General features: G+C 44.8%; 2 protein-coding genes across 2 annotated transcripts; both read left to right on the top strand.

Annotated features, from left to right (window-relative positions):
* The first annotated feature begins 3,372 nt into the window (after nucleotides 1-3,372).
* Nucleotides 3,373-34,675, top strand: ANXA13 (annexin A13). The gene is made up of 11 exons (XM_054985226.1): nucleotides 3,373-3,429; nucleotides 12,520-12,595; nucleotides 15,957-16,051; nucleotides 19,467-19,637; nucleotides 21,508-21,541; nucleotides 21,644-21,723; nucleotides 24,378-24,446; nucleotides 24,918-25,019; nucleotides 27,318-27,393; nucleotides 30,063-30,175; nucleotides 34,481-34,675. The coding sequence occupies exons 1-11, from the start codon at nucleotides 3,415-3,417 to the stop codon at nucleotides 34,598-34,600; spliced, it is 951 nt and encodes a 316-aa protein (XP_054841201.1). The 5' UTR covers nucleotides 3,373-3,414; the 3' UTR covers nucleotides 34,601-34,675.
* Nucleotides 34,676-45,811: 11,136 nt separating this feature from the next.
* On the top strand, nucleotides 45,812-62,097 carry KLHL38 (kelch like family member 38). Its single transcript, XM_054985242.1, has 4 exons — nucleotides 45,812-45,996; nucleotides 48,760-50,205; nucleotides 56,755-56,860; nucleotides 60,846-62,097. The coding sequence occupies exons 2-4, from the start codon at nucleotides 48,856-48,858 to the stop codon at nucleotides 61,142-61,144; spliced, it is 1,755 nt and encodes a 584-aa protein (XP_054841217.1). The 5' UTR covers nucleotides 45,812-45,996; nucleotides 48,760-48,855; the 3' UTR covers nucleotides 61,145-62,097.
* The last annotated feature ends 62,662 nt before the right edge of the window (nucleotides 62,098-124,759 follow it).

The raw sequence follows: 124,759 nt of genomic DNA, 5'->3' as shown, positions 1-124,759 counted from the left end.
GTAGAACACTCCTGAAAAGGCAAGAAGAAACAGTCTACTTCTTGCTTTTAACCCTTATAACCAGGGGTCATTTCGTAGAAAAAGAGCTGCAGGAACTCATTAGCACAACTCATTAGCGTATGCCACACCCTTTGCCATCACCGGAAGTGTGTCATTAGCACAACTGATTTGCAGGTGCCACACCCCCTGATATCACCTGTCCTGGCTGTTTTGGACCCAATCCTGGCCATTCAGGGCTGAAATTGGGCCCCAAATGGCAAAAGGGGCTGAAAATGGCCAAAAAAGGGCACAATATGGTCAGAATTGGGCCGCTGCTGAGCGGAAGAGTGATCCACCACCCGTCAGAGGCCCAATCCTGGCCGTTTTGGGTCCAATCCTGGCTGTTTTAGGCCCGATTCTAGACATTTTGGGCGAAATCCAGGCCGAAACGGTCCCAAAATGACCAAAAATCAGGTGGGCGGGGCCACCTGACATGTGACCTCTTTGGAAAACTACCGGAACTGCGTTCCTGTGCGTTCCCCTTCAAAATGACCTCTGCTTCTAACGCCTTACTGGCTGCTAACTTTTTTCTTCAGTGCTATGTACACAATATACATAACTAGCTTTTTGCCCTTTATTATAAGTCATCAAGTTATGTCAGGTGCACATACTATGCTATAGATAAGTGACCTGACATCCAAGGCTCCCAATCCAGCCATCAGGAGATCTCTGCCTCCCCACAGCATGTTCACTGGTCCCAAAGCTAACCCACCTAATTATGCATTTCAGGTGCTTTTTTCTGAACAAAGGTCTTTGCAACTCCTTCCTGCTAGCATGAACAGCAACACAGGCGATGTTGGAGATCTCCCCTTCTGTGTTGTGGTTGCTCACTCTGCATTTGAACCAAGAAACCAGGAAATGGGATTGAGCAACAAACGGGAAGGAGGTTTACCAAAGCCGCCTTGTTCACACTGGGAAGAAGGGGTACAGGTGTTTCCCCGCCGGCTGAGTCCAGACATGATCAAAGATACTCTAGTTACCAAAACAAAAAAAGTCCCGAACTAGGATGTCAAAAAGAGTTCGGGACAGTCAAGCAACCGGAAAGTTACTAGACAAGGACCACATTCAGCTATCTTGTAAAACTGCAGCTTTACAACATGCAAGAATCTTGCCTTAACTCTGACTTGGCCAGCAGCGCTGCCCCCAGGGCACAGGGTCACAGTTGCAGGGCAGCAAAAGGGGGGGGGGACTTACTGCAGTTGGCCATCATGGGCAGCAACCAATCTAGTGTCTGGTTTTGCTTGTAGACTGCACTATCTCTAGTTAGCCCAATAAGCAATGGTCGAAGCTAACCGTGGTATGGCTGTTGCTTATTGGGTTAGTTATGACATCTGAGTGCAACAAAGGTGTGATTGTCTTTTAACTGAGGCTAGCATAGTATGAATTCTGTCACCAAAGAAGCGGAGGGGACAAAACAGTTACGTGCTATAGACTGCTCCAGCTCACAGAAGTGATCTGCAGCCCAGAAAGCCCTTTTGTGAACGTCCAGGTAGGAAGGAGCCAAGCCTGATTCAAGAGAGACTACCCTAGTACTTTGTTTCACAAGTTCTTGTTTTTTTAATGTAAGCTATTTTTAAAAATCAATGGAGCACCAACCCTTCCTGTTCCATCTGGCCATCGATACTGAATGCCATGCAAATGATCAGCCAGTACAAGCTTCCGCAGGTACCATCTGTTTGCTTTTCTACTAATCATAAATACTATGATTAAATTGTAAAGACTATGACCTATGACTAAACAGTGGGTAATAATTTGCTTGAAACTTGTGTGCCAAAGTATGGCATCAAGGTTGATGGAGGCGGAAGCCGATGAACAGTGTTCCCCAAAGGGGAAGATGCTAACCACTTAAAAATCCAGGGATGTGTGTAAGGATACTGTCAAGAGAAGTTAGATAATGTTAGGAAAAATATAATTTGGAGGACGTTTAGATACCTGCAGGGTAAGTCGGAGCCTTGCTTTTTTGACTTCTCAGATCTTCCCAGGTGTGCACCTGAAATAGATCTTTCCCATCTCACCTGGCTGACCAGCCTCACGTCCTAAATGGAATTCAGAAAGTGCCGTTCTATAATGGCTGGATTAGGTCAGGTCTTGGTTGAACCCCACCTATATAACCACAAATTGTTCCCTGAATCATTTCTAAGAAATCTCAGTCTGTATTCTGAGAGAAAAGCAACTCATTTTAAATCAGCATAATGTATGTTCAGTAATCTCAGAAGGATTTCTGAGTTTTGGAAAACGGTTTCCCTTGTGTGGCCTACTTGCCTCGAACAATCATAACGTCCCTGATGCGAACCAAGATGTGGCATGTTACGGCATTTGGCTGCCGCTCTTGTTAACGCCTAGAATTACACTCTTCTGCACAGGACTGGCCTTAAAGACTGTTCCAAAGCCTTGCAGTCATGAACCAGCATGAAATATTGGGTCCCTATCTTACTATTTTTAAAGAAATTATATTGGCTTCCTATTCATTTCTAGGCATAATTTAAAGTGTTGGTTATTACCCTCAAAGCTCTAAAGGGCCTGGGACCAAGATATTTAAGAAACCATCCGTTCCCTTACTTGCCTATCAATTTAAGATCATGTGTGGATCTGTGCATGCCCACATTCGATTGTTAAGTGTGTGGTTATCAGAAGCCCACTGCAGACAACATTACACACATTGAAATCAAAGTGTAAAGAGACGGGGGCACCAATGTATAGTCCACTGACTAACCTGTGCTTTTTTTTCCCTGTTGATGCTCAGTCTAGAATAGATTGCTTTAAGTGCTGACTCCATTTCTATGATTTTTTTAAAAAGTTTTACTGTATTATATTATTGTGGATGGTAAATGTTTTGTTGTGTTGTGAATTGACCATCGCTTCTGCTTCCTTTCCCAAGCAGCTGAATTAATTAATTTACTTATTTCACTTATAGTCCACTTTTCTCATTGAGACTGGAGGCACTATTACCGATTTTCTGACCTGGATGAGATCTGGTTCAGTACAAGCAGTGCCCAGAGGTGCATCCAACATGCACGTGTCTGCTTCTATGCATGCATGCATGTCCTCTAGCTGAATCAAAGTGTATATACTAACTTCATTATCAGCATGCTGTGTGAAGCTGTTAAAAATTCTGTAGGGTTTGTCTTGTCTCCCCTACCCCATCTTTTTTCTTGAATAAATTTATCAAGCAGTAGAAATTAATTACCCATAAGTTCACAATCCCTATATTTTGATAAATGGACAGTCTTTTAATGAACACCTACATATAGATTAAATAGCTAAGATCGATGGCTAAGAAGTTATTTATTAATCCCGGAACTGTAATGTCATAAAACCTGAAAACTCTAGATACTTATCCCAGTGAAGACTAAGGCTCTTGAGCAAAAAGGGGAAATGGGCAACTTTCATGTAAGTAAACGTCTGTCTTTCGTTGTCTCCTTTCCTCCACTTCTGTTTCGATGAGCTAATGGTCCACTTCTTATATTTGTAGCGTGCACTAAAGGTAGCACTGAGAATAAAGGGAGCCCTGGTTGGTTTTCTGAAGCCATTTGGTCCCCTTTGGGTTACTACAGTTCTAGGGAATGAAAAATGGTGATTTTACACGTTGGCAATGTAGGGTAGCTTCCGAAAACCTCATTTTGAGCTTACCTTCTTTCAGAATCCTCAAAACGGTTTATAGAAAATTCTCTTGTATTTAAATGTGATCGATCCATTCAAAGTCGGTTGATTTAATCCACTGCAATAATTGGCAGACTGCCTAAGTAAATAGGACTTTTGCCAGAATGGCATTCCTGCCATGTTGTAATAATAGATTCACTAGGTCAAAACTTGGGTGGTTTCAACATGGAGGCAGGTTTCAGTGGTTTTCCCCATTGCTGGTACAGCTATCGATACAGCATAGCAGCAGGGGCTTCCTCATGGCTGGTCCCCCCAGTTTTCCTGCTCCAGTTCAGCAGCAGCAGCCATTCCCCACCCCACCCTGGTCACAGGCTAATGGGACATTTTCAGTGGGGAGAATGGAATATCATTATATTGATATACTATTATAAAAAATATGTGCAACGGGTTTTCTGAATTTCCATATCTTAAAAATGTTTTCATGTCTTAGCCCCTTCTATTACAGAGATATGCCTTCCCCCTTATATCTCCACAATGAAAGAGGTTAGAGACTTTTTAAAAAATGAAAGTTGGAGATTCAGAGAACCTATTACGTATATCGTAATGTTATATAAAAATATTCAATTGCCACTTTAAAAAAGAAACCTGAAAAGCTCCCCCTCCAGTGGTGAAAGTAAATGACGACCAAAGGGACAGGTCCAATTTTCCCTGTCTATATGGCATCCTCCAGGCTTTGTTCTGATCTTTGCCAGAACTTCACAGCAAAGAAAGATCAGAGAAAAGATGGGGAATCCCATACGGTGCATGAATGCACCATAATGCCATAGAAAAGCAAGGGGGAAAGCCCCACTTCCCAGCAGTATTGAAGCAGATAACTCATGCAGAAATGGGCCCTATGAGAACACATTTTTAAATTTCTGGATGCGGTGGGAGCTGAGTGCTGTTCTGCTGCCTCCATTTGGTTGATGAAATAAGGGAAGCCCCACAGTCAACCCTTGGAAGTGAGGAATCGAATCTAAATACATTTGCCAAGCTTCAGGTGACACCTGGAGACCTCTCAGAATTACAACTGATTTCCAGGCAACAGAGATCCATTCCCCCAGAGACTCGGCGTCAAACGGATGGAAGCAGATTGTGGATTAGCCCAGCATAAATAACTTCTGTACCAAATTAAAGATGTGTTCTCTCCCCCCACCCCCATGGTTATGTCCTATGAGTTTTATATTGTGGTGCCTTCATGGGAGGATTGTACCAAGCCAATTTGTCACACTTGTACAGCAAATTTATGACCTATGATCGTGCACACAGAAACCAAGTCGGTCAATTAGTGCTTGACTAAGGGTGGAGGCAAGGTTGTTTGTTTAGGCCACCTCCCTGCATAAAGTTTAGTCTTTCTAATTCACGATGAGCAAGGGGAGTAGGTATGCTGCCATGGCAGAGCGCCTCATTGTCTTCCTTTGTACCTTACTGCTATGTTTGTGAACAGGGCTTTTTTTCAGGGAAAAGAGGTGGTGGAACTCAGTGGGTTGCCCTTGGAGAAAATGGTCACATGGCTGGTTGCCCTGCCCCCTGATCTCCAGACAGAGGGGAGTTGAGATTGCCCTCCACACCACAGCATGGAGGTCAATCTCAACTCCCCTCTGTCTGGAGATCAGGGGGCGGGGCCACGAGTCATGTGACCATTTTCAAGAGGTTCCGGAATGCCATACCACCGCGTTCCAGCTGAAAAAAAGCCCTGCCTGGGAATAAAGCAAATATAACAAAATGCCATCTCTCCTACCCACTCTGCTCCAGAGGGAACCAATGCAGGCAGTGCTGCACTTGGAATTTCTTTCAGCAAAAGATGTGACATGCACAAAAAATGACCACACAGATAGATTTCCGTAACAAGTGTTGCCTCAGTGCCTCCCTAGACATTACAAACTCTACAGGAACTTGCAGCTGTACAGTAGTGAACCACGCAAATTCGTGGCCTGCTCTGCCTCAGGCCCAATTCAGAAGAAGCAGACAGAGTCCGATAAGGAGAGAAAACTGAGTTACTTTATTCGAATAGAGGGAAGACCGTGGATACAAGGGCTTTTATTAGCCCAATAAAACCAACCGTTCTTCAGAGGTCTGAGAAACATTACATCAACTTTTATCACCTTGGGTTCATTATGTATTCAGTACGTTATTGGTTGCGTTAGTTGCGTGTATATGTGACTTAGCATCATTTCATTGGTTTAGCATAATTAGGGATTGTCCCCTTACTCAATTAACGCTTGTAAACGTTTTTCATTTCAAAGAACAAACACTCTTTCTTTGGCAACTCTGATAACGGTTCAAGTATTCATTGGGCAGATGTGTGTCATTTTCACGACTAGCCCGGATCTGTTCCCATCTTTGATGTAACTAGCAGAACAACTATCCATTGTTAATTAATTCCATGATATAGGTGCTGGGCAAAGAAAGTTTCCCAGTATTCCTGAAACAAAGGCTTTAATACAAGTGCCCCAATCTATGGCAGGATGATGGCCATCTATCTCTTGCAATGTTGCCAATGAGGGAACTGAGATTCTACAGGCCTGGATCTTAATTGTTTTGTTCTCACAGATTGTAGAAAAGCAGTTTCGTTTTCTACTGTCAGCACTTTTATTAGCTTGCAAGGACAAGAGAAAGATGGGTAAGGGGCTTCTCTTAGTGTGGCTATGTAAAGACAAAAATCATAAAACATGATTACATCTACATTCGTATAGTCATCTTTCTGATACATGTTTGTGCTATATCTAGAGTTGCATAAAATATCACTCAGGGACTCTGAGGGCCCCTGCTTACTACTCAGAATTTAGGGGAGGTCAGGGCTGTCCCCCACAATCCCCCCTTTTCTTGTGGGTCAGTGAAAGTTATTCTTCACTGGCACCCACTTAATTTTGATCTTGTTCAGCTTTCAGCTCAGCACATCTCCTGGCCACCATCATCATGCGTTCGGCACGGGGTGGCTGCTTAGGTATCATTGAACGAATTGCATATTTTAACTATGTGCTTATGAATGGAATGCACTGAACACAGGTACAGATGCAAACAACAATCAAGATCCCAATAGCAATGTAAATGCTTTCAGTCCAGATCCCAAACCATGAAACCAATCTCCCACCCAACCAAAAAATCACTAAACCACCCATTGCAGATCGCGATTTGCTTGGCCATATCTTGCAGCTTCCTGATGTGGGATTCAATTGTCTGTGAATGGTCACAGAGGTTCAAACAGCACATGCCTTCAAACTCCTCACATCCATGATTGGCTTTCAAAAGCAAATAGTCAATAGCCATGCGATTCTGTATAGCGGCACGTTCCGTTGCTTTAAGATCTTGCAGCATATCGTTTAGTGCCTTGGAAGTCTGGTTCATGCCTTGAACAACCAGACAAGCTAAGGCATCAATGTTGCGAATGTTCCCTACGGCAAGTCCGGGAACACCGACTAGGTAACCAGCCAGCAAGCCTGCTTCTGTGATGGTGAGGAGTGAGATGTGGGAGTTAGAAGTTTTATCCAGGACCAAGCTGCGTTTTGGACGGTTGTCCTGCACTTCAGGTGTTCCTTTCCAGGGAACCAGCAGTCTTCCAATGGTCCATGGGCCACCGGTTGCATATTCAGGGGTATAAGAGAAGGCTAAGAGTCCACACAGCATGAACCATCCGGTGGGGAGCTCAGCATTGCCTTCCTTAGGTCGAAGCTGGTATATCAAGTTGCATTTAACTTTGAGTCCATGGTCTAGGTTGAAGCAGCTCCCCTTTGGATGGGTACACGTAGGAAACAAAGCAGTCAGATGCAGGCAAAATTCTAGGTAGTTCGATAGACAGCTGTTGGAATGGAACTCCCCATAGGCAAGAGGAGAACAGTTCATCCCTGGACAGGCCACTGTGCAGGCAGAAAGATGACAGGTTCAGCCATTTGGCGGGTCCAACTCACATTTTGGACTTGGTTCCCCAAGTAGCAGCTAAGACCTCAAGGCAGGATGCAAAAAGGGATCAGAAAGCAGAATGGATTTAGCACTCTGGAATCTAGGAGGCTTCCCAGATGAATCTCCATATCCACTGGGCATTCTGGCATTGGCGGTGTCTATCATGTCTTAGGCCGGCATGATGATTATAGAATCATAGAGTTGGAAGGGGCCATACAGACCATCTAGTCCAACCCCCTGCCCAGTGCAGGATCAGCCTAAAGCATCTCTGACAAGTATTCATCCAGCCTCTTCTTGAAAACTGCCAGTGAGGGGGAGCTCACCACCTCCCTAGGCAGCTGATTCCACTTTTGAACTACTCTGACTGTGAAAAAGTTTTTCCTAATATCCAGCCGGTACCTTTGTGCATGTAATTTAAGCCCATTGCTTCGCGCCCTACCTGGTGCTGCCAAAAGGAACATCTCCTTGCCCTCCTCCAAATGACAGCCTTTCAAATATTTAAAGAGAGCAATCATGTCCCCCCTCAACCTCTTTTTCTCCAAACTAAACATTCCCAAGGCCCTCAGCCTTTCCTCGTAGGCTCAGTCTCCAGACCCCTGATCATCCTCACCGCTCTCCTCTGCACCCTCTCAATTTTGGCCACATCCTTTTTGAAGTGAGGCCTCCAGAACTGCACACAATACTCCAGGTGTGGCCTGACCAAGGCAGTATAGAGAGGGGCTATGACCTCCTGCGATTTCGACGCTATGGCCCCTTTGATACAACCCAGGATTGAATTAGCCTTTTTTGCCACCACATCACACTGACTGCTCATATTCAGTTTACAGTCCACTCTTACCCCAAGATCCCTTTCGCATATACTACTGCCCAGAAGTGTATCCCCCATCCAGTATTTGTGCTTCCCATTTTTGTGGCCCAGATGTAATACTGTGCACTTGTCTTTGTTGAATTGCATCCTATTCACAGCTGCCCACTTCTCCAGAGTATTCAGGTCTTGTTGAATTTTAATTCTATCTTCTTGGGTGTTTGCTACTCCTCCCAATTTGGTATCATCAGCAAATTTAATGAGCAGCCCTTCCACTCCTTCATCCAGATCATTGATAAAAATATTGAAAAGTACCGGGCCCAAAACCGAGCCCTGTGGCACCCCACTGGACACCTCCCTCCAATCTGATGAAATGCCATTGACCACCACTCTTTGGGTGCGGTCCTCTAACCAGTTCCCTATCCACCAAACTGTCCTATAGTCCAGTCCACAGTCTTCCCGTTTGCCCATCAGAATGTCATGGGGGACCTTATCAAAAGCTTTACTGAAATCCAGATAAATCACGTCAACAGAGTTCCCCCGATCCAGTAAGCTGGTCACTCGATCAAAGAAGGAAACCAGGTTGGTCTGGCAAGATCTGTTAGGAACAAAACCATGCTGACTTCCCCGGATCACTGAGGCAGCTTAAACTCCAGTTCTTGGAGTGGAAGAGCGCAGCTGCACGATTAGCTCAGTCACAGGAACAAATGAATGCAGCTATTTGCATGTGGTAACAAACTGGTGTAGGTACAGGAAACAGGTCAGTTGCAGTTGTGGTGTAGTGGCAGGAACAGGGAGGAATACATCTGGGGCTGGATCAATTGCAGGATCAGGTTAGCACAGCTACCGAGGTCTCAGTCCAGTGCAGTTCAATGCGGGCACAGAAGACAAGTCACTTACAGGCACAGGTGTAGTTACAGGAATGTGGATGGTGGTACCTTAGGCTACTGGAGACAGAACAGAGTCACTGGCAGGATAACTGTGAGAAAGAAGAACTCATTCCTATCTCTATTAGAAAGAGAGAATAGAGAAGGTAAAGGCAAGACTGCAGGACATATATTTCCAAACCAAATATTATGGGGTATTTTACCCTTTGCAAGGGGGAACAGACCACTGTATAAGCAAAACTACAGCAGGATCAGTGAAAAATGGCAAAAGTTAAGCCAGTTGGTTTAATACTTGCTAATAAAAATACAGTTCCTGGAACCAGGAGGGCATATGCCCGCAGGTGAGTTATGTGGTATGCCTACAAGCTGGTCAGGATAAAATACAGCTCTCAGAAGTGAAAAGACTCCAGATGAATTGGATAGGACATTGGGAAAGGGGATGAAATATAAGTATCAGGAGGCGAATTTTCTCTCAGGACCTTTTCTTACCGGGAAGTTGCCATCCAGGATTTAGGGGCAGCAGTACAAGAAGCTTCAATCACCTGTGCATTTTTTCTGCTGAGTATTGATATGAAACACAATGGATTTGAGAGTCCCATGTCTCATCAACATCACAATCAAGCAGTCATTCTGGTTTGGAGTTACAGCTTACCACTGCAATTCCCCCACCTTCGTCAGAAAACGGGCAGCAGGGCCTGGTGCAAATCAGGACTGCTGCACAGGGGAAAGAGGAATTCTTATCTTCTTCCCTATGATTTTTTTTACAAAAGAGGAAGAGGAGTTCAAAGTGTAGATGGAATTCAGTCAAAGGCACACATTGCCCACACATTTAGTGGAGTTTCCCACTTAGGAAAGTACTGCACTTCAGTATCTGCTTAAGCCCTGCTGCCAGCTCCGATATGGAAAATTCCCTGGCTTGGGGAGGGGAAAGTTTGGGGCAGGGAGGGAGCTCAGCAGCTATGTAAGGCCATAAACTCGACCCTTCAAAGCTGCCATTTCCTCAAAGGGAATTGATCCCTGTAGTTTGGTGATTGCTTGTAATTCCAGGACAACTCCAGGGCCGATTCCAGACGGCCCTCCGCATCCCGAAATGTCGCGCGTTGTTGCGCGGAAAACGCGAAATATCGCGTTTTCTCGCGCGAGTTTTGCGTGACCTCGTGCAAAACTCGCATGAGAAAACGCGATATTTCGCGTTTTCCGCGTGACGACGCACGACGTTTCGGGATGCGGAGGGCCATCTGGAATCGGCCCAGGCCCCACCTCGAAGTTGGTAATACTAAGCTCTAGAAAAGCAGCTAGTTCTGAAAAGAGAGGGTAAATGAGGGACAGCAAGCGCAGAGGAGCCACAGTGGAGTAAGGAGAATCACCCCATCGCCATGCCAGAACCAAGGAGAAACTGCCAAAGGATGCGGGAAGGGTAATAACCAAGGCAGTAGCCCAGGAAAGAGCAGCTGCCAAAGAGGAGGGGGCAAACTGCCTTGAGAGTAGAGTTGCCAGGTCCAGGTTGGGAAATTCTTGGAGATTTGGGGGTGGAGCCTGAAGAGGGTGGAGTTGGGGAGGGGAGGGACCTCAGTGGAGTATAATTCCATGAAGATCACCTTTCAAAGCAGCCGTTTTCTCCAAGGCAACTGATCTCTGTCACCTGGAAATCAGTTGTAATTCTGGGAGATCTCCAGCTATCACCAGGAGGCTGGCAAGCCTACTTGAGAGCTGGTTTGGTGTCATTCTTAAGAGTGGCAGGCTTCTAATCTGGAGAACTGGGTTTGATTCCCCACTCTTCTGCTTGAATTAGGGTTGCCAGCCTCCAGGTGGTAGCTGGAGATCTCCCAGAATTACAACTGATCTCCAGGCAACAGAGACCAGTTCCCCTGGAGAAAATGGCTGCTCTGAAGGGTGAACTCTATGGCATTATACCCCACTGCGGCTCCTCCCCTCCCCAAACCCCGCCCTCTCTAGGCTCCACCCCCCAATCTCCAGGAATTTCCTAACCTGGACCTGGCAACCCTAGCTTGAAGCCAGCTGGGTGACCTTAAGTCAGTCACAGCTCTCATGGAGTTCTCTCAGCCCCACCCACCTCACAGGGTGATTGTCGTGAGGATAATAATAACACACTTTGTAAACCTCTCTGAGTGGTCAGTTTGTCCTGAAGGGTAGAATATAAACCGAATTTTATTATTGGGGTTCCATGAACCTGACATTCCCTCCAAAATAGTGGTTAACGTTGTCTAAGGGAAGTGGATAAACAATATTGTTCTGACCTCTGACCTTCAGCCCAGGGGCTCACAGTGAAATGGCTCGCAGATCCTACTTGCCTGTCTAGTGAACTGCATGCATGGTTATTAATGGATTTATCATCACTGTGTATTAAAGACCAGGGCTAAAGTAAGTGGGTACAGGCCGGTACAGAATGTCAAGTAAGAAACTGGCTGAAGTGGTCGCTCCTGTCTTCTGCTTGAAGCCCCTGGAGGCTAAGAGCAGAACCACAAGTGACAAAGGCACAGGTTGGACACTTGCCAGCTTCCCTCAAATTTTGATGGGAAATGTAGGCAGCTTGGCGGAATGTTGGACAAGTGACAGTTGAAAAGTCCATTGGACAGCAGTCAGAGAGCCAAGCTGCAAGACCAGGACGCCTACATTTCCCATCAAAACTTGAGGGAAGCTGACAAGTGTCCAACCTGTGCCTTTTGTCACTTGTAGTTCTGCTCTTAAGAAAGAGAGAGTACCAGTAAGAAATGTAGATTACTTTTAGCCCTGCCCAACACTGTGGTTTGCCCTAAACCCAAGCTGACGTATCTGCAGCACTATGCTCACGCTGAGAGTCCGTGTGGTGCGATAGTTTAGATCAGAACCAGAAAGATGCTTCTCCCCTATACTCTGTCATGAAACTCATTGGGGGAATTTGGGGCAGTCACTGGCCGTTTCCACACGTCTTACCTGCCTGCGGAACATCGCACAAAAGACTGGAAGACAGTGTCTTCTCGTGCAAAATCGCACCAGGAAGACGCTGTTATTCGCGCAAATTCGGGTAGTCGTACCTCACAGGTGTGCGAAATTGACTAGTAGTACCTCACAGGGTAGTAGTGAGGATAAAAGAGAGATGAGATCTATGTACACCATCACGAACTCCTTCGAGAAACAGCAGGCTGTGTTCTCTGAAGTGGTTAAAAGGGGAGGGGGGAGGCAGAGAATCAGATAAAAAGACACAACGGACATCCAAACTCTGAACTCTCTCTCTCTTTGCTTTCTCAGCCTACCATTCGACGCCATCATGATTTCAATGCAGAGCGAGATGCCAAGAAGCTACATAAAGCTTGCAAAGGGATGGGTAAGAATGCTGCCGCTTATCACAAGACAAGAATCATAATAAGCAGAGGAATCAGTCTGTGGCAAAAATGATAATGCTTTTTTAGATGTGGGGAAATGTTTTTATGATAAGTTTCTCCTCTCCCAACTACGCAAGGCCTTCCTTGCTAGATCAGACCAACGAGACGTATAGGCCCAGTTGGCTCTGACCACCCAACCCAGCAGGCTTCCTTGCCTCCCAGAGATGAGGAAATGCCCCAGGGACCTATGGGCAATATTTCATTCCTCAAGTTAGTGTCCACCAACTTCTTTAGATCAGATGAGGGTCAAACTTACCTTAGACCAGGTATTGAGGAAAAGTACAAGGATGTTGTGGCTAGGAGGGAGCTCTTGCTCCAAAGTAGTTTGGTCAATGAGAGTCCAACACACACACAGTCATGTTTGCTCCTTGGTCTAAATGACTTAGGAATTGGATGGTTTCACAGTTTAAAAAAAATGTCCCCAAGAAGCCATACTAGCAGGGCTTTTTTTCTTGGAAAAGAGGTGGTGGAACTCAGTGGGTTGCTCTTGGAGAAAATGGTCACATGGCTGGTGGCCCCGCCCCCTGATCTCCAGACAGAGGGGAGTTTAGATTGCCCTCCGCACTGCTGAGCAGCGCGGAGGGCAATCTAAACACCCCTCTGTATGGAGATCAGGGGGCGGGGCAACCAGCCATGTGACCATTTTCAAGAGGTTCCGGAACTCCATTCCCCCACATTCCCCCTGAAAAAAAGCCCTGCATACTAGCAAAGAATGGACTAAAGTGAGCAGTGATTCTCTTACTAATCTGGCAAGAATTCAGTACACAATTCTGTTTTGAGGCAGGAATTTAGCAGCAAGCATCCCCTGAGTCCATCAAAACATTTCTCTATTTCTCTATTTTTTTAAAAAAATCATGCTGGCCGCACAGCTAATCACCAGCAATTGTTTGAAGTTCTCCAGGGGGCTAATTATTTTGCAGATGAAACACAGGGACATAATCAGGAACGAACGAGGCTGGTTGAGATATTATTTATCTAAGGGCAGAACGACATGTTGTTTTGTTCTCAAATTCTCCTAATGAGAGAAAAGGGGCAGCGGGCACTTGCAGGAGTAGATTGGTGGGAGACAGTGATTAACTCTTTTTAACTTTGCTGAATATTGTTCTGAGAACATATTCTTTGAGACAAGCCAGGCTATCCCTGGTGGACTGAAACAGGAAACAGCCGCTCTGTTCCTTAAAACCAGAAAGTTTTATTTAACATGCACGGGCTCTAGGAGTCTCCTTACCACAGAAGCACAGAACAAATCACCTCATAACCTTTTATAACTTTTACACTGAAAAAGAGCAGGAACAAGGAATCAATAGGAACATTACAACACAACTATCTCCTTATATGGGAGAATTGACAGTTGTCTCAGTGTTGCCAATACAGTTGGGCCTGGCATATATGCACCCTGTTTGAGCTTATGGCTCCACATTTGACTTACATCAGGGCCTTAGTTACATTTCCCAGGACACTATCCCCCACAAATGTACCCCCCCCCACACACAAATGACTGTTTTCCCTTTAGCCAGTTTTCAAAAGTTGGTTACTGGGGGGGGGGGGGGAATGAAAATGGCTGTCATCTGCAGGCAGGGGAAGGTTCGGCATCTCCTAGAGATCTCATTCCCCGGTGGGGGTGGGTGATCCCCCACTTTTATTCTCTGCCCCCTACACCATTCACCTGACTGGTGGGTGGAATGGCATGGGAATGGACCTCCCTGACTCACTCCTGGGGCGGCACAACAATGTTACTCCTGGGAGTGACATCATCGCACCACCACGAGAGCACTGTCATGCACACGCCCTCCTGCGCCTGTGCAGTGACATCATCGGAAATGATGTCATCGTGCAGCCGTAGAACTGCACATGCGCGCATGAAGAGGGGAAGAAGGAGGTAAGAGCCAGGTTTTCCCCCTCCCCCGAGAGGGTATGGGTGGCAACTCCAGCACCTCCACTTCCCACCAACTAATAATTTCCTCTATCATACTATAAGGGTAGTTTAGACTAGACTAATCATCACCAGTTTATGTATCTAAACGGCTCTGTTACAGGAAACATCCTTCTAGAATTAAAAACGGTTCCGTAATTGTTGGAAATGCTCCCCACTTCCTACTAGTAATATTAGGAATGACTCCTTGATCTCTAAAACCCATTTTCTCTTCTAATGTATAGTTCCATCCCGAGTAGCTGGCAGAGAAGTCAGAGAACTGATCAAATGGGGCAATAAAATATAGGCACAAAGAGTTTTGAACAGACATCCTTAACCATAGATGTACCCAGGGCTTTTTTTCTGGGAAAAGAGGAGGTGAAACTCAGTGGCTTGCCCTCGGAGAAAATGGTCACATGGCTGGTGGCCCGGCCCCCTGATCTCCAGATCAGGGGAGCGGAGGGCAATCTAAACTCCCCTCTGTCTGGAGATCAGGGGGCGGGGCCACCAGCCATGTGACCATTTTCAAGAGGTTCCGGAACTCCATTCCCCCGCGTTCCAGCTGAAAAAAAGCCCTGGATGTACCCAACACTAGCCGAGTGTGAACATGAGAGTCTTTTAAATAGGTACAGAATTGGTAGGCTAGGCTGGACACTTAACCCTCCTCCTACCTCAAATTGTAATGGGGTAGCACAACACAAACTAGAGTGCAGTGTAATACAATTGTTACTGTCTTTACTGGTGCTGTCTCACATTTTGTCCTTTCAGAACAACATGGGAATCTACAGTTTGGGCTGGGTGACCTTGGGCTAGTCACAGTTCTCTGGAGCTGTCTCAGCCCCACCCACCTCACAGGGAGTTTTGTTGTGGGGATAATAATGACATACTTTGTAGACCACTCTGAGTGGGTGTTAAGTCATCCTGAAGGGCGGTATATAAATCTAATGTTGTTGTTGTTGTTGTTGTTGTTAATAATAATAATAATAATATTAATGTTAGCTGCTGCAAAAATAAGCGGGAATCTAGTGGCATGTTAAAGGTGCCACTAGACTCCTGTTTATAGTAAGTAGTATTTCAGTATATGCATGGAGCCTTATTTGTCTGAATATCTTTGCAATATGAATGATAAGAGAAACAGAGATACCATTTACAGAACAGTACCCAGGTATTTAAAGGAATCAGCACAGCTTTGGGCTGGATGGAATGACATGAAATTCAGATAATGGGAAATCTACCAAATTCATCTTCCCAGTTATTTATGACTGGCTGTACCATTGGATTGGCACTAGCAATGGACCTGTAGATGTAGAGGAAATAACTGGTCGCTGCCTTCCTCTGTAGGTGACTCTGAAGGGGAGATTATCTTACTTCTTTCCATTCATATTTTGTAGGGACTGATGAAAAGGTTATCATTGAGCTCCTGTCCACTCGTTCATCGGACCAGAGGCAACAAATGAAACAGAAGTACAAGGCTATGTATGGCAAGGTATATTAATCGTGATAAATTGATGTTTGTGTCTGTGTTTATCACCTTTCACATGAGCCAGTTCTGATATACATTAATGCACAAAGGTGCCATTTCGAACAATGACTGAGATTCAAAAGTATTTCCAGTGGCAGAGAAATGTGGGCCCATAACTTCCAGTTCTTAATGCAACTTGTTATAAGGTTCGGCCTTCCTCCCATATGTCCCACTATTTTTTCTTGAGATCTACCTACAGCATCCTCAATGATGATGTCATATTTGGGCAGGTAGGGCTTGATGAGAGAGCTTGCCAGTGGCCACCCCACAATATGATGTTCCTCACCCAGCAAATTTGCCAAAATCCAAATTTGAATGACTTTGGGATGCAATGTTAAAACCCCATCTTGCTGAACTTGTTCAGTTATTGGAGGCTCCAGCTTCAGTCATGAAAGACTGGAGAAATACCATATAAGGGAGAAGCTATGGATCAGTGGAAGACCCTCTGTTTTGCATACTGAAGGTTACGAGGTTGATTTCAGCATCTCTAGTTAAGTGGACCAGTCAATAGGTGATGTGAAAGACCTCAGCTTGAGACCCCGGAGAGCTGCTGTCAGCCCTAGAATTGCTTACATTCTGTTTCAGCATTTCTTCAACTCTGTATTGGATTCTTACTAATGCAATGTCTTTGTAAAATTGTGTTTGTTTACCCTATGGCATTGTTTATTGAAATGTCCTTAATACTGGCTGTACTAATCTCACACTGTGTAATCTGCCTTGAGTCTCAGTGAGAAAGGCAAATTATAAATAAATAAATAAATAAATAAATAAATAAATAAATAAATAAATAAATAAATAAATAAATAAATAAATAAATAAATAAATAAAGATACTGAACTTGATGGAGCAGCGGTCTGCTTCAATATCAGGCAGCTTCATGCAGAGACGTAGCGTGGGGGGCCAGGGGGCGGCTGCCCCAGGTGCAAAATTTTGTGGGGGTGCCACTTCCACGACCCCCTGCAGCGCCCCTTTGCCACTGCCACCTGCCTCGGCCCCCAGCAAGCCGGGCACTTCAGCAGTGCAACAGCGAGCGGGGAGGCAAGTGGGGAGAGGGCTGCCTCCCCACTCTCCTCTCCACCCCTTCACTGCTGCTGCCCGCCTCGGCTCGGCCCCCAGTGAGTTGGGCGCCCCAGCAGCACGTCAGCAAGCAAAGAGGCAAGTGGGGAGGCGGGAGCCTCCCTGGTCACCTCTCCGTAGCATTGCCACTGCCGGCCACTTCAGGTGAGGGGGGATGCTCCTGCGTTATGATGTCACAAGTGACATCGTCACGCAGGGCTGGAGGGTCACCACCTCCTGCCCCGGGAGCTCCGCAACCATGCTATGCTGCTGGCTTCATGCGTATGATAGAATTGTATTCTGTTTTGCTTTGCCAGAGGGCAATTGTAAATCTAAACAATTTTTAAAGCAAATATTTTATTTTTATTTAATTAGACTTATATTCTGCTTGCCCCGCAAGTGGGCTCAGAGCAGATTACAACCATGGTATAAAATAAAAACATGGTAGCATAAAACAATATGAAAACATCAATATACAATTTATTAAAAACAGCAGCGTACATATTGCATAACCCTCCAGCAATATAACTTTAAGTCTTACCTTGGGGGTCACAGGGTAATGTTTCATTCCTCTTGATCTAGTCATAGCCACGTAAAACATGTTGCACATATGGCTCTGTTAATAACAACAACTGTGCTTCTTTTAGATCTGTGCATCTTCTAGACAGATTTAGTGCCACACTCAGAGCGATGAACAAAGTTATTATTGATGGTTGTTGGGGGTTTTCCGGGCTGTATTGCCGTGGTCTTGGCATTGTAGTTCCTGACGTTTCGCCAGCAGCTGTGGCTGGCATCTTCAGAGGTGTAGCACCAAAAGACAGAGATCAACCCCACCCCTCCTGAGTAGATATAAATGACCTGCAAACATCTTTTCCACACTGTGACACTGAGAGATCTCTGTCTTTTGGTGCTACACCTCTGAAGATGCCAGCCACAGCTGCTGGCGAAACGTCAGGAACTGCAATGCCAAGACCACGGCAATACAGCCCGGAAAACCCACAACAACCATCTTGTGTAGAAGTTCCATCTGGAGAGGAAGGAATGGAGATCAATGACGGCCTAGCCCAGAATGATGCCAAGGACCTTTACGAAGTAAGCATAACAACATTAGCGTGACATAAAAGTTGAGTGGGTATGAGGAGGGCACCGAGCGGGCAGTTCTACTTCCCCAAGTAACCTCTGCACCCTTTAACAGGTTCCCAAGCAAATGGAAAAAAATTCTCTTTTTATAGCTCTGGTTCATACTTGACCAGCACAGATTTTTTAAAAGTTTCTTTTCACCCTACACTTTGTTTTTTCCTTACATTCCAGCCAGGCATTTGGAAACAGTCAAGTGCCCCGTTCCTATGAAGGAACGGGGCTTCCTTCCTGTGACACTGTGACACTGAGAGATCTCTGTCTTTTGGTGCTACACCTCTGAAGATGCCAGCCACAGCTGCTGGCGAAACGTCAGGAACTACAATGCCAAGACCACGGCAATACAGCCCGGAAAACCCCCAACAACCATCGTTCTCCGGCCGTGAAAGCCTTCGACAATACAAAGTTATTATTATCTCCACAATACACCTGGGGAGCAGGGGCTGCTTTCCTAAGGTCATTGTAAGTCCCTGGCAGTTAAATCCCCAAGTTCTCCACAGTTAACGCACAGGTGTTCCAACTGAAGTAACTGTATTAGAGATCCATTCAGTACAAGGTGCTCAGACAGTGAAATTGGCAGGAGTGATGTATGTGGGGCTAGCAATATTAGTTATAGGGAATATTTCCGCCTTTGGGAAAGAGAACCGTTGACAGGGGCGGGGTTGGAGTGAGACATTGTTTTAGAGTAGACAGTGAGAACGATGAACTTGTCTCTGGTTCTCAAGAAGAACATATTTTGAGCCCGTTTCAGCTGGCAGTCAAGGACACAACGAGAAAGAGAAAGTAAACATTTGCGAGATAACCTACTGGCATTGCAGCAATAAAGAACTTCCCATACTCTCAGAGACCAGAGGCAGAGCCAATATACCTTCATGGCAAATATGCAGAAGGCATACCTGACAGTCTGAGCTCAGGGCAGTAGTGGGATTTGAACCAGCAGAGTGCTGATTTGCAGCATCTGTATCCAAAGACACATCCAGCCAGGTTATCACACTGCAGATGCCATCCTAGATCTCATCTGCTTCAGCTGCATATGGAGAAATGTGATTCTGTGTATGGTTCTCCGTTGCTGGACTGGGGTGCTGGTCTCTGTATAATTTATAGCCATCCCGTGCTTTTTGCTTCTGGCTGACGTAAGGAATCGTTGACTGTACTTTGCATGATTTTGCTATTGTCCGTTGCTCAGGATTTGGAAGAAGTTCTTAAAGGAGAGCTGAGTGGGAACTTTGAGAAAACAGCGTTGGCCCTCCTGGACCGACCATGCGAATACGATGCCAGACAACTTCGAAAAGCGATGAAAGGAGCAGGGACTGACGATTCTGTACTCATTGAAGTCCTTTGTACACAGGTCAACCAGGTAGGGGTGGCTGTGCTTCTGAATGATGTGCACGTCTTTAACAAATTAGTGTGTATAAAGCCACTGCAAGTAAAGAAGTCTTGGAGCTGAGAACCAGAAACCTCGTTGCCTATGGCTGGGAAACAGCTCATAAGGCTATCTTGAGACTCTGGGCGAAGCTACAAGTGACAAATGACACTTGAACGACAAGTGTATTTCTCCCTGTTCACTTGCATTCCACTCAATCCACTTGCCGTTCAAGTGTCATTCGTCACTTGTAGCTTGGCCCTCTGCCTGCTCAGAATTCAGCACCCTCTTCAGGTACTGAAGGGAATAGCAGGAGTCCAGTATCAGCCCCTGGGACCAGCAGGTAGCATGAAGCCATAAATTCTGAGAGTCTGGCCTTCGGTCCTTGCCAGGTCAACTGAATTTAGGCACCACCACAAGCCACTTTATTTTGACTCAAAACATAATCCAAGCCTTCAGCTCCAGCAAATGAGTTAGAGAACAGACATTCAGCTTTACTCAGGTTCCTTCTTATGCCACCCTCCAGTGGCTATGGGCCAGCCTTCATTTCAGTAGAATTAGCCTTGGTAGTGGTGGAAATTGCCTTGAAGTCATAGCTGTCCTATGGCAACCCTTGCTAGGGTTTTCAAGGCAAGAGACTAACAGAGATGGTTTACCATTGCTGTCTCTGCAACCTGGTCTTCAGTGGAGGTCTCCCATGCAATTACTCACCAGGGTTGCCAGCTCCATATTGGCAAATTCCTGGAGATTTGGGGTCTGGAACCTGGGAAGGGGAGGATATAATGCCATACAGACCACCTTCCAAGGCAGCCATGTTCTCCAGGGGAACTCATCTCTGTCACCTGCCATATTTCAAGATGGGTAGCCGTGTTAGTCTGTCTGTAGCAGTTGAAAAGAGCAAGAGTCCAGTAGTACCTATAAGACTAATAAAATTAGTGGTAGGGTATGCAGAAGCCAAATGATAGCCGGTGAATGACAATGGCAGGTGTGATTGAATAGGTGGGGTATGCATTCATGGCGATTATCATTCGGCTTCTGCAATCACTCCACTCTTCAGGATATAAGAACAGATGTACTCACATTCTAGCTGTATTTGAAGAAGTGAGCTGTACCTCATGAAAGCTCATACCATACCACTGGTTTTGTTAGTCTTATAGGTGCTACTGGACTCTTGCTCTTTTCCACCTGCCATATTTATTTATATACATACCTTTCTCCCATATGGGACCCAGTGCTGGTACCAACAGTGAAATGACTACATCATAAAAACATCAAAGAACTCCCATTAACATAACCAGTGATAACTAGAAAAGAGAATCTAAGCAGTCCTCGTTCACAGTCAGTATGTTAAAAACACTCATCCAGACAAAACAAAAGCCACGTTAAGAAGTTCAGTCTTGCATCCCCTCCAACCAAAACTGCAGAAGGGATGTGGATTTTCTAACAATCTCTAGGGGACTGTTCCATTCCATAGCACTGGAATGGCTATTTAAAAAAAATCACTCAAATGGACAGTCAATTGTTCATACTTTTTCAGGGGTTGGAATTTCTGGCACAACAGTACCTCCTAGTGAGAGCAGGCCCATGGCCTCAGACTGGGAAAGACAGTCTCTTTGGTATGCATACCAGGATTTCAAACCACGGTTCATTTCCAGGGTGAAATCCTGGTTTGCAAACAACTGTCCCTCTGCCCTTAGTACAAACCATATTGTGCCGGGTTGGATATAATTTAAAGGGAAGGGCGGGAAGGTTAGGAGTGTTCGCTTACATTGCCGTAATCATCGTTTTGTCATTATTTCCAAATCAGTGTGTTTTCTAAAAATACGTGCATCTAACTGATCATGTGTGTGTTTTATTGTCCCAGCAAATCAAAGCCATAAAGGATGCCTACAAAAGGAGTAAGTGACGTCTTTTTTTAAAGACCCCCCCTTCCCACTTCACCAAAAAGCAGCTGTGAATTACACTTAAGAAAAGAAACAGTCAAGTTCTTTTTCCTGTAGTTTTTGACAGGGATCTGGAATCTGATGTTCAAAGTGATACAAGTGGATCCCTAAGGAAGATACTTCTCTCTGTACTGCAGGTAATAGACCGGCTGTTGTTGTATCGTGTGACCGAGAGCTGTTGGACTACACATTAGGCAGACCCAGGGCTTTTTTTCTGGGAAAAGAGGTGGTGGAAGTCAGTAAGTTGCCCTCAGAGAAAATGGTCACATGGCTGGTGGCCCCGCCCCCTGATCTCCAGATCAGGAGCGTGGAGGGCAATCTAAACTCCCCTCTGTCTGGAGATCGGGGGTGGAGCCACCAGCCATGTGACCATTTTCAAGAGGTTCCGGAACTCCGTTCCACTGCGTTCCAGCTGAAAAAAAGCCCTGGGCAGACCTGATTTAAAAGTGGCACTGGCAAGGCAAAAGAATTTGCCTGTCTGGCTTTATATGTCCCAGCACCTTATTTAAAATAGGCTGCTTCCCTATTTGTGCTTAGTTAGTATATGGTTGTTAGTAAATGCTTCATTTCCTAATTTTATAATCTGGTCTTATTAGGTGGTTCGTTGTATGACTTACACAGTTTTTATTGCATTGCTTTTAAATTTTGTAATCCACCTTGAGCCTCAGAGAGAAAAGTGGACTATGGTTGTTGTGGATTTTCCAGGCTGTATAGCCGTGGTCTTGGCATTTTAGTTCCTGACATTTCGCCAGCAGCTGTGGCTGGCATCTTCAGAGGTGTAGCACGAAAAGACAGAGATCTCTCAGTGTCACAGTGTGGAAAAGATGTTGGCAGGTCATTTATATCTACTCAGGAGGGGTGGGGTTGGGCTGAGTCATCCTGTAAGAGTTTCCCAGGGTGTGGAATGCTAATGGAGGGAGGCTTCACTGTATCCTGAGGAGGTTCTTTTGCATATGGATTGGTGCTTGATGTGCTAATCTTCTCTGCAGGGCTATTGTCAGGTATAGAGTGTTTTGTTAGCCTAGTGTTTTTCAGGACTGGAAACCATGCTCTATTCATTCTTAAAGTCTCTTCTTTCCTGTTGAAATTGTGCTTATGTTTTCACCATAACATTTCAGGAAAACTGTAGAGCACCCTGCGACGTGGCAGTATTACTTCTGGTTTTTTACCCAGAAATGGCATTGTGTGGTGCTGTTCTCCAGTCCCCAGTTCTCCCCTCCCCCATCCTCCTGCTGGTTGTCAGTCCTTAGTGTAGCCCCTTGACTATTCCATGTGGGTCCTGTGACTGAAGTCAACTTTTCCAGCATGAGACAGAATTGCTGGGGCAATGGAGGTCTGCATCCTTCATTGCCTCTTCCATGTTGCATGTTGTCTAGAAAACCTCTCATCTTTTTAGTTAACTTTTTGTGGAGTACGAAAAGTTTCTTTTGCAGGACAAAAATAAAATGTATCTTTTCCAATATGACACTACTCACTAGAGGGCACTGTAAATGTGAATTTCTTTGTGACGTGCCTTTTAGTTTGCACAAGAACTAAAGCAACTTGTGACATCTTAAAAGATAGCACATCTACAGAGGTGTGTTTCGGGGTGGGGGGCTGGAATGAGGGCATCAGATGCAGTGCATCACAGGTCAATGTTGTTAATGCCAGTAGGAAAAAAAATCTGTTTTAAATTAAACACTCTAGCTGTTGCTAGGGTTTTACATTTGAATTTCATGCAAAAGAAAAAGGAGTTGGTCACGCTTCCTGGGACCTCCCACAAGGGCAGCATTTTGAGGGGTGTTTTGGGCTACAGCAAGAAGGAGGAGGGGGGCAAGTCATTTTATATGGGATCCAAGCCAGGGAATTGAAGCAGGACTAGAGATACCCAATTTCCACTCACCCATGAAGTTCTCTGAGTAACCTTGGGCCACTAATTCTTTCTCAGCAGGACCTATCTCATAGAGTTTTTGTGAAAATAAAATGGAGGAGAGGAGAACTATCTATGGAGTAAAACATGTTAGATAGGTATTAAGCTGTTGTAGCACAGTGGTTAAGTGGTTTGGCTGTGAATGAGCACTCTACTGGTTCGAATCCCATTGCTGCCATGAGCTCAGTAGGTGGCTTTGGGTAAGCCACTCCTCTCAGCCCCAGCTCCCCAGCTGTACTGTGGGGATAATAATAACACTAACTTGTTCACCGCTCTGGGTGAGGCATTAATCAGTCTAGAAGAGTGGTATATAAGCATAGTAGTAGTAGTAGTTGAGTTTTTAACCTGCTTTCCCCTGAGGAGATCAAGGTGACGTACTTGGTTATCCTCTTCTCCATTAATCAGATGTGAGCGTTGACTTTTGAGAGCTTATGCCCTGGAAAATTTTGTTGATTTATGAGGTGCTACTTCAGGAGTCCCTAATTTTTTTAAGTCTCTGGGCACCTTTGGAATTCTAATGCTGGGGGGGGGGGAGGGCTGCAACCACAAAATGGCTGCCACAGGAAGCAGAGCCAAGGAGATAGGGAGGTCATACATAACTGCAATAATAACACTTCAGTACTTCAGGCAGAAGTTCGGTTTAACAGGATGCCTTTTAATCTGCCCAGACAATCAGCTATCCTGTGGTCCATCTAGCTCGGCTCACTTTCTGAAAACACTTGGTGGTCACTCAGTGGTCTCCATAGTGCGCATGGCTACCATGTTCAGGGCCCCTGCACTGCTGGATGTTAATTTTGTTCTGTTGCTACAGACTAACATGGCTAGCCACCTGAAACTACTTCCAATTGAAGTTTCACACCTTTTTTTCCACATTTTCACCAGGCTAACAGAGAGGAAGGAATGGAGATCAATGACGGCCTAGCCCAGAATGATGCCAAGGACCTTTACGAAGTAAGCATAACAACATTAGCGTGACATAAAAGTTGAGTGGGTATGAGGAGGGCACCGAGCGGGCAGTTCTACTTCCCCAAGTAACCTCTGCACCCTTTAACAGGTTCCCAAGCAAATGGAAAAAAATTCTCTTTTTATAGCTCTGGTTCATACTTGACCAGCACAGATTTTTTAAAAGTTTCTTTTCACCCTACACTTTGTTTTTTCCTTACATTCCAGCCAGGCATTTGGAAACAGTCAAGTGCCCCGTTCCTATGAAGAAAAATTCACAATTTAATTTAATTTAATTAGCATGCTTCCTTGGCCGCTCACTCCATTACTAAGCAACCCTTATAAGTACAGACATTTTCTTCCCCCTTGCTTCAACATTTAAATTACACTTGCATTCCTACTGTTGGGGTTGGGGGGGGGGTTCTCTTCACTGAGGATTAGGCAGCATAGCTGGCATTATAATAATGTTCCATTTCTGAGGCAGGAGAAGGCCGCTGGGGGACAGACGAATCGGCTTTCAACAGTATCTTGGCCCAGAGGAATTACATGCAGCTCAGAGCTACCTTTGAGGCCTACAAACGTGTAAGTATTCTTGTTCAGCCATGTTCCTTCAAGCTGTGGCCCAGGGCTGAGCTTGTTACCAGAGTCAGCTGTTTGGAGAGGACCATAGCTCTATGGTAGAGTATCTTCTTAGCATGCCGAAGGTCCCAGGTTCAATCCCCAACATCTCCAGTTTTAAAGAAATCAGTACTAATGTAAAAGAGTTCTTCCTGATGCTCTGGAAAGCCACTGCCAGTCTGAGTAGACAATACTAACCTTGATAGACGAGTGATCTGATTCACTGTAAGGCAGCTTCATGTATGTGTTCATATGTACATGTGTTTGCTCCATTTTCTTGTTTGAAAGTACATTCTCTGTATCTATTAAGGTGAGCCAAAAAATAAAAAGCACTAAGCTGTTTGTATATCTATTTCTCTCTGTTTGGGGCCCAAATCGGCTTGGCACGAAGCCTGGGAGCACTCCCAGGGCCTGTGTGATGACATCACTTCCAGAAGTGATGTCATCATGCTGTTCTGGGAGCACACGCTTTGCTCTTTCACAAGGACTCCCTAGAGGTAAGTGCCAGGGCCCCCCTCTCACTGGGGACCTGGCAACCCTAACTGGAACATTGGAAGCTACCTTATACCAGCCAGAATAGTCTATCTAGCTCAGTATTGCCTATTTTGACAGGCAACAGTTCTTCGGAGTCTCAGAGCCAAGCTGCAAGAGACGAATTACACAAAAATGCACACATGAAGGGAGTTGCAATGTGAGCCGGGAAGTTGAGTTTTAAAAGAGATCGGAAGGCTTTGTCAATTTCCCCTCTCCACAGAGCCAGCAAAGATTGCTCCACAGAGGGTTTGCTCATTTTCTCTTTGCCTCCAAAAGGTTCTGTCACTTTCACCTCCCCTTCTAGGAAGCCAAGAGGAAATAAACAAACCTTCTGAGGTGCCATCTTTGCTGCTTTGTAGAGAGGGGAAATTAACAAAGCCTTTCGATCTCTTTTAAAACTCGGCTTCCTGGCTAACATTGTGACTCCCTTCATGTGTGCATCCTCGTGTAATTCGTCTCTTGTAGTTTAGTTCTCAGGCAAAGTAGGGTTTTTTTTAAAAAACTCAGCACATGAGATCTTTTCACTGGAGATGCTAGGAACTGAACTAAGGGCCTTCCACGAACAAAGCACATGTCCGGCCACTGAATTATGGCCCCTTCTTACCTGAATTTATACAACTTCCTTATATCAAGTCACCACCTCCACCTCAGTACAGTAGCTGGCAGCAACTGTTCAGGGTCCCAGGCAGAGAAAGGTTTTTCCTGCTACCTGAAATCCTTTTAATTGACCAACAGAAACCACTGTCTTTCCAGACAACCACAAGTCAATCCTTTTGAGGAGCTAAAGGCTCTTCTGAAAAGTTCTGTTTTAAAATTGCAAGAGAAACATTGATTTTCTAGTCTCCTGTTCCCATAGCTATCTTCTTTCTGATCCTGCCTCTTTAACAGAAGTCTGACGCAGGCAGTTTCCTCACCCCATCATCAGGACCAAGGGTCAGTGTGGGGGAGGAGGTAGATGTGAATTTCCTGCATTGTTCAGGGAGCTGGAATAGATGACCCTTGGGGGTACCTTCCAGCTCTATGTTTCTGTTTCTATGACCTGGAATAGGGATAGAAAAAAGGTGGCCACCCTCAATGGTATTTGTGTCCTGACACTATAATCTCCAGTGCACTAAGCAGGGCTTTTTTTGAGCCGGAACGCCCCAGAATGGCGTTCTGGCACCTCTATAAAATACCCACGTGGCTGGTGTCACATGGGTATTTTTTAAATGGACTGTTTTGGCCATTTTGGGCCCGAAATGGCCAGGATCAGGCTTCTGCCAGGCAAGGGAGGGTTCCCCTGCCAGCAGCAGCCTGTTCCAGGCCGCTTTGGCCCCAATCCAGGCTGTTTTGGGGGCGTTTTGGCCATTTTGGACCCATTTCAGGCCCAAAATGTCCAGGATCAGGCACTGAAACAGCAAGGATCAGACCTCTGCCAGGCAGGCGAACACTCCCTCACCCAGCAGTGGCCCGATTCTGACCATTTGGGGCCCAGTTTGGGCCCCAAACAGCCAGGATCGGGCCTGAAATGGCCAGGATTGGGCCTCTGCCAGGTGGGGGAACACTTCCTGGAAGAGACATCATCATGCAGTCCCGGGAACGCACATGCCTTGTGCACACACACATGCTGTGAGAAGCGCGCTACCTCCTCCCAGGTGTTGTCCCGGGTGAGAGTTCCCCCACCTCTTTCCCCAGAAAAAAAGCCCTGGCACCAAGAGTATTTACAGTTTTGTTTTGTTTTGATTACAGTTGACCGGCAAAGACATTGAAGACTCTATTAAGAGCGAAACTTCGGGAGATCTCGAGAAGGCTTATCTGACTCTTGGTAAATATTTATTTTCTAATCGTGATTGCTTGGCATTCATAATGAGTTGGACTAAACTGGTGCTTTGCACTTTACTTCCTTTCCCTCAGAGGATCCTCCTTATGTCATTGCTCAGGACCCCCTATGCCCCAGAAGCAGCCCTTCGTGGAGCTCAATGAGCTGCAACGGGAGGGGGGAAACAAGAAAGTTCCTTTCCGCTAATTGAACGTTTAGTGGGATTCAGCTCTATGATTCTATTTGCCAGCAACTGGATTGAAAGATGGGGGGTGCTATATGGAACCAGATTTCAGGGCACCATATTCTGTATCTGAGTGGCGGGCGGGGGCGGGGAAGCAATGCAGTTCAGAAGCTGAGCTGCAGCAAAATCCCAGGGCAGAAAACCCCAGCGTTTATATCCAATACTGCAAAGACAAGATTCCCTGGAAAATACAGTACAATAATGCTTGGAAAAGTTGAAGGCAGTAGGAAAAGAGGAAGACCCAACATGAAATGTGTTGATTCAGTAAAGGATGCCACAGCCTTCCGTTTGCAAGACCTGCGCAAGGCTATCAATAATAGGGCACTTTAGAGGTCGTTCATTCATAAGGTCACCAAACGTCGGAAGCGATTCAACCAACACACACAACCCTCACACGAGGCCCTTTACTTGGATGGAAGTGCTGTAACTGTCTTGTATTCTTATTCTTCTGGCCAGTGACAAGGCCTCAGTGTCCTTCCACTCCCTTCTGCTCTCTCAAGACAAGTGGCAGGTAGAGCAGAGTTCTCAGTTCTTTGCAGGAAAAATTATGCTCCCTATATCTGCTGCTTCTCTGGATGAAGGAAGAGAACAAGCAGGTTTTCTCATTGTCTTGATGTTCCCTTTGAGAAGAAGAGGAGTGAAACCTACCAGTGGCCCTTATTCTTCATTTCCCCTCACTTTTAATAAACGGCAGGGGTACTTTTCCCTCCCTGACGGTGCCATGGTGTAATGTCACATATGTGAGTCCTGCATTCCTCCTGGTGCAGTTTTCCTAAGAGCCAAGCTACAAGTGACTTTTTTCACGTGGAGAACACTTGATCCTTTTCGCAAGTTTTCCTGGGAAGTGAAGTCCGAGTGTCCTTCCCCTCTCTGTTAGAATCGCTGCCTGAAGAGCCAGAGAAAGCCAGCGGCAGCAGCAGCATTTGCAAATTATTCCTCCAGTCACATGGCTGCTCTCAACAATCATTTGGGGGCGGGCAGCTGCTACTTTCTCCCTGGGCATCTTGCTCCCGGGGAGCAGCTCTGGAGAAAGCCACCGTGTCAGTGAAGCTCCAGCCGCAGCAACAGCGGAAGAATCTGCTACTGCTCTAACATGCCCTCATTCCAGTTTTTCTCCAGGAGCTCAGGAGCAAGGGAAGGGCGGCTTTCTCCAGAGCAGCTCCCCAGGAGCAGGACGCCCAGGGAGAAAGTAGCAGCTGCCCGCCCCCAAACAATCATTGAGAGCAGGCTTGTGGCTGCAGGAACGATTTGCAAATGCTGCTGCCGCCGCCAGCTTCCTCTGGCTCTTCAGGCAGCAATTCTAACAGAGAGGGGAAGGACACTGGGACTTCAGTTCCCAGGAAAACTTGCGAAAAGGATCAAGTGTTCTCCACGTGAAAAAAGTCACTTGTAGCTTGGCTCTCAGCCGAAACACCCGTTGGGTGTTGTTTGCCCTGTTCCAGTGCTGTTTCATCTCAGGAAAACAGTACGGGTGGTTGGCGGAGTCCCTCCTCCCCCTACACCAATCCAAATCAGGCCCTCATGTCATTTTTAAGTGGAGTTCCCACCAAGACCCTGCAGGTGTGGTTTGACTGCGAGTCCCCGTGGCAGACTCACATTCGTTGTACCATGTAGTTTGGTCCTGACTACCCCCCTGATCCAGCAAGAGAGATCTGCGTGTGTAGGCAGTTGTAGATTTGTGTCTCATTTGTTCCAAGATGCTCATCCAAGCCTGGAAGAGCTCATCCATGCCTGGATGCATCTCTTGTAAGAAATGGGGATGTGTATCGTCACACACAGTCCTCAATTGTGAAGCAAAATAAATGTCTGCAGAAACAGTTGGGTCAGGAATGATGTCTAAAACAAATGTCCCTAGAATTTCTGTTAGGAGGACTTGACATTGTCTCTTTCCTCAGGTTTCAGAGGGGGAGTTAAGGAGGTCAGGGCATCTGTTTACTGTTCACTGCTCTCTGAACTATCCTTTGATGTGTAGATTGCTGTTGTCAGGACTTCCTCCTCATAGCATCCTTCTCTTCCTGGCTTTGTCACACGTCTCTCCCTTCTCTCTATCTTGCACCATGGATGCAGGACTAGTCCTGCCACCCATGTCCATCCTTAGACTAGTTAGGTAGATAAGAATCTATCTCTCCTTCTTTCCTACCAGAATATGGGGTTCCTACAATAAAGAACTCTTATTTCTTTTCTAAACATAAGCTAAGTTTATTTTTGTTCTCACACTCACACCAGCCAGCATACAAGCTCCAACCACGTTTTCTCTGCAATCAATATTACTCTGCTAAAGCCCAACAGTGGGTTCCTTTAAATAGGTTTCTGGGGCCAGCTGCTGCTTTTAATAATTTCTACCAATCCACCCGATTGCTGGGCTACCCTTTTGCACTGATGAGGCACCTTCTTGTTCGCCTGAAGGTCCTTATAAATTGTTGTTCTTTAGTCAGGTGCGTGAAAGATTGCCAAGAATACTTTGCTGCTCGTCTCCATGATGCTATGAGTGGAGCAGGAACAGATGAAGAGACTTTAATTCGCATCCTGGTGACAAGGGCTGAGGTAAGCAAGCCATCTGAGCAATCTGAAAAGAACTGGATTCTTAAAGACATGTGCAAAAGTCCTGTAGAGATTATGCATGATCATCGTTATCTGAGATGAGAACCAGCATGGCGTACTAGCGGTTAGCATAACTGCCCTAGGCTTTTGAAGGCCCAGGTTCAAGTACCTGCTGTGCTGAGAAACTTACTGTGTTCCTTAGGCTAATCATCCTTTCAGTCTAAGTTACTTCATATTGTTGTTGTGAGGATAAAACAGAGGGAGGGAACTATGTAAACCACCCTCAGCTCTTTGGAGGAAAAGCAGGATAAAATTCACCAAATAAAGAATTGCCTCAAGAGTGACTCCGACAGGCTGACACAAAGGCCTGAAAGGCCCTTCTCCCAGTTCCCAGCTGCTGCTTAACAAGATGGCGGTGGGAAAATGGGGAGTGGGGTCCACATTACCCCCACACCAATTCCACTTCTGGCACATGTCGACTATGGCATTCCGGACCTGGTAGTCTGTCTCACTCCCTTCTGCAAGAAGACAAGGTCTTTTGGTTTCAAAAGGTTTATTGTGAAAGACAGCATTCAAGCCCAGATGTACATATTCCAGGATTAGAGGTCCTGGCCGAGCAAAGTGTTGTTAGGAATGAAGCATAGAACGAAAGTTGTTACATCTCACACTCCCTGAGCCCAGCCTCCCCCCAAGTTCACACAGCAAAACTTCTCAGAGGAGCGCTGAGCTGGCCAAGGTCGAGACGACAGATAAGACAGTATCCTTTCCCATGGAATCGGCTCTTTGCAGGTGGTGGTGCCTAGAGGGAAAGAAGACTAAACACTACAGGATTAAACATGGTGTTACTCAGGTTAAACAGGTTCTGACAGCACAAACCAGAAGTGATGTCATTCTACAGCGTCATGACAACACAATGATGTCACTTCTGTTTTGCGCTAGAAGTGACATTATAGCATCAGTATGATGTTGATCAGGTCAATCCCTCCCCTACCCCCTGCAATCTCCCTCTGGGTGCCAACCCTACTCTATAGTCTGGAGATCAGTTAAAATGTTGGGAGAAGTCCAGGCCTCCCTTGAGGTTGGTAACCCTAAGCCATGGTGAGAGTTGCATCCAGATGAGGGGAGGCACAAGCCCCTAAACTGGTTAATACAGTGGTACCCAGATGCCCCCCTCATTCAAAACTGATCCCTTAAAAAAAGATTGATTCTGTTAATTTTCATAATTCCCCAGCACCATTGTTCCTGGGAGGCCGCAATAAATATCCCAAATAAAATAACTGTCCTGAATAGACATTTCAAATTGGGAATGTTTGCTCATCCCTAGACAAAGTATCTTAATTTAATGTTCTTGTAAACATTTCCTTCATTTATATTAACTGTAATAGAATAAAAGCGATTCCTTGATAATATCTCAAACTTTGCTGTGCGTTAAATAAAGTTCCTTGAAGGTAATATATTGACACCATCTTTCAAAGGCTAACCAGGGGCATCTGGCTCACTATATTTAGAACTAGAAAGCTCTTTTATTTAGTGAGAAGTGATTCACATTTCAAATGCTCTTCCTGGCTACATAGCCTTCACTTTTCTGAGAAACCATGCCAGGGAAAATGGCAGATTTAACAACAGAGCTAGCAGTGAAACTCAAGTTCTTTATTACTATTAGCAGGGCTGGCATGCCCATAGAGGCCAGGTAGACGGTGGCCTCAGGCGCGAGGGCACTGGAGAGGCGCCGGAGGGGGTGTCGGGGGCAGAGGCGTGCGCCACGGAGCTGGCGTGGCTGGCCCGCAGCTACTGCAGCCAGCCAGCACCATGGTGCTGCCGCCACCCCTGCTGCCACACGACCCAGCTGGGCGCAGCAGCCACGAGCCGCTGCCGGGGCGGCGTGCGGAGCGCGGAGCAGCCTCTGCCTGCCACCCCAGCCATCCGCCGGCGAATGCCCCTGGCTTGCGCTGCACAATGACGTCATTGCACGATGACATCATCGCACAGTCCGTGGCGCGCACGCGCTGTGCACGCGCGGGGGGGGGGGGCGTGCCGCAGGCGCCAGAAACCCTGGCGCCAGCAGTGACTATCAGAATATGTTTCTAGGATTGCTTCTGAAAATACCATTTCTGGGATTTTACAGAGGTCAATGGTAGCCATTTCCAGGGAAGAGACTGAGAGTCTGTCTGCATGAGACACCTGATACGTGAAGAACATGTGTTGGGAGATGCAATGGTAGCTGGGAAGGGTAGTTTAAAAAGACAGAGTCGGCAGCAGGGCAAAGGCTTTGCTATACACTGGAGCTGTGTAAAGGGGCTGTGAAATGCCAGAAGGGAAATTTCAGCCCATCATAACCTCTCCAGGTCCAAGCCCGGCTCTGGAAGGCAGCTCTTGCCCATTTCCATTCCTCACTGCCCTCTGGTTGTGATCCCACACAGTTTTAGACTGGAGAGGTTAATTTGACAGAGCCTTCGGGGAGGCGAAGATGAAATTAACAAATCCTCTGTGGAGTGATCTCCGCTGACTCTATCTTTTAAAATTATGCTTCCCAGCTAACATTGCATCTCCCTGCACTTGACCAACACATGCCAAGGCATCTCATGTAGAGAGACTCTGAATAATACTGATTAAAGTGATTTTTTAAATCCATATAATGCCACTTTGAGCAGATTCTATAGAATATTGGATATCAGTCTTTTAAGTAATAGAATACAAAGGGTAGCATGTTTCATGCATGGTTCAGCCACACAAACAATTGCCTTTCACTCTAAAGAGTGGCCATAATCTCATTGATCTGGAGAATTACTGTTTCTGGAATTGTTGAGAGACATTTTTTTGTATGTGAGGTACTCACCCAAACTCAGGCCATTTCCACATGGCTTACCTTGTTCTGGAAAACAGTGAAATCTCACGCGAAATCGCACGAGATGCTGTTATCGCATCTTCTCGTGCGATAACAGCGTCTTCTCACACGATTTTGTGTGAGATTTCGCTGTTTTCCGGAACAAGGTAAGCCGTGTGGAAACGGCCAATGTATACAGATATCACCACTAGAATTATACAGTCATATAAATGGGACCTAAGATGCCTCTTACCTGACAGAAGCAAAAGATTCTGATACCTCAAGATACAAATCTCCATACTGTCTGATTTCCTACAAGATGGGAATTTTGTCATCTCACACTGTCCGTTTCCCAACAATCCAAAACTTAGATCTATCTTGTTGAGTCCCTAGCAGGAAGGGAGCTCAGTCCTCTCCTGTTCCTGTCTCAGAGAGGAACTACAAGTGACAAAAGGCACAGGTTGGACACTTGTCAGCTTCCCTCAAGTTTTGATGGGAAATGTAGGCAGTTTGGCGGAATGTTGGACAAGTGACAGTTGAAAAGTCCATTGGACAGCAGTCGGAGAGCCAAGCTGTAAGACCAGGATGCCTACATTTCCCATCAAAACTTGAGGGAAGCTGACAAGTGTCCAACCTGTGCCTTTTGTCACTTGTAGTTCCGCTCTCAGAGCCGAAACAGACGAGACGAGTTCCCTCAATTCAACCTGGGTTGAATTGCCTCAAGGTTTGACGGGAAATGTAGGCATTTCTCCTTCCCGTCGCTCAGAGGAGGAGGGGGGAGGAGGAGGAGGGCTCCTCTCGCCCGGCCGCTGCCATTCCCAAGCGCGAGGGACTCGAGGAGCCTGGAAAGTGGCGGGGGGATGCTCTTAGGCTGGGGTGCGGCGGCGCTCTTGCTGCAGCCGCCCCCCGCCCCAGCCTCTTCCTCTCGTCCTCCTTCCTCTCGGCTTCCTTCTCCAGCGGCGAGAGAGGTAGCGGCGGCAGTGAGCAGCAGCAGCAAGAGCGCCGCCGCCACCGCGCCCCAGCCTAAGAGCATCCCCCCACCACTTTCCAGGCTCCTCAAGTCCCTCGCGCTTAGGAACGGCGGCGGCCAGGCGAGAGGAGCCCTCCTCCTCCCCCCTCCTCCTATGAGCGATGGGAAGGAGAAATGCCTACATTTCCCGTCAAACCTTGAGGCAATTCAACCCAGGTTGAATTGAGGGAACTCGTCTCGTCTGTTTCGGCTCTTAGATGAGGCAAAACTGGTAGCAGAAAAGCGAGAGAATGTCAAAACTCCTGGGAGAATCTTAAACTCCAAATCTTCTTAGTTCTTTCAAAGCCTTGTCAATATTTGGGCAGTGCTTGGAATACACAAATGATACCCAGAAAATTGTGAGTGGAGCTTATGGGGAAGCTATCATGTTTTTAACCTTTGGAGCCCAAAGAGATTTCCCTAAACCGGAAAAAAAGTGGTTCATATAATCTCTTCTTCTGTCTTTCCTTTTAAGATTGACCTTCAAACAATCAAAGAGAAGTTCCAGAAAATGTACCAAAAGTCTCTGGCTGAAGCCATCCAATCTGAAACTTCAGGAGACTTTAAGAAGCTGTTGATTGCACTGCTACACTAAGGGAGCCATCCTGAGCCTGCCTGCTTGTGAGTAAGTACCATTGTATTCAGTGGTGCTTACTCCCAGGCAAGTATTCTTAGGAGTGCTCTCTAAGGATGCACTGGAAGTAAGCGCCAGTGATTAAAATGGGACTTTCTTCTGAGTAAACATGCAGAGGACAGCACTGTGCCTCACAAAAGATGCCTAAATTACAGGATTCTTTTTAATATATAAAAAAGCGTTGTTACCCCTAAAACAATTCAGGTTTGTTTTTTGTTAATGCCGCTATGTAATCTCAGGCATTTATGTATGTCAGATATATGACTAGATATCACCACACATGCTTCTGTGGTAAAAAATATTTTTGTTTTAAAAAACAAACTTTTATATTGCTTTCTGTGGAATATAAAACTTATTCAAATCCTAATTGGTGTCATTAGGTTGTATCTTATGACTTTGTTCTCCTCATGGGCAAGCTTTCCTCATAAGTAGCCTCTTCCACCAACAGAACTCCTTCCATCATCAGTGGAACAACTCAATGAAATATGATATCTTTCTGGGCAGAAACAAAGGAAGTGATTATATATTTTAAAAGAGCAGATGGCCCAGAATGCAGCTGCTAAGTTACTAACATGGAAGAGTTAGATCTAACTCCAGTTTGGAAACCATTTCACTGGTTTCCAGTTAGTGTCCAGGCCCAATCCAAAATGTCGTTTACAACCTATAAAGGTCTGGAGGAACTCATTAAGGACTGCCTTCTTCCATGTGCTTCATTAGCTGGCCCTACAAGACAAGACCTTCACAGTGGTGGCATCAAAGTTGTGGCATTCCCTCCCAAGGGGAGCCCATACTTCTTCACTGATGTCATTGGGGAAAAGGTGATAATGAACGGTGTAAAAAAAAAAATCCCTCTTTTAGCAGCCCTGAATTGTCTTTCAACCTCAGTCCTGCACCGTAAAATAGAATTGCAGGGACCTTCCTCAAGCTTGACAGAATATGCCGTGGACATCGGGGGGCACTGCATGTCTCTTTCTGTGTATGTGTAACTCTTTTGATAGCAGGGCTTTTTTCTGGGAAACGAGGTGGTGGAACTCAGTGGTGAAACTCAAGACTTCACAATGACATCACTTTGGGTCAGCTGGAACAAGGGGGGAGTTTTTAAAAATTTAAATCGCCCTTGGCGAAAACGGTTACATGGCTGGTGGCCCCGCCCCCTGATCTCCAGACAGAGGGGAGTGTAGATCGGCGTCTGTGCTGCTCCAGCGGCGCGGAGGGCAATCTCAACTCCCCTCTGTCTGGAGATCAGGGGGTGGGGCCTCCAGCCATGTGACCATTTTTAAGAGATGCTGGAACTCCGTTCCACCGCGTTCCTGCTGAAAAAAAGCCCTGCTTGATAGTACCACCTCTATGAAACGAAATATAACTATTTCTAATGAAGCTGAAGGCGGATTATGAAATGTAGTGAAATGGCTTGCACCCCTAGATTAGTTCTGCACTCCTGTCTGTCCAAAGAATTAGACTTGGTCTACATATACTGTAGGATGAAATGGTAAAATGACTTGTACCACTTCACTCTGCAGGGGAGGGTTTACGTTGTTCAAAGTTATGCATATATACTTGAAGTTGCCTTATACTGAGTTAGACCACTGGTCCATCAAGGTCTCTATTGAGCTTTCTGTCTTGTAGTACCTATCTGGTATCTTAAGTGGAGACATCTGATCCTTTTACTATCTAATTCTTCTAAGTGGAGATGCCAGGGATAGAACCAGGAACCTTCTGCATGAAAAGCAAATGCCTTACCCCTGAAGCATGGCCCCACTCCTGGATTCTTCTGCAAAGCATGCAAAGGATGAGGCAAGGACCACCCTTCAATGAGCTATTTCTAATCAAAAGCTGGGCCGATTCCGCACGGCTTACCTGAAGCCAGGACGTTGCGGAACATGCCGGAAAAACCGCGGAAGATTGCATTTTCTCGTGTGAGTTTTGCGTGACGTGCAAAACTCGTGCGAGAAAACACGATCTTTCACGTTTTTGCCGGCATGTTCCGCAACGTCCCGCAACGTTCCTGCTTCAGGTAAGCCGTGCGGAATCAGCCCTGGTCTCTCAGGTGCCACTGGACTCAAATCCTGCTGTTCTACTGCAGACCAACCACTGCTACCTTCCTGAAACTTTTGATTAAGAAAAATAGATGGGAAAGCCATTAAAATGCCCATTCCCATCTGCACTTTGACGTGTTACAGTATATTATACGACCTAACAATTCTACCAACTCACGTTGCTGCATGTGTGGACCTGGCCTGTTATCAAAATGCTTGGGAAGGCATATATTTTATTTTGGGTGACTTTACCTCCACAAAGATGTTATTCTCTTCTGGGAAAAGAAGAGCCCAGTGCAAGAGATGTACCCTTAAACTTGCCATTGTCTCAATCCCTCTGTAACAGGAGTGTGTTGAAACAGATTTATAAATAATTACTGAGATGCTCACATGTGTAAAAGGATCTGCTTCTCTCACCTTGGAAAACAAAATACAAGGTAGAAGCCCCATTACGCACAGCAATATTTCTGCAACACAGACTGAAGAGAATAACTGGAATTCAAAAATTAAGTATAAATGTTTATTCCACAGAAAACTCCAGGAATAAGATAAGCAAGGAGGTTCTGTGCTATCCTAAACTGAGCAAAATTCAAGTCCAGTAGCACTTTAAAGTCCCACGGAATTTTCCAGGGTATAAGCTTTCATGAACCAACGCTGACTTTGTCTAACAAACTGAGCTTGATTGACTAAAGTTTATACCCAGGAAAATGTTGGTCTTTAAGGTGCTACTAGACTTTGTTCTGCTACTACAGAATAACACAGCTACCCACCTGAAACTACCCTAAACAGAGCTGCACCCTCTCTCCCGGTCTCCCCTATGGTCTGTAAGGAGGGTATTGACCATCTACCCCCGCCCCCCATATATGAGCAACCATGCATGGTTAAGCCACACCTCCACCTCCACCAGATGCTATATGGTTTTTATACGGTGAGCAGGTGATTTATGAGAAGGCTGTGTTAAATTATTGTGATTTTTATCTCTGTGTATTTTATTTATTGTTATGACCCGCCCTGATCCCGCTTACAGGGAGGGTGGGATATAAATATAATAAATAATAATAATAATAAAGCCTACTGACTTCAGTGCACTTTGAAGATGCAGCTCAGTTTAGGATTGCACTGTGAAGTTCTATCTCAGCAATTATGTTCAAAGGAGTCACAGTTCAATGTGAAGAACGTTAGATATTCAATAGATGTATAAAACTAGTCAGAGTGCCTACACATACATCGCTGCAGGATTGGAGTTTTTATAATGAATCAGGGACCCTACTTTGCAGGTATTCTGGAAAACATTTATTCACATTTTTAAGTGTGCTTTGGCCTGGACGTGGAAGCCAGGCATGTGACGTGGCAGCTGAAACACTTGCTTTGCATTTGCTAAAATTCTTAGATGTGTTCTAAAAGTATACTGAAGAAGAAACCCAATCCAGTTTTGGCTGCTAGCTCCTTTGCAGCGCTGACTGACTGCATCCTCTTAGCCTGCAGCAGTGCTGAGCAAAGTGAAATTCAACCACATTTATTGGCGAGGTCGCAACTGAGGCTCAGAGCACCAACACAGGTTCTCAACCTGCAGAATTAAAAGCCATGGATAAAATCTTGGGAAACTATGATAATCCCTCTGGATATCAGCTTGAAGTTTGGGTTCTTCTGTTGAAGGATCATGTTAAACACCCATCATTCCATAAGGCAGTAATTCTATAGTATATACAATGGGACAGATTGGGACATTAAAATGGCCTGAGAGCAAACTGAGTCCAGTAGCTCTTCGTCGCCACTGCTGGCTGTGTCTAAACTGAACATTCCTTGTGGCTCTGCCAACGCTGCAGGGGTTCAGCTCAGTTTGTTCCTGTCTGCTAGTGGCTCTCCAGAGCTGTGACCAATGAGAATTTCCCCAGTCAGTTAAAAACCCAGTCTACCATTAATGCCACAACAGGTGGGATTTGAAAAAATAATCCACTTGTCAAAAGCTGCCAAGTAAGGTTGCCTGCTAGCCTCTTCTCTTCAGCAGGAGTAAAAACAAACAGTAATGTTGTGATGCTAGGAATTATCCAGTCTCTTGGGTTAAAAAAATCATTTGGCATATTCCTACAGCCTCTTGACATCACTGCTGGGTACAACCACAAATGATGTCATGGTGTCGCTTCCCTCCTCCCCCCATTTTTGCTCCTACTGGAGTGAAAAGGGTTGGTGGGGGCTGGAAGCCAGGAGCCTGCCCACCACAGTAGGGAATCTAGTAAGCGACCAAAAAAAATACTTAGATTCAGGTGGGGTTAGGTAAGTTCAGTGGAATAGCCTGAATTTGGCTTTCAGAGGATCCAAGTTACTCTAAGCTGCTAGAAACCCAGACCCCATGATCAAAACCACCCCACAGTGCTTGCTTTCTCTTTTCTGCAAAGATTCATGGTGACGAACAAAATGCCAAAAGTACAGTACGTCCAGAGCTCTTTGTATTAGATAAAGGCAGCCAGCCTACAACAAATTCATTTCACTTAGAATCAATACCAGAAACAGCCTCCACATAAATCCCCCTAAAAGAAGATGGCTTTTCATATCTTCCTAAAACCGGCTGTTGATGGCTGTTCAGTTAATGTGCAAGCAAAAATTCCCATGAGAGAAAGTCTTGCCTGATTTCTTGGCCTCCTGATACTAAACACACATGAACACCTTAGCTTGCAATGTTTAGTCTTAGTTAGTAGAAATTTTTCTCATAGCCAAAGTAAGATTTGAGCTGCTGTTCTGAGAAGACCCTAATATTTACAGAGCAACAAGGAGATGAATGTGTCCAGGTGTATTTATTTAAAACATTTATTTGGATTTCTTTTCCTGTCCCAGTTCTAAGGGCTGCCATATCATCTCATTTTATCAACGCTGCTGTGAGGGGAGCTCAACTGAGCCTGGTTTGCCATGACCACCCAGGTCGTTGCATGACTGAGGAAAGATGACATCCATCCAACAGACAAGTAGACAACATTTTTTCCTAGAGTGTATCCACAAATACAATCATCGTAGAGAAAAACAACCCTGCTACAAACCAAATGGAGTAACAATCGTTATGACCTGAAATAGGACCCATTGCCCATATTGTTTTTGTGTCTAATCTGTAAAAGAAAGTCTAAAGAATCCTGAAGTTTTGGTTCTGGATTTTCATTGTATTTCTATTTAATACTTTCCATCTTTATTTATTTATAGCATTTATATACAGCCTTCCCGAGACTGAGAAATCAAGGGCAGCTAGCAAAAAATGAATTCCTAAAACAAGTCTACTAAAACAACCACAAAGCCCTTTAAAAAAACATTGGCACAAATAAGACGCGTGTCATGAAACAACATGCCATCAAATTGTCTCAGGCAGTATCTGGAACAAAAATTGAACTATCCTGTTCATACACAATTATATCTCACATTGGCGGGGGGAGTGGGATTGGTTCTTTCTACATTGTCCTACTTGCTATTTTTTTATTATGACAATCCCCACAAGTACTTATACATAAAAATGTTGCTTTGAGACTCGCTGCATCTTTGGCTCTGTAGTCTTCACCTAAAATACATGAGAATTACTAACTTTAAAGAGCAGCTGTGGACTACACAGTACACAATGCACTGCAACTTAGAGAAAAATATCTAGTAAGTACGACAGCATGGAAGGAGCTAATAGAAGACAACAAATCCATTACTCATTGTCAAGGATTGCTACTTGGGAGCAGGGTAGGCAGCTGCAAAAACTTTAGTAGTCAGATAATAATACTAATGATCATGGGTCATGTCGTAGAAAAAGAGCTGGAGGAACTCATTAGCATAACTTATTAGCATATGCCATGCCCCTTGCCAGCACCGGAAGTGTGTCATTGGCATAACTGATTTGCATATGCCACACCCCCTGACATCACTAATTCTGACTGTTTTGGACCCAATCCTGGCGATTCAGGGCCGAAATTGGGCCCAAAATAGCAAAAAGGGGCTGAAAATGGCTGAAAAGGGGCCCCAAATGGTCAGGACTGGGCCGCTGCTGAGTGGGAGAGTGACCCACCACCGATCAGAGGCCCGATCCAGGCCGTTTCGGCTCCAATCCAGGCTGGAACGGGCCCAAAATGGCTGAGAGTAAGGTGGGCGGGGCCACCTGTCATGTGACCTCTTTGGGGAACTGCCAGAACTGCGTTCCTGCGCGTTACTCCTCAAAATGAACCCTGCTAATTATTATAGTTATAGTTATGAAAAGAAGTAGTGCAATGGTAACTACAGTATTAGAATGTCATTATCCTTCACCTATGGAAAGAGCAGGAAGAAGCCTTTATATTTTGCTTTATATTATTTAAATTGACTGCTGCACATTTTCACTAGCCTAGAGAGGTCCAACGAGGTATAAATATCCTTTGGTTGCTGTAAGGGAGGGGTGGAAGGGCATCCCCCTGCCCTTTTCATGTCCCCATGAAGAGGGCATGTATTTTAAGTTCAGTGAAGTCTAGGTAGAATTCAGGGAAAACCTGCTGGCACACTGTACTTGCCTGGATTATAGTGGACAAGCAGTAGCCCATGAGGATTCATAGGGGGATCTTCTCCACCCCAGTTGGTCTTCCTCCTCTGACCTTTTCCACTTTCTTTCCCTCCCTCCTGCAAGCTTTATAGCTTCTGCCCTTTCCCTGCTTTTTCTCCTTTCACCAGCCCCCTTCTCCCTCCTTTCTTCCATTTTCTTTCTCCTATGCTATCTTTGACCCTGATCTGGATAGCCCAGGCAAGACTGATCTCATCAGATCTCAGAAGTTAAGCAGGATCAGCCTTGGTTAGTAATTGGATGGGAGAGCTCCAACAAAGGCCAGGGTTGCAGAGGCAGGCAATGGCAAACCATCCCTGTTAGTCTCTTGCCTTGAAACTCCCCAGCAGGAGACGCCATAAATCAGCTATGACTTGACGACACTTTCCACCACCACCACTCTAGCTTTGACCCTCCTCATCTTCTTTTTTGTTTTTCCTGCCTGTTCACTTTTTCTTTCCTACTTATTAACACCTTCAGGTTTCAAAACAGAACCACAGCAGCAGTTTGGGATTACCCATGCAAACAGGTGGTTGCCTAGCCAATCCAAAATGGTTGCCCAGATCTTGCAAGATAATCTCACGAGATCTCAGCATTTTACAACAATCCTTCCTTTCTTAATATAAGGTTTTCTTGCAAATTTCTAATTTGTAGTAACATCCCTCTTTTCTGCGCTTAGCCCTTTTGCACACATTTTTGATCCTCATTCTGTGGTTCAGAATTAGATGCATAGATTGATAGCAGCAGTTTCATATCTTCTGTGGGGGCCTGCCTTCTTCTTGGATCTCGTACACTCATGCCTCTTTAGTGTAAAAGGAAGCATTTCCTGAGGCAGATTCTTTGACAGTTTGGTGTAGCGGTTAAGAGCGGTAGGACTCTAATCTGGAGAGCCAGGTTTGATTCCCCACTCCTCCACTTGAAGCCAGCTGGGTGACCTTGGGTCAGTCACAGCTCTCTCAGCCCCACCTACCTCACAGGGTGATTGTCCTGAGGATAATAATAACACACTTTGTAAACCACTCTGAGTGGGTATTAAGTTGTCCTGAAGAATGGTATATAAATCGAATGTTGTTGTTAAGTCATCACTACCATCTCTATTGTCGTGGTTTTTTTAATAGAGGATTTTTTAAAAAAAAACAACAACAACTTTTCACTTAGGAATTTCCCCCCAAGACTTTCACATCACAGAAACACCTTCATTTAATAGGACCAGGCCACATAGCGCATCATAGCACATCACATGTCAGTAGGTAACATGTAACGTTAGTAGGTAAAAATATAACCTCCCTTAGGACAGGGAAGAGATCATGGGAGTTCAACAGCATCTCCATTCCATTTGAGGAAGAGTCAAAATTAGAAAGAAGCCTCCTGCGAGTGATTGGCAAGAGGTAAAGGGTCACTGGCATCAAGTCAGAAGTAGCACCAGGCAGTTCAAACATATGGGTCAGATGCTAAGTTCAGCTAGGGTTTGCTAAAGTAGGGCTTGAATCAAGATCTCAGAGTCAAGCCTTTGAGATAGGGAGCAGCAGGGCTTTTTTTCTGCCAGAACACGGTGGAATGCAGTTCTAGCCCCTCTCAGCACCGGGAGCTGGAGGAGGCATTGGTAATGGGGGGGGTGCTGAGTGTCCTCTCTGCTACAGCCATGGGAGCCGGAGGAGGCGGCAGCAGTGGGCAGGCAGCCAAGTGCCAAGCCAAGTGGGCAGTCAGCAAGATGGTGCACCCTGGCCTCAGCTGGCTTGTGTGTTTTAGGGTTGCCAGCTCCAGGTAAGGAAATTTCTGAAGATTTGGGGTCTGGCACCTGGACAGTGTCAAGGTTGAGGGTGTCTGCTTCCAGCTCCTGAAATTCAAGCTGTATTTTGCCCCCCCCCCCATCAAGTCTGCCCCACATTATTACCCTGGTATAAATGTTAAGGACATTAAGTTCTTGTTTCTTAATGCTTTCAACACTGTATCCAACTTCTGGTTGTTTCCAAATTTCTGCAACCCATTCCCTATTGTATTGTTTATTGCATGCCCTATTCTGTTGATTGTATTGGCTTACACTGTGAAATGTGCCTTGAGTCTCAGTGAGAAAGGCTGACTATAAATAGTGCAAACAAAATAAAATAAATAGCAACCCTGCAAGATTTGTAAGGGAAGAGATGTGCAGTGATGGTTTGCCATTGTCTGCCTCTGTGAAACAACCCTGGAGGGATCACCTACTTAGCTTCCGAGATCTAAGATCAGGCTAGCCTGGGTTGACCTGGTCTGGGCTCAGGTGGTATACTGCCCCTATACGTGGAGTATCCAGTTAACTCTTACACTAAAATAACTGTGAATAGACCTTTCATCCACACATTTCTCTAATCATTTTTAAAGTCCCTAATACCCTATAGCAGTTGCCAAATCATGTGGCAGTGAATTCCATATATTACAAATGCACTATTTAATATCCAGAGGAGTTAGCCATATTAGTCTGTAGTTTCAAATAGTAAAAAGTCCAGTAGCACCTTTAAGACTAACCAACTTTATTGAGGCATAAGCTTTTGAGAACCACATGCATAAGTGGGTGTCATCAAAATATTGATGGCACCCAATACCAATGCCTCAGACAATCTAATTCAAAAGTCTTTTAATCAAATGGATTCTGATTTTGGAAAAGGCGTGCTCAAAAGTTGCAAGTTGCTGCTCACAAAGTAGATTTCTGGCTCACAATACTGCACTGCTTAGAGGAAACATTGCTGCAAGGAGGTGAGTGGGCTTGAATTGCAGGAGCACTACTAGGGGGCGGCTGCGCCCTGCGTGATGACATCACTTCCCAGAAGTGACATCATTGCGCAGTCCCAGGAAGTGACATCATTGCACATACATGTGGTACTAGGGGCGCCACTTCCTGCTGGGAGTTGCCCTGGGTGCTGGCAACCCACACTACACCACTGAGTTCCACCACCTCTTTTACCAGAAAACAAACCCTGGGGAGCAGCAATACAAAAGCTCAAGGGTTCAGTAGTGTGGATCACTTCTGCTATCAGTGGGTGCTCTCTATTTTTATATTACTTCATTTATATCCCACCTTTCTCCCTATTGGTGACCTGAAGTGGCTTACACAATTCTTCTTTCATTCCAGCTAATCCTCATGACAACCCCATGAAGTAGGTTAGGCTGAGTTCGTGTGACTGGCCCAAGGTCGCCCAGCAAGCTTCCATGGCAGACTAGCGATTTGAACCTGGGTCTGCTAGGACCTAATGTGACACTCTAGCCACCACACCATGCCAGCTGTCTCCTGATGACATGCCTCTTGCATCAGGAGGAGACTCCTTGAGGCAGAAAAACGCGCCACTGTTAGCAAAACAGAGCTACAGGATCCAGCCTCACGACACAAAATAATACTGCCATTTGCAAGTCTTCTACCGAAATGTATTTTCCAAACAAACAAATGGAAGCCTCAACTGGGTTAGAGGATTCCTGGAGATTTGGGGGTAGAGTTTGGGGAGAGCAAGGTTTGGGGAGCGAAGGGACCTCAGTAGGGTATAATGCCATATAGTCCACCCTCCTGGGCTGCATGTGAATGGCAGGCGCATACCCGCTGCCAGGTGCGATGATGTCACTCCCGGAAGTGACATCATTGCGCCCATAGGGGGTGTGCCCACTGTGCACTGGCCTGGGAGGTTTCTTCCCTCCCTGGCCTGTTTCCTGGGGTACTGGAAGCCCTGTTTGCAGTTACCACCAAGGGCTACCAGGCTTCCAGACAAAAATCCCCTCAGAATGCATTCAAGTCCTCCTCATATGCATCCTCCTCCTCAAGTTCTCCACGTCCTTCAGAAACACAAATGCACAGAGCTTGATTAGGGCAATTTTCCAGCTGCACCTTGCTTGGTTGCTTGGGCCGAAAGGTTGACTATAGCCTCTAGAATGCTGTTACCTCTACTCTCCCATCTCTTGACAGCCTGACAAGTGCACAGTAATCAAGCATGATATACGTGCATGTGTGAACCAAGCCTGAGTGTTCTTCATTCACAGGAATTGCTGCAGGGTTGCCCAACACACGATGCTTCTGTTCGTGTAAATACATACCGGAGCGAGGTGTTGTGATGGCTCATGTGAAGAAAAAATATTGCAGAAGTCAATCATGAGAAGTAATTCTCTTTCCTCTGAGGATTGCACCATACTGCATTACTTAGCACTCGTTCTGGTTTTAATGGAAAGAACCACAATTTCAAATGTACAAGACCCCACTTCGCACCCTCTAGACAAAACAAAACCTAAGCAAAACAATAACTAAATTGGGGTGAACAGATACTAGACGAAGGCTCTAGAAGTTTCAGACTGTTTACAAGCTTCTAGTATTACTAGTTAACCTCAGGGCCCTTTCACTGATTCAGGCCAGATCTCTTGTAAGCTGCCCGTCCTTCAGTCCTGTGTCTATTTTGGTATGTGAACCCTTGCCAGAAAAACACCCCTCAGGCATGGTTGGTGCAACGTTCCGTGCACCTCACTGTAGCCAGCAAGTGGAAAGTCACATGTGACAACACTGTAAGAAGTACATGGATAACTATTCTTAGATCAGGAAGGAATGTATACAGTGCCTCGTTGTGGTACCTTGTTAAGCAGTCTCTAGATAGCAGTGACAGTGCCTTGGTACTAAACAAACCTGAAAAATCTCCCCCTATGAATCATTTCACCAGCGAAAGATCCAGCTCAAGAAGGTTTAATAGCTTTTTTAAAAACATAGTCTTCATATTCATGATCTAGCCATGGAAAGTTTCAGCTGAGAATAAACAAACCCCAGCGACTGAAGGCAGGGAACGAATAAGGTAAACAGATACTGCCACCATTTTCACTGCAAATACAAGCAGTTAGATTGGGGGAGAGGTTTTGCCTGGTTTTGCTTGTTGTGTGTTTAGTCAATGCAGTGGAAATGGCCATAGAAGGAACAGGGTTGTGTGTTTTGTGCTTTATTGAGACAAGGGGGGTGGAAAAGCTAGCCGGCACCTGCCTTCTCACTCAAGGGCACCTGCCTTTCTCACTCAACTTTGGAAACTACTATTTTCTTCTACAGCAATGAATGCTAAAACTGTTGCTCTTTTTAAAACAAAATCAGGCTTGATTTGAATGTAATTCTGGCGAAACAAAGGGACTTCTCTGCTGGACTTTGCACTCATATGTGTCTTGCTTAAACTGAGCTGTTCTCAGAGCAAACCCCTTACATGTCCTATATGGCTGTTTTGTACAGGTAGAAGCACAGTTTAAACAAGACGTTGTGTGAGTGTGAAGTCCCATAGGATAGTGCTTTTCCTTTGGCCAGTATCATGTTTAGATCAGGCCTTACCAAAGACAGTTGCATCTATGTTATTAGACAGAATATTAGGGAGAGGGAACGGGGGGAGGGCAATGTTCTGGCAGGCTTTTGTACAAAGTAAACAGAGAAGAATCTACAGCCCCATTTCTCCTCTCGGTTGATATGAAAAGAAAATCAATGGCCAAGTAAATAAATGTATCGTTTTTCCTACAGATTCCCAGTGTCTAGGCATTTTGTTTGTCATATTGCCCTGCCAGAGTTACATTCTTTGGGAATGAGTAACTTGGGGGGCGGGGCAGCAGAGAAGGAGATTAAAAATGCTAAAACTACAAGTGCTTCATGAGAACGAAAGGCCAACATGTCTGCATTCGAAATATTTATCGTGAACAAATTGATTGGTTTCAGCTTTAGGGCTGAAGCTGTAATCAGCTATTCATTTTGCTGTGCGTGCTTTTAAAGATTATTTACTCTTTTTAAAATTGTGGCTTGCATTAATCAAGCTGCTAAACAATGGGGGCTCAAGATGGTTCAGCATTTGAGGGACTGGCAATAACCACACGCCCCTAGGATTACCGATCTCAAAGTGGGACCTGGAGTTCTCCAGGAATTAAAACTCCTCTCCAGACATCAGTTCCCTTGAGGAAAATGTCCACTTCAGAGGGCGAACTCAGTGGTATATCTCTTAATTTTATCTCTTAGGTCAAATCCACATTACTCATTCTAAGTCGCATGTTCTCCGCATTCCCCACGCAATCCCGAGTGCCGGTCACATTACCTCATTAAACAGACGCATTTCATTCACATTTCTCCCGAATATGTGGTCACAGGTTTTCAACGGGAGTTTCACGGTGGCCGTGAACGGGCCAATGAGCAATTTACGCGTTTTTTTTTAAAAACCACCCCCCTTCCTGTCTCTCCGGCCGTTCCGAGAGTTCCTATTGGCTGATTCAACTTGCAAGTGCTCCGTAGTCTGCAAAAGACTGTTTTTGACTTCATAGCATTGGATTTATTGATTATGCTGTTTCTGAATCAAATCTGGTAGTTTGAAAAATCATTTTGGGGTGAATCCATCCTCAGAATGGACTCACGAAACTTCCTTTTTAACTGTTTTTTATTTTTTTTACTTTATATTACTGTAATATCGAAATTACAAAATATCAAAATAATGACACTCCAAGGAAGTGAAACTTCAGTAAAATTCAGGCACTGAACTGTCTTGCATAGGAAATGCCCATGAAAGCTTCCCACATGCTTCCAAATTTCCCAAAAAGAAATGGGAGAGAGCCATCAGTGCTGTCAGTGGGGGAAAGAGAGGCATCATTATCTTCAATGATGTTTCTTTATAAGGCAAGATCGAAATAACGGAAAAGTGTGCTAAAAATTTTTTAAAAAAATGGGTGGGAAAAAAAGGTCCCGCCCAAAAAAGCGGTTTTCGAGCGGCCATGTGACCGGAGGGACACGCGAGAAAGACGGATTGGAAGCAGGTATGTGAACGAAGAGGAAAAAATCTCGGATTGGAGGCAAACGGAAAATATCCGATAAACATGCGGGTAATGGGTGAATGTGGATTCGACCTTAATTACTCCTGCTGTCTTTGGTATGCCATAGAGTCTAGAAAAATGGAAGTTCTAGAGTGACTCACATCTCTGCTGAGCTCTCTCCTCAAACCATGTTCTCTGTAGGGCCCATCCCAAATCTCTATGATTTTTTCTAAGCCAGAGTTGGCAACCCTCCACCTCCCTGTGCTTTAGTGCAGCTGCCACTGACACTAATCTAAAGAAAATAACCGTCCTTACCTCTTAATTGCCACTATTCTCTCTAACGACTATTGCAGCAAGCTGTGCCTCCCCTGTGGACAACCCCAATGATTAGATTACGTCCTCTCACAAGAGTTTGGCCGTCATTTTGATTGTCCTGGTAACCAGAAATGATGGCCAAACTCTCATGGGAAAAAAGAATTGTGAAAGCACTTGAGAAGTAGTGTGTGGGGCTTGCTACACTGCTTAAGGAGGACAATCTCCTGGGTGAGGCAGCAAGCTATCCGACAGGCAGCCAGGTGGTCAGTCGCTGACAGAACAAGAACTTAGCACCCCCCCAAAATCTGTTGCCTGAAGCAACCATCTCCGGTTGCCTCATCATAGAGCTTCCCCTGCACTACAACATGGGTGATCCCAGAATTCCAGCCTATTTGATTTATTTTATAAAATAAGATCTTTCCTCGACAACGGTTGGTCTTTTACCGGTATGTGCTGCTGTTTTTATCTCATTTCTGATCTAGACAATTTTAAAGAACTGTTTGGTTTTGATCTTCCGAGTCAAACATTTTGAGAAAGAACCCCTAAGAATTAATGTTGACTTCTCTTTGAGTTTCGTTATGGAAGAAAAAACTCCACAAGACTTGCTCTTCAGAGACCAAAATTTCTCCTCTGAACTGCTAAAGCAGCTTAATGTTTTACGGCAAAACAGAGACTTAACTGACGTCATTCTATGCACGAGTGACATTGAAATCCCTTGCCACAAGAATGTGCTTGCTTCAAGCAGCCCTTACTTCAAGGCCATGTTCTGCAATAACTTTATAGAGAGCAGTCAGGAAAAAGTCAGCCTCATAGGTATTGACTCAGGCATTCTCCACTGTATTATCACTTATGTCTATACTGGAGAGATTCTCATAACAGTGGAGAACGTTTTGCATCTGTTGGAGACTGCTTCCATGCTCCAATATGCAAGACTATTTGAGGCCTCTTCGGCCTACCTCCAGGACCAGCTGACTCCAGAGAACTGTCTCAGCCTCATCAGGCTCTCAGAAAATTTGTACTGTGAGACTCTCAAGAAAAAAGCAAAAGCAATGGCTCTGAAGTGTTTCCCTGAAGTAGCCACTTCTGAAGACCTGAAAGAACTTTGCGCTTTAGAGTTGTTAAACTACCTGGGCGACGATGAGCTCTGCGGAGAGGAGGAGCAAGTCTTCGAAGCACTCATGGCATGGGTTCGGCACGACGTCCAGGCCCGGCAAGGCTACATCCAAGACTTGTTCAAGAAGGTAAGGCTTCAGTACGTCCATCCTACCTTCTTTTTCCACTTCATTGCCAACAACTCTCTCATCCAGTCGTCACCCACTTGTCGAAGTATCCTGGACCTGGCAAGCAGACAGATGTTTTCTTTGTATAGCACTAGTGCTCCTGATGTCAAACCTATGTGGCATGTTCCACGGCGATATTCATACCGAGAGTTCCTCCTCCTGGTCGGTGGTCGGAAGGACAACCAGCAGACCATGAGGGATGTATTGCTGTATGACGAGAAGACGAACCAATGGCTGAACCTCGCCAAATACCCAACACGTCTCTATAAGGCCTCTGCAGTGAGCTTGCACAGTAACGTCTATCTCCTTGGGGGCATCCCCATCGGCAACGGGAAGGGGCAAGTTAGTGACAATGTTTACATCTTCTCACTCAAACTTAATCAGTGGCGGCCGGTCGAGCCCATGCTAGTTCCACGCTATTCCCACAGGAGCGTTGCCTATAAAAACTACATTTTTGCCATTGGTGGTGTTGGGGAGGACCAGGAAATCCTAAATTCCATGGAAAGGTATGACAGCATCTACAACGCCTGGGAACATATGACGAATATGCCTGTTGCTGTTCTTCATCCCGCTGTGGCTGCCAAAGACCAAAGAATCTATCTTTTTGGAGGAGAGGATATTATGCAAAATCCTGTCCGGCTAATACAGGTAACTACTAATCCTGAACATCTCAACTTCACTGTCTCAGTTTCTCACACTATTGTTGGAGGCAATATTGGGGGGAAAGAGATGCATGATTCCAAACTTGTGAGACTACCCGTTCTCGCCATGTTTTAATGTTCCTGTATTCTCCAACGTACTGAATGTTTCTGGACTCATCAAGTAATATAATGTTCTGTCCTTTGCCGTGAGGATCTGTCTCGGGTTCTGCATGACAGACAGCCAAGTGCACTTCCTAATTCAGAAATGTCCTCTCCAGAAAATCACCTCTAAAATTTCTGTGTGCATAAGCAATTATTTCATTATAATCAGCTACTGCCACAATAATGCTTTGTTTACTTTGGAAGTTGGCACCATTTTGCTGTACTTGATTCAGAAGTATAGTTCTTGCTGTGGGCTTGAAGATCAAACACTGATGCCATTGGCCAGGCCAAGGTCCAATCAGAGACCGAGTCCTGAAATGTCTCTTTAATGGCATCTGCCCGACTGCTTGATTGTGCCCATCTGACCTCACCCAGGGTGCCTATTTAATATCAAATGTCAGCAGCCTTAAATACCTCAATGCCACTATTTTGGAGCACAGAGAAGAACAAAGTTTAAAGGACACAGACGGTGAACAGGCTATGGGAAAAGCCAACAGAATGTTATGTAGACAACATTCTTTCTTAAACAAAATAATGGCTGTATTCCCATATCACTTTAACCAACATTAAACTGGCATGTGCAATAAACTGGTTTGCTGTCATGCTTGCATGCAAGCCTCCTGTTTCCCTTTCTTCACAGAACTGCAGTTATGAATTAACTCCAATTATCAGTTCATTCACCCTCCCTTATAAGGATCCTAGTTTAGAAGGCACAGACTTAACTCCAGTTAACCAAAGCACCTACATCCATTCAAAATGGGCTGAGAAAGGTATAACTCTGTTTACAATGGCACTGTTAGTTTCTAACTGAGATTCTCCACACAAAATAATAATAATAACATTCAATTTATGTTCAGAACGACTTAATGCCACACTCAGAGCTGCGAGAGCTCTGAGAGAGCTGTGACGACCCAAGGTCAAGTGGAGGAGTAGGGAATCAAACCTGGTTCTTCAGATTGGAGGGGAAGATAGGAGGTGTGGATGCAAGCTTGCCAGCAAGCCATGTTTGTGCACAGGGCTCATCTTGAGGGGGAATGCGCAAGAACGCAGTTCCGGCAGTTCCCCAAAGAGGTCACATGTCAGGTGGCCCTGCCCACCTGACTCTTGGCCATTTGGGGCCCGTTTCAGCCTGGATTGGGGCCAAAATGGCCCAGATTGGGCCTCTGACGAGTGGTGGATCACTCTCCCGCTCAGCAGTGGCCCGATCCTGACCATTTTGGGCCCCTTTTTGGCCATTTTCAGCCCCTTTTTGCCATTTTGTGCCCAATTTCAGCCCTGAATGGCCAGGATTGGGTCCAAAACAGCCAGAATAGGTGATATCAGGGGTGTGGCATATGCAAACCAGTTATGCTAATGACACATTTCCAGGGATGGCAAAGGGCGTGACATATGCTAATGAGTTATGCTAATGCATTCCTCCAGCACTTTTTCTACGAAATGACCCGTTTGTGCATATTTATCTATTTAAGGATTTATTATTTATCAAGTACCCCTTAACCCCATCCTTCTTCCTGCAGGATATATATCATTTCCCCCTACTCCACTTTTAAATTGAGAGTGTGTGTGACTGGCCCAAGGTCACACAATGAGCTTCCATGGCGGAGTGGGGATTGGTACCCGGGTCTCCCAGACCCTAATCTGATCCTTTAACCACTACTTTCACACTCGCTCTGTTTGAACGCACCCAATAATGTAACATCAACAATACTGCAATTCTGTTTCATGAAACATCCATTTTGGAGAATGTTATGAGGTTAGATGTTCTTTTATCAGAGACTGCTGTTGCCAAGGAGGCCATTTCCAATTGATTATTGTAGGGCAGAGTCAATGGCTCTTGTCATTCAAGTTCCAGCTAACAAGGAAAGCTGCCAGTCACACGAGTCCGTAGTTTTTAGACTATGCCAGATACAGCAGATAATAATGGTCTAAGGATGGCTAGCCAGACCAACTGGCTTCCTTCCTGTGACACTGTGACACTGAGAGATCTCTGTCTTTTGGTGCTACACCTCTGAAGATGCCGGCCACAGCTGCTGGCGAACCGTCAGGAACTACAATGCCAAGACCACGGCAATACAGCCCGGAAAACCCACAACAGCCATCGTTCTCCAGCCGTGAAAGCCTTCGACAATACATGGCTTCCTTCCTATTTTCCAACTGCCAAATTGCATCAGGGAACTCATCAGATCTTAGAGACCAGGCAGGGTTGGTACTTGGATGGAGGACCACTAAGGATGACTCTGCAGAAGAAGGCAATGGGAAAAAAATCTCCGCTTCTCACTTGCCTTTAAAGTCCCTTGCTGGGTGCCATAAGTCAGTAGTGACTTGACAACACATACAAACCTACATACATTGCATTAAACTAGCACAGCTCTAGTCATCCACAAAAGTCAATATAAGCAGCTACGTGTACAAAGATGTAGAAAAGGATGCACATCTGAGAACAAATCCCATTCAGAGCAGTGTAGCTAGATGGCATCTTTGTTCAAGTTGCATTTGGACAGAGTTCACCGTGCATATCTGATGTATGCCTGCATTCACAATACCACGGGGGCTGAGGATCCAGAAGCCCCCGGGGATGTTTGCATTTGATGAAGAGTTCAAATCGGATTGGGCTGCGATTCTGAACAAATGCAGTTTGGATTTGATGTTGCTCATTATCAGAAGGAGTAAGAAAGAGTGTGTTGAATTGGTTAAGGACATAGAGAAAACAACGGAGGCAATTAGTGCACCCCTTCCACCAGCAGATTTTGAGAAGCAATTAAAAGAGATAGAACAGGAAGTGAAGGCATTCGAAGCCCGCACTAGGGAGATTAAAATTAAGAAATATAAGAGGGATACTCTTGACTATGCCAATAACAAAGTATACTACTGGTGGGATAGCTCTAACACCAATAAGGACAGTCAACGTAGGGTTACATGGGCAGAACCCATTAGATCCTTTTCAGACCTGGAAACGTCAGGTCTTTCGGATAGCTCAGGAGATGAGGGCCCTAGTGGCCGTCATCTTCGCAGCAGGACAGTATACTCTAACAATAGACCATCTTTTTTAGGCAAGGGCAAAAAGAGGACCTTCCACAAACCGAGGTAAACAATCTAGTTATTAATTTATCTGGCCGCCAATTGTCCCTGACAGAGGAATCAGTACTAAATAAAGGTCTTGGATATGTTCCCACACCAGGTTATTATCCCTTCCAGACTCGAGTGGATCTTTTCAAATTAATCCGACAAATTAAATTTAAAGCATATTTCAGTAGATCAGAGAGGGAAAGAGAAATTTCGGGGTATGACGTCCCCAAGCGACTTAAGCATAAATCCACATTTATTCCCCCGCTCTCTGACCACAGGATCGATACATTTGAATATATGGTTTTGAGAGATGTGATGAGATTGGAAAGCAAACCCCAACAACCTTGGAATAATCTTTCTGGAGCGGAAATTAGAGCGATTAGATCTTTGAAGGAAGATAATGACATCATAATAAAACAAGCAGATAAAGGAGGAGGAGTGGTTATCTTAGATCGGGAGGTATATTTAGGGGAGGCTCGGAGACAGTTGGGTGACACATCTAGTTATTTAAAAACGCCGTTGGATCCCACAGACCACATTAAAAATATTATCAGGGTGGTCTTATGCGAGGCTAGAGAATCAGGTGTTATTGATGAAGTGTTGTATAAATCTTTACAGACCCAAAGCCCCCGAACACCTTTATTTTATATTCTCCCAAAAATACACAAAAAGGTTTTCCCTCCCCCGGGTCGCCCAATCATTTCGGGTTGTGGGTCCCTTTTGGAACCGCTCGCCATTCTTATTGACTCAGTCCTCAGACCAGTGGTGGCTGATATACAACCTCTCTTACAGGATACCCGAGATTTTATTAAACGTATAGAAGGGCTCCACATGAAAGAAAGAGCAGGGTTTCTCACCATGGACGTGTGCTCGCTGTACACCATCATCCCACATGAATCGGCACGTATGGTCGTGGAGGAAGCTTTGACTGCTAATCAGGACTGTCAGCTTCCGAAAGAATTTCTACTCCAACTTTTAGACTTGGTGCTCGAAAAGAATTATTTTCGGTTTGAGGAGGACTTCTACTATCAACTTAGGGGAGTTGCGATGGGTAGTCCAGCGGCACCTAATATAGCTAATTTGTTTATGAGTAGGTGGGAGAGTCGATTCATCTTACACCCATCTAACCCATTTGGGATAAACATAGTTAAATACTTTCGATTCATAGATGACCTTTATTTTGTATATGAGGATATTGAATGTGTGGAAGATTTCTGTGGCTGGCTTAACAGCAGGGACCCTGATGTCAAATTTACCTGGCAGTATAGCAAACAGAAAATTAATTATTTGGATGTTATCACTTACAGAGGGAGGGATAATAAGGTTGGAATAAAGACTTATAGTAAGGAAACAGATAAGAACTCCTATTTGAATTTCCAATCCTTCCACCCGCGCCACTTAAGGGAAAATATCCCTTTTGGACAGCTACTTAGAATCAAACGTAATTCATCATGTACATCGGATTTTGAGAAGGATGGTAGGTTGTTATGTAAACAGTTCATTGGGAGGAACTACCCAGAAAGTGTGATACATAAAGCTTGGCACAGGGCAGGATGGGTGGATAGAAATTCCCTTTTTGAACCTAAGACGAAAGAACAGAACAATAGAATAGTGTGGGCAATAGACTTCACACCAAGAGCAAATCAGATCAGAAAGATAGTTTCTCGACATTGGAATCTGGTGGAAGGTATAACGGGGTGCGAAATGAAACCTAGGGTTGGTTTTCGCAAGACTAAAAGCCTGAAAGATATATTAGTAAGAGCTGATGTCAGTAGGGGAACCCTTACACAGCGATTACCAAAAGGGAACTTTAAATGTGGGCAATGTCAAATTTGCGCGATACTATATGAAGGCAGGGAGATCTCTATTAAGGGATATAGACATATCATTGGCCATTTTGCAAACTGTCTAACGAAGGGGGTTGTGTATGCCCTTGAGTGCCCATGCGACCTGATTTATATCGGCTGTACTTTGAGACCCATTAAAGTGAGGGTGCTGGAGCATATCTCACGAATTCGCAATAACGTGATGGAGGCACCACTCACCCAACATTTTAAGGAACAAAATCACCGGGAGAACAACTTTAAGGTGATAATCTTGGAAGTAGCCAACAGGGGGGAGCGAGAGGGTGTCCAGTCTTGGCTCCTTCGGCGGGAGGCTTACTGGATCTTCAAGCTCGACTCTGTTAAACCAAAGGGTCTGAACAATGAATTATTACTTAACTGTTATTTATAAATAGGATTGCCGTGGTGTGGATTCATTTAGTGGGGGTCTGTAGCTTTAACGAGGAAGAGAGTCAATTAGCCAGTCATGATAAGAGTGTAATTGACATGAATAGTGGGTGCGCCAGAGAATGCACGGCCGCCTTTCTTCGGGTCAACTGCTCACCAATTTGTGTTATGAAAATGTACCTCTGATGTGATGTGTAAGTATAAATAGGGGAATTTTGTACAGCTAAGGGACTAATGATTATGGAACCGGGGAGTTGATGTACTTCTATCCTTATTAGGAAACACGCTCCTGATGAAGTGGGCACGAAATCTGACGTTTGTAGCCGGCCCCAGATTGAGCGTGAGGAAGGGCTTGTTCCTTACCTGCACATCTATTTTCATCTGAAGGAAGAGGATGATATACTGAAGATTTGCTATCTGAGGAATTGGAGTTACATACCTTTAAGAGATTGGAGAAATAATTTCAAAAGAACTGTTGCGTCTTCATGACTTTCGGTTGTACCTGACACAATTTGTCGTTGTAGTACCTATTGTGATTGTAGAGTTTAATGCATTGCATTGTATATTAAGTGGTGGTTTATAGTCGGATGAGAATGAACTGTAAAGTATTTATTGAATGGTTATAGTAGCACTTGCACTTGCACTTTAAAGATTTTTTCACTTGACTTAATAATTGGCGTGAACCGTAAGTTTTGTTAGTTACCCGTGGGGTTTTCCCTTCCAGCGCTTTTTGTATAGTTATCACAGGTACAGCCATTATTGCTAGTATCTTGCATTCACAATCAAGCAAGCGAGACCTGTACGTAAGGTTGTTAATGTTCTCAGATCTTCTTAACGTAATCATGGCAACTCTCAGTGTCATCCAAAGCAGAGTTAGCACGCTTCCAAGCTCATTGATTTTGACGGATGTGGAAGGAGTATAGGTCTGCTTTAGGATGGTGCTGTCAATATACTTTTCTGTTTTTGCAATTGATGATAATTTCCACAAAGGCATACATCAGTCATCCTTCACTTCAGAAAGAAAACTGGAGTGTGCAGTTAGGGATAGCGTTTTGCCCCAAATCCAGGAACGTTTTTCATGTCCTTGTGTTTCCCAGGTATACCATGTATCTAGGAACATGTGGTTCCGAATGGAGACTCGGGTGGTGAAGAACGTCTGTGCACCAGCAGCTGTGATTGGAGACCGGATTTTCATAGTTGGAGGTAATGTTTATTGAAACATTAATATCTGGTGTTCGCTAGGCAGAATCCCAAGGCGGAATGATTTTTCCCATATTGCCTGACAATGCAGTGTGGTTCCTTTCTCCACTTGGTACTATATATATAAAGACAAGTGTCCTGACTGATTCATCAATGCCCAGCCCAAACCCTTGGACCTAGAAACATGAAATTTGGGGAGAACATTCCTTTTATGATGTAAACACCCACTAAGAAGGGATTTTAAGAAATTCACCCCCTAAGGGGGTAAAAAGGGCTAAAATGTGTTTCCCCAAAAGGATACAGCTTCTCTGTGTGGCTGGCAGGCTGTGGCCTGCTTGCCCCCCCCCCGCCCACTGCCAGCTCGGCCACTCTTCCCTGACTGAGCCAGTCTTTCAAGGTCATTTGCATATGCGGCCTGCTTGATCCTCACCCCCCACCTTCTAAAAAGTCTGCAGTTGCTATTGGGAGTCATTGAATGTGTCCTGAGGCACAGTGCACCTCCCAGTCTTCCCTGAAAAGTTCATGAGGGTTCCCAATTCACGCCCCCCAACCATAAAATGTTACATGCCCATAATAAGCATTATAACTGGATTTAAAGTAGTTAAATACGGTACTGAAGCATGGATATGAAGCTAGAATATTTATATAAATGTTATGGAATGCTTTGTAGGTTGTGGAAGTGTTTTTTCTCTCTCTTCATAATACCTCCATGATTCAAAGGAGCAATTTAACAGGTGGTAAATACATCCTCCATTAACTCTCCACTCCCCGTATTTACCAACTACATTTTAAATCTCAGGGTCATCAATATTCAGAGAATGAATAGACCAGACTGAGAACTAGAAATGTCTATAACATGCTGACTCTTGGAGATTTTGCTGAAAGCTTTGATGGATACCTCAAGCCATGTACGATATCAGAGTTTAAATTCTCATTCAAAGGAGAGCAATTATTCATTAGTATGTCTATAAAATGGTGAATGTGCAAGATCCTTTATAATTCTGGCCTTGCAGCCCAAGATTTGACTGGTTAGTTTAAATCAACCTTGCGCAATTCTTCTCTACAGCAGCTCCTAGCCACATGCACCTCAGACCACTCTGTCCCCGATTAACAGTGCAATCCTAAACCGAGGTAAAACGTTCTAAGTACTAGCCCATGGACTTCGAAGGGCATAACTGTTTAGGATTGTGCTACCATTTGCAGCTCCGCTTTGCGGCCTTCTCCCCATTTCTTTGACCAGCTCCCATGTCCCAGCCCCTATTCCTCTATCCCTTTGTTCTGCTGCTTTCTCAGGCTCTTCCTTTATTGCACTTTTAATAACATAATAATAACATTCCATTTATATACCACCCTTCAGGGCAATTTAACACCCACTCAGAGTGGTTTACAAAGTGTGTTATTATTACAACAATCACCCTGTGAGGTGAGTGGGGCTCACAGAGCTCTGAAAGAGCTGTGACTGACCCAAGGTCACCCAGCTGGCTTCAAGCAGAGGAATGGGGAATCAAACCTGGTTCTCTAGATTAGAGTCCTGCTGCCGCTCTTAACCACAACACCAAACTGGCTCTCTTTGCATCTTCCTAGGACCTTTTTCCACCCTCTCAGCCAAATGAAGCTCGAGATCTTTAAGATCAGCTCACCAAACAGGTCTTATAGGTTTTTGAAGCATTGCAAAACCTGTTTGATCAAAAGCAACAGCAGAATGAGTGTACATATCACAGGCAATGATGCTTGTCTTTTAACACCTCTGGGAAAAATGTCTTGCCTGAGAGACATAGTGACAAGGAAAGGGGGATAAGGAAGCAGGTGGGACCTAGTGCAGTGGGAGAGAGAGCACATGGGGGGGGCTTCAAGAACATTCTGCATTTCTAAGATCAATTCTTCTTCTCATCACAAAGCTTTATGGCTTTAACTTAAGACAGCAGGATTATTTCTCTCAAATGTTGCACATGTAACACATTATGTTAAATGCATGAATATTTGTGTTTGTGTATTGTATGTTTGTGGTGTGTGTTTGTGGTGTCACATGTTTGATTCATGCACATATTTCTATTATGACTCATGATGACCACAAATGGCCACATCTTCTCATTGCACGTACACATAGGGAAATCAACATATATGTGTGTGTCACACATTATTTTCCATCCAACCTACATAAATTTCCTGTGTGGAAAAATCTAAGTGCTTGAAGCCCAAATGTGTTTGCAGCAGAGAGGGAGGGGAAAAGATTTGCAAATATAATGCCTCCAAATGTATTTATTCCAAATCTTTGTGCCAGTAATTCAACTGATGAGCTTAAGCCATAAGCTTTTCGGTTTATTTAACAAAGTACACAAACATTTCAGTTAATTTTAAAACATAATTCATTTTCCTTTAAAGTGGAGAGATTTACTGCTGATAAGTTTTCCTTTACCAGTAACTATGCCATAACATCATCCAGTTGTTCCTGGCTTATCAGCAACTGGAACTGAAAACCACAATAATAATAAACACATTTTTAAAAATTTTAAAGCATCTAAAGTCTCCCCTAGACAATTCACATCAAAACAAAACTGGGTTTATTGGCCTGAGTAATGGGATTTTTTCTCTTTGATGAGATATTGTCTACTGGGCGGGTGGTGTTACTTATTTTAATTGTGTCTGAACATACAATGGCATCCTTCTGAAACCATCTCTTGTTAACACACAGCAATTTAGAAAAAAGCAATTGTCCAGAAAGAGAACCATAATGCCACGCCTGCTGACAAGATCTTAGCTTTGAGCTATCTACTAAATCAGATTTGGCAAAGACATGGCAATGTGAGTGCAGGTCCCTTGCATGGGGACTGAGCAGGAGGAGGAAAGAGGAAGTCCTGCCCCTCCCTTTGCCCTCTTTTACCAGTTATCACTCTGCCAATGCCAGTTCATCTACCAGCAAGTGGACAGAAAGACTTTGTAGTCTCTTTTATCACTTATAATGTCACTTACTGCTGGGAGATCATAAGGGAGAGTAGCACAATGGGTTTATAGCAGCAGCAATAGGCGGGACCTTCTGCCTCCATCCATGCTTTATGGTTGTTAGCCGTACAGCATGGATTTTCCTGATCAATCCACATCAAGAATCTCCCTAGCTAGTCTAGTTGTCACTGCAGCAGCTTTCCCCTGGAGCTGATATGTGGTCAAAGCATATGGAGATGGATTCAGGGCGTGGTTGGCTGGGGCCCTGCGATGAGGGCCTTTCAGGGCCTAACTAGATGCTATATCCTCCCCTTGAATCGGCATGATCGAAACTGGTATTGCGAGTTCTGTGCCGGGAATTTAACCCCAGGCTCCCGTGGGCTCAATTTGAATCAGAAACGTGGTACAGTAGTCAATGGGGTTTAAGCGTTCCCTCACTGTTTTCTTGACTTTAAATGGCCCAGGGATTAATATTTGCCCTGCTGAGTATCCCATCAGTGCACATAGAGCCCCCCAACTAGGCAAACTGTGAATCGTTGGGTTGGTAAAACGGCGGAGAGGTAGGGTCCTGTATGGACCTGGTCCTGATCCTGATCAGGTCCATATAGTTCCTGGGATTAAGTTCTCGGCATGGAATGCACATTCTACCATGGAAAGCCCAGAGTAAAATATAACATGCAGTTAGACCTTCGAGGTCCACTTTGTACACCCAATCTAGGGTGGAGCAGCCATTTGGAGAGAGCTCCGTGTGGCAATCTGGTTGTGCGGCATGATAGTTCTACAATTTTCACAAAGTTATTTCAAGTTGCAAATGAAGAAAAAGAGCTTAATGGTATGGTCAAATGGATTAATGAGTGGTTTGCCAAATAGCAACAGCTTCCATGTGAGTTGCATTTTCACGTGGTCGACAGTTCATAAGAACCAGGCAAAAAACTACTAACATCCTCACTGCCGTTTTGGAGGCGTTATCATGATTAACTCCGAAGCTCCTCTTTATACCCTTGCTCTGAAGAATTTTTCTCATTCAGAATTTTGGGCTTTGTTCTAGGGTATACTCGGCGAGTCATTGCTTATGATACTAAAACCAATAAATTTGTGAAGTGTGCAGACATGAAGGACAGAAGGATGCATCATGGCGTGGCGGTGATCAACGAGAAGCTGTATTTGACAGGAGGCCGCTGCCTCACCATCGACAACGCCATTGAAGACTCTGATTCACTCGAGTGCTACGACCCCAAGACAGACACCTGGGCTTCAAAGGGGAAACTGCCACACAAACTGTTTGACCACGGATGCCTGGCTCTCCAGAGTGTGCCATACTCCAGCCTCTTATGGGAGGAGGACTGAGGGAAATCGGTGTTGTCTTCTTCAAGAGAAAATTACAGATTATTGTCTGCTTGGTGAATGCTGTTACCCAACAGCCACCAAGGAAACCACCAAGAAGGAATTGATTGCTGAGGCCACAGAGCAAAGTAACAATTCCCTATTTCTGGTCCTGCCATGAAGTCAAGTTAGCTGTCTACTCAAGCTGTAAATTTGAGGTAAATAAAAGGGCAGTAAATGGTCTAGGTGGTTTTTTTTACCATGAGGGGAATTTTTTAGATTTTTCAACCTCCAGCAACAAACCATTCCCCCCCCCCATCAATTCTGAGTTGACCCCTTTCTTCTCAGCCTCAAAAAAGGCTTTCTGGGAAATCTGAGCCACAAGAAGTGAGGGCAAATATAACGTAACATGGTGCAGTACCCTAGCAATGCCATCCAGGCAACAGTATCTGTTGATTGTTTTGTTGGTCCTCATGGGTATGACCTTAAATCTAAGTGTTGCAGTCTCCACCAGACAATTAAAGGATTATCTGCTTATATTCAGTGTTTCGTAGACAGAGTAATGAATGCAGCAGCTAGGAAATGCATTCCTTCACCTCAGCCTATGGCACTAAGGAGCCAGTCAAAAATGGCTGATGACATCCAGAGGTTAAATATCTTTGGGCCATTAGAAGATTCTAAAGTAGAAGGAGAGGGCCCTGATGTGGAGACAGGGAGTTGTGTGAAAGGTAGAACAGGGAGAAACAGACAGGAAGGACTACCACCACCCCCAGCCTGGCAAATCTCTCATGGGAAGGGCTGATCCCAGTCCTTTAGCCCCACCGGAAGGGAGGCCAGCGGCAACCTGCTTGAAGACAAGGAGGGGGAGACTGTGACTTGAAGAAAGCCAGCTCCAGCTGACTGACCTGCTGGAAGGGACTTTGTTGTGAGTTTTCTTACATGTGTGTATCCTAATAAAGAAAAGACTCTTCTGCATACTCCCCTGTTTGGCTGCGTTATTTGGGGTTCCATGGAGTCAGAGGGTGTGTTTTCGTGATAGATCTTCATCATTTATGATGTGTATCAAAACAAGATTTTCGCTCCTTGAGTATAAAGATAAATAGGTTTGTGTGGCCCTATCTGAAACTAGGGCCACACAGTATCTGTAGGAAGGACCAGGGGGGAGGGGGGGTTATCAGTAGGGTTGCCAGCCTCCAGATAGTGGCTGGAGATCTCCCGGAAATACAACGGGTCTCCAGGCCACAGAGATCAGTTCACCGGGAGAAAATGCCTACTTTTGGGAGTGGACTCTATTGAATTATGCTATGCCAAGGTCCTTTCCCTCCCCAAACCCCACTTTCTCCAGGTTTCACCCTCCAGACCTCCAGGAATTTCCCAACTTGCAGCTGGCAACCCTAGTTATCAGAAATGCCATCTCACTTTTAATATGCCAGTTCAAACATAAAAAATATAATGTGGTATAGCCCTTCCTAGACTGAATAGTTTTAGATTGCAAATGGGATATTCTATTCTTGAATTTTTCCCATTTACATCTTTTCCTTGCTAACTGACCCAAATCCAACTTTCCCTTTACGAAATCACTGAAAAATCAGCTCTCTGATCATGACCTCCAAAGTTGAACTGGTTGCTCTTTCCATCACTGGAAGACTCATTAGGCTGGATGAAGGCTTTCAGTCTGGCACAGCAGAGTGGAAGGATACAGGCCAAGCTTTTGCTCACATATAGGCAGAAAGAGCCACAGTTCTGTGGCAGAAGACTGGCTTTGCATGCAGAAGTTCTCAGGATCAATCTCAGGCACCTCTAGTTTCAAAGAATCAAGTAATCAGTGATGAGATCTCTCTCTACTAGACATGGGAATGAACAGAAAAAAAATGAACATGGTGTTCGTTGTTCGTTGCCATCCATGAACAATGAACATTGACAAACATGACCTGTTCAAAAACATGTTCGTTGTTTGTGGGGGCCAGCAGGCTCTCCTCCAGCCATCAAGATTCCTACCACACCACTCCCAGAACCCCTACCTGAGCAGGCAGCAGGAAATGTACCAATAATAAATAATAGCTTGGCCCCAAAGCCTGGCAGCAGCCCTAGAACCTGAAGGGGTAGATCCCTACCACACCACTCCCAAAAAACTTACCTGAGCAGGCAGCAGGAAAGGTACCAGTAATAAATAATAGCCTGGTCCAGAGCCTGGCAGCAACCCTGGAACTTGAAGAGGTAAATCCCTATCCCACCACACACAAAGAAAATTCAAGCTCCAATGCACTCTCCCTGTCTCTCTCTCAAAATGCCAACAGCAACTGTCTCTCCCTCACTGTCTACAAAACCAGAGCTGGGAGCCCCCCTTCCCCCTGCTCTTTGCTTCCCTGTAATGAATTTGGAGCACCACACTTGAAAGGAAGACCTGCCTATCAAGATAAATTGGGCTTAGATTGGGGTTTCCAGGGCAACAGCAGGAGTTCAGACAGAGTTCAGGCAGTCCCTGCCTCTGGTTGCCAAGGGAATTGATTGCAGGTGCCAGATTGTCTGGCTTGACAAACAGCAAGGAAGGAGGCTTGCAATGTTTGTTTAGAATGGGGCCTCAGGAACAGCTTGTTCGCGAACAGCTGATTGGGCTGTTCCTGGCTTTTTTTAGTTTGTATTGCTGTTCATGCCCATCTCTACTCTCTACCTGAGACTCTGGAGAGCTGCTACGAGTCAGAGTTGACAGTTTGGGGTAGTGGTTAAGAGTGATGGGACCCTAATCTGGAGAACTGGATTTAATTCCTTGCTCCTCTGCTTGAAGCCAGCTGGGTGACCTTGGGTCAGTCACAGCTCTTCCAGAGCTCTCTCAGCCCCACCTACCTCACAGGGTGATTGTTGTGGGGATAATAATAACATACTTTATAAACTGCTCTGAGGGGGGGTTAATTTGTCCTGAAGGGCAGTATATAAATCGAATGTTGTTGTTGTTGTTACTGACCTTGATAGACCAAGGGTCTGACTCAGTATAAGGCAGCTTCACGTGTTTATTTGGGCCTCAATCTTCTCTGCTCTCCCTGTTGTCTCTTTCCCTCCAACTGCTTGAACCATTTGTATTATAAAAAACGTTCTCACTTTGATCTTCACCAGGAGTTTTTTTGGGGGTTAGGCCTTTTTTAAAAAGTCAGTCATTCCTCAAAGAGAAAGGCTGGTTCCAAGGGCAGTGTTTTCCTTGTGCCGTCATCTGTTTATCATTTTAATCATTTCTTCTTGAGTTTTTGATTAAACACACCTGACAAATTATGAAAGAATTCAATGAAGAGATAAATGAGTGTTCCACTTTGGCCTCTGTGTGTGTCCCTTCCCTGTTTTCAAAAGGCAGTGGGTTTGACTTATAACTTAATAAAGGAAGAAAATAAATGTGAACAGAAGAGTGATCTGATTGAACATGAATATTTAGCACTTTATCTCTAAAATTGAAGCGCTGGGGTATTATTATTAACTTAATTTATAACCCACCTTTCTTCCCAATGGGGACCCAAACCAATTTACATCATTTACCTCTCCTCCTTTTATCCTCACAACAACCCTGTGAGGTAAGGTTAGGCTTAGAGTGAGTGATTGGCCTAGGGTTGCCAGGCTCCCTTGATCTCCCAGCGGGAGACTGGGGCCTGGCTCTTACCTTGGAGGAGCTCTTGTGCACGCGCGCTTTGTGCACACACGTGCTCCTGCGAGCGTGATGACATCACTTCTGGGAGTGACATCATCACGCAGCCCCTATTTGGGTGCTGATCGGGCCCGTTGTGGGCCACTGCGGAGTGCAGGAATCTGCACTCGGGCCCAATCTGCGCCAAAACGGGCCCAATCCGGGCTCGTTTTGGCACGGATCAGGTCCGTTTTGACGCGGATTGGGCCCATTTTGGACCCCTGTGGAGCATGGGAGGGTTCCTGCGCTCCACAGGGGCCCACAATGGGCCCAATCCGTGCCAAAATGGACCCGATCTGTGCCAAAACGGGCGAGGCTTGGGCCCGTTTTGGCTCGGATTAGGCCCATTGTGGGCCCCTGTGGAGCGCAGGAACCCTCCTGCGCTCCACAGGGGCCCAGATCCAGGCCAAAACAGGCCTGATCCTGGGGCTGCTGTGCGTGGGGGTGCGCAGCACCACAGGGAGGCGCGCATGGAAGGTGTGCGCCCCCCCCCCCGCTGTCCAGGTAAGTGGGGGCAGGGGATCCCCCGCCCCCACCGGGGGTCTGGCAGCCCTAGATTGGCCCAAGGTCAAGCTTCCATAACAGAGTAGGAATTTGAACTAACCTCCAGGTGGGCCTGGAATTACAGCTTGCCTCCAGACTATAGAAGTCACTTCCCATGAAGAAAATGGGAGCTTCAGAAGGTAAATTCTATGGCATTATACCCCCCTGGTTTTTATTTTATTCATGTCATTTATAGTTTGCCTTTCTCACTGAGAGTCTAGGCGGATTACACAATGTAAGATTAGTACAATCAGTATCAAGGACATTTCCGTACAGTGTGCAGGCGGCGGCAGCATGGGGCAACTGAGTGGGAGGGCTAGGAGGCTGCCCGCTTAGACTGCTCCGCGCTAGTGGGAACAAAACCTGGGGTATGGAATAGACTTGGAGCAGTGGACACAGATATGGAGAATAAATATCAAAATAACAAAATCAGCCACCTTCAAAGAAAACCTATATAAAATGTATTATAGGTGGTATGTTACACCAGAAAAATTAGCAAAGATGTATCCCGAAGTACCCAATAAATGCTGGAAGTGCAAAGATAAAACAGGCACTTTTTTCCATATATGGTGGCTATGCAAAAAAGCGAAGAAATATTGGAAAGGAATACATGAATTGTTGCATGAGGCGCTAGAAGTGAATATACCTTCCAAACCGGAAATGTTCCTACTAAATATAATGCCAGATGAGATAAATAGGGAAAATAGATATTTGACACTTCACATAGTAACAGCAGCAAGAATAGTATATGCCAGACACTGGAAAAATACAGATACACCAACAAAAGAAGAATTGATAGAGAAAATCTCAGAGACGGCAGAACTAGACACACTGACAGAATTAATAACAGAAGAAAGTAGATATAATGGGAAACAAAAATGGACCCTGTTCTGTAGATGGATTGAATGAAAATATAAAATAGGGACTTAGGTGCACGCTAGCAAAATACAATTAAATGAGGGGGGGGAAGAAAAGAAATATTAGAACTAAAAGAAGGTAGACTTACAATGACAATAGCTTAGTGAAAGGTAATATAAATATGATGGAATTGTACAGATGGAATGAACTGAAATTGTACAGATGGAATAAAACATGTAACAAAAAATGTAAGATTTCGATTAATTCTGTTATCAGAGTGAACTGGAACTAAAACCAATAAAAATATATTCCAAAAAAAATAGACTGCCCCGCGCTACCGCCACCAGCACACGCTCCCGGCCGGCGCAGCAGCTGTGGGCCAGGTGCAGCAGGCGGCTGGGGCAGCGCGGGGGCAGCTTCCCAGCTCTCCTGCTGAACCGCCAGCGCTGCTGCCACCAGCTCCATGGCATGCACCCCCACCCCCCAGCACCCCCTCCAGCGCCTCAGTGCTTGAGGTGGCTGCTGGACCCGCCTTCATGGACGCACCAGCCCTGGAGGTGCCAATTACACAGGCTCTTACCATGAAATCATGATGCCAACTCCATGACAGTTTGGGGATAAACATGCCTGTTATTAGCCCCATAAGACTGTGAAGACTTTTAAACATTATGGTACTACCATAGGATAAACCCATGGAAAAGTGGCGGTATGCTGGAACTATCAGAGTTTGAAAGGCACCTCAGCTTCCAGCTCCTGTCACTATGCTAGGCAGTGAAGGAAACTGTTGAGGTAAAGAAAATGGCTTCTTTTTTCAAAAGGTACAATGAACTTAAATCCAGTCAGTGTTGGTTGTTGAATTCAACTAAGGCCTATCCTTTCTTTAGCTATCTTCATGGAACAGAACGAGGGAGTGAGGGGGAGAGGAAGAGGTGGCTGCTTTATGTTATTATGACATGTGTATACTTCCCTCTAAACATCTGAAAGCACAGAGGGTGCTATGCCATTGAGTTTGTGAAGGCTTCTTGGTTGGGGCTCATATTCCACCAGACAAAGTAAACATCACGGGATAAGGCTACTGGATACTGAGTGAACTCGTGAGCTGTCCCTGATTCACTCCCAGTAAATAAATCCTTTCTCCACTACCTGAGCAGTTGATCCAAGTATAGACAAATAAAAGGTAATATTTATGATGGAATTTACAAAAAACATATCACTTATATAAAATCCAGGCTCCTGCATTTTTTCCCCTTTGTCACATATGACCAAGAAACAATCCAGGATGTTGGCATGCAGATACGGACGAGGTCGCCTCTTAGCAGGTTTCAGTAAGGCTTGGTTTAAACCTGACCATGACCCCCTTGGAGGAGCGCAGGAAAAGACAGTTTTGTGTAGTGGTTAAGAGTGGTGGGACTCTAATCTGGAGAACCGGGTTTGATTCCCCACTGCTCCATTTGAGGCCAGCTGGGTGATCTTGGGTCTTTCACAGCTCTTCCAGAGCTCTTAGCCCCACCCGCTTCACAGGGTGATTGTTGTGGGAATAATAGCATACTTTGTAAACTGCTCTGAGTGGGCATTAAGTTGTCCTGAAGGGCGGTATATAAATCGAATGCTGTTGTTGTTGTTATTTGTCTATGACAGATACTATGACCATCATGTTTAAGAAATAGAGATTCTCCAGAAGAATCCCTCCATGTATTCCTTCTGCACTGATTTTTTAAACTCTAATATATAGAAAAATTGCAAAGGTTAAGACAGGAAATACAATCCTTGCCATTTGTTTTATTGAGAAAAAATGAAGTGCTACATTTATAGTGCAATCCTAAACAGAGTTACACCCTTCTAAACCCAATGGGACCGCAGTGCTGCTAATCCCAAATGAAAGTTGGGTTGAAATCTACTTTCACCTCTCACCAGATGTGGCCTGGCCTCTGCTGACAAAAAACCCAGGGGGGTGGGGGTCAGAAATGCAAAAAGGTCCTACTTTTCATTAGTGTAAATGCAAAACAAAAAAAAGGTTTTACTCATACTTTCATGCCACATTATTGAAGCAGTTTGATGAATTAAAATGAAAACTGGCTATTTTAAAAATGATCTTGGTAAAGCACAGGTCTACAAAAACAACAAAATACAGGGCTGAACGACAAGTCTGGGTTTTCAGTGAGTTGTGTTCGGGTTGCTAGGAGTCGGGCCCACCTCAGGTTCCCTGTAGCCTCACAGCACGTGCAGGGAATGGCTTTATAAAAATAAAGGAGAGCCCACATGGGTTTGGATTTGGAATGCAACCATGGGGCGAGGAAGGGCTTCTGCCTTCCCCCGACAAGCCATTTTTCTTCACAGCAATGAGGGGGAAGTTATTTCCCCGTTTTTGCTGCTCTGTGTGTATAGAATGCTCCATGACTGTGTGGATCAGCAAAAAGGGGGGAATATCTTCTCCCCAGTGCCGTTTCTGCATGAGGGGGGAAACTATGAAGGGGGGCAGGAGCCATTCCTCCCCTGCAGCAGCATTCTGGGACCATTTATGAAACGCCATTCCCCACAGCTGCGGTGTGGCTGCTGAATTAAAACGTTAAAACACATTTTAAAAAACCCAAACATGTAGCTTGGCCCACACTCTCTGTATGCCGCTGCTACATCAACCAACGTTTTTCTCCCTGCGTTCTGTGTGGATTTTTCATGTAAATAGAGACTGGGATGATTACATTGCTATAATGCTTGTATAAACAGAGCAGTGAGCAAAAGCAAATGGCGGGCACAGTTTGTGAAGCGACTTGGGTCACAGAGCATGCCAAATTTCAGTGTTTGTTACAGCAAGGTTTCCTCTAGCCGGACTTTAGAAACTCTGAGGCTGCCCCGAGAAATCACATTTAACTGCGGTTAAGGGTCAATGGGCTTGAACCCAGTTTGATTCTGAGCTTGTGAGCATACCTCACTTTTCCCCCCTCACAGAAAGAATAACTGATAAAAACTAATTCCCATTATAAATGATGTATGCAGGTTAGCCCGGGAAAGACCAATCCCATTACATATCGGAAGCTAAGCAGGGTCAGCTTGGTTAGCCATTGGATGGGGAACCTCCAAAGAAGGCCAGGGTTGCAGACGCAGGCAATGGCAAACCACCTCTGTTCATCTCTTGCCTTGAAAACCCCAGCAGGGGTCACACCACGAGCCTGCTGTGACTTGATGGCACTTTCCTCCACCACCACACAACTTAATTGGAGTTAGTTTTACCTCCTGGAACTTAAGACCTTTTAGGATCTCAGTTAAAGGAACAAAATCACTCCTGCTAGCCCATGTGCCTGCATTCATACATCCTAGGTCAAAGAAACTGATTTTTAAGTGCATGTCTTCACGTGAAAAAGGAAGAGCGATGAATGTAGGCAAGCCCACCAACAAACTGAGTTCATGAACATTTTATCTTAACCACAGTTAAATGTGGCATCTTTTTGTTTCTAAAGTCATTACCCATTTACTGTATGGAATTGAGATCTAGGGATGGAAGGAACCAACACTTAGCACTTTGGAAATAATTCAAAAAATTTTCATGAGACGTGTTCTTGCTCTACCCATGGACACCAGAGGCCTTGCTAAGGGCAGAACTCGGTCTCCGATCAGAGCACGTGCCCATTTAGTGATTCTCAAATTGCAGAAAAAATACCCACTAACAGACCCTGGTTCCTTCAGTAATTTGAGTTATTTGAGCCATCACCAGCTGCAAAATAAGGATAAAACCCAGTCGGCCTTCCTTAATGGCATTGTATCTCGATATACCATCCCAGATGAATTACTCCATCCTTTGGGAAGCAATGTTGACTTAAAGGAATGGGTTTACAAAGAGGATGCCCTAACTGATAAATTTTTGATCAGTAAAACAAAATTTGCTCTATGGTATAAAACCATCAAAAACGACCATACTAGAGCGCATTATCTGATTGATATCACAGTCTATAAGCTCAGGGTAGCATTTACGTCATTATGCTTCTAGTCTATGCCAACTGAGATGCTACTCAGGCAATTCCAAAAAAAACCCATAGATCAGTGTATATGTATCTGTGGAACCTCAAGTGAGGATATACCACACTGTGGCCATTTCCACACAGCTTACCTTGTTCCAGAAAACAGCAAAATCTCGCACGAAATCGTGCAAGAGGACACTGTTATCACACGAAATCGCACGAGAAGACGTGATAACAGCATCTTTTGGGGAGATTTTGCACGAGATTTCGCTGTTTTCTGGAACAAGGTAAGCCATGTGGAAATGTCCTATGTTTTAAACTGTCCTTTATACCAGGAACCAAGGGGAAAATTTCTTGTGAGTATTTTGTCTGGTCTCCATCTTCTGTCTGATTTTGAGAAACTAAATTTTATACTTTCAGATACAGACCCTTCTATTTCGAACAGGATGGCCCTCTATGCCCCGGGCTGCTAGGAAAATAAGGGCAAATGTGGCAACCAGGAGAGTAAACACCTGTTATAGATTGTTGTCTTATAAGCTGCTAGAAAACATTTGGTTTTAATGTTGTTAACTTTTACATTTTAGGTAAAATGCATTTTATAGTAATCTTATTTATATGCATGTAATTATATTTGTATTCTTGTATTTTTCTGTTTTTTAATGGTTTTGGATTGTGATTGGCCATATACAATAAATTCAAAGTACTCTTGGAAACGTGGCATCTGAATGTGATCTGAGATTTTTTCAGTTTAGTGAATAACCTTCCTGGTAACATTTTGGGGCAAATACACAACATGGAACTTCCAAGCATATGAAGCTGCATTATACTAAGCCAAACCATTAATCTGTCTAGCACAGTATTGTCTACTCTGACTGGCAGCTGCTCTCCAGAGCCTTTCATAAAACCGGTTACCAGGGGGATCCTTTAACTGGACATGCCGCAAACTGAACCCAGCACCTTCTACATAGAAAGCAGATGCTTTGCCACTGAGTCACGATCACTCCACAGCTCAGGATAAATATAATCTGCAATGCGGTATTTGTTTGTCTACAAAAATGATCTGATCCGATTGCTTTTCTCTTGTATCTCACATATATTTCATGGGAAATGTGCTTCTGTTTTTAGGCTGAACTGAACTGTACCTGGCCTGGTTACATGTTCTCTCTTCCATCAATAACAATTAAAGGTAAGTGTTGCATATGCAGTCCCAAAGTTTCTGGAAATAAGCTGATCTGTTTATATTTATAGGACAAGGCAGTCAACACTGTATGCTGCCCCATGTGACAGTAGACAAGTTTCAACAGCACAAGGGGGGGAAAGGTGACAGATCACAGGTCTGTAGTAACAGAGATTCAGGAAGAGAGGGCAGAGCAGACTGGAAAGTGTAATGAGGTGGGGCTGAGGACTTACAGCGACAGGTGGTCTTGCAGCTTGTGTCCCCAAGCAAACCCACAAAAGAATATCACAGCCCTAGGCTAGGGGATCCTTTGCAGTTCATGGGAAGCAAGCTCCCGTCGGGAATGTAAACAGCTTGGAAAATGATCTTCTCTTTGGAAGCCCCTTTGACAATAAATCACATCATCACCTTTCGCTCTGACAGTTCTGGATGGAGCTAAGTGCTCAGTCACAACCCCACTAAAGGGCCACGAAGACAACACAGCTTTTCAGCATACAAAAGACAGCGAATCTGCTTGGCCATGGGTGGCTGTTCTTTCCTGAAGTAGTGAGACATTCGGGGTTTTCAAGGAAAAAAAACAGAGAGGCACATGAAAATCTGTTTCTTTACCAAGGTACAGCGTAGGAAGGCCTAGTCCTCAGTGCAGTAGTAGGCATTCAGATATTAAGTAAGCAAAACCTGAACTGATAAGCCCTCATTTGTTATTATTATTATTGTAACTAATCTAAGAGCTGGTGTGGTGTGGTGGATATGTCTGACTAGGATCTGGGAAACCCAAGTTCAAACCCCCACTCTACCTTGGAAGTTCACTGGGTGACCTTGCGCCAGTCTCACCCTCTCAGCCTAACCTACCTCCCAGGAATTGTTGTAGGGTTGCCAGGCCACCTCAACCTCCCGGCGGGGGGCCTCCTGGCACTTACCTATTTTGGTGTGGGGGGTGCGTGCGCAAAGTATGCATGTGCGCCCCCCGCAAGCGTGATGATATCACTTCTGGGAAGTGACGTCATCATGCAGCCCGTGGGTGCACACTCACACTCCACAGGGGCCCAAAACGTGTCCATTTCAGCCCAGATCGGACTCATTTCGAGGCCGTTTTGGCATGGATCGGGCCTGTTTTGAGCCGCTGCAGAGTGCAGGAGCACTCCTGCGCTCTGCAGCGGCTGAAAACGGGCCCGATCTGCACCAAAATGGGCCCAAAATTAGCCCAATCTGAGCCAAAACGAGCGCGTTTTGGGCCCCTGTGGAGGGCAGGAGCGCTCCTGCTCTCTGCAGTGGCCCTGATCTGGGCCAAAACAGGCCCAATCCAGGTGGCAGCAGCGCATGAGAGCACACAGCACCACAGGGGAGCATGCATGGAAGGCATGCTCCCCCCCCCGCTGGCCAGATAAGCAGGGGCGGGGTGTGGGGGCGGGGGATCCCCCACCCCCAGCGGGCATCCCTAAATTGTTGTGAGGATAAAATGGAGAAGAGACTGATGTAAGCCTCTTTGGATTCCCACTGGGGAAAAAGTCAGAGTATAAATGAAGTACATAGAATAATGCGAACTGAACACATAGCAATGGCTGACAATATTTCAAATCTTTGGAACTTACTGTTATTTGGGCACCTGGCTGTGTGACTTAGGGCCAAACAAGACAGTGTCCAAACAAGACTGTGAGGATGCTGCCGCCATTTTGAAGTAATTTTAAAATGCTGAAAGGGATCCATTCTGATTGGGGCTACAGCGCGGTCGGCTGAGGTACTCATGTTCCCCCCATGCCTTTATTTATTTATTTATTTATTTATTTATTTATTTATTTATTTATTTACATTATTTGTAGTCCACCTTTCTCACTGAGACCCAAGGCAGATTACACAGTGTGACTTAGTACAGTCTTATCAAGCATTGAAAGAGCACTGTGCGTGCCCATACACTCCCCAGTGTGGCTGTTTTGGCACTTGAAAAGGTACTGGGGGAAACAAGAATGCCATGCTATCAGGGTCAGGATTGGGCTCTTGCATCATTTTTAATTTACTATAAAAGGCAGTGGTGTCCTTGTGACCATCACAACGATGTTGTCCTGACTAGTTTGGCCCCAGGTGTTCATAGAACAGAAGAAAATAACAGTAAATATGTAACTGACAGGGACATTATCCAATCAGTAGAGCTGCAAAGATCTTGGCAATGAAGAGGACTGCCTGATGTTTAATTTACACCAATATTTACACACTCTAATTTTTTGAGATCTTTTGTTCCATAGAAGTGGTAGTTTCTATTAATGTGCTATTTGGTTCTCTGGTGCTGTGTTTTGCATGTGCATGCATTTTGCATAAGGAAAAAGGATTGCATTTACCACCCATTTTATTTTTCATTGACTTAGTAGTTGGACGATTCTTACTCGAGTGTTTGCTTTCCCTTCTTTATAAACCATTACTAGTTTCAAGTAAAATTATTATTTTTTTTAAAAAAAATATTATTACGGTCAATCCACACATACATAAAAATCCTAAACTTGGTCTATGCTATGCAAGGGAATAGGAACAGGAGTCCGAAAAACTTAGAGCCAAAAAAAAGAAGAGATGGAGTGATTCCACACACATTGGATAATGCACTTCCAATCCTCTTTATAGATCATTTGGAACGGATTTTTTTGTGTGCGGAACGAAAAATCCACCTCAAATGATTGATAAAGTGCATTGAAAGTGCTTTATCCAACGTGTGCAGAATCAGCCACAGTTTGAATTTCAGAGGGACTAAACGGGCATATCTCTACAAGTCTCTGATCATGGCCAACAGTAAAGAGTTCTTATTTTGGACAGCCAGCTAGAGCTTTGGGGTATGATCTGCTAGACCGAGGTTTGAATCCCAACTCTGCCATGGAAACTTGCTGGGTGATTATGAGCCAGTCACTTTTTCTCAGTCTAAACTGGTTGTTGTTGTGAGGATAAGATGGAGCTGGGGAGAATGATACTTTGGGTTCCCACTGGGGAGAAAAGCAGGATATAAAATACATTCCTGTTGAGGGAAGGGGTTAGAACAAGAGTGGAGAGATAACTCCTCATTGAGAGCTTGTAACTTGAAATGAGCTCCTTAGCAACTTTGAGCAGGTCACTGGAGAGGTCGTATTAAAAAATTCAAAATAATAGATGTATTCCACATTCTCACATGGTAAAATGGAGGTGCCTCTGAGGGACACAGTAGTGTGATTTGAAGCTATGCTCTCGACACAGCGTACCCAGCTAAACCCATTTAACAGAGGAGAGGCACTTGAAGGAGGTGGGTGAATGTGTAGTAGACACTGATACACATCTGGTACAAATCTATACCCACAATATGATGCTCGCCTTGAGCTAATTGAACTGTTATTTTTGTAAGAATACAGATGTCCATTCCAATCTAATAACGGCTGCATGTGGCTAGATCTGGATTGGGGCCACAGAAAGTGCAGAAACTCTTCAGATCGCAAGCATATGCCCATCTTTCTTTTAAAGACACTACAGTCTCAACAAGTAAAAAAAAAAAGTATCATAAGGACGGAACTGCTCTTTTGCTGATTTACACCAACTGAGACCTTGCTTTGATTATTTAGAGTACATTATGTATTTGGCTCACGAGTTTGTTCTGCTTTGCCCACTCACTTTGAAGATATGATGTTCTGATCTAAAGGTATCTTCCCAGCTATTAAACTTTTAAAATAAGCAAGACATAAATCCTTTTTAAAATGCTGTACAACATCATTAATGTTCACAGCGGCAAGTCAGCAGAAGAATTTGGGCTGCATTAAGAAAAGAATAAGGATGATCTTGTCTTTATACTCATTGAATAGGGGGACACCTGTTAGTTTTTCACAACTGCTGTCGCAAAGAGTGCAAGAAAAACAAATGTTCCACTCACCCTGTCCCAGGAATTATAGGCTGTGTGAATCAGGAGACTGTGTGAGTCTCTCTACACGAGATTCCTCGGAGAGTGTTCATCAAGTGTAGGGGAGATGCAATGTTAGCCAGGAAGCATAGTTTAAAAAGAAAGATCCCTTCTCAGAGGGTTTGTTAACTTCATCTTCGCCTCCCAAAGGCTCTGTCAATTTCACCTCTCCAGTCTAAAACTGTGTGGGATCGCAACCACAGGACAGCGAGGAATGGAAATGAGCTAGAGCTTCCTTCTAGAGCTGAAGAGGTCATAATGGGCTGAAGTTTCCCTTCTGGCATTTCACAGCCCCTTCACATAGCTCCAGTGTATAGCAAAGCCTTTCCCCTGCTGTCAGCTCTATCTTTTTAAACTACCCTTCCCGGCTAACATTGCATTTCCCGACAGATGTTCTTCATTTGTCAGATGTCTCATGTAGTTATGACGGGTTTATACTTGTCATAACAAAGAACACTATGAGAACACTGAGAGCATGCACCCCTATCATGCCCACCTTTCTGAACATGAACAGTAGCCTGAATTCATTTTCAGCACTGAGAAGAGGAAGCGAAAACATGTTTGGGGCAGGATGCATCCTCATAGATCACATGTTCGCCACCCCTGCTCCACATTTCCCAGCCACTGGGGGCTTCCTCCAGAACCATTAGCCTTCAGATGCAAATTATAATAATAATAATATGTTTATTGCTTTTCCGGCCAAAGCCATAAACCATACAAACACCAACAAAATATGAACTGTACACTTGAACATACCCAATTCACATAGACATAACTCGTCATTATCACTTTAAACTATCTAAACTCATGAAAATCTTGTTTCTTTATCACCGTGGCTAAAAAGGAAGACACTATAGCAGAGGTTTGATTGTCAGGAAAGTTATCAGACAATAACACTGAGATTGCCCAAGGAAGGAAGGGAAGCTTTTTTTTTAACATAATAGGAATAATAAATCTCTCTCTTTCCTTACTCCACTTAGGGCAAAAAACTATTATATGATCCAAGGTCTCTAACTTTCCTTGTCCACAGTCACAAACTCATTCAGAATAAGGGAATCCAGAGAAACGACCAGAAAGCACTTTAGAGGGGAAGGAGTTAAGTCTAGCCAATGTGAAGGCTCTGATGCAAATTATAATCTCTCTGGATGGGTATGGTGCTATTTCTGTGTTCTGTACGGTGCTTCACAGTAAGGAGCAGACATTAGAATCAGACACCAAAGGGTAAATCTCGGGAGTCAACACTGCATCCACCCCGAAAGGATAAGAAGAAGCTTTCACATCAGCAACAATACCAAGGTCCTCTGTTCTGCATCTGTATCTGAAAACAAAAGGCAACAAGTGCAAAGCTGGTTGTACATAAACAGCGCTGGAAAGTACAGAACGTTTCAAAACCATGTGACTTTAGGGACTTGAGCAAGACGAGGCTCGTGCAGATGGAACGAATCCAACAGCAGCCTGCAAAAGGCTCTGCGAGTCGAAGATGGAGAACATGCAAGAGGAATTAATGAGGCGAGTTAATTTCATATGCGGATTAGAATTAAACACCCCAGACTCTCATAAATCATGGTAATGTGAAGCTCTAGATTTGGGTTTTTAAACAACTGCAAATCCAAGCCGGTCTGGAACAAAATGTTTTCATCCAAACCATTCTTATAAGACAAAGAATGAAAAAAAGAACAGAGTTGGATCTTCTTTGCCAGGACTGGGACCACCAGCAACAAGTGGATTCAACTTCAGAACTCTGTAGGAACGGGGATGAAACAGCCCCTGGAACCATTGCAGGGTTCAGTGAATCTCCTAAGTCCAAAATAAAACAGGACAGGAGTTCAGTGGTACCTTAAAAGCCAACATTTATCTCACCATAAACATTTGTGTGATGTGTCAGATGAAACAAGCTCTCCCTCACAAAAGCTTATCAATAGGGTTGAAGGCGCCACTGGACTCCAGTTTTATTTTCCTGGAGTTATTTTGCCAGCTCTTCTCCTCCTCTCCTTACTGAGGACAATGATGTAGCAGAGGGCCCATCGCTGTCCAGTGACGTCGAGTCTATCTCCTTCTGTCTGATAGGAGATGTACTGGGTAAGAGTAGACTATGTAGACAGGGCCGGTGCCAGGGTTTCTGGAGCCTGAGGCTGGGGGAAGTTTCAGATCTGCTCCTGCTCCCTTGCGCGTGCGCACGCGCGTGCAGAGCACGCACGCACAGCCCAGACTGTGGGGCAGCGGCCAGCTAGGTAGGAGGCTGCCCGCTCAGACTGCCCCGCGCTGCCGCCTCTGGCACGCACTCCCAGCCAGGCATGGCAGGTGGCTGGGGAGGCATGCGTGCGTCCTCCCAGGCCTCCTGCTCCATTGCTCTGCGCGCCATCCCAGACACCTGCCATGCCTGGCCTGCGGCTGCTGCTCCCAACCAGGGGCGCATGCTGGCGACAGCAGCAGCAAGGGAGGGCTGAGAGGCTGCAGTAGCTGAAGGCCAAGCGTGGCAGGCGGCTGGGGCGGGGCGTGGGCAGCTTCCCGTCCCTCCCGCTCAGCAGCCTGCATGCTGCTGCCGCCAGCTTCGTGGCTGCACACCCCAGCCCCTGGCGCTGCCTCCAGCGCCTCTGCGCTGGAGGCAGCTGCCAGACCTGCCTCAATGGAGGCGCCGGTCCTGTATGTAGAGCACATATGCTCTGCTGCCTCTTCTAAGTATCCTTTATTTCAAAAAGAAGACATGATCCCATATAATTTCTGGGGCAGCCCATCAGGAATAACCACCGGAGGAAGTGGGCCAAGGATTCCTTTATGCTCCACTTACCCTGCTGAAGATGGTGACGGAGTTGCTCTTCACTCCCTGCAGTGAATTTGCAACTGAACTGGACAAGGAACAGAACCACAGGTTGCTTCCACATGCACATTCTGCTCCATCCTGCCTCCCAAACTGGAGCATCCTCCCATCCTGAGTAGGGATGTGCGTTTCGGCATTCAGAATGCCGAAAGAATGCCGAAATAAAAGTGTTTCGGCTTCTTTCGGGGAATGCCGAAACGTTTCGGGGAATGCCGAAACGTTTCGGGTAGCCGAAAGAAAAAAGCCGAAACGTTTCGGGATTCTTTCGGCTTTCTTTCGGCTTTTCAATGGGAAAATGCCTCCGTCTTCCCGGACGTCTGGGGGAGGCATTTTCCCACCGAATAAGCCCAAAATTGGTGGGGACCTTCCTCTAACCCTTCTCTAACAACCACCCAAGTTTCAGACAGATTGGACTTTGGGGGGCCATGTTATGGCCCCCCAAAGCAGGTCCCCCCATCCTCCCATAAGAAAGCGAAGGAGCAGCATATTGTTAGCATGCTGCTGCTAATCTTTCTTCATTATTTCCTATGGGGAAAAAATGAAGAGGCAGGCTTCCTTTGCCAGGGGTGGCATTTTGCATGCAAAATGCCCCCTCACCCTCAGGGGCCCTTCTCCCACCCCTCCTCCCACCCCCCACCAAGGCTCAGCCTGCTCCCACTTGGGGGGGCCATTTCATGGCCTCCCCAAGTAGGTGCTCTAATCTCTATCACTGACAGCTGGGGGAGGCTTGTGTTGCCAGGGGTGGCATTTTGCATGCAAAATGCCCCCAAGCCCTCAGGGGCCCTTCTCCCACCCTTCCCCCCACCCCCCACCCAGGCTCAGACTGCTCCCACTTGGGGGGGCCATTTCATGGCCTCCCCAAGTAGGTGCTCTTTTCTCTACCACTGACAGCTGGGGAAGGCTTGTCTTGCCAGGGGTGGCATTTTGCATACAAAATGCCCCCCAGCCCTCTGGGGCCCTTCTCTCACCCTTCCTCCCACCCCCCACCAAGGCTCAGACTGCTCCTACTTGGGGGGGGCATTTCATGGCCTCCCCAAGTAGGTCCTCTCAGCCCCTAAAGTCCACCCCTTACAGCCCCACACAAACCCAATTCCCCCCCAGCTGCCACACACAGACCCAAATCCCCACATTAGCCCCTCACAGACCCAAATCCACCCCCACCTGCCCCACACCCATAACCCCAGGAACAGGCTGGCAAAGGCCAGCCCTCTCCCTTTGTTCCCTATGCTGGGAACTTCTAAACTCTCTTTCCCTAGGCAATTCTGCACAGCCCAGGGGTGCCACAATGGTGGGCACACTTCTGAGTGCCAGCTGGTCCCTGTGAAAGAGCACCTGAACCACAGACACCCTCCCTCAAATTCCCCCACCACCTACAGAGATGGCTGGCCGGCCAGCCCCATTGTTCCCTATGATGGGAACCAACTGCACAACAAAGAATAAAACAAGAACAACACAAAATAAAGTTTTAAATTTTTTTTCTCCCTTCCAAAGTACAAGTAGGCAAAGCATTATGACACATTACACCAACAGGCCCCCACACAGAAAAATAACACAACTCACTTAACATCAGAGAATCACAAAGCATGATTCCTGTCAAAAACACTTTATTTCTTGAACAGCTTTAGGTTACACAGCAGGGGGGAACACCAAAGGGCATGGCAGCACTATCTTACACAAAAATAACACAACTCACTTAACATCAGAGAATCACAAAGCATGATTCCTGTCAAAAACACTTTATTTCTTGAACAGCTTTAGGTTACACAGCAGGGGGGAACACCAAAGGGCATGGCAGCACTATCTTACACAAAAATAACACAACTCACTTAACATCAGAGAATCACAAAAACACAATTCCTGGCAAAAACACTTTATTTCTTGAACAGCTTTAGGTTACACAGTAGGAGGGCACAACAGGGCATGATAGCAATGTACTACAAAAAATGATACAACCCACTTCACTGTTTTTGACAGCAATTGTGTTTGTGTGATTCTCTGATGTGAAGTGAGTTGTGTTATTTTTGTGTAGTACACTGCTTTCCTGCTCTGTGGTGCCTTCCTACTGTGTAACCTAAAGCAGTTACAGAAATAAAGTGCTTTTGACAGCAATTTTTTGGGGTGATTCTTTAATGTGAAGTGAGTTGTGTTATTTTTGTGTAAGATACTGCTTCCATGCCCTTTGGTGTTCCCCCCTGCTGTGTAATCGTCTACCTTCCACATTTCCCCCTGCTTCGCTGTGATCTTTCCCAAACCTGCTTTAGTGTGATCTTTTTGGAAAGACTGGCATCAAATTGGGTTAGTCCATTGCGTGGGTAGGAAGTTGTGGTTTTGGGGACTTCCCTGCCCACATCAGAGCCATGTTCCCCGATATCCCCTCACACCCACGATTCCCCCCCTGCCTGCACTGCCAAAGCGTCTTTTGCCAGTTTTTAAAGTCATTGTAGCAGCACGGAGTGCACAGGGTGGAACTGTCACTGTGTGTATGCAGCCATGACCTGAGGGCTCACAAAATTTTGTGGCCAGCCCTGGTTCTTGCTCTTGCCTGCCCTTGTATCGACTTTCCCGTCTTATAGACTCTTTGTTGGCGAAAGAAGCCACTTGCTGCTCCCTCCTGTTCTGCTCGTCCTCCTGGCCCTGCCGGCGGCTCCTTCCCTTCCCTGGCTTTTCCAGTCCTGCTGCCTGTTTTTCTTCCTTCCCCTGGATTCTGACCTCATCTTGCCTCTCAAGCCGTGGTTCTTGCTTTACTTTCTCGGTCTAGAGGTATTGACGTACTTCCTTTCTCTGAGCCAAGCTACAAGTGACGCCTGACACAGGTTGGACACTTGTCAGCCTCCCTCAAGTTTTGATGGGAAATGTAGGCATCCTGGTCTTGCAGCTGTAATGGAGAACCAAGCTGCAAAACCAGGACGCCTACATTTCCCATCAAAACTTGAGGGAGGCTGACAAGTGTCCAACCTGTGTCAGGCGTCACTTGTAGCTTGGCTCTAAGTCAGCCTCTCCCCAGTACAGGAGAGTCAGGGACACACTCAGCAGAGGAGTAATTGCATACCCAGCGTGGTACTCAGAGAGGCTGAGTACACTGCGGTACACGTCCCTTTGACAAAAACTGTGTTGGTCTGATTGTCTGCAGCCTTAGTATACAGTCGATCAATCAGACAACTGATCTACTCTCTCCGCAGTCCCACAACTTCCCTCTTTCTTCGTAATAATCTTTGCTCCTGTGAGATGTGATATATACCCAAACTTCTTTCAGTCAGGAGTGGCCATTTATTGTTTAGGAATTTCTTGATCACGCTGCTGTAATGGCTTAGGATCATGTGGTCCCTCAGAGCTGTGTGGGCACGGCAGGATAAGGAGAGAGGCAGTCATTCAGTGAGGATTCTCAATGTTGATTTCCTTGCCACTGCAAACCAAATGCACAGGCATGTGCATTGGGGACAGAGCTTCCACATGTGGGAGTTTTCTGCACGCTTTTCTCTGTCCTCTCTCTGACTTTTCCTTCCACTTACGTTCTGCAGCAACTCTGCATTTGCTCTTTGGGGTGTGGTCATCACTGCTGCCACGGCAACCGACTAACCCTTTTTTTTGTTCTTTTCTTAAGCATGTGCCCTAGCACTGTCACGGTTCTACTAAAATTTGCAATAGTTAAGTTATGGATTGTTATAGTGCTATAGCACAATAGATTGTTATAGTGCTATAGCACAATGTTGACATATGTCTTCATTGACTGTTCAAGTATTTATTTTCTTTATTTATACCCTGCCTTTCTTCCCAATAGGAACTCAGACCTGGGCCGATTCCAGATGACTAACCTTAAGGCGTTTCATGCCGCCCTCTTCCGGATCGCGACGGGGAAAATGTGAAATATCGCGTTTCCTCACGCGAGTTTTGCGCAACGACGCGCAAAACTCGCGCGAGGAAACGCGATATTTCGCATTTTCCCCGTTGCGATCCGGAAGAGGGCGGCATGAAATGCCTTAAGGTTAGTCATCTGGAATCGGCCCTGCTCAAATCATTCTCCTCTTGTCCATTTTATCACCTATCATGTAAGGTACGTTAGGCTGAGAGTGTGACTGGCCCAAGATCAATCAGTAAACTTCCATGGCAGAGTGGGGATTTGAACCTAGTTCTTTGATCCTAGTCCAATACTCTAACCACTATACGACACTGTCTTTCAGTTCAAAAAACACAGTGCATAATGAAGCCAAAAAGTATAACCGCCTAAAGATGCTTCCACAAAATGATGAATCCCTGTTATGTAGCTGTGGGTAGCCATGTTGGTCTGCAGTAAACCAGCGGGATTGGGGTCCATTGGCCCCTTAGAGACCAACAAGATTTTCAGAGTGTAAGCTTTTGAAAGTCTTACCCTATTGTATAGTAATTGCTGCTTCAAATAAAAAGGCATTCACAGCTAGGGTTGCCAGCTCTCTGCTGGCAACCCCTGGGAGCATTAGGAGGGGGCAGAGACAGTAGAAAACCAGTACTCCCACCGCATTTTTGCTCCCACTGGTCCATTGATCAGCTGCAGGAACCTGGAGCATGGGGGTGTAAGGATACCTGCTATGGTGGGCAACCTGGCAGCCCTATTTACATCAGCAGTGGAGCATCCACATACTTCCTTGGCCATCCCCCATATCTCTCCTAGGCCACTAGAGGGCTTTTGCTATCTTTTTTTAAAAAAAAGATGGTTCCTATATCATTATAATGTTATAGCAATATAGCAACTACTGATGTTTCTGAGAGGCAGACAGAAAGCCCTCCAGTGGACAGGGAGGGGGATGGCAGCTGTGAGCAGGTGGCATCAGCAAAATGGCATTGATCTGGACAGGAAGCTTGAAAATGAACAATTTCCTATCCACAAGAAGTGCAAACCCACTTGCACTGTGCTCTTTTAGGAAAAGATGGTATCAAAGTAGGGCCATTTCCACATGCTCTTAAAGGGACGGCCCACTCACCAAACACTGGCGGCTTTCCCCCAGGAATCCAGATGTGTCCATTTGCAAAACAGTTGCAGGCTGTTTGGCTTCCATTTTTTTGGTGCCTTTTCTGGGAACGCATTTTCCATGGTCACAAAAAAGGTGCCAAAAAAAGGAAGCCAGACAGCCTGCAAACATTTTGCAATGGATCCTTTGCCAGTGTTCCATGAGTGGGCCATCCCTTTAAGGGCGTGTGGAAATGGCCTAGGTTGGGGAAACATCAGAGCAAAGCAGAGGAAAGCTTGGAATGTGGATGAATGGACAACAGGATTGTGTAAACATTCTGGAGAAAAAAATACACTCCCGCTTGAGAGCCGAGGCAGCAAAAGACATCCGTGTAGAAGCAACCAAAGAAAACTTAACCGTCATAGGATAAGAAGTGAAACAACAAGAGAGCAAAGTTTGCAGATGGCAACAAATTATTTAGAGGACAAAAAATCTCAAGCTGACTGCAAAGTGCTTTCCTTTAAACCAAACGTTTCCAAATGGCTGAATCCCTGCCTTCTAGATCTCTTACCTCCTAATTTACAACCAGTCACCCATCAGTGTGATTTGATACCATGGTCCTGGACTCAGAAGGCACAACTCCAGCCATAGGCAGATGACACAGTGGGCATCTTAAGCTCCTCCCCTTCATGGGACCAATGCTTACCTCACCATCGGTTGTGAAAGGGTTGAGAGACTTTATATTTGTTCTCCTGTGGGCAGCTTTCATTGGCTATGAAGGGAGGTTTCTTGGTCTCATGCTTCACCTCAATGTTGTGTCACACTGGATCGCCATATTCTATCCTGTCATCTGTGAAGGCAACACTTGGGGTTTCTTCTGGGACTTTCTTGAGCCCCTTTCTTCTTCACTGCTCTTTTTTTTTTGTAAAATTTTTATTGGGTTAGAACATTAATATTTTTACATTACATTGCATTCAATTATCCCCTAATTTTTCGTTTCTAACCCCCTCCCTTTCCCCCCCTTTTGTTGACTTCCAACAGCTTTCCCACCCTCTGTCCCTTTTCCCTTACTTCTATTAATTTCCTCTATCTAAAACAAATATATATTCTCCATTATATTAAGCAGTACATCTTTAACTCTTTTACTTACTAAACATCCAAACTATACTTCTTTAGATAAACAATTTATCCCATTTTCCAGTTTTGAATATTTCTGTATGTCATAAACCATAAAAATTTCCCACATTTAAATCAAACAATTTGATTTGTTCTCTCTATATTAATCATTTCTTCTTTTTATAGTATTTCTATATAACTCATCACATAGTCAGTCATTTTAACTCTTCTATACATTCAGTTTGGTGCATATAAGTCTTATCAAGTAAAAAAAAAATATTGTTAATTACTCAATCCTCATGTTTAAACCGTTAATTATTCTCTATCAATATTCTATCAATTAACCTTTACATATCTATATATATCTCAATCAATTAATTAATCTAACTGCTTATAAATTCACATTTCTCTTCCTCCCCCGGTAAAGTCACCCCTCTCTTTTATACTTTTATTGTACTTCAGTAGTTCTCAAACTGCCACAGTTTTCCTCCCACCTCCCACTTCTTCTCCAGATATTGTTTCAGCTTCTCCCAGTCTGTGTTAAACTGCCCTGAGTCCAGATCTCTCAGTTTTCTTGTCATCTTGTCCATTTCAGCCATATACAGCAATTTGTAGATCCAATCTTCAATAGTTGGCACTTCTTGTACTTTCCATTTCTGCGCATACAAAAGTCTAGCTGCTGCAGTCATATAAAATATCAACGTCCTATGGTGGGCTGGGATTCCCTCCATTCCCAAGTTTAGCAGCAGGAGTTCTGGGTTCTTATTTATTTGAAACTGTAAAATTTCACTCATTTCTCTTATTATTTCCCCCCAGAACTGCCTAGCTACCTCACACGACCACCACATATGATAGAGGGAGCCCTCATGCTTTCTACATTTCCAGCATTTATTAGAAGTGTTCAAGTTTCCTAGCACAATCTTCTTTGGTGTCATGTACCAACGATAGATCATTTTGAAAATGTTCTCTTTAATATTAATACATGTCGTTGTCTTCATTGTAGTTTTCCACAAGTATTCCCATGCCTCCATTGTTATTTCTTTATTAAAATTTATAGCCCATTTCACCATTTGTGTTTTAGAGTCTCTGATGATTGGTATTGTCTGTAGCAAAAACATTACTCTTGGTAACACATTCATCTTAACTGCTGCAATCCTGCCCAACCATGACAAATTCAGTCTATTCCATTTGATCAAGTCTCTCTCTATCTGAGTCCATAATTTTTCATAATTATTCTTGAACAAATCTATATTTTTTGCAGTCAGCTCAACTCCCAAATATTTCACCTTACTAGTTACTTCACAGTCCGTTGTTTCCATTAACAATTGTTGTTTCTGCTTAGTCATGTTTTTACATAATATCTTTGACTTCTTTTTGTTAATGAAGAAACCTGCCAAGTCACCAAACTCCTTGATCTTGTCTATCACTTTTGGCATGTTCTCCAATGGATCTTCTACAATTAACATTATGTCATCTGCAAATGCTCTAACCTTGTATGAATAGTCCTTTATTTTTATTCCTCGTATTTCCTCGTCTTGTCGTATTTGTATCATCAGAATCTCCAATACTAAAATGAACAACAATGGAGATAACGGGCAACCTTGTCTTGTTCCTTTACTAATCGTCAATTTCTTGGTCAGTTCATCATTCACTACAATTGCTGCAGTCTGGTCTCTATAAATTTCTTTAATTGCTCTGATGAATCTTTCTCCCAATTGTAGCTTTTCCATAGTGGCAAACAAAAAATCCCAGTTTAAATTGTCAAACGCTTTTTCAGCGTCTACAAAGAAGAAACCAACCTCTTTGTCACAACGCTTATCATAATATTCAATAGCATTGATCACTGTCCTTAAATTGTCTCTTATTTGTCTGTCTGGCAAAAAGCCTGCTTGTTCCTCCTCTATGACTTCCGAGAGCCACCCCTTCAGTCTCTCCGCCAATATCTTCGTAAAAATTTTATAATCATTGTTAAGTAGTGATATAGGTCTGTAATTTTTCACGTTAGTCAAATCTTGGCCCTCTTTTGGGATCAATGATATATTCGCTTCGCTCCAAGTGTCTGGAATTCTTTGATCCCTAAAAACTCCGTTCATCACCTCTTTTAGGAATGGTGCCAGTTCGTTGGCCATTGTCTTATAAAATTTAGCCGTAAGTCCATCTGGCCCTGGCGCCTTTCCTAGATTTGCAGATTGTATTGCCTTACTTATTTCCTCATCAGTTACTTCACTATTCAACTTATTTCTCCAAGCTTCCGAGATCTCTGGAAGTTTGGTTTTCTCCAAATATGATGCTATTGATTCTTTGGTTACTTCTTTTTTATTATACAGCTTAGCATAAAATTTATAAAAGGCTCTACTAATGGTAGTCTGCTCCAGGTACGTTTTATTTTCTTCACAGATTTTATTTATTATTTTCTTTTCCCTTTTCTTCTTCAATTGCCATGCCAAATATTTCCCAGGTTTATTAGCACCCTCAAAAGCTTTTTGATTCAGTCTTTTAAGGTTCCACTCCAATTCTTTATTACTCATTGCTGTTAACTGTTCTTGAAGAATTTTAATTTCCTGATGTATTTTCTTTTTCCCTGGTCTCTTTTTTAACTGTATTTCTTTGGCCTTTATTTTCTCCTCAATCTCTTGTCTTTTCTCCTCTTTCTTTTTCCTTGTTCTGCCATTTAAGTCCATTAGTATGCCCCTTACAACCGCCTTGTACGCGTCCCAAACTTTACTGGTTGGTACTTCTTTATTCACGTTATATTGTATAAAAAACTTTGTCTCTCTTCTCAATATTTCCATATTTTCACTTTCCTGTAGCAAGTCCTCATTTATTCTCCAGGCTTTCCTTTTTCTCCTTTTTCCAAATTTCCACATAATTGGATTGTGATCTGAGCCTACCATCGGCATTATTTCTACCTCCTTAGTCCATAACGCTAAGTCCTTTGAGGCCCAGATCATATCAATTCTTGATAATGTAAGATGCCTTGCAGAATAAAAAGTAAACTGTTTGGTTTTAGGATATTCTCTCCTCCATACATCTTCGAGAGTCTCTTGTTGAATCAACTCAAAAAAAAGCTTTGGCAATAGTCCTCTTTTCTTTTGTGCTGTTGTAGTCTTTTTATCTAGTTCCAAATCTGTCACTCCATTAAAATCTCCAGCAAGAATTATCTGGTCATATACAAGATCGTCTAAATGCTTCCTTAAATCCTCAAAGAAGCTTTCCTTTGCACCGTTAGGTGCATAAAGTCCGACTACCAACACTCTCTTTAAATTCCAATTACATTCCACCGCTACAAATCTAGCTTCCACATCTCTCATAACAAATTTTGGCTGCAGCTCCTCTTTTATGTACAACACCACTCCTCTTTTTTTCTTGTTAGAGGCCGCTACAAATTCTTTGCCCAATTTTCCAGATTTTAAATATTTTACATCCTGTTTTCTAATATGGGTCTCCTGCAAACAAACAATATCACATTTTTGTTTTAGTAGCCAATGAAAAATATTTTTCCTCTTATTCGGTGAGTTTAGTCCATTTACATTCCAAGATAATACATTACACTCCATATTCATGGTTTTGTTGGTAAGTCTTTTTCATTGTCCTTGATAAATCTCTCCATCTCCTGCTCAGATCTGATGCGTTTTTTTGCCCCTCCAAACTCAAAGGACACTCCTTCCGGTAACTCCCATCTGTATCTGATATTCATGTCCTTCAAAGTTTGAATTAGCACTCTATATTTTTTCCTGTCCAGTAACACTGATCTGGGCAGTTCCTTCATTATGATAATCGTCTTGCCATCAATCTCCAATGGATCTTGAAATTGTTTTGTCACAATCCTCTCTTTCATGTTTCTAGTTGTAAACTGCACAATCACATCCCTTGGTAGTTTCCTCTGGGTTGCAATTCTCGAGTTCACACGGTACGCCACATCTAGGATAGCCACAATTTCCTCCTCCTCCTTCCCCAGGTAATCAGCCAACACCTCAGTCATCTGTTCTTGCGCTGACTTCCCTTCCACTTCTGGCAGACCACGAAAACGAAGCTGCTTCTCCATGTGTTTAGTTTCTGCAACTGACATCCTCCCCTTCACCAGTCTCATCTCTGTTTGTTGCGTTTCTATTAAATTCTCCATCGCGTCTTCTACTGTTTTAACTCTCTGCTGCGTTCCTTGTAATTCACTACTAATCGTTTCCACGCCTTTTTTCACTTCTGACAGCTCCGACTTTACTGTCTGTGTAACTTCTTTGACCTCTTTAATAAGCTCCAATTTCGTGTCCTTAAGTTCTTTCATCATGTCTATAAGCTTTTTGTCCAAATTTTCTATTGCCGATTGCCACTCTTTTTTCGACATCGTGGGGCTTGCTTTAGCTCGCTCCCACGAATCTGCTCTCTTCCTTAGCTCCGTGGCGTATGTTTAAACGTTTTCCTTTTTTTCAAATGTCCCAATCTTTGCCAAAATTAATTTTTTGTATCCAAAATGTCAGGCGTCTTTTCTCTATGGTTTCTCTATGTTATTGTAATCCAAGATGGCCTACTTCCTCTTCCGCTGAAGCCGCGACCCTTCCCTTTTCAAAAATGGCGATTCCCCACTTCCTGTCCGTCGGCAAGGGCCGCTTCCCTCCAGCCACTCTATTGTTGTTACGCACTTCCTGTCTCCCGTCTTCCCACAGCAGGTCTCGCGATGGTGTCTTTTTCCCACAGCTCCAAAACCACAGGTATTCAAAACAATAGTCCGATTTTTGCAATAACTTCTTTAAATTTAGTCTCTTTTAAAATACAACTCCTGCCGAGTCTTCACCTCCTTTTCACTAGTCTGTTGCAATCAATCAATCAATCAATCAATCAATCAATCAATCAAGATGCTGTGAGGTGAGGTTCATGATCCTGCACCAGCTTTGGCAGCTCTGACAGAATTTTATTTATTTATTTATTTATTTGCAGTCCGCTTTGCTCACTGAGACTCAAGGCAGATTGCACTGTGAGTCAGTACAGTCAATTTCAAGGATATTTAAATAAACAATGCAATAGGGTATATACATGCAAATTTGCAAAGATTTAAAACTAGGAGGAATCCAATCTACAGTTGAAGAAATGCTGAAATAAGCACTTTTAAGACAGTGATATTAACATAGGAACTACCCTGTGGATTGCCAAAACCTGGAAGTGACATCATCACACAGGGAATGTGATGATGTCATGCTGCAGGACTGGGAAGAAAGAAGGTCGCTCATGAGAAGCCAGTCTGTTCTCAGCAGATAAGGAGGACTGAAGGGCCAGGAGAAGCCAAATCCTGCCTGATGCCAAAGCCTCTGCTTCCATGAGAGCAGTGAAGAAGAGAGACTTCCGGTTTGGGATTCATGGAGGTCTAACGCAGCTCCATTTGCGGAGCTGACCGGACTGCCGTTTTAACCGGCCGGAGGGGTGAAAATAACCCGCGGCCGACTGCTCTCAGGCGGGGAGCAGGCAAAGAACGCTCAAGACCCTAGGGTGAGCTAGATCTCGGATGAGGGGGGGCTCTACTCAAGGAGTCTCCCCCCCAATCCTTGAGGTCCCACCTTGCGACGGGTCGGCTATAATCTCTGCGGCAGTTCTGGGGCCAATTCGGCTGGCATAAGACCTACATACCCAAGCTTCGATCGGGGAGGGAAGTCGAGAGGAGAATTTAAGATCGAAACAGCGATTACAACCCGAGAAAGTTGAAGAGAAGGTAAAGATCGCTATCTGAAGAGAAGGTAAAGATCGATCTTATAGTCCACTTTTCCCACTAACGGACTCTCAGTGGATAAACATCAATATTAAAATTCACATTAAAACCATAAATGAGCATGCAATACAATAAATAACAGTTCTAGACGGCCCAGGTAACTCATCCCCAACCAACACATCCCCATGGGATGGGAAATGGAAAGTGAGATGGGCCAATTGGTGGAAAAACCAAGGGGGGTATTCAACCCCCCCCCAAAAAAACAGGAGACTGACAAGAAAGCTCACTCATACCCCAGCCTCTGTTACACTGAGATCTCTCTTTGGAAGTCCTAAACAAAGTTACGGGCCTGAGGAAGCTCACATTAATGACTTGTAACTCTCATTTGTTTCAAACCTTTTTCTGTGTACAGTAAATATTCCCTGAGGGACCATACACAACAGTGGCTTGTTGCTAAGTGCCAGAGAATATTCTGTACTTACTTACACTTTGGCAGGGCAGTTCACTCTGACTTTTGCTTTCTCATATGGATGCAAAGTAAAAATGTGCTAATCCTGTTGACTTTCTGCTCCTTCATACCATCTATTTACCAGCATCAGATTCTATTTTCTAAAATATGCTGGCATGTTTTGGGCTGGGTTTAATATATGGGTCGCTATGTAGCCACCCAGGATTTTTTTTCTGGGAAAATAGGCGATGGAACTCTCAAGAGTTTCTGGGAAAAGAGGTGGTGGAACTCTCAAGAGGGACATGAGAGGAACTGACCTCTGTCTGGAGATCAGGGGCAGGGCCACGAGACGTATCTTCAAAAGGTGCTGGAACTCTGTTCCACAGAGTTCCGGCTTAAAAAAAGCCCTGTAGCCACCCTTTTGCACTGAACTTCATGTTTTAAAAATGTTTTAGTGTGATTTTTATTACTTGTTAACCACTCTGTGCCCGCTTGTGCGGAGAGCGGGCTATAAGTCGAATGAAAATAAAATAAAATAAATCCCTAGTAAATCATTGCTTTTAAGGAATGCTGGTCCAATTAGTTCAGTGCTGTAAATTCTGAACAGCAGCATCAGTCTGAGTTCTTCAGCACAGAAAGGATTTTCTTTCCCAGTGCCTGCTATCTATGATCTTTTCATTAGACATACCGGGGATAATGCAGGTGGCCCTTCATACAGGGCCACATGAATCCCCAGACTGAGAGCCAAACTACAAGTGACGTCTTACACAGTCGGCTTCCCTCAAGTTTTGATGGGAAATGTAGGCATCCTAGTTTTGCAGCTGTAATGGAGAGCCAAGCTGTAAAACCAGGGCGCCTACATTTCCCATCAAAACTTGAGGGAAGCTGACAAGTGTCCAACCTGAGTCAGGCGTCACTTGTAGTTTGGCTCTCAGATAATAATAATAATAACAAATAACAACAACAACAGCAAGCTTCTATACCACCCTTCTAGACAGATTAATGCTCCACTCAGAGTGATGAACAAGGTCAGTGTTATTATTATCCTCACAATACAGCTGGGGCTGAGAGAAGTGGCTTGCCCAAGGCCACCTGCTGAGCTCATGGCAGTAGTGGTAGTAGAACCAGCAGAGTGCTGATTCTCAAACCAACCACTTAACCAGTATGCTACATCAGCTTCCAAGACCCTCATCATACCAAACAACATATGAAAACAACTTGCATGGCAGGTACAGCTCCTTGGGTGCCCAAGGCCCGCAGATTTCTGTCTCCCTAATCTTCCCATCTTGCCAGCCCTGCCTTGACTAAGTTGGAGTATATACCAAGTTTTATTGCTGGAGGGAGATATCAAATATGAACGAAGAAAGAAATGCTGGAAAACGTTTGGGTTAACCTGAAGACCTTCTTCATTTGGCTAATTATTAAAATTCTTTTAGCATTAACAGGGTGTCCAATGCCATACAGAACCGAGAAGGGATTTATCTGCTCCCTGGAAGGGTTTTCAGTCTAAAATAAACAACAGATGAATGACTCAGTGAGGGAAAGAGGTCACACAACAAATGGGGATGAGCAGGCAGGAGTCGGGCAGCAACAAGTGTGCAGGGAAAGGTGGCTTCCACACAATTATGTGCCTTCCTTCTGTTGCTGTTGCGAATACAGAGGCATACAGAGCCAAGCTACAAGTGACGCCTGACACAGGTTGGACACTTGTCAGCTTCCCTCAAGTTTTGATGGGAAATGTAGGCGTCCTGGTTTTACAGCTTGGCTCTCCATTACGGCTGCAAGACCAGGATGCCTACATTTCCCATCAAAACTCGAGGGAAGCTGACAAGTGTCCAACCTGTGTCAGGCATCACTTGTAGCTTGGCTCACAGTGGCAGTGGAGTGCCCACACAGGAGTTTTCCCTGTACTTTCCATCCCTTGGTCCATCATGGCCACCATTCTCCCCATCCCCATAGAGCTGGTACTTTCCCTACCAGTGCTCTCCTGTCTCTCGCTGGCATTCAGTAGCACAGCAGAGGGGAAATGGTAGGGGAAAACAGCATAGTGTGGTGGCACAATGGCGTTTCTTCCCCCACCCCAACTGGAACTGATGTCAATGTGTTACGCAGGTCTCTAGGAAGCCTCCAAGGAATCTTTACCACAAAGTTTCTGGGAAATCCTAGAGTTTTACAGTCTTTCAGCAAAAAATGACATTGGGGTTTCTTATGACACCATTTCTGCAGGTTTCCCCCCTCCCCCAATAGTTCCACTAGTTGCTAGCCAAGGACTGGCAACTTTACCCCCTACCAGAGTTGCCAACCTCCAGGTGGGGCCTAGAGATCTCCCAAAATCACTACTCATCTCCAGTCCACAGAGATCAGTTCCCCTGATCTCTGTGGACAGCTGAGGTGTCTCCTCTCTCCAAACCCTGTCCTCCTCAGGCTCCCCCCCACCAAACTTCCAGGAATTTCCCAACCCAGAGTTGGCAACCCTACCCTCCAGCCCATGCCACTGGAGGATTTTTTCAGACTTTTTAGGGGGGAAAGGTAGGGGAAAATACTGTTTAGGGGGAAAGATAGGCCGATTCCAGACGGCCCTCTGCAATCCAAAACGTTGTGCGTTGTCGCGCATCATCGTGCGGAAAACACGAAATATCGCGTTTTCTCGCGCGAGTTTTGCGTGAGGTCGCGCAAAACTCGCACGAGAAAATGCGATATTTCGCGTTTTCCGCGCGATGACGCACGACAACGCGCAACATTTCGGATTGCAGAGGGCCGTCTGGAATCGGCCATACTGTTATAGCTGTGAAAGGTCTTGGGAGAGCTATGAAAAGCAGCTTAGGGGGTAAAATGAAGGGGAAAGAGAGGCTGTTCTAGGCAAGAGAAGCTGAAGGCATGGAGACCACACATCCTCAGGTTTCAATGTTCAAACTCTACCCCTTTTGGGGACACAGAGATCCCCAAAGGGGGTAAATCTACTGTCGTCTTGACTGGCAATGGTGCCTTCCTGCCTCCAAGTCCAGAGATTGTCCCTGGCAGTAGATCTTCCATGATCCACACCTGAGCCTGCTCGCGGGGAGGGCGGAATACAAATACGATATAAATAAATAAATATAAATAAATAGATGTGTGGGTGCAAGTGCACTTTCACTGCTTCAGAGATTTGGGACAGGTGATATTCATCAAAAGCAGCTGCTTTGTTCCCTGGGTGTTGCTTGGGGCCTAATTCCAAGCTAGGCACACATGCCGCAGAGCATCATACCAGCTCATTTTGCTCAGGGTTAGTTCTATGCCCAGAGACCAAGGCAAGCTTCTGAAACACTGAGGGGGCTGTTGGGGCCCTGCTTGTGTAACCCCTGTGAAGTTAATTGGTTTAGCCCAGTGGGATGGAGTCAGAAGCTAGAGGCAGGCTGCTGAGGAGCAGGCTGTTTGCGGGGAGCTTAATAAATTATAAGCTCTTATCACCTTGAATAAGGGCTATAATTCCCGACAAGAAGACAGAAGCCTGGGGTACAGCTGCTTCGAATGGATGAGAGAGGACTCGTCACTTCTTGGATGTTGAACTGTTTGCCTTTTCAAGGACATTGTTGATTTGGAGTTTTTTTAATGGTTGCACTTAAGAGTTGATTTTTTAAAAAAGTTGTATTTTATTAATTGTTAAAAAGTTCAAAAGGAAAAAAAAGTTATTTCTTCAAATTGTGTGTAAATTGCTTCCTAAGCCCTATAGAACCCATGAAAAGAGAAGTTACACTTGCTCCCAGCATATTTGGCTGAGTACCACTCTCATCTAGTTCCCTCTCTTTCATTTGCTGACCCACCAACCTCTTCCCAGGTAGATATTGTAGGTTTTCTGACACATAGGCCAAAAAGATGGTCTAACCCTGGACTCATTTGAGTCAGAATAGCCCCAAATCCTGTTTCGAATGAAAGAGCTCCGCTGTGAAATTTGCAATCTAATATTGACAAACTATTCTCTGTGCATACCCAGAATGCCTTTCTATCACTACTGAAGAAGCACGCGCTTCGCCTCCGGTGGCAACAGCACCACAGGGGGAGGGGACGGCATTTTCTTGCATGAAAGCCAAGTGCAAGGGGAGTTATATCATTGATTTTGCAGCTCCACAAAGAGAATCTGCACACACATTCTCCACGTGGAGCAACGGAGTTGGCAAAATAACACACACTCCCAGGCTGGTTTTGTGCAGGAAAACGGCTTGGGAGAAAGCAGGAGTGCTCCCTCCCTTTGGGGTACCATTCTTGAGTTTGTTTGAGCGCTTTCTTTTTTAAAAGAAGCAGTTCCCTTCGGCTGACGTGTGTCTGCAGGCCGCATGTTAAAACCAGTGCAGGCAAGTGCAGAAATGTATTATGCAGCAAGACCCAAAGGCAGAGGATTTTCAGGCAAGAGGGGGCAAACTTAGGGTTCGCTGAGCCCCACCACCTCTTTTTCCAGTAAGCAGACACTGCTGGAATTAGCTGGGATTAGGAAATGTTAGGGTTGTTGTTCCTCCAGTGGCAGCGGGGTATTCCCCACTCCCAGCCTCCTCTCCCCACCACCAGCGGGGGGAAAGGTGCAGGAACGGGCCTCCTGGGCCATACTCCTGGCACAGTGCAATGTCAATCCCAGGAGTGATGTCATCACACAGACCCCAGGAATGCTTCCAGGCTTTGCACTGAGCTGATTCAGCTCATTTGGGGGCCCAAATTGGCCCAGCGCGAAGCCTGGAGAGCACCTCAGGGGTCTGCACTATGACATCACTCCTGGAAGTGATGTCATTGCACCATGTCAGGAGCATGAGCATGCTTTGAGTGGCAACCCTAGGATATGTGCTGCCATGATGGTCCTTCACCATTCCCAACCCTCAGTACTGCAAATGGAGAAGGCTCTAACACCAGCACCGGGTGTGCAAGCGGCATAGCTTCAAGCCTACACAACAGTCTGCTATTTCAAGTCCTCTGCTTTGTTTAGTACAAAAGTGCCAAACCAAAAGTTTGAGACCCTGCATTGCAGGGACGCTCCCTTTCTTTCCCATATTTTGTTTAGAGTCAGGACGTTGATCAAGTATTTCCTTGTCCCGCATGTGGCGTTCCAGCCCTCAGAAATACTTGACCGCCCATCTGAAGAAATCCATGGCATTTTGAGTCAGTCCTGAATCACAAACCTACATCCGAATACCCTTGACATTTGTGGGGGGCAGTTCAGCTCAGATGTGAGCTTTGATGTCTGGGCCTATTGCTAATTGTAACCGACTCTTCTTATCCTCCTCCAAGAAAGACATGCCAGGTGCCTTTCTGGAGTCCGGAACAAGCCGTTCTTGCACAATTCTCGAGGATCACCAGAGGAGCAGGACACAGAGAACAGCTGCTTATTTAGGTGTCAAAGTTTGATTATTTTTTAATTATCGCTCATGTACTTGGGCATTGCAGAAAGGTCATGCAACCTTGTGTTTTGTGTGGGCTTGAGGGACAAAGCAGAGAAGCCCTATAGACTGTAACAGCTGGCCTTCAAAAACAGCCATTGCCTCCCCTCTGAAGCAAAAGATATTTAAATTATGTTCTGTGTTTTCTGTTTAGCACCCTTGCTAAATGTTGTAAATATCTAGGTTTTTCTGTTCCTAAATCAAAAACTGTATACTTGTTAGTGTGGATAAGTGGCCATTTTCACACACCTTTAACGTCACGCAAAACTCACAGAACGAGGGTGTCTTCATGGTGTGATTTCTTACCTCAATGCACCACGAAAATCGAATCATCATGATGGGGTGACGTCAGAAATGGCGCCATGAAGACGCTGTCATTCCATATATACTTCTGTTCTTGAATGGAGAACACTGACACACAATTAAGCTCACTGCACATATGTCCATATGAAGAGAGTACTGCTTTTACAGGTAGGTATCCCAGTAAGAGTGCTATGCCCCTGAGCAGGAAGGCAGAATTATCCACAGAAATAAAGGGACGGATTTCTAACATCATCTAGCTGTGTTTTTTCATTCTCATAATATTTGACTCTCTCCTTATTGATTTGGTTTATTTTCCACTGCACTTCAGGAAACCTATATGCACAAACACATGGCTGCCTTGAGCCCGTACTGGAATGGTATCATAACTTTAAATAAACAAACACAAAAACAGTTTAATGCTATAAACAAATTTGGTCCCGTTTTATTTATTTACTTACTTTATTTATACCCTGACCTGGATAGCCCAGGTGAGCCTGATCTTATCAGATCTCAGAGGCTAAGCAGGGTTGGCCTTGGTTAGTAATTGGATGGGAGACCTCCAGCAAAGACCAGGGCTGCAGAGGCAGGCAAGGGCAAACCACCTCTGTTAGTCTTATTACACAAGGATTACACAAACTAGGTTCTAATGTACTAAGAGGTAAGTGGCTGCCGCAGACATAAGGAACACTGTTGTGTCCTCTTTGCTGTTACTATGAGCTTGGGAGCTTAACAATTCAGCTGTTCACTCAGCTGTGATCTATTTGTGGTTTTATAATTCTCATGTGTTACCTTGGTCAAGAGTTATTTTCCACAAACACATGTGTTGAGGGCCGCATTTAGGCCTACTCTGCCTGATACCGTCACACACCACACCAAAGCATTGGGTTGAATTTCCTGGAATAGACACCTCCCCATAACTTTCCAGTGACACAGATGAAGAGTTTTATTTATCTGGAACTAATTAACTTGTGTTGCAATTCACAATATTTGCAGATGTTGCCAAATTTTAAAAGCACCTGTATTTTATAGTAATTTTATGCCACATCATCTGAGGGTCTGGAATTATGGACCTGAAAATCCAAATTCATTACCCTTAATTTTTTTCACAGATGAAAATAAGTATATCTTGTATACTTATTACACCCAGGTTTTCATTACCAATTATAGTAGACAATAATGACCTTGATAGACCAATGGTCTGACTCGGTAGAAGGTAGTTTCATGTACGTTTTCGGCTTGTATTCAAGCAATGTTGCACACAGCTGTGTTGCACACAGCAAAGCAATTCTGGGAAACATTCCGTACAAAGATGAAGCTGAGAAGGACTTCCATTTAATATAATGCATCAAAAGAGTAACATTGAGGATGTGTCTATTTAACATATTTTTATCCTATAGTTCCTTCAAGGAGCTCAGAGCAGGGTACTTGCATCTCCTCTCCCCATTTCATCCCCACAACAACCCAGTGAGGAAGGATCGGCTGAGAGTGTGTGATTGACCCAAGCTTACCCAGAGACAAGGATGCCATTTCCCCACTACCTGTGGGAAGGCTCCCACCAATCCTTCCCAGTCCTCCACTACTGTTTGAATGAATAGAGAAGAAAATAGGGATGGAAAATGGCATCACGTGATGTGTGACACTTGCACCCGAAAAACCTGAAGCGCCAGCATCCTGTCACAGCAACACTCTAGGAATCCAAAAAAATCTCTATGGTAAACATAGAGATTTGTTGGATTCCTAGAGCATCCCTGCAACACCACTTCTGTTTTTTCAACCACAAGTGACATTGTGCAGCACATAATGCTAATTTTGCCCCCTGTTCCACCAGAGCCCAGATAAATCTCCTACAGGTTGCCAGCCAAGGGCTGGCAAGTCTACCCAGTGAGCTTCATGGCCTTATGGGAATTTAAGAGTAAAACTTGATCTGGCAGCAGGGTTTGTGCTAGACTCACGTCAGCAACACCAGCAGCCCCTGGAGCCCTGAAGTGGAGGTGATGGCAACAGTGAGAGCGGACATAGACCAGAAGGCCCCACCAACATAGAGGGCCTCTCTAGGGGCAGCAGTGGTGAGTAGGGATGCCAGACCCCCAGCTGGGCATGGAATTCCCCGCCCCACCCCACGCCCGCACTTACCTGGCCGGGGGGGTGCACACCTTCCATGTGCACTCCCCTGTGGCACTGCGCACTCCTGTGTGCAGCCACCACCTGTATTGGGCACGTCTTGGTCCAGATTGGGGCCACTGCAGTGCACGGGAGAGCTCCTGCCCTCCACAGCAAATCAGGCCTGTTTCGGGCCCATTTTGGTGCAGATTGGGCCCATTTGGGGCTGATGTGGAGCACATTAGCACTTCCGTGCTCTGCAGTGGATCAAAACAGGCACAATCTGTGCCAAAATGGGCCCGTTTTGGGCACTGTCAGAGCGGCATGCAGAAGTCTCAGGAAGAGAGAGGAATAATATTGTGCAACCCCCTCATCTTCCCCTTCTGAGGTCTTGGGAGGCCTCTTGAGTGGACTGGACAAGATGGTTGAGGGCAAGCCTGCTGGTTTGGACAAGGGGGAGGGTCACAAGCTGATTTGAGTCATACACCAACCATCTGTGTGCCTGATTTTTATAAAGTCTGCAGTGGCAAAGGTGTCATATTCGCTTTGGTGAGTAGAATGCACCACCATTAGATCATCCATGGGAAGTTTTTAAAAACAGGATGAACTTATGCTGATCTGGCTGACTTACTAATTTTCATATTTGTACCATGAGTAATGGAACTCCATGGACAGATTCAAGTTCCAGAGGGGAAGCCCTTAGGAGGGGTACAGGAAGCTTCGACAGGAAGTCTCAAGGCATCTTACCTAAATGGCAGTTTGCTGAAGGCAGCCCTGTGAGCACACATCACAAGTGCACAATACAATGATTTGCCTTGAACTTGATGTTTCTCTCAAAGTGTGGGTCATTAGCTCCATTTATTTAAGTACCGGCACAGAATGGGGCAGAGTTTAGTTCCAGTAAATGACATTTCTCCCCAAAATGCATCCACTGGGTTTGGAGGGGGTTTTTGGGGGGTGGGTGGGATTTTAACAGAACCAACCTAAGCAGAGTTCTACCCTTCTAAGTCCATTGAAGTCAATGAGCTTCAAACAGTGAAATCTTAAGCAGAGTTACTCTGTTTAGGATTGCACTGCAAATTTTTAAATGACATTCCAACCCACTTTTGCTTCCACTGGGAAAATGTTATGGGCTACTGTATTTCCATCCCAGAAAGAGGGGTATTTTACTGCAGGAAATTAGAGGGATGGAAAAGTTTTTAAAGACCCTTCCCCCTCCAAAAAGCCGCCCCAGTGCCTACATTCAGAAAAGGGAAAAAGTCTTCTAACTGATCATGAAACGAAAATGTGTAATTCCATCTGCATTGTGGGAGTTCCAAACCAGCCATACACTGGGAGACGGGTCTTTTTCTCTGCACTTAAGGAAAAGAACTTGCATTTGTTATGAATTCTTTTTTAAACTTCCTAAAAGTTATTATCAGTGCATGGGAAATGGGTGTTTTTGGTTTTAAGGAAAGGGATTTGTACCTTTGGTATGCTCTGACTGGTCAGAAACACATATATGAGACATAGATCCAGAGTTAGCCGTGTTAGTCTGTAGTTGCAAAATAGTAAAGAGTCCAGTAGCACCTTTAAGACTAACCAACTTTATTGTAGCATAAACTTTAGAGAACCACAGCTCTCTTCGTCAGATCTGACGAACAGAACTGGTTCTCTAAAGTTTATGCTACAATAAAGTTGGTTAGTCTTAAAGGTGCTACTGGACTCTTTACTATAAATGAGACATGCCCTTTTAAAAATTATTGTCTTGGGAGAGGATAGATTTCCAATGGTAATCGGGTTGCCAGCTATGTCAGCCTCTGCACCCAGCCCATGCCTCCTGTTGCCGCTCAGGTGTCCAGCAGGGAGAAGAATCAGAGAAATTAGCCATGGACGCTTCCATGACATCATGCAACAACATCACTTCCTGTATGCTTGGAAGTAATATCTTTATACTGTTGGGGAAAGCCCTGGTATTTGGGCAAAAACCATGGAGCGGTTCTGGTGTGGCTGTGATGTGATGACATCACTACCAGAAGTGACATCATTACATCACTGGTACACGTGCACTCACATGCAGATACAGGTAAGTCAATCCCTGCTGCCCGCTGTCTCCTCCAGCCCTCACCATTTGCCAGGGCCCTTGCCAGTGCCCGGGGAGGGTGGAGTTTGAGGAAGATGTGACATCACTTGGTGGTGATGCTAAGGGAATTTCCCGTAATCTTGATGGTAAACACCATAGACACACAGATTAATTCCTTGAGCTTCCCTATGGAGGCTATTTTCCTGCAATTTCCCTCTCCTCAATTTCTCGAAAGTGTGGAACTGGGAACAAGGGTGGGGTTTTACCACTGCAGGCAGGCAAATTAGGGTTGCTAGCCCTCTGCTGGCAATCCGTGGGAGCTTTTTGTGGATGGAGACTGGGGAGAGTGTCACAAACACCGTGACAGCACTTCCAGTTGAGCGTCCAGAACGGACATTGCCATGTCTGCAACCAATTCCTCCCGTCACAACTAATTTGCTTCTGTGAGAAAGAAATCAAGAATGAAAGTTCACTGGAGGAAATCTCAAAGATTTCACCACTGTTCGCTCTGATTAAAGGTTCTCTTTTCTTGATTGCAAACTTTGCAAGCTTTATTTAGTTAGAGAAGAGCCTCACACATTTCACATTGATGTCACATTCCTGGCCTTGCTTTTTGTCAGCTATGCTAGCAAAGAATGTATATTTGTAAGGAATGCAGCCTGGCTGGAAAACATTTGCAAAGCATTCTGACCGCATGGAGAATCGGAACCTACCAATAATCATTAGTGGACAATGGTAGAATGTTTTGCATCCAATACTGTGCCAAAAACCCTTTAAAACTTGTCAGTGACGAACTGTTGTAGTACACCACAAGTTTAAATCAGCTTTAGGATAATTCAAGCTACCCCAAACAACCATAGTTTCAAGATTTTTTTTAAAAAAAAACATTCTTCTGAGATATGTCTTTCTTTGAGTCTCTCTACATGAGAAGCTTCCATGCGTATTCATCAAATGTAGAGAGACACAATGTTAGCTGGAAGGGTAGTTTAAAAAGACAGACCCTGCAGAGATCACTCTTCAGAAGGTTTGTCAGTTTCATCTTCACCTCCCTGAAGGCTCTGTCAGTTTCGCCTCTCCATTCTAAAACTGTGTGGGATCGCAACTAGAGGATAGTGAGGAATGGAAATGGGCTGGAGCTGCCTTCCATAGCCTGGCTTGGACCTGGAGAGGTTATAATGGGCTGAAGTTTCCCTTCTGGCATTTCACAGCCCCTCCACAGCTCCATGTATAGCAAAACGTTTGCCCTGCTGCCAGGTCTGCTTTTTAAACTACCCCTCCCGGGTAACATTGCATCTCCCGGCGTGTGTTCTTCACATGTCAGATGTCTCATGTAGAGAGACTCTTTGACAACCTAACCTCCTTGTAAAGAAGTTCCCGCCTTCACTTGAAACCATGGTTATGAAAGGATTTTGATTTTTGAAACTGGATTAAATATGGAGTGTGGACAGTGGAAAGTACTGTGTCAAATATGCAGCTGCAGAGTGTGTCATTTTAAACAGCAGTTTAATTGGACTTTAATGGTGTAATTATTAAAGGTCTAGTAATTTGGTTCTTACGTACCTTGAGTGTGAGAGGTGGGGGTGAAGAGAAGCTTCTACTGCATTCACATACAGCCAGACCTTCCAGAGTGAATGTGAACTCTTTTTTTTTATTTACTTCAGTGAACTTAGAAGGGCGTCATCTGCCTTGGCTGGTATAGTTAGTCTGATATCTTCAAAGCCACGTGATTGTGACTATACCCATTCACAGGCACATGCAGTACCATACGGAGCGGTGTGTGGAAATACTACCATTAATACTACTATTCAAGGTGACATCACCAGGTCTGATTGCATGACATCAGTGGACCATGTCATCATCAAGGCCCCACCCAAGACGTCTCCGGGTTTGAGAGGACAAGAACCAGTGAATCCTATCCTCCCACTTCACTGCCCACATGCCTTCTCACTAGAGCTGCCCTGCTCCTGCTAGGTACTAACCAATAGATACTCGTCCCCATGAAGTACAATCAACAAGTCCAAAGTCTTTTTAACAATTTTAAAGTGCAAAGAGTTTGATGTGATAACAGTGCGTGTAAATGGCCGTTTGTCCCGACAGGCTGATAGCTTGAATCCTGTTTCATGATTCTTTGTCAAGGAACAATATTCTTGTCTCAATCTTTTCAAATCACGGTCATTCAATGTTCTCCAAAGATTTCTTCCCCGGTTTCAGAACATACACTGACTCATTTCCAATGTCCATTGGAACCTGCAGCCTGTTGGGACAAACGGCCATTCACATCCTGTTTTATTCCCTGGGGGGTGAGGACGGTGGGGAGATACCTGTGGAGTGGAGTCTTGTAGATACACCTGGAAAGACATATCAGAACAGATGGAAGTTATTCATGGAGGAGACAAGGTATATTATACTTACCTTTGCAGATATTGTCTTTAACCCATCCATACCACTATGCGCCATAAGAAATTTAGATCCACTGTCCTCATAGGATTGCTATACAGGAAGTTGTAGCACAACACTTTATATATATAAACTATTGTGTATTTATTATTATAATATTCACTGTAGTATTTGTTATATATTTATTCTTGCCGTCGTGGTCAGCGGAGATTAATGTGTATTTATGAATGATCAGTCATTGTATATTTATGAATGATACTTCAGGTGAAAAACAACAAGGAATTTGTGTGTGCCGGTGGCTGGAAATGTTGGTAAATTGTTTTTTTATATATATTAGGATTCACTGTTATCACATCAAGCACTTTGCACTTTAAAATTTTTTAAAAGACTTTGGACTTGGTGATTGTACCTTGTGGGAACGAGTGTCTATTGGTTAGTAGCTGTTTACCCATGAGGGCCCTATTTTGTGGTTTTCTGCTTCTGCTAAGGGCTGGGATTCCCATGCTCCCAGCTTCTGTTTCCAACTTCAAGGGGCGATGAGAGAATTCTTTTTTAAAGTCTAGGGATTCCAGGTCCTTCGCTGGGGTGGGGGATCTCTTGCTCCCACCCTCCACCTCCACTCACTTGGCCAGCGGGGGGGGGAGTGGGGGGACAGGCCTCCTGGTCACACACCTGCACTTTGCACTGGGACCCCAAATGAGCTGAACTGAGCCCATTTGGGGCCCAAATTGGACTGCTGCAAAGTGCGTGCTCCTGGGCCTGTGTGATGACATCACTTCCCGGGAGCACACACACACGCAAAGCAAGCAAAGGAATAACAAAAAGTGAGTGCTGGGTGCTCCCTCCCACTAGGAAGGTAAGGGGACCTGGCAACTCTATTAAAGGCCAATGATGTGATGTCACTCCTGGGGAAAACCCTGTAGAGATGTGAGTCCTCTCTAGGATTCCGAGAGAGATGATGTCACTTCCAGGTTTTCCCTGGAACTGACATCACGCTGTTGCTACCAATGCCTCCCCCCCCCCAACACTAGTTTCTTGCTAACTGCAGTCCTACCCCTTACTATAAACTCTGGCTACTAGACTGGTCGAACCTTCCTGCATTCTAATCCTGTTGGTATCCCTGAATCATAGTTTGGTAGTTCAGGAAAGATGATTTCTTATTCTTTCCCTCAATAGAAGAACCATGCTTCTGCGTCACTTCCCTAAAGTGAGTGTGGATCTAACTAATTAACATGTACAAATGATTTGTAGCAGCAAAGGGTTACCTAATAAAGCACAAGTACTTATTTACTAAGCACGGTCTGTGATTAAGCTGTACAGTGTAATTAACCATGAAGTCCAAAGAGATATTATTAAAATAATTTTCACTTACATAGCACTGAAAAGATGACCTGAAGTTGGTTTGAGGACTTCATAGGTCACCTGACAAAGATGGAGGTAACTCCACATGAGGCTGAGTTCCCTAAATGTCAAAAGACATTTCGAAGAAGGTTCATATGTGTGAATCCCCATGTAGGGACAGAAGGAATCACCATAAAGGGACACCGCTGTAGCACAGTGGTTAAGTGGTTTGGCTGTGAATCAGCACTCTACTGGTTCAAAACCCACAACTGCCATGAGCTCAGTAGGTGGCTTTGGGCAAGCCACTCCTCTCAGTCCCAGTTCCCCAGCTGTATTGTGGGGATAATCATAACACAAACTTGTTCACTGCTCTGGGTGGGGCACTAATCTGTCTAGAAGAGCGGTATATTATGACTTGGGTAACAAGGAATTCCAAGCTGTAACTTTTTGTGGTGTCTGTTTAATCTATTGGGATCAGGGCTTTTTTTCAGCTAGAATGCAGTGGAATGGAGTTCCGGAACCTCTTGAAAAGGGTCACATGGCTGGTGGCCCCGCCCCCTGATCTCCAGACAGAGGGGAGCTGAGATTGCCCTCTGTGCCGCTGGAGCGGAGTTCAGATATCCTGGCCCTGCTCACACTTTCCATTGTGTAAGCCATTTCTTCTCCCTACTGCAGGGGGTTTTCCCTTCCCCCCCACAATTGGCAATTTAATAGCATTATAACGATATACCATTATACCAAAATATGCATCAGGTTACCTGAATTCCCAGCTTTCATTTTTTTTAAAAAGTAAGTCTCTAACACCTTTCCTTGTGGAGATATATGGGGGAAAGCATATATCCACAACGAAATGGGCTTGTGGCTTCCTTTTAGGAAGGAAGGAAGGTAGGGTTGCCATTCCCCTGCTGGGGGAAGGAGGGAAGGAAGGAGTTCAGCAAACCTGATGCATATTTTGGTATAATGGTATATCAGTATAATACTATCAAATCACCAATTAGAAGAAGAAGAAAATTACCAGGGAGACCTGCTGAGTGGAAGTCCTGTTGCCACTGCATTGTATTAGCAGCCACAGCAGGTGTGGAAAACATCTGAGACTCGAGGCAGATTGCAAAATATAAAAACAATGCAATCAGACAGCATAAGACATCCAATGAACAATGCACTAGAACTCAGATTACATAATTAGAAAACAATGTGAATAACAAACTGTCTTAAGGCCGATGTATCAAACAAGGCAAAAGGTGGATTACAAAGACAGAAGACAATGCAGTAAGAGCAGGATAATACCTACAATAAACATTGCCGTATACTACAATCCTGTTCCATGATAAAAGCATCCTCCTGCACTGCTCCATTCTACAACATTCTACAATCCCTTTAGGCGAAAGCCCTTCAGAACATTTCTGTTTTGTACATTCTGCAGAATTATAGACGTGTAGGGCGGACGGGTGGGCTGCTTTGGTGGGCGATTTCCTGGCCTTGGCCTTGGTCCCTGTTGCTGCTCAATAAGTTGGTGGTGGGGAAATGGGGGACCAAAGGTTCATATGCAACCCTAAGTGAAGTCACTGTGTCTCAGGATACTCTAGGATTCCGCTGGAACTCTGTGGTTTAAACTGTAGAGTTTCAGGAAAATCCTAAAGCATCCCGCAATACAGTGATGCCAATTTTGATTATGCTCAAGAATTCCTGGTGATTTGGGGGTAGAGCTTGGGAAGGACAGGATTTGGGGAGGGGAGGGACCTCAATGGAGTGTAATGCCATAAAGTCCATCCTCCAAAGCAGCCATTTTCTCCAGGGGAACTGATCTCTGTAATCTGGAGATCAGTTGTAATTCCAGGAAATCTCCAGGCTCCATCTGGAGGCTGGCAACCCTAGGTTATACAGACAGAAAATGACTTTGCAGCATTGCATGATGCCATTTGCGTAAGTCTCCATGCCCTCCCCATGTCTCCCGGGGGTTGCTAGCCAACGCTAGGCCTTCCTGAACTCCTGAGGCACATTCCATGAGGTAGGAGCCACCCCAGAGAAGTGTCTGAACAGGCAGGAACTGATCTTACGCTTCTGCCAAGTAATGCCTCCAAAGGGCTTCCTTCTGATGATGAGCAAAGCTGTCATGGCAAAGCAGAAGGGACAGTCCTGCAGTATGGCTGCCAATTCTAGGTCGGGAGATTTCTGGAGAGTGTAATTCTGGGAGGTCTCCAGGACCTACCTGGAGGCTGGCAATCCTAGTTGTGAATGGCTCCACAACAGAGAATTGTACCTCTTGAAAACAGCTAAAAAACCCACTGGAATACAACAGTCGGACTAAACTGTTGTCTGGATGGTCCATAAAAACTATGTGAATAAATTCTGCTGATGAGTGACAAAATGATTGGTATGGAACCACTGTGTTCCATTTATGGTACAAAGGGAGCTCAAAGAACCTTGCCGGGAGTTCCATGGACCCCCAAGGACTTCAGATTTATCTTTCTTGAATGTCAGCATCTTCTTTCCCCTTGCCACATAGCAAACCACAGTTGAATGAGAGGCTTTCGGAATAAAGTTGCATAGGAGTAAGCTAAAGGAACATGAAAGAACAAGAGAAAAATATACTGAAGGAACAAGCGTGAAAAATCCTAGTGGGTGAAAGAGCTTGAGTGTAATTAGCCCACTGCATACCTGTATTCCTATGTGGCCAGGTTTGTGTGCATACTTTGAAGCCACGTCATGACTGCGTAATTCTGCAAGCACATGGAATGAGAAGGGTGTGTGTCCTCAGAACACCGTTTTGGAAGCAGCGGGGACACATCTATCCTTGGAAGGAGGTTCCTGGTAAATTACCAGCAGGTGATAGAATGATCTAATGGAGTGGACTTAAATAAATTAAACAAATGACATCATAGCTTACAGAAGTAATCCTTGCTCCTGACTAGCGGACTTCACATAGAGCAGTTTTTATTTTCTGTTTTTACTGCTATAACCTCTTCTTTTTTGTTTGTTTGGGTTCTATGGGGATAATTTAGGAGCCAAATTTGCCACACAAATGTAAGTTAAGAAAATGTCTTTTTACACCAAACGTTTCAACCACCAGAACAATACAACTATTTTTTTAAAACCAAATTCATAGGTGCAACCAGGGGTTTTTTTCTGGGAAAAGAGGTAGTGGAACTCAGCGGATTGCCCTCGGAGAAAAGGGTCACATGGCTGGTGGCCCCGCCCCCTGATCCCCAGACAGAGGGGAGTTTAGATTGCCCTCTGTGCCGCTGGAGCAGCACGGAGGGCAATCTAAACTCCCCTCTGTCTGGAGATCAGGGGGCGGGGCCACCAGCCATGTGACCCTTTGCAAGTGATTCCGGAACTCCATTCCACCGAGTTCCAGCTGAAAAAAAGCCCTGGGTGCAACAAAAGCAGAAAGCTGCAGCCAATAATGTCATTAAGTTCAGTCAAGTAACTGGTTGTCTTTGAAACCACTCAAGGTAAGCGAGGTCCAACTTTTCAGATTCCGTGAAATGCGAGAATCCTTTGTTAAGCCCTCTTGATTATAAAGCAACTGGAACCCAGGCTTCTGTTGTCTTCTTGTGGAATTACAGCCCTGCAAGAATAATATGATTCCAATAATAATACCAACTAATTATTTTTTAAAAAATGTTATTGAAACTGTACAACACACAAAACATTACAAAACACAAAGTCAGAATTATTAACAGATAACAAGCAAACAACTTATTAAAATACAAGAAGTTATCACTAATTAATTACAGCTTATAAGGAGAGTATTCTTACAATATCCAACATAATGATAACTCACATATTTGCAAACTTATGAAAGAGTTTTAGGCCAGGTAAAGAACTGTTACTTTCAAGATATTCAAAGAATGGAAACCATTTCTCTATAAAATGTGTAGTTTTTGGAAAGTGTTCTACTTGATAAATTTTATCATATAATTTTTCTGAGATAAAGTGATCCCAAATTTTTGTGTACTAGATGTCATTTATAGGGCTGGATTTCGATTTCCATAGAATAGCTATCGCACTCTTAGCAGCTACTAGTAAAGTTGCTACCAAGTCTTTCTTAACTTGGGTGTATGGGCTTGGTATGTGTCCCATTGGTCTAAGAGAAGAATTTTTGGAGACAGTGTAACTTCGTATCCTGTTATTTGTCGAATTTATTTTAGGACCTCTTTCCAAAACAATTCTATGTATTGGCATCTCCACCAGCAATGAGCAAAATTCCTTTCCTCTCCGCAGTTTTTCCAACAGTTAGGTGAAATTGAGGACAAGATCTGGGATAATTTGGGGGAGGTTATGTACCATCTGTTGATTATTTTATAAGTTTGTAATGCCAAGTAATTATAACACGTACACACCTTTTAGTGACTATTGTTCACATATCACATGTTTCTGATTACCTTATTAAAGGTGATAAGAGCATATTAATTATTATTAAGCTCCTCACCAACCATCTTCTTCTTCACCTGCCTGGTTCCTGATACTGACTCCGCCCTACTGGGCAAAACCAGTCGGCTCATGGGGGTTATACTAGCAACATTTTATTTCTTATAAATGCATAAAATATAAACAAGAACAAAACAGCACCCTGTCATATTCACTGAGAGCCAAGCTACAAGTGACGCCTGACACAGGTTGGACTCTTGTCAGCTTCCCTCAAGTTTTGATGGGAAATGCAGGCATTCTGGTCTTACAGCTTGGCTCTCCATTTAATTGAAGTTTACAGAAACACTCCTCCGCCCACACACACACACTCAGCGGAGGGGAAGGGGGGCGCCTGGCGAGAGCCCGACGCCTGCGCTCCCCTCCCGGCTGCATGTTCTCCCTCCCATAGACTGCAGCTCTGTAAACTTTAATGAAATGGAGAGCCAAGCTGTAAGACCAGGACGCCTACATTTCCCATCAAAACTTGAGGGAAGCTGACAAGTGTCCAACCTGTGTCAGGTGTCACTTGTAGCTTGGCTCGACACACAACTTTCCCCATAAGAATCAGAAAGGAATTAAGAAAAGTCAAGTCAGGAGGAAGCAAGAAAAAACCATACTGGTAGAGGTCTACAGTCCTTGGAGGATTGCCATCTCTGTTATGTTCATCTGTAAAAGAAAAGAAAAAAAAGCTCTTCAGTTAAGACACATTTGTAAAGAAATTTGACACACGGCTTTGGACTCTACTATATCCGGCAGTTCTTAGGGACCGTCTGGATTTTTTCGCACCTATTTATGAGGAAATCCTTTTGGATGTGAAATTTGTGATTACCTATTGGACTTTACCGTTAGGCCAATAGCCTTTGTACATTACTGTTCTCTTTTGTAATCTTTATTGTACCATATGAGAATCTATCTTTTATACATTGCTGTTTATATTGCTATTTATCCATTTGCACTGAGTACTAATAGAAAATTGTGTCGGGTGTGTGTGTGCAGATTATAATGAGATAAATAAGGTAGCAGAGCAGCGGAGTTTGATATTAGTGCAGTGAAAATAAGTAGACAGACTTCTATGGTTCTGCTCTATAAAAATACTTTACTACATAACAGGATAAAAAGGGTACATTTAGTAGGAAAAATCATAAACGCCTGACTGACTACATCTTGAAGGCTAGACTAGGAACTTAGAGAGAGAAAACTAGAGACTGAGAGCCAAGCTACAAGTGACACCTGACACAAGTTGGACATTTGTCAGCTTCACTCAAGTTTTGATGGGAAATGTAGGCATCCTGGTCTTGCAGCTTGGCTCTCCGACTGCTGTCCAAAGGACTTTTCAACTGTCACTTGTCCAACATTCCGCCAAGCTGCCTACATTTCCCATCAAAATTTGAGGGAAGCTGACAAGTGTCCAACCTGTGTCAGGCGTCACTTGTAGCTTGGCTCTGAGAAAGAAGTGGTGTAGTGAACAAAGAGCAATAAAACCTTAGTATATGTGGCTAGCTAATTGCCCCCCAATAAACTGGCTCATCCAACAGACATTCCTAGATTTCTTCATTAAGACTAAAGACTCCCCTTTCTACAGCGAGAACTTTTTCTCGAAGCCTAAGTGGTCCTATGCTAACTAGCTATCTGATTAAACAAACTGAGAGCCAAGCTACAAGTGACACCTGACACAGGTTGGACACTTGTCAGCTTCCCTCAAGTTTTGATGGTCTTGCAGCTTGGCTCCCCATTTAATTGAAGTTTACAGAGCAGCAGTCTATATGAAGGAGAACATGCAGTCGGGAGGGGAGTGCAGGCGTCGGGCTCTCACCAGGCACCCCCCTTCCCCTCTGCTGGTGTGTGGGGGGAGGGGGTTTCTGTAAACTTCAATTAAATGGAGAGCCGAGCTGTAAGACCAGGAATCCTACATTTCCCATCAAAACTTGAGGGAAGCTGACAAGTGTCCAACCTGTTTCAGGCGTCACTTGTAGCTTGGCTCTGAGTACCAATTTAACTCTTTCGTGACTTGAACGTAGGGCACTTGCAAACGAAACCTAACACATTGACAGCCTTGCTCAGCTCTTGCAAACCTGAATCAATCCATCTCATGCTGGGCCTTCCTCTTTTCTTCCTGCCTTCAGCTTTTCCTAGCATTATTGCAAGCCATCATTACAGATTTTTAAGAGTTTCAGTATTTGCGCAATGAATTATAAAGGTCATGCAATCTACAGGGTTGCGCAAAGATGCTTTTCAGAGCATGTCGCTTCAGGTTATGCACAAAAACTACCCAAGCTGTATTAGTGCACGGGAAAGGGGGGAAACGAGACTTGCAAGTCAGTCTGAGTATTTCCTCCCAACCCCAACCAGTACATGGCTGCCCCTGGGCACAGGGGCCAGGAGGAGCAGACATGGAGTAAATACAGCTCATGCAAGTCACCATTTCAGATGCTCTAAAAGAGGTTGGGCATGGCCTTCTTGAAAGAAACCCCCTGCTCCAACTTTTTGGTTTCACGTCCAAACCTGCTTTTAACGGGTAACAGGGAACTCTGCAGAACTGCTGGCCTATGACATATTTGGCGCCTGAGATGCAAATTTCGAATACACACACACCCATGTGAAACTGGTAATTTGTACCTACCTCAATCTGCCTAATGATAGTCCTGGTTTTGGAACACTGTCTCAAAAAGACTGAATCAAGTCTATGACCGTCAGTGTAAGAGAGGGAGGCAGGTCCATACAGGAGACCGAAAGCGAAGGAAAGGGAGCCAAATACAGTGAGGGTGAATGGGAACTCGTGCATTCCTAGGGACACCGCGGTGGATTGGGAGGAAAACACATCTTAATACAGTTTATCGTGCTGTGTGTTTAATTATCTTCATTTAATCTGTGTTTGTTTTATTTATTTACTTCATTTATATTCTGCCTTTCTCCCCAGTGGGATGGCAGTCAAGGGCCCATCCTCTCCTACAACCTCCACCCCACCCTTTTTTGCACTCCGCATTCTCATCCAGTCAGGAAGAGAGCAAACTTGCCCCAACAGTGGTGGTGGGGTTGCTCCCCTTTATCCCCGGACAGCTAGCTGTCCTCTGGACTCCTGGGCAGTCTCACTCTCTCACCTGAGCTGCTGCACCGTACGCTGGGGAGAGAGCGAGAAGGCAGAGAGGGAACAAAAAAGATGCACCGATACAACAGCAGTGCAGAGATACAGCCATGCGTGTTCAGAGGCACTCTGGTAACGGAAAAAGTTGTAGTTATGTAGCTGATACATGTTATATTATTGTATGCAGGGCTTTTCTTCTGGGGAAAGAGGTGGTGGAACTCAGTGGGTTGCCCTCGGAGAAAAGGGTCACATGGCTGGTGGCCCCGCCCCTGGTCTCCAGACAGAGGGGAGTTTAGACTGCCCTCGGCGCAGAGGGCAATCTCAACTCCCCTCTGTCTGGAGATCAGGGGGCGGGGCCACCAGCCATGTGACCATTTTCAAGAGGTTCCGGAACTCCATTCCACCGCATTCCAGCTGGAAAAAAGCCCTGATTGTATGTGTGTGCTGGGGATGGTGTATAGGGCACAGAGTAGTCATGAGGCTCTTTTGGTTGACGGTAATTGCAAATGTGACTCTCTGCGTGGCATAGAGTGAGTTCTACGGTGTTAGAGCTACCGAGTCTCTCTACACAAGATGCCTCAGCAAGTGTTCATCAAGTGAGACGCAATCTTAGATGGGAAGCGCAGTTTAAAAAGACAGAGCCAGCGGAGATGGTTCCCCAGAGGGTTTGTTAATTTCATCTTTGCCTCCTGGAAGGCTCTGTCAATTTCACCTCTCCAGTCTAAAACGGTGTGGGATCGCAACCAAAGGGCAGCGAGGAATGGAAATGGGCTGGAGCTGCCTTTCAGAGCTAGGCTTGGACCTGGAGAGGTTATAACGGGCTGAAGTTTCCCTTATGGCACTTCACAGCCCCTTCACACAGCCCCAGTGTATAGCAAAGCCTTTACCCTGCTGCCGGCTCTGTCTTTTTAAACTACCTTTCCCGGCTACCATTGCATCTCCCGACATGTGTTCTTCATGTGTCAGATGTCTCGTATAAAGAGACTCTCTGATGACAATCCTAAATGACCTTCTGCTGGTGGATGTGGGGTAATATAAGACTGCTGCACATTTTCAGGCTTTGGGGCAATTGTTCCTTAAAAAGTCAGAACTGGCCCTAAAGTCTGTGATTATTGAAAATCAGGGTTAAAGGAAAGGAAAGGCACATTCTTTGTCAAGGGACACCTCTTCTGGCTAACTTAAGGTACAGTTGCAATTCAATGAAAAAAAGAGACCCCATCGTGATACTTAACTTGGACCACAGGAATTGTACCCGGATGCCCAGGCATGAAAATCAGGAGACAGTAGTTTTTAATAATAATATTTGATTTATATACCACCCTTCAGGACCACTTAACACTCACTCACAGCAGTTTACAAAGTATGTTATTATTATCCTCACGGCGATCACCCTGTGAGGTGGGTGAGGCTGAGAGAGCTCTGAAAGAGCTGCGACTGACCCAAGGTCACCCAGCTGGCTTCAAGCGGAGGAGTGGGGAATCAAACCAGTTACAGAATTTAATTTAGAGGCTCCTTATCAGCACAGAGTTACAATAGTAGCTTTCTGTTAGAACATCTTACTTTTTGTCTTTCTAGTCCACAGTAAAATCTGAAGTGGATTGTGCGTGTAAAGTGCTGTCAAGTCATAGCTGACTTATGGTGACTTCACAGAGTTTTGAAGACAAAAGACAAACAGAGGTGGTTTGCCTGAACTCCTTGGTGGTCTCCCATTAGGGTTGTCAACCGCCAGATGAGTGCTTGCTAACAAAGAAGTAACATTAGAGAATACAGCAGACTTATGATTTGGACCAGGAAATCATTGCCCTGAAAAAGATTATACAAAACAGGATCTGACATAGCAGCCTGTCGGGACATATTTGGGAGCAAGTGGCACCCTGCTCCATCCCTCCTGGCGGGACGACAATAGCAAAGTCTTGGAACGGAGCCTCCAGATAATCCTGGAATAAAAGAACAAACAGAATTATTGCAGAAGGGATATATTACTTTGAACTTATTTGTAACAACATTGATACATCCACCCACTTCACAACAATGGTGTTAATTTCTACCATCCATTTACACCGCGGGAATACATGGACCGAGACTGCGTGGAATTACATCTGAGGACCTGGAGCACAAGCTTTATACTACTGTGTATTGTCGAAGGCTTTCATGGCCGGAGAACGATGGTTGTTGTGGGTTTTCCGGGCTGTATTGCCGTGGTCTTGGCATTGTAGTTCCTGACGTTTCTACAGCTCTGAAGATGCCAGCCACAGCTGCTGGCGAAATGTTGCTACACCTCTGAAGATGCCAGCCACAGCTGCTGGCGAAATGTCAGGAACTACAATGCCAAGACCACGGCAATACAGCCCGGAAAACCCACAACAACCATCTTTATACTACTATTTATACTACTATTTATACTGCTTTTACTATTTATGGAATATTTATTGTATATTTATTGAATATTGTTCATGAAGTCTGTATTTATTGATGTATGAGTATATGCTATATTGTATTGTTATTTAGGTGCCGCTGGCATATATGTAACTGAGTGAATGTTTACTGACAAGAATTACTGATAATAGTTAATGTTCGCTTTATAATGCACCCTGCACTTTAAAGATAGATAAAATTGGATGAGATATTGAGATACTGACTGTTCTTCACAGGAACTAGTGTCTAATTTTGGTGATAAGTGGTAACTGCCAAATGGGGCCTAGAGATCTCACACAATTACACTGATCTCTTGATGACTACAGAGATCAGTTCTCCTGAAGAATGTGGCTCCTGTGGAGGACGGACTCAACAGCAGCATGACCCACTTCCCTTATCCAAACCTCTCCCTCCTCAGTCTCCACCCCAAAATCTCCAGGAATTTCCAACTCAAAGTTGGCAATCCTGTCTTCCATCCACGTGCCAATCCTGCTTAGCTTCTGAGATCTGATGAGATCAGGTTAGCTTGGATCATCCAGGTCAGGAGTGGATTAGTAGGTAATTAATCCAAGATAGTTTTAAATCCCGGCCTGGATCGAGGAATTGAATTGTCAGAAAAACCACAACAGGTAGGCACTACCCTGTATTTAGATGCCCCACTTCAGGTGCAGGATAGCCAAATATTGTTTTTACACCCGAACTGGAAAATATTGCACTCTGTATAAAATTATGTAAGCCAATAAAATGGATGGAAATGTATAAACAAACATGTAGGTTTTGAGACCAGTGGCATCTTAGAGACCAACAAGATTTTCAGAGTATGAGCTTTAGAGAGTAAAAGCTCTCTTCTTCAGATATCTAAAGAAGGGAGCTTTGACCCTTGAAAGCTTATACCTTAAAAATCTGGCTTGTTTTTAAGATGCCACTGGACTCAAATCCTGCCAGTCTATTGCAGACCAACATGGATACCTATCTGAAACAGACACGGTCACTTAACTTGCTTTATTTGGCTCTGGGTATTAGACTGTTCATAGGATCTGGAAATCATTTGGCAAGCTGGAGTGTGTAGGAGTAGAAGCCACTCCTGCTTGAATATTTTCTTCTATAATTCTGCAATCATGAGGACTAGAAACAAGCTATTAAAAAAACACCCTGAAAGCTGATGTGTCATGCCTATGTATGCAGAAGTCTAAAGTATCATTTTTACCTTTGACTCTCTTTTTCTTGTCAAACAAGTCTAGCCTCCTAAAAGAAAGCCAAAGCAATAAGGAACTACTCTCTTTGGCAATGCAAGGCCCCAGGGCTATGCTAAAGTACAAAAAGAAAGAAAAAGAAATCAAGATCCCTGCATGACAGAGGCCTCTCTTATTCTGCCTCTAAGAGTGTAGCAGGAAACAATCGAATCAGACCAATTAGTAATGAGTAAAATCCTTTCTGTGGAAGATAATTCAAAAAGAGCCTGGGGTTTTTTCCCCTGCTGGCAGCCTCAGTCTATAAAGGGATTTTGAAGAACTGCGAAGTTCACAGGCTTCATTATCAGTCAGGTGTTGTGCATATCTTTGCCTCTCCCTTCAGAGCCATTTGCAGGTAGCTAAGATAGCCGAGGGATTCAAATGACAGGGACAGGAATTGTCACATGATAGCCTTATTGTGTGAAGCTGTCATCACAGTATGACTCAGTGCAAGAAGAGCCTTTCAATCAATAGTCATCCTCAACAAGGAAAAAAAACACTGGAGGAATGGGTCATTGCCATGAGAGGCAGGGAGGGCTGTGGGGAAAGTTGCTTGAAACACCACGTGGAGGGGGGAGCTGGGATGACTCAGCCCAGGGTGATTGATCCTCGCCAAGGTTTAAGTTATCCAGTGGCAGCTGAAATTACTGCCCAGGCAAGTTCCAACACAATGTGTGAGCTGATCCTGAAGCGGTTTTTCATCGATACCCCTTTCAGTCATTCTGACCTTTACGGGCACAAGTATACATGAAACTGGCTTATACCGAGGCAGACCGTTGGTATATATACTGAAGAGCCATATACTGAAGACTGAAGAGCCAGTTTGGTGTAGTGGTTAAGAGTGCGGGACTCTAATCTGTAGAACTGGGTTTGATTCGCTACTCCTCCTCTTGAAGCCAGCTGGGTGATCTTGGGCCAGTCACAGCTTCTAGGAGCTCTCTCAGTCCCACCCACCTCACAGAGTGTTTGTTGTGGGGATAATAATAACATACTTTGTAAACCGCTCTGAGTGGGTGTTAAGTCATCCTGAAGGGCGGTATATAAATCGAATGTTGTTGTTGTTGTTGTTGGACTATCAAAGTGAATGTTCTATGCAGGGGCTCACCAAGGTCTCAGGTAGAGATCTTCCACATCTCTTACCACCTGATCTTTCAGTTGGAGATGCCAAGGGTTGAACCTGGGACCTTTTTTCCCGCAAGGCAGGTACTCTAGTACCAAGTTATTGTCCCACTTCCTTTACCTCGCATCCTGACACCAATCCGTGCTTTCATTAAGTATGATGATTTGCACATTTATTTCTCCTTTTCATCAAGCTGAGGTGATGGGTATTCTAAATGAGCGCTTGGAGGTGGTAATGGTCTGTACAAAGGGAAATATACTGAAACTCAAACGAGACAAGACAGAAATGCTGTGAGGTGGTTTTACACAAGAACTGAGTCAGCCTGTTCGAGATGGAACTAGCTCCTCTTAAAAGAATTAGTTGTGGAGGGTTACTGATTCACTTCTAGGGTCAGTTAAAAGGGCTGGTTATATGAACTCCAAAACATGTGCCTGTGGTATTTGAAAAACTGTCTAGCTAGCTCCATATGAATCTGCCTGATTTTTCATAATCTGCTGCCCCATTCTGTGCAGTGTGTGAATGCAGTCCTGGATCTACTGCAATATTTGTAGTTTATCATTATCACACAATACTAGAGGTAAATTCTGATCCAGTATTTTACCTAGAATAATTATAGCACTGAATAATGGACTATATTATATTAAAATTTTCCTCCCCCTGTCTTCTTTTGTTACAGCTCTAGATAAAACACTGGGAGCATTGTATGATTGGTTTCTATATGTGTGGGTGTGTTTGATCATAAATTGTTTACAATTGACCACTAAGGAAGGCCTTAGGGCCGAAATGCGTCTAGTTGGTTTTTACTGTACCTTGGTCTATTTGTGTTGGTCATTGCACATCTCAAAATACAGATGATGGTAACAACCTATATATATTAGGTTGTTACTTAACCCCTTGATTTTGTGCCCCGTTCTGTGCGCCACCATTATCAGAAATAAGATACGTGGCAATACAAGAATATGTGCTGGAACCTCTGTTATGGAATATCCCCCACCCAGATATTTGGCTGGCAGGGACTGTGCTAAGTTTATTGTGCCATCTAAAGACATATTTGCTTCCCTAGCCTTTCTGTTCATTATTTTTCAATTTCTTTTAAAAAGTGATTTATTTAAAAATATGTTGTTTTTTGTTCTGTTTCTTTGATTATGGTAGGCCACTTTGAGCACCTCTGGAGGACAGAAAATGAGATAGACATGATTCAAATAAATAATTGAAATATATAGTAGCGGCAGTGGGAGGAGCTGTGGCTTTAGGAAGGACTGTGGCTCCGTGGTAGAGCTTCTGATTTATACACAGAAAGTCTCAGGTTTGGGTCTTGGCTTCTCCTCTTAAAAGGATCAGGGAGCAGGGCCATTTCCACATGGCTTACCTTGTTCCGGAATCCGGAAAACAGCAAAATCTTGCAAGGAGACGCTGTTATCATGTCTTCTCGCACGATAACAGTGTCTTCTTGCGTGATAACAGCGTCTTCTTGTGCGATTTTGTGCGAGATTTCGCTGTTTTCCGGAACAAGGTAAGCCGTGTGGAAACGGCCCAGGTGATATGAAAGACTTCTGCCTGAATCCCTGGAAAACCGTTGCTGATCAGAGTAGACAAAACAGACCTTGATGGACCAATAGTGTGATTCAGTATAAGGCAGCTCCCTGTGTTCCTACGATGTTAAAAAGCCTTGTCAACGAACCTTTCAACATTTCAGTCATTTCAGTCTTTCAAGACTATCTGTTCCTGACCTGAAAATCAGCATTCTGTGACAAAGAAACTTCAGAGGCAGGAAACAGCTAAATTAGAATTCTTCTGTAAGTTCGATAGCATTACCCAGGAGCTCAACACACCAATAATTTTGTACAGCTGTTCAATTGCTGCTTACCATAACTGAGTCGCCTGTATTATCCCCAAATACAGTTGCTGTGAATAATTTGCTGTGCTTATTTGTATATTGTTTCAGTTTCGCACAGTGTGGGACCAGGCCTTTACACAATTTTATCTTCTTTCTGCATATAAAAGCCTGAAGATTCATGTAACTGCCTCTGACAAAGTGGATAAATCTGCAGAAGTTTATTCCGCAATAAATGTGTTCATTTCCAAGGTGTCACAAGGCTCTTCTTTTGTTTTCGCTGCAACAGACGAACAGTGAAACCCTAAGCAGAGTTACTCCAGTTTAAGACCATCGAAATCAAAGGGCTTAGACTGGAGTAACTCTGCTTAGGATTTCACTGTAAGTTGGCCACCCCACTGGAATTGATAACCCATTCAAAAGACGTGGCATCTTGATCAGTGGGTGTCAATGGTGTCAACTTTGCTGAAGTCAGAGTAGACAGTACTTTCCTCGACAGATCAATAGCTTGATTCAGTATATACCAGCTTCATGTGTTCAAGGCTTAGTCGACAACCTTTTGGAAAAATCGAAAGGAAATAACCCTGTGGCATAAGGGATGACAATTAAGGCTGTAGGCAGTTAGCAGGAGTAGACTACGCCTCCCTCAAATTTGACTTCTGTGTAGTGTAAAATTGGCTTGGGACAGCTCAACATAAGCCTTACTAATACTGACTCGCTTCTCCCTTAAACCTCCGGACATAATGTTTGACTTGTACGAACAGTCAACATGTCAGTGCAGAAGAAACCAAAGCACAGATGGGAGGAGATGCTGGACTGTAGGAGTTCTGCCTTCCCACTCTTTAGCTATAGCAGACTCAGAGTGGAGGAGCTGTGATCTGCGAGGCATCGAGGAACACAAATCTGAAAATAGGACTAACGATATGTGAGTGGGACTTTCCCCTTCATATGCTTTAACTGCCCTGACCTGGATAGCCCAAGAGAACCTGATCACAGAAGCAAAGCAGGGTTGGCCTTGGTTAGTAATTGGATGGGAGACCTCCAACAGAGACCAGAGTTGCAGAGCCAGGCAATGGCAAGCCACCTCTGTTAGTCTCTTGCCATGAAAACATCACCAAGGGTTGCCATAAGACAACTATGACTTGAGGGCATGATTTCATTTTCATGCTTTAACTGGCAGTAGCTAGGATTACCACCAACCTCAAGGTGGAGTTTGGAGTTCTCCCAGAATTATAATGAATCTCCAGATTGCAGAAATCTGTTCCCTTGAAGAAAATGGCTGGTTCAAAGGATAGACTCTTTGGCATCATATCTCCACTGAGTTCTCTCCCCTCATCAAACACTGGCTGAATCCACGCACCCGCGGAGTGTCCTGGCGTTGTGCTAAATGTTTGCTAAACACCCGGAAGTGTAGCGTCTTTCTAGTGCGATTTCTGAATCGCGCTAGAAAGACGCTACACTTCCGGGTGTTTAACGAACATTTAGCACAATGCAAGGACGCTCCGTGGGTGTGTGGATTCAGCCACTGTCTTTCCCAATCACCACTCCCGAATCACAAGGAATTCCCAAGCCAGTGTTGACAACCCTAGCAGTAGTTGCAAACCTATCTGACCTCACAGAATTCATACCACTGCTGCTTCTGCTGCACCCCTAACATTCTGGAAATGTTATAGGAAGGAATACCCCCCGTTATCGTTAATTACTGGGGATGGCCAGGATTTAAGGCAGTAATGGGTGCTTTGGGGGCTGTTTAAGCCTAGGATGAAGTGAGATGAAACCAGAACATAAATGTATTTCTAAGGGAATTCATTTTTCTCTCTCACTGAATTCAGTGGGAGTACACTTACGCCAGCGTTTTTACTGGTGCAATATTACTCGGGCACTCAGGGCAGGATGTGGGGAAAGGGTCTGCATGGCAACTGCACCCAGTTCCTCCCTCAGCATGCTAGAGTTGCCAACCTTCAGGTGGGACCTAGAGATCTCCCAGTTTTACAAATGATAGCCTTGGACTGTACGGCAGGATACACGGCTGAAATACCTCCATTCCCTAAACCCTGCCCTTCCAAGGCTCCACCCCCAAATCTCCTGGAAATATCCAACCAGGAGTTGGCAACCCTAAGCCTGCAGCCGGTGCTTTTCATTTCTGGCCTCTGTGCTGGTGCCATGATTATTTTTTTGTGTATTTATAGGCTGCCTCTCGCGCTGAGACTCAAGGCAGATTATGAAATTTAGGAAATCAATGCAATCAAGAAAATCACTATAAAACATTTCATAAAGAATGCAACAACTGAATTACAAGTAAAAAAACAATGAAGTACAGACAAGATAATACATAAAATAAACAGTGCAATGCACTTAAATCCTAGAACCCATAAGAAAGCGTCTTCCTGTTCTGGTATTGACCCGGGGACTATGTTGGCATATCTCTGAGTTATGCCTGCAGATCTCTGCATTATGCCAACGTGGGGTTTAGTCACTACCCTAAACAGTTTACAGACTGGACTTAGGCATGCACTGTCATCTTCCCATCATGTACATACACATATTGCACAACTGTGTGTGATCAAACAGGCTTTAGAAATAATATAAATAGCTGTCAGAGCTATTTACCAGAGTTGGAGGAACATATTATCACTGGCAGCAACCATCCTTTCTTTCAACTCTACAACTCTGGGGGGGTGGGATTGTCGGCATGCTATTTTAGTGTTCCCAAATCACTACAAAAGTCCACAAGTACAAGAAAATATTGTTTTAAAAATATCACAGGAATCGGCCACAAGATTTGGTTTTTCATCTTCAAACACAAAGGCTCTTTCCCCAAGTTAACAGTGAATGCATGGCCAACCTGTGTACAGTGAACACTTGCTGTGTTAAAAGGAACTGCACTGAATAATTCTTCTCATGTTACAGTCAACACATGTGCAGCTGAACGTGTGATACCTACCACACATTTATCCAGGTATTTGTCCCTAGTTTCATTTGTAAAGTGAACACACTTCGCGTCTTCCTCACAAACACATATATGCAGGGCTTTTTTTCTGGGAAAAGAGGTGATGGAACTTAGGACTAGACATGGGCACGAACCAAAAAAATTTAACGAATCAGCAGTTCGTGGTTCGGTGCCGATGACAATCCCAAAGTCGAGAACCGCAACGAACATTTTCCATTGCTGAAACGGTTTGCGGTTCGTGGGCGCCAGAATGCCCCCCATTGCACTTAGAGAGCCCATATTCACAGGGAGTGTGTAGCAGACTCTCCTCCAGGCAGCAGCCAAGTTTGGTCAAGATTGCAATAGGGATCTTGGAGTTATACCCTCTCCAATCTGAGGGCCCCTGGAAACTCCCACAAAAATCCAAGCTCAATTATATTCTCTCTGTCTCTCCCCAAAGTCTAGCAAGTAGCAAGCAACAGCTCTCACACTCCACTGCTCGCTGAAAGTGAAAGCCAGCCTAGGAGCGCAGTGCTTTTTATAAGCTGAGGTCCCATAGAGCAACGCAGGAGGTCTGTGTTTGGCCGTCAGAGCTGCCTATCAGGGTTTGCAGGGATGAGATTGGAGTGCCCGTGGCTACAGAACACCCCCTCCCCTCCCTCCCCCGGGTGTCTTCTCCCAACTTGTAACCACTTTGCAGGTCCATGGTTGGAAGGAAGACCTGCCAATCAAAGTAAGCTGGGCTTCGATTTGGGTTTCCAGGGCGATAGAACGAGTGCAGACAGAGTTCAGGCATTCCCCCAGCTCTGTTTCCAGGGGAATTGATTGGTGGCACCTGACTGTCTGGCTTCCCGAACCGCGTCCAAACGCACCGAACCATGCTTCTTCCGAATGTTGGTTCGTTTGCCGTGGACAATCACGATCTGCTGGATCACGATTGCCAATTTCGTGGGTTTTTGAAGTTTGTAATGCGGTTCATGCCCATGTCTACTCAGGACTGCACAATGACGTCACTTTGGGTCAGCTGGAACAAGGGTGTTTTTTTTTAAGTTTAAATTGCCCTCGGCAAAAATGGTCTCATGGCCGGTGGCCCCGCCCCTGATCTCCAGACAGAGGGGAGTTTAGATTGCCCTCCGCCTAAACTCCCCTCTGTCTGGAGATCAGGGGGCGTGGCCACTGGCCATGTGAACATTTTCAAGAGGTGCCGGAACTCCGTTCCACCGCGTTCCAGCTGGAAAAAAGCCCTGCATATATGTATATACACGCAGGATGTACGAGCGTTCTCTGGAACGTAAACAGGACTGTAGTCTCAAAAAATTTGAGTGAAAAGGTCAAGAAGTATCATTCTCAAATACAGGGTGCTTGTTATAACCCTGCCAGCCTCCCCCAGTGCGGCATACAATCCAGAGATTTCTGTTTACAACCTTTCCCTCTTGGCATTTGAGACTTGGTTTTGAAAAAACACATTAACACCTTGTGTAGCAATTGCCAGCTGTTGTTGCAACTCTGCCAGTCAGCAGATCGATCAGCCCCCGGGAGAAAGGGTGACAGCATGACTTGGATTATGACAGCTAGACCTCAGCAGGGGGGTGTTTATCTCCAAGTACTCTTATATAAGCAAACTCAGGCCACCCTCTTCTTTTCCAACATCATCGTAAAGAAAGGGTTTGAATCAGTTCTCGTAAAGAAAGGGTTTGAATCAGTTCTTGTAAAGAAAGGGTTTGAATCAGTTCTCTGTAACAAAGCAGTTATACAGAAAACATGACACACAACAATGGGTGAAGAAGACAGACTTAACAAAAGCAAAGCTCACAGCACAACCCTCAGCTTCAGTCCTTCTTCCCATCTTCACAACTGGAACGACACTGTGCATATCAGTTGTCGAACGCGGACTGGCCTGTCAAACTGGTTCTTCAGAAAGGTTGTCTGCCCACTTCTTTTGAGAGTTCGTGCATTTATCTATCCATTTGTGGCTTTATTCATTTTGGTAAAATGAAACTGAAGGGAATCCTTCACATTGCTGTGGGGAACTGGGCAGGGAGGTGAAACAAATTGGCACCTTCTAACAGCAAAAGGAATATACAGTGTGAAACTGCTGAATTAGACCTCATTGAGAAATTAAATACTTATCCTGGCTTAATCTAAGGTTTATAATTGGTCAGTTATTTCTAATAACCCAACAGGACTCCCTTTTTGGAAACTTTTAAGAGATTGTCCTTAACACATTGTATCATATCATATCCCTTTTCTGATGTCAATTAATTCTCTCGTGCTTCAGACTGCTTCTTCTTTAATTAATACTTTATTGCACTTTTATCTTCTCCACCTGAGAGAGGCTAGAAACTCTGGCCTTTCTTGTCGTCCATTATGTATCACAAATGAAGTTGTTCCACCCTTCAGTCACACCTGATTTATGACCCCAGGCCTGCCTTTGCTCAACTCTTCCCCTCCCTTCCCCTTCTGTAATTGTCTGGATAAAGTGAGGGAAATTTTCCTTCTTTCCATGTCATCATAGGAAATGAGCTCTGACTCACAAAAGCTCATGCTGGAATAAATGTTTAATATATATTCTTTAAGGTGCCACTGGACTTCTGTTTTGTTTGTTTGTAATGTGATACTCATGGAGTCCCTGGCATATTACCAAAACATTTCTTGGCAGTCATTTCTTTCTTCCCCAGTGGCTTTCATTCACTTCAGGTTCTTCAGAAGAGTACAGGAGTACCTTTGATAAGTTTGCTCATTTTGAAACTACTGCCTCCGTCTTAGGGTGATACTTGGCTTGGAACCTCCTGATAATTTGTGGAACCTCCAAACATTTCATTAGGGCCTAGCCCTTGCGGTAGCCATTTTGTGCTTGGTTCCCACGGCAACCATTTTGTTCTGGCATTTGCAGCCAGATACATTCACGCATCTTACACACACAGGCATGTAACAAAAGCCGAAAGCACATTTGAAAGGTTGAGAATAGTGGCGAAATCATGGTCAGGGAATGAGTTGAGTGCAGGGGTCATTAGCATAATTCATTAGCATAACTCATTAGCATATGCCATGCCTCTTGCCATCACCGGAAGTGGTTCATTAGCGTAACTGATTTGCATGTGCCACACCCCCTGACATCACCTATTCTGGCTGTTTTGGACCCAATCCTGGCCATTCGGGGCCGAAATTGGGCCCAAAATGGCAAAAAGGGGCTGAAAATGGCCAAAAAGGGGCCCAAAATGGTCAGGATTGGGCTGCTGCTGAGTGGGAGAGTGATCCACTACCCATCAGAGGCCTGATCCAGGTTGTTTCAGCCCCAATCCAGGCTGAAATGGGCCCAAAATGGCCAAGAGTCAGGTGGGCGGGGCCACCTGATATGACCTCTTTGGGGAACTGCTGGAACTGCGTTCCCCCTTGAGATGAGCCCTGGTTGAGTGCATACACATAAACTCCTGAAGCTTCTACAGTCAAAATGATTTCTTTCCAAAGTTGTTTTACCATTGGAAAATCAGCTGCCAGTCTTTTGCTATATGCATACGTATGTGTGTCAAGGACTATTTACAAGCCAAGTAGTGTATATGTTTTGAAGTCACACTGCTTAAGAGTCTGAGAACTAAAGAAAGGACATAGTGGTTGAGTGAAGACAAATGTAACATTCTGAGAGCGGCGGGACTGCTCTTAGGGTTGCCAGTTCCAAGTTGGGAAACTCCTGGAGATCTGGGGGGTGAAACCTGGAGAAACCTGGGTCATTTCCACACTACTCACCTTCATCTGGAACGGGGCACAATGTTGCGAAAAAACACGGAAGATAGCGTCTTCTTGCGTGAGTTTTTCGCTACGTTGCGCCCTGTTCCAGATGAAGGTGAGTAGTGTGGTAACGGTTCTGGAGAAAGTGAGGTTTGGGGAGGGAAAGGACCTGGGCATGACATAATTCC

Source organism: Eublepharis macularius, chromosome 7 (assembly GCF_028583425.1).
Source record: "Eublepharis macularius isolate TG4126 chromosome 7, MPM_Emac_v1.0, whole genome shotgun sequence".
NCBI classification, from domain to species: Eukaryota; Metazoa; Chordata; class Lepidosauria; order Squamata; family Eublepharidae; genus Eublepharis; species Eublepharis macularius.
The sequence above is the reverse complement of the archived record's forward strand: the minus strand, read 5'-3'. Positions and strand labels throughout refer to the sequence as shown.

Bases quoted from the DNA above. Each gene is read 5' to 3' on its own strand.
- ANXA13 (XM_054985226.1), top strand. The intron at 19,638-21,507 runs GTAGGGGTGGCT...TTATTGTCCCAG, and splicing joins TTTGTACACAGGTCAACCAG to CAAATCAAAGCCATAAAGGA. The intron at 21,542-21,643 runs GTAAGTGACGTC...TTTTTCCTGTAG, and splicing joins AAAGGATGCCTACAAAAGGA to TTTTTGACAGGGATCTGGAA.
- KLHL38 (XM_054985242.1), top strand. From the start codon at position 48,856: ATGGAAGAAAAAACTCCACAAGACTTGCTCTTCAGAGACCAAAATTTC. The intron at 50,206-56,754 runs GTAACTACTAAT...TGTGTTTCCCAG, and splicing joins ATCCTGTCCGGCTAATACAG to GTATACCATGTATCTAGGAA. The intron at 56,861-60,845 runs GTAATGTTTATT...GCTTTGTTCTAG, and splicing joins CCGGATTTTCATAGTTGGAG to GGTATACTCGGCGAGTCATT.